This window comes from Pseudorca crassidens, chromosome 11, assembly GCF_039906515.1.
Source record: "Pseudorca crassidens isolate mPseCra1 chromosome 11, mPseCra1.hap1, whole genome shotgun sequence".
Lineage (NCBI taxonomy): Eukaryota > Metazoa > Chordata > Mammalia > Artiodactyla > Delphinidae > Pseudorca > Pseudorca crassidens.
This window is the reverse complement of record NC_090306.1, coordinates 9,443,167-9,565,000: the sequence shown is the minus strand read 5'-3', so window position 1 is coordinate 9,565,000 and position 121,834 is coordinate 9,443,167. Positions and strand designations below refer to the sequence as shown.

The 121,834-nt window shown below is 42.0% G+C and overlaps 2 protein-coding genes and 1 long non-coding RNA gene across 13 annotated transcripts in view; 1 reads left to right on the top strand and 2 right to left on the bottom strand.

Annotated features, from left to right (window-relative positions):
• DUSP16 (dual specificity phosphatase 16) overlaps positions 1–9,823 on the top strand; it is a 177,392-nt gene extending 167,569 nt beyond the window's left edge. For all 8 annotated transcript variants that reach the window (XM_067695716.1, XM_067695715.1, XM_067695722.1 and 5 more), the window contains 2 exons: positions 2,377–2,500; positions 6,030–9,823. In XM_067695716.1, coding sequence (XP_067551817.1) covers positions 2,377–2,500; positions 6,030–7,197 — 1,292 coding nt within the window. In that variant the 3' untranslated portion in view covers positions 7,198–9,823. The remainder of the gene's footprint in view (positions 1–2,376; positions 2,501–6,029) is intronic.
• On the bottom strand, positions 3,001–13,212 carry LOC137201645 (uncharacterized). 2 transcript variants are annotated; one of them, XR_010932269.1, is made up of 3 exons: positions 13,111–13,201; positions 10,331–10,407; positions 3,001–10,053 (listed from the first exon to the last, which is right to left on the bottom strand). It is a non-coding gene; the product is annotated as an uncharacterized lncRNA (long non-coding RNA). The 2 variants fall into 2 exon arrangements; XR_010932268.1 differs by having other exon boundaries at positions 10,331–13,212.
• A 2,949-nt stretch (positions 13,213–16,161) lies between these two features.
• BORCS5 (BLOC-1 related complex subunit 5) lies at positions 16,162–113,868 on the bottom strand. Of its 3 annotated transcripts, none has more exons than XM_067695727.1 (4): positions 113,777–113,868; positions 110,674–110,817; positions 48,354–48,511; positions 16,162–16,847 (listed from the first exon to the last, which is right to left on the bottom strand). In XM_067695727.1, coding segments are annotated over exons 1-4 (534 nt in total). In that variant the 5' UTR covers positions 113,778–113,868; the 3' UTR covers positions 16,162–16,616. The 3 variants fall into 3 exon arrangements, with proteins under 3 accessions (XP_067551828.1, XP_067551827.1, XP_067551830.1); XM_067695726.1 differs by lacking the exon at positions 113,777–113,868 and adding an exon at positions 113,403–113,770; XM_067695729.1 differs by lacking the exons at positions 110,674–110,817; positions 113,777–113,868 and adding an exon at positions 113,403–113,770.
• Positions 113,869–121,834: the final 7,966 nt, after the last annotated feature.

The following is a 121,834-nucleotide window of genomic DNA, read 5'->3' as shown; positions in this document are numbered from 1 at the left end:
AACCCTCCTCTCCGGTCACTTCCCGCCCAGCATGCGCCAGCCAAGGCTGTTTTCTGAGTGGTGGTCCAGCCCCACCGTGGGTCTTTCTCAAATGTTTCCCTTCTCCTCTCCGCCAGGTCGACAGGTATTACTTCCTCTGCCTTAAGAGACTCAGTTTAGCACTCAGTTCTGCCAAGAAATGTGTTCTAATGAACCCCACTTAAGTATAATCACTTTAGATTTTTAAAATATATCATCAAAGCAGTTGTAAGAACAGTGTAAGTACCACGCAGAACATTTGAAAAAGAAACCTGTAACCTCAACATCCTAACACATCGGTTATCATCATTGCTTTATTTCCTTCCAGCCTTTTTCAAATTTTTTATAAAGATTACCTTTTAAAGTATGTATCGGTCAGCCAGCCAGTATTTACTGGGTTCACACTGTGTGCTCAGTGTTAAACGCTTTGGGGAGTGTTAGAAGCAAGACCCTTCTCGGTCCTCCTAGTCTAGTTTCGTGATAATTATTAAAAATGATGAGAGAGTACTGTCAACATTAAAAAAATATTTAAAGCCAGCCTACTTCCAATAAGAATTTGAAGCAGCTTACAGTAAGAGGTTGGGATCAAAAGATAACACACATTCACACGCGTACCCATTAAAGCAGGACAGAAGGGCAAGAGCCAGGTAATATGGGACTAGGAAAGGCACAGTAAAACCGGAATTAGTTATCTCTTGAAATTGAGTGAACACCTTTCCTTTGAGCTTCTTAGCAGCCAAGGTGAAAGAGGAAATACTAAGAGCAGTATAGGCTAAATACTGAATAGTTGAGAGGAGGAAGAGAGCTGTGTAGCCCAGGAAGGCTTGGACTTGACGTACGTGTGTTTATATACTGTTAGGTTGTATAGCGTGATCCTTTTTTCTTTGTTTCAATGTTGTTTTGTGTTCGTTTGTTATTGTTTTATTGTGTTTGATTTCCCTGTCTAAAGGGAAGCTGCTTGATTGTTCATGTAGTACCTTAAAGCTCTACGGTGTTTTGTACGTAACAAACAATAAGTCCTATACGTTGGGAATTTATTATATGTATAACAGAGGTGGTGAGATTGAAGTATTATTGTATATTGTATTACTCAGCTGCCAGAGCAGATTCCCTGGATACCTTGTTAATTACGAGAACTTTACCATAAGGTTTGGTAAACTTTTGGTAGTTATCAATGAAAACAAGGATGAAAAGGGAAGAATTTAGCTCCTGGCAGCAGCATGTAGGTAAAGGGTAAGCACATACGTAATTGTTCAGATATAAGGCAGTCACTGTACTGGCTAAAATGGTAGTTGCTTCCAGGCGTGGGATAACTTCATCCATGTCCACGAGAAAGCTTTTAAAGCTCATCTACAGTGAGAGGTGGCAGTACCGTGCGATCAGATTTCCTTGGTTCTTGGTTCTAACAGTGTTCACGAGTCCTTCTACCATGTTATGGGGAGTTAGCATGACGCAGTCCGACAGTATCTCCTGGAGATCAAGGAAGAGGTCAGAGTTCTCCTGGTCCTCATTAAGGTGACCTACTGAAATTGATTCATGGCACACACATGGCTTCTTCTTAAATTCAGCAAGTAAAGTGAGCCACTTTATGACACACAGAAAAGTCTCCCAGAGAAAAATAGGGAAATTATAGGAAGGTGGATTCTGAGTCGGCGTTTTACAAATTGCTTGACTTGGCGTCCCTGCGTCATGATGTGGTGTCACTGTGATTAAGTCTCTCCCCATCCCCACCTCCCTGCTTTTTACAGTTAATGTGTCACATATGTTTAAAATGAAAAAATTTTTTTTAATTTAATCGCTCATATATATCAAATCATTATGCCATACACCTAAAGTACAATGTTATATGTCAATTATATCTCAAAGCTGGAAAAAATGTAGTATCTCTTACATAATTCATAAAAAACTTAAGTATCAGACAACATAGGTAAACAAAATATTAGCTACATCTTAGGATTTGGGATGTTGTTTTCTTTATACTCTTCTGTATTTCTGAAGTTTTCTACACTAAACAAGTAGAATCACGTGATCACAATGTGTGATTTATACTCAGGGAAAGTTATTAAAATAATAATGTAAAAAACACATGGTGAAAAGTACTGAATAAGAGGCAACCTGAGTTAGGGACATTGCTTAACATTGCTTATTAACACATGTGGACCTTCATTGTTCTATATGTAAATTGTGGGGAAATCATCTTCCCCTACCTCCTTAAAAGAATACTGAAAGGAAAAATAGGTAAATAGATGGGCTTTACTTGGAGTTGCCAGATGAAAGCCATTGTGTGAGTAAATGGAAATAAGATTTCACTGCCGAACAAAGTTGTCATTAATGACCCTTTCTGAATTTGACTCATAGAGAAAGCAAAAGCCTCCAATGGATGTGTCCTAGTGCACTGCTTGGCAGGGATCTCTCGCTCTGCCACCATCGCCATTGCCTACATCATGAAGAGGATGGATATGTCCTTGGATGAAGCTTACAGGTGAGGACAGGAACATGCCCTGTGAGACTGGCTTCTCCTTTGACCTGAATCATGAGAAGACATGGTGGGTGGGGGAGAGGGTGGTGGTGACCACGTTAAAGCAGATCATGATTATTTTAGTTATACTCTTTACAGGTGACTGGATTTTTAAATGGTTTTTCAAAGATTGGAGAAAAATGCATTTTTATAATTTAGTACTAATTCTGCCCTCACATATATCAAGTTCATCCTCAGCTACTTTTTAAGTTTAAGGAAGAGCAAATACAGAGATCTCCATCCTGTTACTTGAGTTTGTATCTTTGCCTGGTTGGGGAAATATCATTTGTTCTAATTTACACACGAGAAAGAAACGCTCCAGGAGAAACTCATTGTAGAATTCCTACCGTGCTTCAGATTCTGTGTCTCTTTCACTGAGGAAAAATCCCAATATATGCAAGTATAAAACCAAATAATGGTCAAACTCCATTCGTTGAGTAGAATTTCCTGCAATCTAGAGTTGCTTAGATTTTGTAAAGAATTTTATTGAAGTAGATAGTTGATTTACGGTGTTGTGTTAAGTTTGCTATACAGCAAAGTGATTCATTTATACATACATATATTCTTTTTCATACTCTTTTCCATGTGGTTTATCACAGGATATTGAATATTGTCCCCTGGGCTATAAAGTAGGACCCTGTTGTTTATCCATCCTAGATATACTAGTTTGCATCTGCTAACCCCAAACTCCCAGACCTTCCCTCTCCCCGCCCCCTCATCAACCACAAGTCAGTTCTGTATGTCTGTGTGTCTATTTCTGTTTCATAGATACACTTGTGTCGTATTTTAGATTCCACATAAGTGATATCGTATGGTATTTGTCTTTCTCTTTCTGACTTATTTCAGTTAGTATGATAATCTCCAGGTCCATCCATGTTGCTGCAAATGGCATTGTTTTTTTTATGGTTAACATTCCATTGTGTGTGTGTGTGTGTGTGCGCGCACGCGCGCGCGCGCCACATCTTCTTTATCCATTCATCTGTTGATGGACATTTAGGTTGTTTCCATGTCTTGGCTATTGTGAATAGTGCTGCTGTGAACATAGGGGTGCATGTGTCTTTTCAAATTATGGTTTTGTCTGGGGATATGCCCAGGAGTGGGATTGCAGGGTCATATGGCAACTCTAGTTTTAGTTTTCTTGAGGAACCTCCATACTGTTCTCGGTAGTGGCTGCACCAATTTACATTCCCACCAACAGTGAAGGAGGGTTCCCTTTTCTCCACACTCTCTCCAACACGTATTATCTGTAGACTTGATGGTCATTCTGACCTGTGTGAGGTGATAGCTCATCGTAGTTTTGATTTGCATTTCTCTAATAATTAGCGATGGTGAGCATCTTTTTCATGTACCTATTGGCCATCTGTATGTCTCCTTTGGTGAAATGTCTATTTAGGTCTTCTGCCCATTTTTTGATTGGGTTTTTTGTTGTTGTTATTGAATTGTACGAGCTATTTGTATATTTTGGAAATTAAGCCCTTTTTAGTCACATCATCATTTGCAAATATTTTCTCCCAGTCCATAGGTTGTCTTTTTATTTATGGTTTCCTTTGCTGTGCAAAAGCTTGTAAGTTTGATTAGGTCCCATTTGTTCATTTTTGCTTTTATTTCTATTGCCTTGGGAGACTGACCTAAGAAAACATTGGTACAATTTATGTTAGAGAATGTTTTGCCTATGTTCTCTTCTAGGAGTTTTATGGTGTCATGTCTTATACTTAAGTCTCTAAGCCATTTTGAGTTTGTTTGTGTGTGGTGTGAGGGTGTGCTCTAACCTGATTTGCATGTGGCTGTGCATAGAGTTGCCCAGATTTTTAAGTATATAATTTTGAGGGGGTTGCCTCCACCCCCCCTTTCTCCAGACAGAAGGCAGCCAGTGACAGCAGCACCAAGGACTGGGGTTGTGTTCAGGGACGCCTGAATCGGAGTCCCCTGTGTATCTTGTTGGATAGAGGTGGTTAGTTTGCGTGTGATAAAGGATCGATAAATACAGGCACGTGGAGCCAGGCCTGCTGTAACAATTGGACTTTCTTCTCAAATTGGAAAATCTGGAGAAAAGAAATGAGCTACCTGAACAGCTCCTCACTTGAGGAAGGAGCTGAGGCGGTGGGTCCTCCCTGTGTCCGCACTGCGCCGCGTCCTGCAGTCTGGCTGCTCCCTAAGGTCCTCCTGCGCCCAGTAGAAACCAGCAGGAGAGGCGCCCTTCCATCCTGTTGCCGGGTCTCATCGCGAGGGTCCTGCATGTACACTTGTCACAGTTGAGGCAGTTGTTTCTGGCTTCGTTAATTTGCTTTAGGTTACTGATTTCCAAGGAGTTTATTTTTGATTTTTCTCTTTTCTTCCTTATCCAAATATAAATTTTCAGTGTAGTTTCACTCCTGCATCTTCTGAGAAGTGGCCTTAAGGGTCAGGGGCCACTAAAGAATGTATCCACTATTTCTAAAGAGTCTCTGTTTCTACAATGAAACAGAAAAGCTGTTTATAACTAGTTTTGATCCCTTGATGACTCTTTTTTAAACAAGGTGGTTACAGAAATGAAGCCAGACATCAGACCTGTTTTTTTTCTTTTTTAATATTTTAATTTATTTATTTGGTTGCGCTGGGTCTTACCTGCGCAGGTGGCCTCCTTAGTTGTGGCTTGCTGGCTCCTTAGTTGCGGCATGTGTGCGGGATCTAGTTCCCTGACCAGGGACTGAACCTGGGTCCCCTGCATTGGGAGCGCGGAGTCTTAACCACTGTGCCACCAGGGAAGTTCCTAGACCTGGTTCTGAATCCCGGCACCGTCCTTTAGTAGCTGTGTGATTTAGGGCGAGTCACCTAAGGATTGTGTGTACCTCTGTGATGGGGGTAATTACACCCACCTGACAGAGGGTAGTTTTGAGAGTTGAATGAGAGAATACTCCCTTTAGTGCATTCGCATAATGCTTAGCAGACAGAGCCCACTGTGTAGCTGGTTACTCTGTCACACCGAATCCAAAGGGAAGGAACTCGGAAGTGTGTGCTTTGATGCCCTGGCCATCTGATACTCTCTCTTTTGATCGTTAATTAAAAATGTGCAACGTCTTGAAGTGGCTGTGGGGCCTTTGATGTTGGGAAGCTGAAGGTGGCGCATGGCTGTTAAAGCTGTACTTCTGATGGCAGCGCCGGTGGGGAGGGGCGGTGTCATCCCGGGTGGTGAGGGAAGAATCATCTCTTACCAGTTGCACTGGAAGCCTTGGGTCCTTGAAAATAAGGAGGCTCAACCTAGAACTTTAGGGGCCTGGCCTCCCGCCTTCTAGCACCTCCGGGCTCGGGCTATAAAGCTCCCCGACGCAGAGGCCCTCATCTCCTCCTTGACCCTCTGCCCCAAGTTTTAAACCAGCCACCTGACAGAGGTCTTGGAAGGGTCTCTCTGATGATTCCCTGTCGCAGCTCTTCACTTGCCGTAGCTTAGTAACATTCTTACAATAACAGGTAGTCGTCAAATTCAAGCCTTTTAGGTTTTTTCCTCTTTTCATAGATTTGTGAAAGAAAAAAGACCTACTATATCTCCGAACTTCAATTTTCTGGGCCAGCTCCTGGACTACGAGAAGAGGATTAAGAGCCAGACCGGAGCGGCGGGGCCCAAGAGCAAACTGAAGCTGCTGCACCTGGAGAAGCCAAGCGAGCCTGTCCCGGTCGCCGTCGCCGCCGCGGAGGGCGGGCAGGGAGGCCAGCCGCCCCTCGGGCCGCCCCGCGCCCATCCCGCCGCCGCTCCCCCCGAGGCGTTGGGGCCCCGGCCTGTGCCCCACGCCGGTGCGCCCGGCGCCCAGCCCTCGCCTCCCGACGACGGCCCCCTGGTCCAGGCGCTCAACGGGCTCCACCTGCCCGCGGACCGGCGGGAGGACAGCGGCCGCCTCAAGCGCTCCTTCTCCCTGGACATCAAGGCGGTGTCGCCGTCAGCCGGCGCGGCCGCGCCCCTGCGCGGGCTCTCCTCCCCGGAGGCGGCCCCGGAGCCCTACAAGCCCTCCTCCGCCCTGGAGGGCGCCGGCAAGCCGTGCCAGTTCTCCCCGGTGCGGGAGGTGTCGGAGCAGACGCCCGAGGCCAGCCCGGAGCGGGAGGAGGCCAGCCCCCCCCGGGGCCCCCAGCCTCCGAGGGCCCCCGAGGGCCAGGGCGCGCGGCCCCGCGCGGGGAGGCCGCTCCTGTCGCCCCTGCCCCGCAGCGGCAGCGTGGAGGACCACTGCCAGCCCCGCTTCCTCTTCGGCCTCTCGGCCAGCCAGCAGCACCTGGCCCCGTCCGCCGCCGGGCTGGGCCTCGAGGGCTGGCACTCGGACATCCTGGCCCCCCAGACCTCCGCCCCCTCCTTGGCCAAGAGCTGGTATTTCGCCCCCGAGCCCCCTCACTTCTACTCGGCCTCGGCCGTCTACGGAGGCCACGCCGGCCCCCCCGCCTTCAGCTGCGGCCAGCTGCCCGCCTGCGGCGGTGACCCAGGCCACTCCGTGCGCCGGCGGCAGAAGCCCAGCGACAGGGCCGACTCCCGGCGCAGCTGGCACGAGGAGAGCCCCTTCGAGAAGCAGTTCAAACGCAGAAGCTGCCAGATGGAGTTTGGCGAGAGCATCATGTCCGAAAACCGGTCGCGGGAGGAACTGGGGAAGGTGGGCAGCCAGTCGAGCTTTTCAGGCAGCATGGAAATCATCGAGGTCTCCTGAGAAGAAAGACACTTGTGACTTCTATGGACAGCTTTTTTCTTGTTCACAAAAAAATATTCCCTGTAAATCTGAAATATATATATGTACATACATATATATTTTTGGAAAATGGAGCTATGGTGTAAAAGCAAAACACGGATCAACACCGCTGCTCTCTTTTAATATCTGCACTTGAGAGAGCAGCTAGTATTTCTCTCAACACAAGTGGAAGAAGGGCAGAGGCTAGCTTTCCCCCCAGGCACACGAAACAATTCTATGCAGTGGACTGCACATCCTCTCATCATTCTTACTAAATCGAGTTCTATTTGGTGTCAGAGGACAGACGCGCCCACCATTTTCTTGTCGTGCTACAACGAGATCTCAAATACTAGTCCTGTCCGGTCCCTTCCATAGTGCACCTTAGTGCTGAGACTGAGCCAGCCTGTGGGTCGGGCGGGGAGAACCTATTAGGAACAGAACCTAATGGTAAATCCAAGAGAAATGACCACATCCAAAGCTGATTCACAAACCCAAGAGCACCTGACAGCCGAGCGATGAGATCATCGTTCTGCTGACCGACCATTAGGGGCCTTGCCAAGATCTACTATAGAGCAACCCCAGTACCTCAGACGGAAAGTCGGGGCTTTCACCACTACCAGGTTTGGTGGCCCGTTTTCTAGGCATTGTGAACAGGCAGGTAGCTAGTCACCCCTTTCAGACCAAGTCAGACGGTCTCTGCACACATTTCCAGTCGGGCCTGGATGGAGGGCGTTCATTTGTTCGTTCTTCTTCTCAGCTTTGTGAAGAAAGAAAGGAAGGAAGCGATCTAGGATCAATGTAACAGCCAGGAGTCTGGCAGCATCACGATTTAAGCTAAGGCTGGGAGGCTAAACAAGTCTCCCTCCCTCTTTATAAATCAAAGAGTTGTTCGAGATGGGGCTGTCAACCCTTTCGATGAAGGTTAATTTCAAGCCAGACGTGAATTTATTCGGTAGCAGAGCAGCAGCACCGTCTCGTCCTCAGCCGCGCTAGACGGCTTCCATTTCGGGTTCATCGTGCAGATGCATCTTGTGAAAATGGAACGGTAAGGCAGCATTTTATAGGAAACTACTAAGAGGCAGAAAACTGCGGAAGGATTAGAGAAGGTGGAATTGCTGAGGAGAAGCAGGAAACTGTTATTTTCTCAGTGGTTTTTTCCCTTAGCATGCGACCAAGGTGGTATTTCTATAATTAGACTTTCATACTGATAGGGCTGAGAGAGGCTTTGGTAAGCAACGAACGTTCAGAGAGAAACAGTGTAGGAAGGTGAGGAGAAGGCGGTTGAATTTTGCTTCGTTGCGAGCAGAGCGGAAAGACACAGCCAAGCTGTTCTCAGAAACTAACCCCAGCATTTTTTAGTAGAACGGACATATCAAAGTGGAGTGGGACCAAGTGGTCTCCGTCCGTGACCTACAATCACTGTATGGAATCAATCCTGGCAGCTGAAAATAGGAGGTGATTAGAACAAGTCCACAAGTGACAGCACTTACCTGCTTTTAAACTTCCTGGCTTGAGTTTTGTCAGCTACAGTCTGGTCCTGTTTTGAAGCCTTAATTCACGTCAGCAGCTTTTTTTTAGGGTGGTGGGCGGGTGTTAGCATTGTTCTTTACTGTAAGTGTAGCTAGTTGCTGACTCATATCTCAGGTTTTTCTACATGTGAGAAATGGACAGTCCTTTGAGTTGGATGTGCCTTCGTGTTTCCCATGGTGACTGCTAAAACCAGCATAGATGACATGATTCAAAACTGAATTGATTGTGGCGATTATGAGCTTCATAGAACATAACTGGTTATGCACAAATAATGGGCTACGATATGGGTATTACATGGAGAGAGAACTGCGTAGGGAGTGCGTTGTCACCATACTGGAGAAGTTCTGTTAAGAGGGATTTAGCTTTTCCATATACATGTACATTTTGGATGTAATCAGATATTATCAAGGTTTCACACAGTAATTTCTGATGTGTTATGTACACATGCACCAAACGTGTAACAGCTCCCTGCTTCCAGAGTCTGGTCACAACTGTGGAACATTTTTGAGAAATGAAATCAATGGCTCCAATGCTGTACGTTTCAGGAGGGTTGTGGGACTTGGTTTTAATGCGATCTTTGGGCAGAATTGGCCTTCCATCATTTGGGATTTCTCTTGGCCATGGTCCCCTTCCTTCCTGTGACCAACGTGGTCCTGTACTACACCCTTTGGTCCTTGATCACTAACGTCGAGTAATCAGCCCTTGGAATGGAGACTGCCCTGCCGAAGGGGCAGCCTCTCAGGCCAGCCCCAGAGCCACGTGGGTGGCCGAGGGCCGGGCAGGGCGGTGGCTGACTCTTTGCAGCGTGGAATCCGAGGGGGAGCCCTGGAGCCTACCAGATGATCGGGATGGTGATTTTATACGACAGAACTAGAGCTCTACGTGAGAAATGCTGGAAAATGGTTTAGGACATTTGTAAAGCTAGGTGGGAAGACTGTATAAATGTTTAATATGAATATAGTGTTCTTTTGTAGTAAGGCAAGCTGTTGAATGGTTGAATTGTGCATTTCTCATTCTGATGTGTCATGAATGTTAATATGATGAAATAAAATCAAAACTGGTACCTGTTTATACATAAGTATGAGAAAGGACCTCTCTCTACAGCATGTCCGAGTGGTGAAGGAGGCCTTGGTGGGACCTGACCTGCTGTCCTCCCGCCGGAGGCATCAGCTGTGTCACGGGATCCATCATTCACAGGGAACACGCTCAGGCGGTAACGGTCTGTGGCCATCGCCTTCATTCTTTAATGTGTACGCCAGACGCAACTGTGGTGTAGAAACCTCCGATGACCTCAGGTTTGGTGACTGACTGAAACCAGAATAGGTACAAGGTAGGAAGAAAAAAGACCAGGTAAACATTTGTGGTGCATTTTAATGTAATATGTGGACGGTTTTATAATCCTTATAGGAAAAACTGAGGGAGAGTAGTTATTTAACGATCTGTTCTCCATCCTTGCCGCGTACATCATGCCCAGTGTCGCATGATGCTTGTAAGTGACACTGGGCATGATGACTCATGAGAACAGAAGCTCAGCCTCATCAGGTTGTTAGTAAAGAATCAGGCATTAAAGGAATAAAGCATTTACCTTCAGTGCAAGCAGCTGGGATAGTGGCGATAAGAAGAATCACAGGCGACATCATTTAAGTTGGTTGTGAAAGGCTTCTGAGTTGAAGTCAGATGTAAGGAAATTTAAAAACAAGAAGGATTGGACAGGGTGAGTGAAGACCAGAAGAGCTGTCTTGACCAGGGCCTTACCAAAAACTGGAGGTGGGCGTGGGATAAAGGAAGAGAGGGCACGTGGCATAAATCTGCCTCGAGATGGGAGGTGGCAGGAGGGAGCAGGTGTCTCAGTGAGAGGCTTTGGGTGGGAAGCTGTAGATGTTGGAAGGCCCGGAAGTCAAGCCAGTTACTACTTAAACGCAGACAGATCTGAGGGCCTCTTGGGGACCACCAGCCGCAGCAGGCTGGTGTCAAAGGACTAGTTTGGGTCTGACATCATCAGACCAGGGCTCAGGCTAAGGGGAAACGGGGAAGGTATAGATACTGGGACAAGTGAACAAGACCTTGTTATCCTCAGAACCTTCACCGTCATTTTGTCTTAGATACTCCTGTCTGGTGGTTTTCGCTTTCTGACACTAAGCAGATACGTTTTAGGTCTAGTAAACAAAATTTAGGTCTAGGTGCTTTTCTCTGAATATAACTCTTCCGCCTCTATCAATGAAAGAGGGAAGCAAGGTATTTCTTGCATTCTGTGGGGCCCATTCATCCTTGTACAGCAAAATTATACTTGGTTATATCTTTACAATGTTGCAAAATCAACTGGAGGATGACACCACCATCTTGGAAGATGTTTACAAGTCAATCATATTGTTGCAGTTTATGTGCATATAGATGTCAAACTGGGCTTATGTAAAAACAAATTTCATTCCTTTGGTTCTGGCTAACACCCCAGAGTCAGTTGGAAATGCTTTCCCATAGGACATACAGAATGTTACCTTGTAGGAGGGTGTCATAGGCAAACAGGATAACTGGGAGAGGGTGAGCTCAGCTGTGGCCTGGGTTCTCTGGTCAGGGGAAGTATGACAGTTTCAAAGACTGAATTAAAAATACTTGGTTCACAGAAGCTTTTAGCATAAATCATGCTTCACTATATAGAACAGGTAGCAGTAGGAATATGCCTTGATTGGTGAAGAAAATTAATCAAATCGTCAGTAAATTCTATCATGTCCTATGTTGACACAGATGACCCTGAACAAATTCCTAAGAGCAATGGACACATACACGCAGCTCACCACATGAGATACTGCTCATACTAATAAGCAACTAGATTTAGTTGCCAAAAAAGTTTTAATGTTATGGTTTGAAGCATGTGAATAATTAAGTTATCTGGTTACCCTTTCCCTCTGTAGTCACAACATTTGAATGGAAGGTACATGCCTTGTGTGTGTGCAAGAAATTCAGTGTTACTTATTATAAACCAATAAACAACAATGACATCTCTGAGGCACTATGCAGCTCTTAACAAAGGAATGAAAGTCAGGGTAGGGGAAAGAAAAGCAAAATTACTTCTCTCACAATTAAGAAAAAACATACACCTGAAAATTCCACAAGAAGAAAACATTTCCCTTCTCTCCATGCTGCCCTTCAATCTTTAGTATCAACATGTTAAGTAATTTCCGACTGAATACTACATATCTGGGTTTAGCTGAGGTGTAAACAAAACAGGAAGACAAAATTTTCAATTACTCTAGGATTTTAATACGTGTTTGTTCACAGCTCTCATTACTGAAGATTCCTTGTTTTCCTTGGGATTTGCTAAGGGAAATGCCAAAGCTAAATAAGTTCTACAAATAAACCCGAAAGAGTAAGTGGCACATGTAGTTCCCCAGGGCCATTGGTTTACGTAGCCTTGGAAACAGCATGTCTATAATACCTGTAATGTACCTTTTTCACGCGTCGGAGGAGAAAGCAAAGAAATAAGCTAGAGAATACTTTACCAAAGACAAACCAACCAAACCAATTTCTTGAGTGCACTGAGAATGTGGAGTCCTTAAAAACTCATTCCATCGAATATTCACTCTGGCAGAGAACGTAAGTTACTAAGAATGATAAAACTTTGAGGGAAATAAAGATGTGAAATCTATAAAATCATTATAAAGCTGCCCATGAAATCTATCTCTTGCTCTTAACCCCACAATTCATTTATTGTAAACTTATATGCACATAATACAAGGGGTGAAGGCCTTTCTACTGATCTTCCACTTCAACTAGTGAAACAAGGAGGCTGCAGTAGAGCGGCCTGTTGGATGGGGTTCATAACTAGAGGTGAATAGACTGACAAGCAAAACAGGTCCTTAAAGGAAGCGAGCCACTTGACACCTGTCTAATTCATAGTTAAGAAAAAGAAGGAAAGAAGCTCTCCCTTGGCAACTCAGAAATTAAAGTCACTACAAGACCCAGGGCCGCTGCTCAGACACAACAGGCAAAGACGCTCCTCACTGCTTCTCGAGGGTGATGTATCAGAACCGCAGACATGGGATCTAAGAGCTGGAAGGGGCGTGAGACCCCACCCAGACCACCTCGTGCTCTAGCGGGGGTGGAAACTTCCAGCCAGGGCTCTCTGACAACCCCAGACAGCCTCCCCATCCCTGAAACGTCCGAGAGCATCCAGCTAGGTCACTGGCCATTAACCAACAGAGATCCAGCATTACTGTCTCTTGAAACAGTAAACCCCTCAGATTCCCAGAATCCATTGGAAAAAGTAAAATACTGAGGAGGGAAAAGTAAAATGTTACCAGTCAGGGTTCAATCAGAGAAGAACCACCAGGAATGATGTAGAATAAGAAGGCTGTTCAAGAGACTCACCTTAAGCAATTAAAGGAGCTGATGAGAGCCCCCGTTGCGCTGTTTCTTCTTCACCAGGAGTCGCTGGGCGGGTGGTCCAGAAAACAGCTGGATGTGCAGTGGGGGATGGGTGGGCAGTGGGGGATGGATGGGCAGTGGGGGGATGGATGGGCAGTGGGGGATGGGTGGGCAGTGGGGGATGGGTGGGCAGTGGGGGGGATGGATGGGCAGTGAGGGATGGATGGGCAGTGAGGGATGGATGGGCAGTAAGGGATGGATGGGCAGTGGCGGAGAGCCAAGACACCTGAAGCCTGCAAGCAACAAGCTGGAACCACATCTGTCTCCCACCAGAACCCACGTTGGCTCTTCCCTTCTCTAAGCCCTCATCCTCCCTGCTGCAGAAGACCTAAGGAGAAGTTAGTACTCATACCTGGCCCAGGATCTGGAAAAGCTGAAGGCAGAGTTCTGTGGGGCCGGACGGAGGAGCTGCTGCCCACACACCAAAAGTGCACCAGGGCCTGACTGACAGCGACGTCCTCAAATACACGTGGATGTTGCTTCACTTCCACTGACAAGTCTCCTGCAAATTTCTCTTGTGGCCAACCCTAACCAAAAAGGAACAGGGAAGGGAATTCCAGGAAACATAACTCGACTTAGCCAAAGTTGATAACGTTGCAAAACCACCACATACCACAAATATTAAATTAACTAGAATTATTTCAAAACACATCAGATTTCCTATTGTTCTTCTCTGCTTCTACCCAGGAATAAGCAGTCTGTCTACTTTGGACCCAAATCTAAGTTCATATACCCTGTTTTGTCTAGTGTCTTTGTAAGAAGGAAGAGAACTGGATGGAGCGCTGGCGGCAGAGGAGTTCTGCGCGTTGTGTGAGGCCACCTTTCTGCCACGTCCAGACCATCAGCTGCTGCAACACAGTTGAGAAAGCTCTGTCCTCGCAGGCTCAGTCTGCATGTCACTTTGTTATGTGCTTTTATTTGTAAATTGTATTAAGTGCAGTGAGGATAATGCAACGTGATCTCTGAGCTATTTTGACAGCTTGTAGACAACCAGCCTTTCCTTCTTTGAAAGCTACAAGCACGTCTCTGTGTTCAGAGCCAGGTTCTGTATACTCCAGGAACTCAAAAAAAGACAATGATGGTAGAGAGCTGAAAAATGCCACTTTCTGTCAGTCTAGAGGAAGGGACTATGAGAATGCCTTTTATTATTCAGCTTTTCTGCCAGTTTGAAGTTAAAAAAAAAAAAAGTGAAGTTAGGAAAAAATAGTAATTAGAGTAGGTGGGTACCTAGTCTAGCCACATCAGATATTAAAATGTATTGTGAAATTATAATGTTAAAACAGTGTGTGGGCTTCCCTGGTGGCGCAGTGGTTGAGAGTCCACCTGCCGATGCAGGGGACACGGGTTCGTGCCCCGGTCCGGGAAGATCCCACATGCCGCGGAGCGGCTGTGCCCATGAGCCACGGCCGCTGAGCCTGCGCGTCCGGAGCCTGTGCTCCGCAACGGGAGAGGCCACAACAGTGAGAGGCCCGCATACCGCCAAAACAACAAAAAAAAGCAGTGTGAAAAAACGAACAAAACCCAGCATGAAACAGTATGGACAGAAAGATCAATGGATCTGAATACAGTCCAGAACCAGATCCTCGATTACATGGAAATTTAATACATGAAAGGAGCACTGAACACAGTGGGGTGGGGGTGGGGGAATGCATTATTCAATAAATGTGGCTGCCTTCCCCTCCGTGACATTTCCTAGAATAACCTTAGCTATTTAACAGATTTTTAAATTACAGAACATCTTTCTTGATTGTACTCTAATGAAATGCTCTAGGAATGGTTTAAAGCCCCACTAAAATCCTGACCACCAAAGGCATTATAAAGATGAGCTTCTTTCACCAGAGTGGCCCAACAAACTCTAAAGGTCTAGCTCCCCACTCCCAGCTCAGTGCTTCCAATGCCTCCCTGGCTCCCTCAGACGCCTTTATCTCCTCTGGCTGGACGTCTCTACCCGCCTTCCTTCCTGATGGGTAAAGAAGCAGTTCCAGAAGGTTGCCCTCTGAAGGAGGCAGATGCTGCCTTGGCCTCTTCCCCGGCTCTGGTTTCCAGGTTGTCTTTCCAGTTCACAGGGAATGAGCAATCTTGATATTTTTTGGTCCTTAGAAAATGCTAGAAGCTATTGATTTTTTCCCTGTGTCTACATTTTTTTTCAATTATTTTTTCCATTTAGCTTGGAATGTTCATATTTCTGCTGTCATCCAGTTGTTTTATGCCCTACATTTTATCCCGGGTTCTAAGAACCTTACAAGATAGTGTTCAATCAAAATTCGAGGTTTAAAAAATAAAAAAATTCGAGGTTAGAATCAGATAAAGTTTAACTGAGAGATGCTAAACTAAGTGGGATCAATTTTAACCTTACAAATATACCTAAGGCTGTTTGGACACAAAAAACATCCTCTGAGGCTTGGAGGAATCTAGGGAGCCCCGTGGGCCTCAGTGACCTCCCTATATCCCCCGCTCCTGGTCTCCGTTTGCCTGCCTGGATCTGTTCGTACGTTCCACTTCTTTGCTTCTGCAATCTTTTCTTCCATTAGAACGTTTATGATGTGCAACAAGTACTGCACTGAATACTTTTGTGGTTACTCAAATTGCTTCATTTCCTAATCTCCCATAGAAATTCAGCAGCACTTGGAGTTTTTCCTCTTCAGCCTTTTTTGTATCCCCGGCACAATGTCTGGCCCATCCAGTGGGCTCCGTGGACGCCTGCTGGGTGAGCGCTCTCCGCTCTGCTCCACGAGTCTGCAAAGCTCGTAAAGCAAATGAGGGCTACAACCTGCCTCAAAAACTGGAGTCCTGCCGGCGCTGATGTAATAAGAGGAAACCTAAACTGTATCTGCATCAAGGAAACCAGCTATCAGTGGGAGATGAACCCGACCAGGCTGTGGAAAGGGAGTCTTCAGTTTCCGATGACGACACAGGAGGGGCACCCTAAGCTGACACAGGAGCAGTGCCAGGCCAGATAAAGACTTGCTACGATGGAAACACAACACACACACCTGGATTAAATTAGTTCTTTATGTTTACAACCCACAAGACAGCCGACTGAGAAAAATTTCACGAAGGCGTCAAGGACACAGAGCTTCTTAAAATATTTCTCCCCTTCTCTTCATATTTTCAGTCTGCAAGCTAGACTAGATAATATACACTGTCAATTAAAAAGAAAAAAACTATGCAAAATAAAAATAAGTCCCAAGGCAGAGTTCTGTAAAGAATCCCTAATAGTTGAAACATTCCAACTTCGGTGACCACTGAGAGTAGGTTTGCTGGTTGCAGAGGGAGAGCGCGTCAAGGGAAGGGCTGGGGCATCGCAGTCTCCAGGGCGGCTGGACTGCTTCCCGTGCCCTCAGGGAGCGTCAACACCCCCAGTGGCCTTCGGTCACCTCCGACGCCTTTGGTTCCAAGCGTCCTGGGGCCCTGGCGGTCCCCCGACCGCAGCCGGTGGGGGGAGGCAGCTACAGCCTGAGCTCGCGGTCGGGCTTCATGCTGAAGGGCTCCAGGCGCTCGGCCTCGGGCAGCAGGCTGTTGAGCCGCTCCAGCAGCGGCACCGTCTGGTCGATGCCCATCTGGATACGGCGCAGGATGGCCGACATCTCGTTGACCTTCTGGATCTGCTCGGCGTATTTGGCGTATCTTTTCTGGCGCTCCTGCATGAAGCTAAAGAGGGTTTCTACAGACAGATCCATCTGCAGGAGGGAGAGAAGTGAGACACATTCAACCCAGAGGAAACAAGTCCCGTCACAAGGCTGGGGGATGAGCACGAGGTGTGGAGCCCACAGGCCACGTGGGGGGCGACCAGCTTTGCAGGAAGCGGAATCGCTGGGCATAAAAACCTTCCAGGACACAACCTGACCGGCTGCTGCCCCAGAACCCTCTGCAGAGGGAGACTGGGATGACGGCCTCCAGCTCTGCCTTCTGGACACGTGAGCCATCTAGTCCTTCTTGAGACCCTGGGATTTCTAGCTCTTTCTCTCTATAGGAAAGAATCCTGGGCTCAGAAATCAGGCAGACCAAGGTTTGACTCCGGCACTGCCATTGAGCTGCTAATATGTATGCTTTCTGTCTCAGGTCTTGCATCTGCAAAAATCAGGGGACTGATGGCAGACTTGCAGGGTTGCTGTGAGGACGAAATGAGATGACGACGTGCTCAGGACTCGGCTTTGTCCTCCCTCCTCCCTGGAGGCTGCAGACCGCAGTCACTCCGGGAGAGCTGCCTGGAGGGGGTGGCACTCCCCGCCAGGACCACAGACGCCAACCAAGTCAAGTCTATATACCATGCGGGGCAAACGGAGGGCTGCTTTGGGCACTCTCCCCCCAGTCAAGCAAACTGGAGGCTCTGGGCTCCCCTTTTGTGGCCTCTTTTCCTCCCCTGGCGAGGTTCTTTGGTACCTATCATCTGGATGAAAACAGGAGGAGGAGGGAACCGCCAGCGTGTCGGATGCCCGCAGCCCTCCTCTGCATGGACCCGCATCCACTCCCTCCCCACTTGTTTCCTTCCCCAACCAGGGAGGAAACAGTCACACCCCCAAGACTCATGCTTCTGTCCCAAAGCTCAAGTGGCACCTCAACCCTTCCTTGTTGTCCTCCCAGGAGCGCGGCCCTTCCCAACCCCGGCAGCCAGCCAAGCGCTGGCCCTCAACGCGAGTTACCGCAGAGCCTCTGAAAACGGCGTGATAAAGACAAAAACAAAACAAACACTCTAACATATAAGAGCCCCAAGCCAGGGCACCCCCCGAAAACAAAATAACCAATTCTATTTTGACGCTGTGCGTGTGGGGAGAGAGGGACAGTGCTGAGGAGCAGGGGGGTTGTTACAGGAACTCAGGGCTTATTTTTGTCCGTTGGTTCTCCCGTCACTTGTTTTGAAATGCCGAGGGGACAACGAAAGACAGCTGGTGAAGGGCTGGGGTGCGCAGGGAGGAAAATAATCCATCTGCATGGGAAGCTCCAGACAAGGTGGAAACGGTTTCTACCTTCCAAGGGCTCTCTGCAAGCCTGTTCAGGCGCTCAGCACTTCGGAGGTGGGGAGGCAGGAAACGATCGTCTTCCTCACAGTCGGCGCCAGCCTTCTCAGGATGGCAGTTCGGTCCAGCACCTAGAACACTCCGCCCTCTGCAAGACTGTGGGAGCCAGCTGGGACCCACTCGTGGGCCAGCACAGCCCACGGAACAGCCTGCACCAGAATTCAGAAGCTTCTCGCGTCATCACGTTTCGCTTGGCGGGGGCACTCCCGGCCCCCAGCCCCCGACTCTACCAGACCAGACAGACTCCCGAGTCAGAGTTTATCTGAAATGGCCTCCAAGGCTCTACCTTATCGTGCCTAAGGCCCTTGGCAATCAACCCATCCCCTCCGCTACGGCCGGACTGACACCTGATCAGACAGCTTTTACAACCATCTTAGCAGAGTTCTTGTTCAATGGCATACACTTCCTTACACACTTCCACATCCAGCTGAGGCCACGTTTAATGTGTCCAGAGCTTCTGTCCGAAGCCATGTCATGCTGAATGCTTAGGTGAGCACACTGAATTCAAGCACGCTGTTCAAACGTGTTTAGAGTACATCTTCCAAGAGTCAATTCCATGACAGTCCCAGAGGGAAAAAACCACAGAAGAGGAAACTTAGGGCTGAGCGACCTCCAAGATCTCACAGTGACAGAACCAAGACTAAAACCCAGATTTCCTCAGTCCAGCATCTTCCTTTTACTGTATTTAATTGAGAGAGTGTACCATTAGGGGCACACGAGATTTTAGTTGGTACATGGCATGGCATTAAAGAGCATCAAATCACGTGATGGAAAAGTTACTGCCTTTTAAATCTTTTCCCATTCTTTCTGATTGCTGCAAGTAAAGTCTCAATTTGGTGCAGCTAAGACTTTAATGCCTGGAAGAGTGTAATAAAATGGGCAATGCCTTGCTTCTCATGCCCCGCCCTTTGCTCAGACAATACCGCCCCTGACCCCTACCCCTACCTAAGCATGTGCCCGTGAACCCCAGGTACACACTTACTCCGGCATTTCTGACATGACTTTAGGCAATGTCAGCATCTAATGCAATTCTGAATCTTAGCATTTTGACAATCGGGAACATATTCACCTTTCCTGTTTCTATTTTGGCATGTAGACTCTAACAAGGAAGCATAAATACAACATACAGAGTCAACAGACATTTATCGAGTACTACCGTGTACCATGCACCATGCAAAGTCCTAGCGATATAGATATTAAGAACCAAAACTATTTACACCCACACGGCTTACTGTGTACATTAACATGACTTTTCTTTTCCACTCTCTTTGTTAACATGACTTTACTATTCCAGGAAACTCAGGCCCAGAAGGAGGAATGTTGCAAATAACTTTGTTTCAGGAACTTCCAGAGGAGCCATTTAAATGTAAAACTATTAGATTTTCCAATAGACGGAGAATGACTATTTATTCCCCGTGACTCTTGCCTCAAAACCCTGGCCTTGCTGTGACCACATGTCTAAGTACTAGTCAGCGGCATGTATATGAGGAAGTCTCTCACGGAGCTTCCGGGTGCCTTCCTAAAAGTTAGCTGGCATGCTCCTCCTCTCCTTCTTTGTCCCTTCCCTCCCTCTGCTGCTGCTGAAATGCAGATGCAGCCCCCATGGACCACAAGAATAACTAAGCTCATAATCTGTGGGTCGGCAGAGCAGTGAACTAGAAGAAGTCTGGGTCCATGAGGCTTTTTCCCCATGAGAGTCATACCGGGTGTGGGAGAGAACAACAAATTTCCATTTTGACTGTATGGCCCAGGAAACTCTGTTCAATACTCTGTAATGACCTATATGGAAAAAGAACCTAAAAAAGAGTGAATATATGTATATGTATAACTGATTCACTTTGCTGTACAGCAGAAACACAACACCGTAAATCAACTAGACTCCAATAAAAATTAATTTAAAAGAAACAAACAAGGTAGAGACTTCCCCTGGTGGCGCAGTGGTTAAGACTCCGCACTCCCAATGCAAGGGACCTGGGTTCAATCCCTGGTCAGGGAACTAGATCCCACATTCATGCTGCAACTAAGAGTTCGCATGCCTCAACTAAGGAGCCCGTGAGCCTCAATTAAGAAGCCCGCCTGCCACAACTAAGACCCGGTGCAACCAACTAACTAACTAAATAAATAAATATTTTTTTTTAAAAAAAGGTAAAAAAACATTTCCATTCTGTATAAGCCACCATAATTCTGGGTCTCTGTAACACCAGTTCGATTTAACCTTACACTGATAGAAGGAATGTGATAAAGTCCCTGCCCTAAGGAGCTCACTGTTTACTCTTAAACTCATACTTCAAACCTTGCTCCACATATGCACATACTGTCTCTGGTGGCAGTACCTTTCAAAGGGCAGGTGAAAAAGGAGGTGAGATTATTTGTGGGTGTCAGTGCAGGCTTTACTATGACATTAGACATCTATAGAAGGGGCTCAAAGTCATTCCAAATACCTTATGTGGATGGGGCATCCTATTTGCCCACCTGGTCGGTCCACTGCCAGCAATGGATCCAAAATATTAGCAAATCAAATCCAGAAATATACAAAAAAGATAGTACGTCATTACCAAGTGGGGTTTATCTCAAGGATGTAAGCTTTTTCAGCATCTGAAAATCAAAGTAATTTGTCATTTCAATATAATAAAGGTTAAAAATCATATAATCATTCCAACAGACACAGAAAAAGCATTCAACAAATTATGAAAATTTCAGCAAATTAGGAACAGAAGGAAACTTCCTCAGTCTGACAAAGGGCATCTGTGAAAACCCAACAGCTAACATCACAGCTAGTGATGAAAGACACTTTTCTCCCTAAGATCAGGAATAAGGCAAGGATGCCCATTCTCACCACTTCTATTCAAAGTTGTACTAGAGGTCCTAGCCACTGCAATAAGTCAACCAAAGGAAATAAAAGGCACAGGAACTGGAGAGGAATAAATAAAAGGGTCTTAATCTGCAGGTGACACGGTGTACCTAGAAAATCTTAAGGAAGCTTAGAACCAAAAACTAATAAAACCATCAAGTGAATTTAGCAGGGTTGCAAGATACACGGTCAACATACAAAAATCAATTGTATTTCTATATATTTGCAATGAACAACTGGACAATGGAATAAAAAATACAAAATTTACAATTGTATCAACATAAAAAACTTAGAGAAAATGTCACAAAATATGTATAAGACCTACACACTGATATTACAAAACCCTGCAATGAAAAATTAAAGGAGATCTCGAAAATGGAGAGGTATACCATGTTCATGGATTGGAAGATTCAACATCATTAAGATGTCAGTTCTTGCCAAATCGATTTATAGATTCATTTGCAATCTGAATCAAAATTCTGGATGGCTTTTTTTGGTAGGGATTTGACAAGCTGATTCTAAGTAAACAGAATGGTCAAAAGAATTTTGAAAATGAACAAAGTCTGAAGACTTATAGTAATTCTTTCAAGACTTAATTTAAAGCTACAGGGCGGAATCAAGATGGTGGTGTGGGAAGATGCAGAGTTAGCGTCTCCCCACAACTAGGGCGCCTGTCAGCTACTGGTGAGGGACTCTGAGGCCCAGAGGATGGGAGGAACCCCAAAGTGAACCGGTAGGACACAGAGGGACTGAGGAGGGAGGAGAAGTGGAAGCCAGACAGGATCAGTGACCCTGAGACCAGGGAGATCGGGAGAGGCAGGTGGGAGGGACTCTCCAGGAAGAGCGGGAGAGGAGCAGAGAGGGCGATCGCCTGGCCCACTCAGGCAGGGGAGGCTGCTGAGCTCCCAAGGCAGTACCCCTGCCACAAAGCCCCATCCAGGCCACGTGGGTCCTCGGGGCATAGGAGGGAGGCCAGGGAGATCGGGAGAGGCAGGCAGGAGAGGCCCTCCTAGACTGCAGGAGCAGGAGAAGAGAGCAGGGCATTTGTCCCACTCACTCAAGCCCAGGAAGCCTGCTAGGCTCCCAGGTGAGATGTCCTGCCCTCTGAGACCCACGCCTGGGCCCCTTCTGTTCCTTCAGCCTAAGCCCCACCCCCCACAGCCCCCAGGGCCTTTTCCAGCCCTGTGGGTCCTGAGCACTGGCCCCACCCACCACCCAAACCTCACCCTTGCTTAGGCCCCACCCTCCAGAGCCAAGTTCTTCCCCCCTCCCTTTTTTTTCCCCTCCTCCTCTTTTTTACTATTGTGGTACTGATGTACCTTCTGGTTGTTGATTCCTCTATAGTTTTATTTTTATATTCTTCCTAATATATCTGTTAGTTTCCTAGTCTAATTTTATTTTTCACTGTTATTGTTCTTTTTTTTTTTTTTTTTGCCACCCCAGGCATCATGAGTCCAGGGTCAAGCCGAAGCTCCTGCAGTGGGAGCTCCGAGTCCGAACCACTGGACTAACAGAGAACCTCAGGCCCCAGGGAATATTCATCAGAGTGAGGTCTCACAGAGTTCCTCATCTCAGCACCAAGACCCAGCTCTACCCAACAGCCGATAAACTCCAGTGTTGGAAGCCTCAGGCCAAACAACCAATAAGACAGGAACACAATCCCACTCATAAAAAAAATATATATATAGACGGCAAAAAACTTTTTCACAGATGAAGGAGCAAGATAAAAAACCTACAAGACCAAATAAATGAAGAGGAAATAGGCAATCTACCTGAAAAAGAATTCAGAGTAATGATAGTAAAGGTGATCCAGAATCTTGGAAATAGAATGGAGGCACAGACTGAGAAAATACAAGAAATGTTTACCAAAGATCTAGAAGAACTAAAGAACAAACAGAGATGAACAACATGATAGCTGAAATGAAAAATACACTAGAAGGAATCAATAACAGAGTAACTGAGGCAGAAGAATGAATAAGTGAGCTGGAAGACAGAATGGTGGAAGTAACTGCCGAGGAGCAGAATAAAGAAAAAGAATTGAAGACAATCTCAGAGACCTCTGGGATAACACTAAATGCACCAACATTCAAATTATAGGGGTTCCAGAAGAAGAGAAAAAGAAAGGGTCTGAGAAAATACTTGAAGAGATTATAGTTGAAAACTCCCCTAACATGGGAAAGGAAATAGTCACCCAAGTCCAGGAAGCACAGACAGTCCCATATAGGAATAAACCCTAGGAAAAACACATCAAGACACATATTAATCCAACAAACAAAAATTAAATTCAAAGAAAAAATATTAAAAGCAGCAAGGGAAAAACAAAAAATAACATACAAAGGAATCCCCATAAGGTTATCAGCTGATTTTTCAGTGGAAACTCTGCAGGCCAGAAGGGAGTGGCAGGATATACTTAAAGTGATGAAAGAGAAAAACCTACAACCAAGATTACTCTACCCAGCAAGGATCTCATTCAGATTTGATGGAGAAGTCAAAAGCTTTTCAGACAAGCAAAAGCTAAGAGAATTCAGCACCACCAAACCTGCTTTACAACAAATGCTAAAGAAACTTCTCTAAGCAGGAAACACAAGAGAAGAAAAAGACCCACAAAAACAAACCCAAAACAATTAAGTAAATGGTAATAGGAACATACATATCAATAATAACCTTGAATGTAAATGGATTAAATGCCCCAAGCAAAAGACACAGACTGACTGAATGGATACAAAAACAAGACCCATATATATGCTGTCTACAAGAGACCCACTTCAGACCTAGGGACACATACAGACTGAAAGTAAAGGGTTGGAAAAAGATATTCCATGCAAATGGAAATCAAAAGAAAGTTGAAGTAGCAATACTCGTATCAGATAAAATAGACTTTAAAATACTGTTAGAAGAGATAAGGAGGGACACTACATAATGATCAAAGGATCAATCCAAGAAGAAAATATAACAATTATAAATGTTTATGCACCCAACATAGGAGCTCCTCAATACATAAGGCAAATGCTAACAACCATGAAAGGAGAAATCAACAGTAACACAATAACAGTATGGGACTTTAACACATCACTTACACCAATGGACAGATCATCCAAACAGAAAATAATAAGGAAACACAAGCTTTAAATGACACAATAGACCAGATAGATCTAAGTGATATTTACAGAACATTCCACCCAAAAGTGGCAGAATACATTCTTCTCAAGTGCACATGGAACATTCTCCAGGACAGATCACATCTTGGGTCAAAAATCAAGCCTCAGAGAATTTAAGAAAATTGAAATCGTATCAAGCACCTTTTCTGACCACAACGTTATGAGGTTGGAAATCTATTACAGGAAAAAAAACTAAAAAGCACAAATACATGGAGGCTAAACAGTGCGCTACGAAATAGCCAAGAGATCAGTGAAGAAATCAAAGAAGAAATTAAAAAATACAGAGAAACAAATGACAATGAAAACACAACGACCCAAAACCTATGGGATGCAGCAAAAGCAGTTCTAAGAGGGAAGTTTAGAGCAATACAATCTCACCTCAAGAAACAAGAAAAATCTCAAATAAACAATCTAACCCTACACTTAAAACAAGTAGAGAAAGAAGAACAAAGAAAACCCAAAGTCAGTAGAAGGAAAGAAATAATAAATATCAAAGCAGAAATAAATAAAATAGAAATGAAAAACACAATAGCAAAGATTTATAAAACTAAAACCTGGTTCTTTGAGAAAATAAACAAAATTGATAAACCCTTAGCCAGACTCAGGAAGAAAAAAATAGGAGAGGACACAAATCAATAAATTTAGAAATGAAAAAGGAGAAATCACAACTGACACTGCAGAAATACAAAGGATTATAAGAGACTACTACAAACAACTATATGCCAATAAAATGGACAACCATCAAGAAATGGACAAATTCTTGGAAAGGTACAATTTTCCAAGAGTGAACCAGGAAGAATTAGAAAATATAAACAGACCTATCACAAGCAATGAAATTGAAACCATAATTAAAAATCTTCCAACAAACAAAAGCCCAGGACCAGATGGCTTCACAGGTGAATTCTATCAAACATTTAGAGAAGAGCTAACACCAATCCTTCTCCAACTCTTCCAAAAAATTGCAGGAGAAACATTCCCAAATTCATTCTATGAAGCCAGCATCACCCTGATACCAAAACCAGAAAAAGATATCACAAAAAAAGAAAATTATAGACCAATATCACTGATGAACATAGATGCAAAAATCCTGAACAAAATGCTAGCAAACAGAATGCAACAGCACATTAAAAGGATCATACACCATGATCAAATGGGATTTATCCCAGGGATGCAAGGATTCTTCAATATATGCAAATCAATCAATGTGATACACCACATTAACAAATTAAGGAATAAAAACCATATGATCATCTCAATAGATGCAGAAAAAGCTTTTGACAAAATTCAACACCAATTTATGATAAAAACTCTCCAGAAAATGGGCATAGAGGGAACCTACCTCAACATAATAAAGGCCATATATGACAAACCCACAGCAAGCATCATACTCAATGGTGAAAAACTGAAAGCATTTCCACTAAGATCAGGAACAAGACAAGGATGTCCACTCCCGCTGCTCTTATTCAACATAGTTTTGGAAGACCCAGCCACAGCAATCAGAGAAGAAAAAGAAATAAAGGAATACAAATTGGAAAAGAAGACGTACAACTGTCACTGTTTGCTGATGACATGATTCTATATATAGAAAATCCTAAAGATGCCACCAGAAAACTACTAGAACTAATCAATGAATTTGGTAAGGTTGCAGGATACAAAATTAATGCACAGAAATCTCTGGCATTCCTATACACCAACAACAAAAAATCAGAAAAAGAAATTAAGGAAACACTCCCATTTACCATTGCAACAAAAAGAATAAAATACCTAGGAATAAACCTGCCTAAAAAGGAAAGACTTGTACTCAGAAAACTATAAAACACTGATGAAAGAAATCAAAGATGACATAAACAGATGGAGAAATATACTATGTTCTTGGATTGGAAGAATCAATAGTGTGAAAATGACTATACTACCCAAAGCAATCTACAGATTCAATGCAATCCCTAATAAACTACCAATGGCATTCTTCACAGAATTAGAATAAATTTTACAATTTGTATGGAAACACAAAAGACCCCAAATAGCCAAAGCAATCTTGAGAAAGAAAAGTAGAGCTGGAGGAATCAAGGCTCCCCGACTTCAAACTATACCACAAAGCTACAGTAATCAAGAACAGTATGGTACTGGCACAAAAACAGGAATATAGATCAATGGTACAGGACAGAAAGCCCAGAGATAAACCCACACACATATGGGCACCTAATTTAGGACAAAGGAGGCAAGAACTTACAATGGAGAAAAGACAGCCTCTTCAATAAGTGGTGCTGGGAAAACTGGACAGCTACATGTAAAAGAATGAAATTAGAACACTACCTAACACCATACACAAAAATAAACTCCATATGGATTAAAGACTTAAATGTAAGAAGACACTATAAAACTCTTAGAGGAAAACATAGGAAAAACATTCTTTGACATAAACCACAGCAAGATCTTTTTGACCCACCTCCTACAGTAACGGAAATAAAAACAAAAATAAACAAATGGGACTTAATTAATCTTAAAATCTTTTGCATAGCAAAGGAAACCATAAACAAGACAGAAAGACAACCCTCAGAATGGGAGAAAATATTTGCAAATGATACAACAGACAAAGGATTAATCTCCAAAATATACAAAGAGCTCATGGAGCTCAATATCAAAAAAACCAAACAATCCAGTTAAAAAATGGGCGGAAGACCTAAATAGACATTTCACCAAGGAAGACATACAGGTGGCCCAGAGGCATATGGAAAGATGCTCAACATCACTAATTATTACAGAAATGCAAATCAAAACTACAATGAGGTATCACCTCACGGTGGTCAGAATGGCCATTATCAAAAAAGCTAGAAACAATAAATGCTAGAAAGGGTGTGGTGAAAGGGAACCCTCCTGCACTGTTGGTGGGGATGTAAATTGATACAACCACTATGGAAAACAGTATGGAGGTTCCTTAAAAAATCAAAAATAGAATTACCATATGACCCAGCAATCCCACTACTGGGCATATACCCTGAGAAAACCATAATTCAGAAAGAGGCATGTACCACAATGTTCACTGCAGCTCTATTTACAATAGCCAGGAGATGTAAACAACCTAAGTGTCCATCATCAGATGAATGGATAAAGAAGATGTGGCACATATATACAATGTAATATTACTCATCCATAAAAAGAAGCGAAATTGAGTTATTTGTAGTGAGGTGGATGGACATAGAGTCTGTCACATAGAGTGAAGTAAGTCAGAAAGAGAAAAACAAATACTGTATGCTAACGCATATATATGGAATCTAAAAAAAAAAATTGGTACTGATGAACCTAGTTGCAGGGCAGGAATAAAGAGGTAGACATAGAGAACGGACTTGACGACATGGGGTGGGAGGGCGAAGTGAGAGCAGCATCAACATATATACACTACGGAGTGTAAAATAGCTGGCTGGTGGGAAGCAGCAGCATAGCACAGGGAGATCGGCTCGGTGCTTTGCGCTGACTAGTGGGGTGGGATAGAGAAGATGGGAGGGAGGCTCAAGAAGGAGGGGATATGGGGACATGTGTATGCACATGGCTGATTCGCTTTGTTGTGCATCAGAAACTAACACAATATTGTGAAGCAATTATACTCCAATTATATACTCCAATTATAAAACAATTACGAAACAACAAAGGATTAATCTCCTTAATTATACTCCAATTATATACTCCAATTATACTCCAAAAAAAGCTATAGTAATCAGGATTGGCATAGAGACATATATAGATCAATGAAACTGAACAGAGTGTAGAAACAGATCTAAACATACATGGGTCAATTGATATTTTTTTTTACAAAGTTTTCAAGGTAATTTAATGGGGAAAAGAAAGTTTTTCAACAATTTTTGGAAGAACCCAATAAAACCTGAACCCCTACACCTCACCCCATACACAAAAATTAGCATGAAATGGATCACAGACCTAAACATAGAAGCTAAAACTATACAACTTTTAGAAGAAAAACCTTTGCTACCTTGCAGTAGGCAAAGATTTCTTAAACAGGTCCAAAAAACATTAACCATAAAACAAAAAAATGGTTAAATTGATCCTCATCAAAATTTAAAACTTCTCCTTGAAAGATACCATTAAGTAAACGATAAGGCAAGCCACAGACTAAGAGAAGAAATATTATCTATTGATCAACATCTGATAATAGACATATTCAGAATATATAAAGACCTCTTACAACTCAATATTAAGAAAAAAATTCAAATTTGGGATCTTTTCAGGAGAACTGACCTGGGCCTCTGTCTCAAAACCTTCACTGAGTTTCTTTAAAAAATCTGCTTTTGGGCTTCCCTGGTGGCGCAGTGGTTGAGAGTCTGCCTGCCGATGCAGGGGACACGGGTTCGTGCCCCGGTCCGGGAAGATCCCACATGCCACGGAGCAGCTGGGCCCGTGAGCCATGGCCGCTAAGCCTGCGCGTCCGGAGCCTGTGCTCCGCAAAGGGAGAGGCCACAACAGTGAGAGGACTGCGTACCGCAAAAAAAAAACAAAAACAAAAACAATCTGCTTTGAGATCCTTAAAAGGAGAATTTAGATCCCTTCCAGGAAAGTGAGCCTCCAACTGATAAGCTGAATATCAACTAAATTTATTAAAAAGAAAAGGAGGGGAGAGGAGGCCAGTGAAGAGCCACTGGAAACGGGCTGGGAGCCTACAGAAAAGTCCTGCCAGAGATGAGCTTGAAGTGGGATCTGGTCCTCTTGGGACAAAAGGTCCAAGGAAGTAAAAGAGTAAAACTTGCTTGAAGATTGAACCCACGGGCACTGTTAAGTTGGACTACAGACCAGGAAAACGGGAATAGCTAGATGTTAACCAGACAATAGTGTCCCCAGAACTCATTTGGGGAAGGCCCGAGACGGTGTGGAAGGGAAGACATTCTGGTCAATTTTCACATCACTTTGAGGACTCTGGAGGCTTCAGGTCCATGACCAAGATTATCCTGGATGCCATCCCTGTCTCTGGATAGTTACTGCTACCAGACGAGAAGTGGCTATTCACGACCCCAATGTCCATGAGGTTGCGCACTTCACCTCGGGAGGGACCTGTTTCATGGACACTCCCGTCCTGGCTGAGCTGCGGTGGCAGAAAAGGACTCAGTGGTTTTCAAACCCACTGGCTTAAATTCTCAATAGTTCACCTCCCAAGGTTTCACCAGAGCTTTCACCTCAGGTGTGAAATGACCATCCAGAGCCTAGGAATAATCTGTTTACACATTGGAGGCATCCTGAGCTGGAGGTGAGTGACTCAGAATCCCTCTGAGAGGGGAGGGCTTCTCTCAGAAGGGGAGGGGGCTTCGACAGAAACAACAAAATAAACAAAGAATTACTGTGAGGCTTGAGTCACCAAGCCTTACGGACAACTATATGTAGCTTGCAGGTGAAGACAGCAGTGTCAGACAGAACTGGGTCAAAGTCTTGGTTGTGCATATGATTATCTTTGTAACCTTGAACCAATTACTGAACCTCATTGAGCTTCAGTTTCTTCACCCTTAAACTGGGGATAATGATTGGTCTTATCTCACGGGATTAAGTGTGAGGAATATATGCGATAAAGAACAGCCCCAGATCAGAGCTCCAGGGAAGTCAAGTGGTTAGGACTCGGCCCTTCCATTGCAGGAGACACAGGTTCCATCCCTGGTTGAGGAACTAAGATCCTACAAGCCGCATAGCATGGCCAAAAAAAAAAAAAATCACCAAAAAACAAAACCAAATAAACCCCCAGAGCTCGATAAATTATAAAATATATGTGAACTGAAAGAGAAACTATGTCTAGAAACCTCTTTTACATGAAAAATGGAAAGCAAGATTAAGTAAATGAGGGCAGAAAAAATGACATTTGAAGATATCCAAACGGGCACATGTATCTCTGCTGTAAAGGCAGGGAGCTATTGTGATGCCTCATCCCTGTTACACTATCTTCAAGGCTTATGCAATCACTCAGAGGACAATCTACCATTGTGTTTTTTGCTGACATGTTTTATTTTTGTTCTGAACTTCTGCTACTGAAAATCTTACAAAAGAGTCACATTACTCACCCCAAAGTTCCCTTACAGAAACATTTCACACTACTTAATAACTGAAATCATTATTCACCTACAAGTCCTACCATGTGTTTTTGATTTATATGTTCAGCCATGAGAATGAGTTACTATTACCACTGTTTGCTGCTACCCAACACAGTAAAATTTAAAAATACCCATGTACTTGCAGATATATATATTTTTTTCAAAAATACTTTGAAAACAAGCAGAAGAGCTTTAATAAATGATATCTTCTCCAACAAGAGTACACTGCTTCAAAAATTATTTTTAAAAATTTCCTGGGGACGTTCCTGGTGGCGCAGTGGATAAGACTCCATGCTCCCAATGCAGGGGGCCCGGGTTCGATCCGTCGGTAGGGAACTAGATCCCACATGCATGCTGCAACTAAGGGTTCGCATGCCACAACTAAGGAGCCCGCCTGCCGCAACTAAGACCCAGTGCAACCAAATAAATAAATAAATATTAAAAATACAAAATTCCTGATAGAATAAGCTTTGATGCTGGTTTGGGACAGGTGGGTTGTCCTATGAAAGATGTCTAAATGCTTGATGTAACTTCCTTTTCAAAGTAAAGGTAACCTTGTCAAAGTAGGGATACATACTACAAGGGCTTATAGCTCTAAGTTAGAAAAAAGATGTGTGAACAACAGTAAGAGCTTCAGAAAGAAGACTGTACATCTTCTAAATTCTAAAACCTTAAGTTGTAGATAGGTTCAAGGTGGTCAAAAGCAAATTTAACTTTTTCATAGATCAAAAGAAAATGAATAGGTAAACTGTGTTTCACAGTTAACAAAATTCAAGTCTATACGATCAACAGACTGTTGCTTTTCCTCTCCCTCAGTAACTTAAGGTTTTTAAAAATGTTAAAAACAAAAAACACTGCTTAAGGACTTAATTGAGACTACATTTTAAAAAGTTACTCATCTTTCCCACCCTTTAAATGTTCAGCTCTTAATGTGAACTTAAGCCTCAAGGTCAATTTTTATTTGGTCTCAAACAGTTCACTTTCTCTGCACTCATTCTACATTTAAATTACAGTTTCCCAAGGAGGTCAATTTAGGAACATGGGGGTTGGGAGGTGGAGGCCACGATGGGCTGAGGCCAGCAAACCAAGGGCTGCTATCTTCTCAAACTCCAAACGCAGGGCTTCCCTGGTGGTGCAGTGGTTAAGAATCTCCCTGCCAATGCAGGGGACACGGGTTCGAGCCCTGGTCTGGGAAGATCCCACATGCCGAGGGGCAACTAAGCCCACGCGCCACAACTATTGAGCCTGCGCTCTAGAGCCCGTGAGCCACTAGTACTGAAGCCTGTGTGTCTAGAGCCCATGCTCCGCAACAAGAGAAGCCACCAAAATAAGAAGCCCGCGCATCGCAACAAAGAGTAGCCCCCGCTCGCCACAACTAGAGAAAGATCAAACGCAGCAACGAAGACCCAAGGCAGCCAAAACAAAAACAAACAAAAAAAAAACCCCTCCAAACCCAGCCCCAGCTTTGTACTTCCGATGGATATCCTTCTGTGCCCCCACATGTAATGAACACACAGTGAGGCACAATTCTGCTTTTACTGTAATTTTTTTCTAGCTGGAGGGGCTAAATGGAAAATTGAGAATTCATTCTGTTTTACAGCTATCCCAAAAATGAATTTTCAGGTCAATAACCATCTATGGGGACGTGGCCATGCCTCTAATGTCTTTTTGGAGATGGGTATATCACTGATTTTTAGCAATGTAGGCTCACCCCCCCATCCTTGACATGGCTAATAATTCACTAACATAAAAAGATAGAAGTCAGAAGGTTTGAATTTAAATCCTACTAGTTATGTGACCTTGGACACATCACAAACTGAGTCTGAGCTTCTACTTCTTAAAAATGGGAATAATAATACCCGTCCATCTGTCCATCCATCCAATTTTACAGTAATGTTATAAAGATTACAAATGAGATGATATATATAAGAGTGACCTAAAAACAGATCAGAGGTATAAAAATGTAATGTTATGTGATTATAAAAAATTCCACTGAATGGCCAAATATCTTTGGAGATTTGTTTTTCACAGAACTGAAATAAAGCTAAGAAATTCTCTAATTACATGATCACATTCAAAAGAAACTGCTTCAATGTTTTAAAAAGAGCTTCACTCTTTCATGTCTTCTGAATCTCAGAACTACCAATTCTCCTGATTAGAGAGCAGTTAGCAGTTAGTACTCTATAAATTAGTACTGTCCCAAGGGCAAAATCTGGTGTTGCAAATAGAGCTTGAAATTCTCCAAAGAAGATGTAAAAATGGCCACTGGACACATGAAAAGGGATTCAACATCTTTAGTCATTAGGAAAATGAAAACCTAAACCACCAAGAGCTACTACTTCACGCTCACTAGTATGGCTGAAATAAAAAGCCAGGCAGTAACAAGTGTTGCTGAAGATGTGGAGAAAATGGAAGCTCCGTGCACTGCTACTGGAAACATAAATGGTGCAGCACTTGGGAAAACAGTTTAGTTTTGCCAAAAATTAAACACAGAGTTACCATATGACCCAGCAATCTCACTCTTAGATATATACTCAAGAGAACTGAAACATATGTTCACACAAAAGCTTGTAAGCAGAGACTTCCCTGGTGGTCCAGTGGGTGGGACTCCACGCTCCCAATGCAGGCGGCCCGGGTTCGATCCCTGGTCAGGGAACTAGAGCCCGCATGCCGCAAGGAAAATCTGTGTTTTCTGGCTTTCTGACCTTCCTCCAGATGACCATCCCCGCAGAGGATTAGGAGCTCTCTGTGGGAACCTTCTCCCGGGTGCCTCTCTCTTGCACAATGGACAAACAATGGGCAGACGTTTTCAAAAATTATGCCATAGGCTAAATGACACCAATTGCCACATACTGGACATTTTGAAGTGACTGTGTTTCTGAAGGCAACAGTTTACAATGACAGCTTATAAGAGTAAACGCTTGCCATTTATTCTCATATCACACCCCTGATCTGTAAGTCAGACAAGAAGAGAAATCCCTCTTTGGCAAACCTCAGTCTACACGGTCTACCAAAAACAAAAACTGAAATCCATACTAGAGGGACTGTTTCTTTTAGCAATCTATGTATATCATACTAGGATGACCAGGAAGGTGGAACACAGTATATAATATTTACTAATTCCCTAGATATTTTAATTAATGTAATAAAATAATGTATAACAGTTCCAACTACTATTCACTGAGTATCAATTAAATGTCAGGCACTGTACTAGGTACTACACATACATTATCTTTATTCCTCGCAATAGGCTTACAGGGAAAATTCCCTTCTCCTACTAGAGCTGCAGAATCAGGGAGTCAGAGATCATAAAAATGTGTCCAGGGTAACACAGCTCGTACTAGCAGTGAAGCCAGAATTCAAACCCATGCTTTTTAGCCTAACCTTTGCCTATCTTTTCTACAGAGCTCATTAACTCAAATACCAATTCATTTCAATTAAATATACACCATGTTGGGCAATGTGTTCAGGACCTTTTTGAAATTCTTGACAGATGAATGTAAATGGCAAGTTTTACAGTTTTCCAGTAGAATGAAAGAACACTTTTGTTTCCAATTTAACCACCATTTCTTTTTTTAATAACAAAAAGAACAAGTTTCCAGACATAATATGAACATTCACAAAACAAAAACTAAGAGGAAACCAAAGGGAATAAACTACTTGTTAGCAGATAAACTTGAATGACATTTTCACTGGCAAAGTCTGTTTGTACACTTTGTACTCTGATTTTTCACTTGTATAAGCATTTCACAATCCTTGACTTCACAGAGGGGGCTCAGAACATGGAATTTTAGCGCTGCAGGGGTCCTTAGAGATCATTCAATCCCACCCCCCTCACTTTACAGAGGGAGGCCACCCCAGAGTGGGTCAGTCCACACAGCAGGTACTGCCAGAGCCAGAGCTGGACGCCAGATCTGCTGATTGAAGGGCCACCACACAACACTACTGCCAACTTTTCCATAGCTAGCTCTACCTCGTCAAATGAGTTCTAACTGTGTGTCACAACTGTGATCTAAAACAAAATTTCCCCAGACTTGCAGACGTAGAGAACAGACTTCCGTTGCCAAAGGGGCGGGGGAGGGATGGATTGGGAGTCCGGGGTTAGCAGATGCGAACTAGTATACAGAGAATGGATAAACAACAAGGTCCTACTGTACAGCACAGGGAACTATATTCAATATCCTGTGATAAACCATAATGGAAAAGAATGCGAAATAGAATGTAGGGACTTCCCTGGTGGCACAGTGGTTAAGAATCCACCTGCCAAGGCAGGGACACGGGTTCAAGCCCTGGTTGGGGAAGATCCCACATGCCGCAGAGCAACTAAGCCTGTGTGCCACAACTACTGAGCCTGCGCTCTACAGCCATGAGCCACAACTACTGAGCCCACGTGCCACAACTACTGAAGCCTGTGTGCCTAGAGTCCGTGCTCCGCAACAAAGAGAAGCCCATGCACCGCAACGAAGAGGAGCCCCTGCTCGCCACACTAGAGAAAGCCCACGCACAGCAATGAAGACCCAATGCAGCCAAAAAATATATATATATATAAATGTATATATATGAATCACTTTGTTGTACAGTAGAAATTAACACAACACTGTAAACCAACTAAGCTTCAATAAAAAAAGAAATAAATGAATAAAACAAAGTTTCTCAAGACACCATTTCTGGCCATAAGGAACACAAAAATCTACTGTGAACTGATGTCACAATCAAATGACAGGGACTTCCCTGGTGGCACAGTGGTTAAGAATCTGCCTGCCAATTCAGGGGACATGGGTTCTACCCCTGGTCCGTGAAGATCCCACATGCCACGGGGCAACTAAGCCTGTGCGCCACAACTACTGAGCCTGTGCTCTAGAGCCCGTGCGCCAGATCTACTGAAGCCCGCGCGCCTAGAGCCTGTGCTCCGCAACAAGAGAAGCCTGCGCACTGCAATGAAGAGCAGCCCCAGTTTGCTGCAACTAGAGAAAGCCCATGCGCAGCAACAAAGACCCAATGCAGCCAAAACATACATAAAATTAAAAATAAATTTAAAAGAAATCAAATGACAGGGTCAAATCAAATGTCCCCATGTCCATTGGGAATAGGAACCTCTCAGGTGGGCCTAGACCTGCAGTTAGAAGGATGTCAGTCACAATTGTGCACAGTTTCTGTGTCCTTCTGGAATTACGTAAGCCTTCTCCAGCTCCTTATTAGTCTGCCATTTCCTGTTGCGCAAGGGACAAACAATGGGCAGACTGTCGCCAGTGTTTTCATTAATTACGCCACAGACTGAATGGCATTGATTACCACATAATGGACATTTTGCAGTGACCTTGTTTCCTTTGTTCAAACAATGTACCTAAATGTCTCAGTAAAGGAGCACCTTCTATCTGGGCCTTCAAGAGGATGAAGAGGCACTGGGATCGCACGAGTTTGAATTGCATCACTGTGCCCCAATAATTACTTTATGACTTGTCCAACTTCCCCATGTGCCTTCTTACCCTCGGAGGCATTATGTCCAGGCAGGAAGGGAGGAAAGAAATCTCAAAACCTTTAAGCGGGTCCCAAAGCTCAAAACATAAAAGTCAGGCAGATCTCACACACACACCCCGCCCATCCCCCCTCCCCCTGGAAAAGGGCTAGAGTGACACTGAGAGGCAGTAAAACAAGAGGAGAAAAAGATCAGGGTAAAAATCAAAACTCAAGGGCAGAAATTCCACTCCTCCCTCCCCTGGGAGACTTTCACTGCACTCTACGGAAGATATTGATACTAGTTCAGGGGCCACAGCCACCCTAAAAGATCTGCTTCCCTGAGAAGTCCCTGTTCTGCTTTCTCTCTCAAAGCCCCCTCTCTGCAGGCCTCCTGAGTGGGAGTGGGCAGCACGAGACCACTGTCTGGCTTCCCTGATGGTGTCCCTCTGTCCACCTTCACTGCTACCATGGTCCTCCGAGATATTGGTAAAAATCCCTTTCTCGAAAAAGTGACCGATTGGGAGTGTGGGAAAGTTAGCCTCAAATAGGCAGAGTTGGCATCTTCAAGATGTAAATGTCGGGTGATCAGGGTTATTTCCTTAAGTGTGGCTGCTTCCCATTAAGGACTGCATTTGAAATATAAAAGTATGCTGTGAAACCACGGAGGGAATCTTGTAAAGGAATATGGTGGTAGGGAAAGAGGACATTAGGTACAAACAAGGAGAGGAGCTGGGAAGTAAAAAGCCTTTGGATAAAGAAGTAAAGGAAAAAGAACAGTAGAAAAAGCATGGGCTCTGGAGTCTTACATGTGGGTTTCAGATCTGGATTTGAGTCTCAGGCTCTACCATTTAATAACCATGTGACCTTAAATGGTTTTCCTTTCAGGTCTCTGAACCTTGGTTTCTGTAACTGTCAGAAGTAGATGATAATGTATATGAAATGCCTACTCTAGACCTGGCACATAGCAAACATGTAGAAAAACGACAGCAGTCTTACTGTTACCACTCTTACTTCTACATTAGGAGAGAAGCGGCAGGAACCATGGTAACAGACGGAGTGGGTGGATGTGAATAAAATCTGGGAGCCCCATCAGTAACCTGGATTCCCCTTCCCAATGTCCAGGATTAAAGGGAAATAAATGTAAGTTTGTATGACCTAAGCCACACATTCAAGATTTTAAAACCTGAGCTAAAGTGACTACTAAACAATGTAAAACTGGGTTAATGAGGCGTCCTGTAATTCCCTCCTTTACGCACCCAAACTATCCATGAATATAACCCCTTTTTTGACTCAGAGTAGAGAACAGACTTCGGAGGTGGTGTGGACGTAGGTATTTTACAGCTAGAATCCTGTACCCTATGCCTGAGGAAAGAACCAGAGATACCTAGGAAGAGACGACAAAGACGCTGATGACGGAGATAAGACTAACATAATCATCTGGTAGATCTCAGGGTACGCCAGAGGCCATGCTCTTCAACACTGTGCCGGGTGGCCTCTCCTGACATGTGTGCACCTGGCCTAGAGTCCTGAGGCCTGTGTCACTAACCCGTGCAGACAGCTGAAGTGACAACTCCACTTCCCCACCCAGATTTACCCGGCGAACACGTCCTGGGCACGAGGAGAGGAATGAGGCAGGAGACCCCTCTGACCAGGTGAGAGCAGGAGTGCATTTGGACAGGCTGTTGGCATACCCAGATGGGAACAGAGATGCACCAGGCGGAGATGGAGGGTGGGCAGAGTCCAGCAGGAGGGAGCACACGGGGGGTGTGGGGCGGGAGTGGGGACCCGAGAGACGCCTAAAGTGGGTGGATTCTGCGGAACACAACTATGACGATTACAAGATGACAAGGCAGGTACGTGCTGACAGAGAGTCTTGGTATCAGCAAGGGTGAAAGAGAAAATGGCTGATAAAAGAGAGTGAAATAAAGCCGTCTGCAGCAACATGAATGGACCTGGAGATTATCATACTAAGTGAAGTAAGTCAGACAGAGAAAGACAAATATCATGTGCTATCACTTATACGTGGAAACTAAAAAAATGATACAAATGAACTGACTTACAAATCAGAAACAGACTCACAGACACAGAAAACAAACTTATGGTTACCAAACGGGAAAGGGGGGAGGGATAAATTAGCAGTTTGCAATTAACATACACACACTACTACATATAAAATAGATAACCAACAAGGACCTACTGTATAGCACAGGGAACTATACTGAATATTTTGCAATAACCTATAAGGGAAAAGAATCTGAAAAAGTGTGTGTGTGTGTGTGTGTGTGTGTGTGTGTGTGTATACCTGAATCACTCTGCTGTACTCCTAAAACTAACAAAACATTGTAAATCAACTATAATAAAAAGAAAATGGCTGAGGTGCGCTAGAATGCAGGAAGAAATCACTTCTAAACTATATTGTCATTGTGCCACGAATGCTCATGCTTCTACAATAACATCTTGCAATCACTCCATTGTTGGTCTTGCTGCATTTTAAAGAAAGGACTTCTACCCCCTAAAAGAACCCTTTATTACACAGCCCCTCAGAGTCCTGCAGAGGACTCACACCTTCACTGTCCCATTTGCTCTGGGCTGCAGGTTGGCTACCGCCTTGACTTTCTGCAAGAGCAGCTCTAGTAATTGTTTCACATGACCTTAGACAAACGACATGCTCTCTACTCATGTGCAGAACGAGCCCTGGGGAGTGAGGCCAGGACGGCATCTAAAATCTCACGATACCAGGACTTCCCTGGTGGTCCAGTGGGTAAGACTCCGTGCTCCCAGTGCAGGGGGCCCGGGTTTGATAGCTGGTCGGGGAACTAGATCCTACATGCATGCTGCAACTAAGAGTCTGCATGCCACAACTAAGAAGTCTGCAAGCCGCAACTAAGAGGTCCGCATGCCACAACTAAAGATCCCTCATGCCTCAACGAAGATCCCGCATGCCACAACTAAGACCAGTGCAGCCTAAATAAATAAATAAATATTTTTAAAAATAAATAAATAAAATAAAATCTCATGATACCAAAGTACGGTCTGTCAACATGGGTGGAAGAAAGTTAACTGTTGCCTCAAGCTCTAAGGACAGTTCCTAGAGAAAGAAATCCTTTGGGAATCCTTGAGACCTGAAAGAATGAGAGAGGTTTTTAAAAGGAGTATGGTGGCTCTGTAAGTGTCCTCCCAAGTAACAACAGAGAGAGCAAATGAGCCTCTAGTTCAGAACATCCAGATAAGTGTGACAAGGAACAGACTGTTAATAATGGATAGAATCTTGGGTGCTACGATTGTCATTCGTCAAAAGATTTTTGATAAATTTTAGGTATAGACAGAGTTTTGAGGAAGAGTCTCCTGGCTTGCTCTGTACTTGTTTATTATCTGTCTATTTCCCCAGTGGAATGTAAGGCCTATGAGGAAGGGATTCTGTTTTGTTCAGTGATATATCCTTAGCACCTAGAGCAGAGCCTGGCCCAGAGCTGAATGAATTCATAAATGAAGTGGACATGTAGAGGCACATGTTCTGAAAGGCATATTCTTATCTCAGTGAGTCAAAAAGCTGCAGCCAAGGAGACAGAACCCTAATAAGGCTCATATATTGTGAGAAAAAGAGAACAGAATTATTCCAAGTTGGAAAAAATGCATGTCCAAGACAGAGGTTTGTAAAATACAGGAAAACAGAACGAACTAGTCTAAAAACAAAAACCACTGGTCATCACATCACTCAAGGGCAACCACAGCTAATTGTCATATTTCCTTCTAATCTTTTTAAGAAGATATTTAACATATTTGAAATCATGTTAACTATATAATGTTGTGTACTAGCTTTTTCACTTAGTGTTAATGGCTTAAGTGTTTGCTTAATATCACTTGGTTTTTACTGACAGCAGGACCTAAATCAAGGGAAATCTACCATGGGACCTTGGGACCTTGCACCAACCCTTGTGAATCTCAAAGTTGACCTAAAGATGCATTTTAGGAACATAAGTTCACAGATGACACAGATGTTCAAAATGTAGCTCAAAATTTAGTACAACCCTGGCCACACATATAGACTACATTTCCCAGCCTCCTCTGGAGTTAGCTGTGGCCATGTGACTGAGTTCTAGCCTAACTGATGTGTGACATTTATAGGTTTGGTCCCGGAGAACCTCCCATCTATGCTACTCCATTCTCTTTCCCCTTCTGCCAACTGGATGCTATCAGCAATGTGGTCTCTGGACATGACAGAGCCACAAAATGGGAGAAGCCTTGAATCCCTGAACTCAATGGAGGAATCACCCGCTAACCAGAAACATCCACCCTGAACATGAGCAAGAAATGAACTTTGCTTGCATTTGAGCTATTACACATTTTTGAGTCTATTTATAGAGGCAGTCTAGCCTACTCGTACCTAATAAAACTCTCATAACCTATACTTTCTCTAATAGAATGAGAAAGCTTATCAGTCACTATGACAAAGATATTGACAGGTCAACTGAAGAATATATTGAGTTGTTCGTTTAACAAGCATTTATTACATGTCTACTATGTGCCAGGCATTGTTCTAAGCATTACAGCAACACTCAAATGTGCTAAAATTCCTTGTTTTTCTTCACTGAAAGAGACACAGGATAGGGAATCTCTTTTCCCGGCCCTACTTCCAGTTCTATAACCACGTGCCCTTAATACTGCTCACCTGCTGGCTTACAGATTGCAGTTCAGCTGAAGGGGCCTCTAACATGGCCTACCCTCGCAGGCTGGAAAGGAGCCGGGGGAGGGAGGGGGACAGGGGCTCAAGTACCTGGCACACGCAGCCAGTACTGGGAAAGCTGGCAGAGCCAGCTGTCCAGGGGCATGTCTAGGGCAGGTGGGAAATGGGGCTGCTGTTCACACGTTTCATGTCCGTATCCAGAACGTGAATGGAGGTAAATCTCAGGGCAGTCGAATAATTGGGTTTTGCTTATGCTTCGCCAAAAAATACAAGCCTACATTTCCAACAGGCAAGTAATAAACTCGACTGGGCCCTCCTCCAGGATTTCTGCCTTGTGGCAGGACAGCGCTGGTGCAACTGTGGGCCCAGGCCCGAGGAAGCACTGTACAGCATAGCATACCTTACAGCCAGACAAACTAGAATTGAGTCCAATCCCCCATCTGGAGTTCCTGCCACTCAAGGGACCAGCTGTACTTCTTACCAAAAAGAAAGGCTGCCCAAAGGACAAGAAGGGGGGACAACTCTGTGTTCTAAGGGCTCAACTTGAAATTCACACCAGAGTAATTTGTAAGATAGAAAGGAAACCCCGAATGTTCCTGAAATGCCTTGCCCTCAGTACTTCTCAGCAAAAAGAAGCCCAACAGCTCAATGTTCTCATTCAAACTTTGTAGTTTTAAACACTCCCAACCCGTTTTACAATGTGAAGTCAAGCAAGCAGTGACCAATGCCAGGGTATGTTTAAAAGCAGCAACAGGAGTCTAACAACATTGTCATTTAAAGGAGATTCGGTTCAAGGTGGCAGGCGGGGTAACAGCCTCACCTGGCCAACAGCTCACGAACCTGGCTTTTCACTGAAGGGGCTCAGAGTGAATGCTAACGTCAGTTCAAACACTGACTCTCTGTGCAAACTGTGAGAAACTCATTTAACCTTGGTCAGCCTCTCCCCCAGCCCCATGGGAGGAAACACGGTACAGGAAGTCAGGTCAAATACTTGGAAAATGGCTCCAGCTGGGTCTTAAACATTACAGTTTTGTCCACTGAAAGAAATCCCTGCCCAGCTCTGTGTGCAGGCCCACGAACGGTAGCTCACTCCTTCCAACACTAGTTGAGAGCCTAACGCATGAAAAAGGAAGAAAAACACAATGCTAAGATTCCACAAAAGTAGAACATAAGTAGTATGGTAGAGTAGATAACAGGACAGCAATCAGGAAGATTCGTCTTCTATCATCTTAGTCATTAACTAGGAGAAAAACCTTGGACAAATTCCAAATAAACTCAGGAACCCTTGTTTTCTTCATTTGTGCCATGAAAGGGCTGAATTAGAGAAACTTGAGGGTGTCTTTATAATCCCAGGAAATCACGTGGCTTCCTAAGGACTGCAACTCTTATGTGTCCATCTGAACCTCCAATTCAAGGTTTCACATTGGTTAATGCTACGACAGCATGCTATCAGCACACCTAACAACGAAACACACAGAGGCTACCAGAATCACTCATGAGTTTAGTCTCAAGGCCTTTAAGCAAGCACATGGCAACTGTAATAAAATTAACCTCACGGCTTCATCTTAGTTAGGAAGGTATTCTAAACCATGACTATATTTACCCATTGATAGCAACCAGAGTAAGGATGAAACAAGACCCAGGTCAGCAACCAGAGCCAGTCCAGACGTATCAACGATGTCTTCCTCGGGCTGTGTGTTTGCCACGTGCCTCCTGCCCCCGCGCTGGTGAAAAGCCCACACAATTAAAAGATGCACGTTCTTTTCTCCTTTACCTTTCAGTAACCCAGATTTCAATGGCAGATGTGACCTAAAACTGAAAGTGTCTGCCTGCCAACTTGAATCCTTAACTAGAAATGACGCGATATCACAGAAATCGCAGGAACGATAAGAGGCAAGGCATCCGCAGCCCAGAAGCCGAGGACTCACCACGTGCTGCCGTCCAGTTTCCCGTTTCTCACCATCCACGGTCCCCAGCCACCACTTTGCTCTTCACATAGCAGAATACACAGTTAAATTAACTACAAAAATGCCAGAAAGCACGTATCTGTGGCATGAAAGAAATCACGCAGGGCCTGCAACCTGGGCTGTAAACGATGGGTCTTGCCTCCAGTTAGTTCTTCATGATACTCAGGCTGTTGAGAGTAGAGCTTAAAAGGAGCCAATATTTAGGCTGCTACTGGTATCAAGAAACTTCACACAGGCCAGTTCACAGCAATAAGGTTAGGCTTTTCCCTATCAGTCATTATTTTTTTGTTGTTGTTATTTTTTTCTATTAGTCATCATTTTTATTTAAAACAATAACGAGCGCTAACACCATAGTGTTTACTACACGGCAGACATGGTCCCATACTTTACATAGAGTAACTCATTTAACCCTCACGAGAACCTTTCTGCAGTAGACTAGTATTCTTATCCCCATGTAACAGAAGAGGAAAGTGAAGCTTAGAAGAATCAAGTAACTTGCTCAAGGTCACACAGCTAGAGGCAGTGCCAGGGTTTGAACTCAGGCAGTGAGGCTCTGGCGTTCATACTCAGAACCACTATGCAGAAGTGCCCACAAAATCAAGGTCCAAGTTCTCCCACCTCAGCTGAGCCTTCAATGGCTCTGGTACTCACAACTGTACTACTACCCGACAGTCACTCTCAACAAACGACCTCCCCTCTCCTTCAGAGAGAATACACAGGCTCCTAGCCATGACTGGTCTGTGGCAGGCATCCTCTTAAAAACCTGCCTAGGGCTCCCCTGTTCTCTCAAATCAAATGCCCTCAGGGCTCTAAGTCCCCCCTCTCCTGCTGCCTCAGAGACCTCACTCTCAGAATCCCCTTTCTATCCTTCACCCTCCATCTCTTCTCTTCCATCTCTTCCCCTCAACCCGGAAGCACATTCAAATATACCACCTGCAAAAAACACCCTAAACCTCCTTTGATCTTCATCCACTTAAAAAATAATTAATTTATTTATTAATTTTTATTTTTGGCTGCCTTGGGTCTTTGTTGCTGTACGCAGGCTTTCTTTAGGTGCAGAGAGTGGGAGCTACTCTTCGTTGCACTGAGCAGGCTTCTCATTGTGGTGGCTTCTCCTGTTGTGGAGCACAGGCTCTTGGCACATGGACTTCAGTAGTTGTGGCTCGCAGGCTCAGTAGTTGTGGCTCACAGGCTCAGTAGTTGTGGCTCATGGGCTCTAGAGCACAGGCTCAGTAGCTGTGGCACACAGGCTTAGTTGCTCCACGGCATGTGGGATCTTCCCGGACCAGGGCCCAAACCCGTGTCCCGTGCACTGGCAGGCGGATTCTTAACCACTGTGCCACCAGGGAAGTCCCAATCTTCATCCACTTTTTTTTTTTTTTTTTTTTTTTTTTTTTTTGCGGTACGCGGGCCTCTCACTGTTGTGGCCTCTCCCGTTGTGGAGCACAGGCTCCGGACGCTCAGGCTCAGCGGCCATGGCTCACGGGCCCAGCCGCTCCGCGGCATGTGGGATCTTCCCGGACCGGGGCACGAACCCGTGTCCCCGCATCCACAGGCAGACTCTCAACCACTGCGCCACCAGGGAAGTCCTTCATCCACTTTTAATTCTATAGTTTCAGCCTCTATCTTCCTCTGTGACCACGGATTAATTGCTTACTTTCTCTTAACAGGCTTCGATTTCTGCATCTGTGTGTCATGAGGGTCCTGGACCAGAAGGTCTCTGAGGTCCTTCCAGCTCCGACATCTGTGGCTCTTAATGGAGAAATTTCTTGGAACAAACTTAGCTTCTCCACTGTCCCCGGAAGCCCCGAACTTAATTTTCTTCCGAGACTCCCAGCTGTTCCTGCAGCCAGCGGCGCTCTCCGCTTTCTCGCCATTTGTTTTCCAAATCCCGGTTGTCCTTCACGACGTGGCTTCAGCCTCACCCGCTATATCCCAGGATATCCCGATCTTTAACTCTCCTAGGACTTCAGCTGTGAACCACAACTGAGCACTCTCCACTGATGGCACCATATCCTTCACCTTACTGTTCTGTGGACCTTCATGCCCTCGCCCAGACTAAGCTCTCAGCGAGCAGGGACCAGTCACGTTTCTCTGTAACCCTTAAAGGACCTCACGCTACGTTGGTCAGCAGTAGCTGCTCAGCCATGCTGGCCGGTTGGCTGAGGGTCACCCTGAAGCCACTGAGGAAACCAGTGGTCCGTGTACAAGACTCTGGTGTGAAGGAAGACCACCCCTAGCTTCCACGCCTCTCTTACACAGAAATTTGTAAAACATCAACTTTTTATTCAAAAGCATCGTCCAAATTTAGCAATAGGAAAGCTCAGCTAACTCCTTGATTTTCTCCTCTCCGAATCAGAAACTGTTAACGGCCACGTTTCCCTTTGATCCAAACGTAAGTGATCGCAAGTGCTGAAGCTTTCTGGGCCTCTGTTTGACCCGGGTTCTACTTCCACTAACACACATTCTCCACGGTTATTAAGTTCCCTGACTTTTCAACACATATAGCATTATGTTACTTCCTCACACTTGCAACTCAACTTCCAGGAAACATCTGGAATAATATCAGAGAGTTGGTGTTTGATCAAAACTACATCCTCTGCTTTATTCACTTGGAAGTGACTAATTTCAACCCTTAGGTTTGAAGTTGAGCGCACATGGCTGTGTATGTTTCAGGAGTTTGCACCAACAGAGAAGACAGGTCTTCAGTGAAGAATCTAAAGCAGTGTTCACCTCCTCGGCCCTAAGAGAACTACCAAGGTACTGCCCATACCGGGAGTGCTGTTCTCCGTTTGGTAACAATCCTGGGTCACTACTGATGGCTCAAAGTGAATCCCAAGCTTCCTCAAGCAGAATTTTAAACTCAGTTTAAAATTTTGTTTTCAGGGCTTCCCTGGTGGCACAATGGTTGAGAGTCTGCCTTCTGATGCAGGGGACACAGGTTCGTGCCCCGGTCCGGGAAGATCCCACATGCCGCGGAGTGGCTGGGCCCGTAAGCCATGGCCGCTGAGCCTGCGCGTCCGGAGCCTGTGCTCCGCAGCGGGAGAGGCCACAGCGGTGACAGGCCCGCGTACCGCAAAAAAAAAAAAAACAACCATTTTGTTTTCAATGAATGCTCCACAGCACTGGTCCAGGGACCGGTTTCGTGGAAGACAATTTTTCCATGGACCCGTGGTGGGGTGGTTATGTTTCAGGCCGTAATGCGAGCGATGGGGAGCGATGCGGAGTTGGCAGAGGAAGCTTCGCTCGCTTTCCTGCCGCTCATCTACTGCTGTGAGGCCCCATTCCCAACAGGGGCCCGGGGGTCGGGGACCCCTGATCTAGAGCACGTTCATGAACACCAATCAATGCCCAGCTTCCTTCCCACCAACCCAGCCTTCCAAGATTTCCATTTAATTGCTATGGAGTGAGATCTACACATCAGTATTTTCTTCAAAGCATCTCAGCTATAGTGAATGAATTAAGGTAATCTTTTAGGTACGATAAGGGCACTCTGGCTGTGTTTTTGAGAAGGAGTCTTTCGTTAGTGGAAAAACTGGTGAAATTCAAATAAGGTCTCTGTTTAGTTAATGGTATTGTACCAATGTTAATTTCCTGGTTTTGTCTTTGGGCTAAGGTTTTGTAAGATGCTCACTTTAGAGGAAGCTGTGTGAGAAGCATACAGGAACTCTCTGAATTATGTTTGTGACTTTTCTCTAAGTCTAAAAGGAATTCAAATTAAAAAGGTTTTTAAAGGAGTCCTTTATTTTTAAAGATGCGTACTTAAATACTCATGAATGAAATGATACGCCTGAGATTTCCTGCAACACAGACCAGTTAGGAAGATGGCAGGGAGGGAGTCGGGTGTGGATGAAACAGGAGTCTTCACAAGCTGATATCTGTAGTAGCTGGGCAATGAGGACAGGAAGGGTATCTGTCTACTTCAGTGTGTGTGTAAAATTTTCCGTCATATATACTGGAGGAAAAAATTCCCAGGTGATTCTAACACTCATTCAGGGCCAAAAAACACTGCTCTGGAGTCCTGAAAATGTGGTATAATGAGCTCTGTCTGGTACTATCAGCTACGAAATACTTTCCCCAGCTCCTTGGCAATGAATTAGTCACTTAATCTTTCTGTACCACACTTTCCTAACTATGAAATGACAGGAATGGAGTAGAGGACCTTTCAAAAAGAAGACAGGAAGCATTAAAAAGCTGATTTATTCTAAAATCTTATGCAAGTTAATATCATAATTAATTTCTAGCACAGTCAAAAATGATAAGGTCTTACATCCACAAAAGCATTTTCCCAAAGGATGCTCTAAAAAGCACTATTTCTATAAGATGTTAATAGATGTTACCTAAGATAAGGGTTCCGAAACCAAATGAGTTTGAAAAGTGTTGATTTTCTTTACTGTAAGATTCCTAAGAACTTTTAAATAAGATAACATGCACTGTGACTTTCCAAGGGTGGTTATGAAATATGCAGAAAGTCTGACCTTCTTTACATGGAACTAGTTTTATGGAACTTATTTTGGAAAACAATGCTCTAGACCAGTGGTTCCCAAATCCCAGGTAACGGAGAATGGCGTTAGTATCATTTGGTAAGTTTATTAAAATAATGATTCGCAGACCATGTCCTAGACCTACTGGGGGAGAGGAGAATTCAGTATTCAAAGAAAAAAATCCAATAATAATAATTCATATAATCCAATGCATAGTCATGTTCGGGACTTAAGCTCTTCAGATCATAACGTAGTAAAATAAATATAGTATCTGAAAGGCCACACAGATGCCAACCAAAATAAAAGGTCATATTTAATAGTTTTCCATATAAAAGTATTTAGTCCATGAGAGAAGCATACATGCATACAACATTTTATGAAAGGTAAGTAGTAAAATATTGGAGATGTTGACAAATTTAAATCTATCAGTATAACTAATGACTACTTAGTTATAGACATACTACATCCTTGAGATTACAAACTGATCATTAATTGCAGTGATTCTCCACCCTTTCCTTGTGTATTTCCTCACGTCTACCTTCTCTTCCAGAGTCAATGATCAGGACTATTTTGTTAAACTCCAGGCAGTGCCATTCACATAAGTGGTTTCTCCACGATACAGCTCCTGACCTTTTCTTTTTATGACATTACTTCAAGGTAACAGAACAGAAATTCCTTCTTGATTGAAAACTTTGGAAAACGTATTTACTTATACCTTGGTGCTCCCAGAGCTGTGCCATGCAGTGGCCCAATCAGTGATATATTTAAATGCTTAAAAGAGTACCTACTTTCTGTTATTCATAATTACTCAACATGTGTACCACACTCTTTCATTTACTAAGTACTTTCACACGAATTATCTTGTGTCTTTCCTCACAAAAACCCTGTGGGTTTAGTAGGCATAATTGTTTCTATCCAACCAATAAGAATCACCGAGCTTTTCCTGCTAACACAGTGAAAAATATAATTGAGGGAGATGTCAGGGCTCCTGCTCTCAAAGAACTGATACCCGACTGGAAAACAAAATATAAATTACATGCAGGAAAGGGTTGAAATCAATTAATGTTAGCCAAAGCAAATCAGTATGGCAGGACTTCACATATACTAGTAACAGTTAACACTTACTAAGCAATTTAATATTCACTCGACCCTGCAGGTCGATTACTACGGTTAGACCCATTTTTCAGATGAGGAAAACTGAGACCAAGAGAAGTGAAGTAACTTTCCCAAGCAAATAAGTGGTGAACCAGGATTCAAACTCCAGATTAGTCTACTCCATGGACCACTCTTTTCCACCATCACATTCCACTGCTGGGAAAGACAATCTTCTCAAAGCAATGGGGACAGATGTCAAGACATTTAGATAGAAAATGACTATTTCCCAGAAAGTTGGGATCATTGGCTCTACACCCCAGGAGAAAAGGACTCAGGAGTCACAGGGAGGCACAAGATTGAGTCAGCCATGATATTTTCTCACAATAAGTTACCTCTTTGATTCGTTTGACCAAAGCGTTCTGATCAAAAGCAACAGCCTCTGCACACTGACGGAGGTGATCCTGATAACGGAGGCAGAGCTGCAGCACCTGCTGAGAATCCAACTTCTCCAGTCTGGTGTTTGTTGGAGAAGTCTGGCCACTCAACAGTCCTTGGAAGCAAAAAAAGAATAAAACCAAATGAGATGGAAATTACTAATAAGCTTGTGAATAAAGTAGCTTAATAACAAGTTCACTGAAGGCAGGGTGAGAGGCTTAAATTTAATCTTGCATCTTTTGTCATATACCTGTGACAATCACAGCAACTATCATTTACGGAGCATCTTAAGTGCCAAGCACTTGGCACAGTGCCTCCTGTGCCTCACTTTTCATATAATCGCTCAGGAAAGTAAATTATTATTAGCCCCGTTTTATAGGCGAGAAACCCAAGACGCCGCGAGGTTAAGTAACTTTCCTAAAGTCACATAATAAGTGATTTCTCCAAGACAGAGCACCTGACCTTACGGCACTACTTTAAAGCATCAGGAGTATAAACCCCCTCTTGACTGAAAAATCTGGAAGATGCACCTACTTAATTCCTTTAACTAATTAAAATGGTTGTCTGAGAAACAGAAAGAGTGTATATATATATATGGAAACTGTTAGGAGGAGATGCAAAAAGGAAAACATTTAAAAGGTGAACAGGATGTCCACTAACACACCATAAGCCTCAACCTTTACATTTTCTTTCAACATCAGTTTAGTTGTGTAACTATTAAATTCCCTTAAATTTGAACAGGACGTTATATTTTCAGAGCCTTTCACACAGAATTATCTTCCCTTTCTTTAAGGTGTGTAGAACCGGATAATTATTAGCATGTACAAAAGATGAAATACCAATGGAAGAGGCTAAATGACGTGCTCAGGGTCACACAGCAAAGTCCTGACTAGAACTCAAGCCTCCTGACTTCTGGTCAAGTGCTTACTGTCACCCTGAAGGTTCACAAACTTTCTGGTGTCAGGACCCCTTTACCCTCTCAGAAATTACTGAGGACCCCCAAAGAGCACTTGTGTATGTAGTTTAAATCAATATTCATCTGTTAAAAATTAAAACAGAAAATTCTTGAATATTTATTAAGTCATTTTAAAAATTAATAATCCCATTACATGTTAACATAAATAACATATTTTAAAGAAAATAACTCTACTCCCCAAAACAAAAAAGTGAGAAGAGTGGCACTCGTTTACATTTTTGTAAGTCTTTTAAATGTCTTGGCTTCATAGAAAACAGCTGGATTCTCAGACTTGCTTCTGCATTTAATCTGTTGCTATTTCACATCATGTAGCCTCTGAAAAACTCCACTTTACACTTGTAAGAGAGTGAGAGTAATTAGCAAATGTCTAAGTATTACTGTGAAAATAGTTCTGACTTCAGAGAATCCCTAGCAGGGCCCTGGGGCTCTCAGGCACTCCCCACCCCGCTGAGAGCAGTAACCTCACACCAGAGCCAATGGCACAACACAGGTCCTCTGAAATAAACACGACAGCAGGTGCGCTGCACACCATCAGGATGAACTCGCCCACATCAAAGTCTGTCTTGGGATGCCTTCCCCAATCCTCCACTAATCTGTTCACCATTTCTAAAATTTTGTCATTTCAGGGGCTTCCCTGGTGGCACAGTGGTTAAGAATCCGCCTGCCAGTGCAGGGGACACGGGTTCAAGCCCTGGTCCAGGAAGATCCCACATGCCGCGAAGCAACTAAGCCCGTGCACCACAACTACTGAGCCTGTGCTCTGGAGCCCACGAGCCACAGCTACCGAAGCCCACGCACCTAGAGCCCGTGCTCCACAACAAGTGAAGCCACCGCAATGAGAAGCCTGCATACCACAACGAAGAGTAGCCCCTGCTCGCCGCAACTAGAGAAAGCCCGTGGGCAGCAATGAAGACCCAACGCAGCCAAAAATAAAATAAATAAATTTAATTAAAAACAAAAAAGAATAAAAGAGAGTTAAATAAATAAATCAATAAAATTTTGTCATTTCAAAAATGTTCAAAAATGGAATAATCTAACATGTAAACCTTTTGGGATTTTTTTCACCCAACATAATATTGGGTTGGCCAAAAAGTTCATCGGGTTTTTCCGTAAGATGTTACCCAATACCTTAGAGATTCCTCTAAGTTGTTGCATGTATCAGTAGTTTGTTCCTTTTATTTCTAAGTAGTATCCCACAGTATGTACATCCCAGAGTTTGGTTAACCATTCACCCACTGAAGGCCATTTGGGTTGTTTCCAGTTTGGCGACATGACAAACGAAGCTGCTATACAGCTGTCGTACAGGTTTTTGCGTAAACGTAAGTTTTCCTTTCTCTGGGATAAATGCCCAACAGTGCAATTGCTGGGTCGCATGACAACTGCGTGTTTAGTTTTATGAGAAACGGTCAAACTGTTTTCTAGAGTGCCCGTAACCTAGCAAATGGGGGGCTTTTCAGACCACCAAAATCTCCTAACCAAATTATCAAGGGCTACCCTACTACTGACAAAGAACACAGTGCAGCCTTCGGAAGAAAGGAACAGCTTTTTGCTGTCAATCGAGGACTGAAGTAGAAGAAGAGTGAGAACGGGGAGTTCTCTGCTAGTCTAGTGCTTAGGATTTGGTGCTTTCACTGCTGTGGCCCGGGTTCAACCCCTGGTCCAGGAACTGAGATCCTGCAAGCCGTGCAGCACAGACAAAAAAAAAAAAAAAGAGTGAGGAGGCAATGTGGGAAGAGGAACGAATGATTCTGTGCCACCAACAGCGGGCCAGGATAACGCAAAGGCCATAAAGGAAACACTGATATATCCAGCAAGATAGAAAACAAGATTCCTCATGGCAAAAACAATATAAGTTAAAAACAACAACAACAAAAAAACAAAAAAACCCACTGCTACTCATATCACAAAGGGTAAGCTTCCTATTGGATAAAGAGCTCCTAGAAATGTGCAAGAAAAAAATCAGCAAAAGAAAGACGGACAGAGGATGTGAATGGCGTTTCACAGAAAAGTAAATACCAAGGCCTCAACTCTAAGATGCAGAACCTCACTCATAATAAGAAAAATAGAAATTAAAGCTTCACCTCAAGCCGATATTACACCTATCAAATAGGTAAAAATCCAAGAGTGTGATAAAAACTCTCCAGGTGGAACTATAAGGAAACAGGCATTGCTGATTTTTATGTAAGTTGTTACTGCCATGGAGGGTGAGTTGGCAAAGGTATCACAATTACAAATGCATGAAGTCTCTAATGCAGCAATTTCTCTACTAGGAATTTATATATACATTAGCACGCATGCTAAATGACATATACTTATGTATAAGAGTATTCACTGTAGCAGTGACTGTAATAGTAAAAGACAAGCAAACACCTCAGTATCCATCAGTAGGGAGCTTGCTAATTAATCAAGGAACATCCATAAATGGAATTATGTGACCACAGAAAAGAATGAGGAAAGTACATACTCACATGGAAGAATCTCCCTAAGATATTAAGTAATAAAAGGAAGGCATAGACTTCCCTGGTGGCGCAGTGGTTAAGAATCTGCCTGCCAATGCAGGGGACACAGGTTCGAGCCCTGGTCCGGGAAGTTCCCACATGCCGCGGAGAAACTAAGCCCATGCGCCACAACTACTGAGCCTGCGCTCTAGAGCCCGCGAGCCACAACTTCTGAGCCCTCACACCACAACTACTGAAGCCTGCACGCCTAGAGCCCGTGCTCCACAACAACAGAAGCCACCACAATGAGAAGCCCGCGTACCACAACGAAGAGTAGCCCCTGCTCGCCGCAAGTAGAGAAAGCCTGTGTGCAGCAACGAAGACCCAATGCAGCCAAAAATAAACAAATAAATTTATTAAAAATAAAAGAAAGGTATATAGAATAGTGTATGGGGTGTGCTACCACTGTGTAAAAATTGGGGAGGGGTACAAATAAATAAAAACATATATTCATATTTACTTGCATTGTCATAAAGAAACTCTGGAATGACTCCAAGAAGGAGACAGTTGGAGAACAAGGGTAGGGAGGGAGAATTTCAGAGTATACTTTTAACATTTTTAAAACCATATGAATGTATTTCCCTTTCCAAAATGTTCACATAAATAAAGTCATTTTAACAAAAAGCAGCCAAGGTCCTTCTCATCTATCAGTGATGTCCTCTTGGGTGTTCTCTCCCCTTCCCCACCCCAAATATCCCCAACTCTGTCCGTCAAAACCAGTTCCCTATCTTTCATGCTCACCAGGGCCTATATGGCTGGATGTACCTTCAAACAGTATCTTCTCCAAGGTGATTAAAAACCTAACAAACTGTGAGCTGCTGGAGAACAGGGACCATGTTTTACTTTTTATCCCGTGCAGTACAGCACCTGGTACATAAAAGGTTCTCCGACTAGGCTAAGAGGATGCAGCTCTGTTGCTGGAATTCCAAGGGAAGAGTGAGCTGAGGGAGACTTTAGGAGGAAAAAAGGCTTCTCGGGGTCCCTACTCTGTCTTCTCCACATATACTTCGGAGTGAGGCGTGGTCTCAGTCCGCATCTGCTCCTCCCAGGTGAGTGAGGAAGATTTCCAGAGGCTGCACTGAAGAGCGGCAAGGCGGAAAGCTGCAGGGCCAGCCCAGGTCACCAGAGGCCTGAAGCAGAGGGCCCCAAACCCAGCGTTAGCTCTCAAACCAAAACCCTGACTCTTCCTCTTAAAAAGAAAAAGGTGGGGGAAGTGGGGGGAAAGTTGCCAAGTCTAGAAGGCACACTACGGTGTTCAAATCAAGCTGCCCAGCCAACTCCAAAGTCAAAGAAATTACACTTCCAATCACCCTCTTAAAGCACAATTGCACCCTCCCCCAAATCACCTAAAAACAAAGCCCAGGTACGTGGGTCTATCATCAGAATGTGCTCCTTAGACTCACAGGAATCTCTGAAAATCTGCCACAAATCCTGCTCTAGAACACAGAAGAAGCAAGACAGAGAGAAAAAGATGGGCCACTTTTTCTACTCCTGAAGCTACAGAGCTATGGCAAGACAGGCCAATCCTACAGGCAACGAGTACAAAGTTTTCCCATCACTCTCAAGTGTCAGGAACCCGTCTCCCCCATTTTGATGACTGACCCACTCCTATATCTTCTGATAAAAGGAAGAGGGAGGACAGAAAGCTGGGTAAATTTAGAGGTGGTAATTATTTTCATTTTCAGAAGACCACATGCTGCCAGGCCTCCGAATTGTTTTTACTCTGAATGCACATTCAATTTTTTTTTTTTTAATTGTAGATGCTTTAAATGAGGCGTGTGCTCTCCTGCTCTCTCAACCCCTACCTGAACATGGACAGCCAGCTTCACTCACTCCCATTACCGGCCCGGCCTCTGAGGGCCTCTAGGCTTACACCTCGGTTTCAATCCTTACTTACCAACTCTAATAATAACCTAAACCCTTAGCTCAGGTAACAGAGAATGAACCCTGTATCCCCTTTGAAATTATCTTTTGTATAGTTTTATAAATGGTCTTTATGGTTAAGTTTTTTTTCTTTTTTTACATTACATAAATTTTCAAACATACAGAAAAGTAAGAAAAAAATATATACCCAGATACCATCTAGAATCAGCAACTGACATTTTACCATATCTACTTCGTCTTTGTTTTTTTCTTTTCCTGAGCAATATGAAAAAAATTAAAGATCACGACACTTCATCCCTAATACTCCGTTCTTCTACGTATCTATGGTTAGTTCATGTTAAATAAAAGTTTCTAAATTACGTCTTCTTTATTGTGCTAGGGAACAGGGCCATTACCCTCCGTTTTCTAATTCTTCTTTAGCTTAAAACAGTGATGCATGCAAAGTAGATGTTTATTGAGTTAAAAACATGATTTAATAGATTCCATATTTGCAAATGGTAAACACTGGAGACATTTCCTAAGGCCTTGTTGAAACCACTTTGTTTATACAGGAATGGAGTGGGCTCTAGGGAATGGGTGAGGACCAGGCCTGAATATTACACAGACCCAGCAAATTGCCATCTGTACCTAGCTCTTTGTGTAAAGTGTTGAGTGGAAAAATCATCAGGTTAGAAATTTGGAAAATATTTTGCTGAGCAATCTTTTTCTTTCTGAAATGTCAGGTAGGAAAAAAAAAAGTTTTTCTAAAGTATCGTACAGAGCCATATGGGTATTAACCTCTGCTATTATCAAACTGAATTCCTTAACTTTTAGACGTTTAGCTGCTTCCAGGACTGGAAATGAGTACTGTGAGTAATGGGCTCACATCTGGATAACAGTATAACAAGCTCCATTTCCTCTTACAGAATCCAGAAAGCAGAATGTATGTAACTTTGACAAAAGTTACTGTGAAGGTACAATTAGGCAACAGATAATTAAAAAAGAAATCTCCCCCCAAACTAATAAGGGATTTTTGACTCTGCTGGTCACAGTATATTTCAAAGTCAAAAGCACATAAACCATGTGTATTATTTACCTAATATGAACTCTAGTTCTCAAAGGCACTCTCTCACCTTCCCTTAAAGAAAGGGAAAAGTCTAAAAACACCTGACCCACCTGGACAGGACCTTATGATGTGTGTTAGTGATCAATTCCTTTGGGGTATTCAGAAAAAGGGTGCCCTCCATGACTGGTTCCCTTAGAAACTTGTATCTCCATTCAGTCACCTCAGAGGCACACCAATCTCACCCAGGAGAAGCAGCCACCCAGAATGGCTACCATCATTGTTTTGGTTAATCTATGTGGCAGAAGAGACTGCAAGTATAGACAGCCCTAGAATAACAACCAACCTATCACAATGTTTGGTGTGGAGAGAAACAATGCTCCCAGGATGTCCCTCCTAACGGTTTCCAATACCTACCAGAGGGCCAAGAAAGAAGAACTTCCTCACTGAGGTAGTGCTAAAGACTGAATGTCTGTGTCCCCCCCAGAAGTCATATGCTGAAACCTAATGTGATAGTATAAGGAGGCAGGGCCTTTGGGAGGTGATTAGGTCATGAGGGTAGAGCCATCATGAATGGGATCAGTGTCCTTATAAAAGAAACCCCAGAGGGTTCAATTGGCCTGTCCACCACGTAGGACACAGCAAAAAGACTGCTGTCTGTGAATCAGGAAGTGGTCCCTCACCAGACACTGAATCTATCTGCCAGCACCTTGATCTTGGACTTCTTAGCCTCCGCAACTGTGAGAAATAAATTTCCGTTGTTTGAAGACATCCAATCTGTGGTATTTTGTTACAGAAGCCCAAATGGACTAAGACAGGGAACAAGGGAAAATGTGATTTGAGCCTCATTATTATTTGAGCTGTGTGAATTTGGACAATTTACCTTATACCTCTGAGCCTCAGTTTTCTCATGTAAAACTGGGATAATAATCACCTCCCTTTTAGGGTTTGCCCAGCATACAGGATCCTGATAAATATCTGTTCCCTTTAATCTTGCCTTTCTTAAGAGTCAGGAGGTAAAGGGGCACTCAGGCTTGGAGGGAATCTATGGTAGGTTACAGAAAGCATTTCATCCCTCTAGGTTCAGGCACCCATTGGTCCATGGTCAACGGCTCTGGTTTATGGTACCAAAGAAACAAGAACAGCGGATGTCAACAACCAAAAGTAGATACAGCTTTTACAAAAATGATCAGTAACCACAAATGAGACACCTCACTACCCTCAAGGAATCGTATCCACCGTTATGAACTTAGCTTTTTAAAATCTCCTCCCAAAGAGTTAAGCAAAAGGTTCAACTCATCATCTTCCCTCAGTAGTTCCCAGGTTCAAAGCCTTGCTTTCCTGTTGAACTTTCAGGCCAGGGAAGGGAGGCAACATGACATAATGAAAAAAAGTACAAGCTCTGGAGTCAAATAGACCTGGGAATTTGAATCCAGGGATTGCCATTTACCACTTGTGTCATGTGAGGGTAGTCACTTAACTTCCCTGAACTCAAACCCTTCATCAATAAATTAAATACTATGCACATTAAAGGAGTACTGTGAGAATTATATCAAGTTATGCCTGGCAGAGTATCTGGCACAGAGTAGGTACTCAACTCATGTTAATTTTCTCAATGTCCCCAGGTCCCCAACTACCAACTCTTGCCACAATCAAATAAGCAGGGTTTCAAATCTGGCTGTATGACTGGCCAACCCTACCATATATGAATATTTGCTAGCACCTCCTTCTATAAACCAGCACTGTAGAAAATAATAAAGAAGTGATCCTACACCTCAAGCAGATTACTAGAAGAAGCGGGAGTTAAATACAAAGAACGCAGATATAAATAGGGACTAAAATGAAATAGAACAACAGAAGCCCAATTCAAAAATGGGCAAAGGACTTAAGTAGACGTTTCTCCAAAGATGCAAAGAAGTCAACAAACACCTTAAAGGTGCTCAACATCACTAATCCTCAGGGGAATGCAAAAAAAATCCCACAACAAACAAAAGAAACACACACCACGAGATACCACTTTTAACCAACAAAGTGGCTATTACCCAAATAGAAAATAATAAGTACTGGTGAGATGTGGCGAAACTGAAACCTTTATGCATTGCTGGTGAGAATGTAAAATGGCGCACCCACTGCGGAAGGCAATATGGTAGTTCCTTTCAAAACGAAACACAGAGAGCATTCAGGGAAAATGGTAGAATGGGAAGCACCAGGAATCTGTCTCCTCACCTAAACAACAATTGCACAGGCAGACTCTGTCTGATGTAACTATTATACTTTGGAGCTCTGTAGTCTATAGAAGGCTTCAACTTCCAGAGGAAGGCCTGGATGGTAAACTGTGGTTAATTTCAGTCACTTTCAGCTCTTAGCACAGCAGCACCTATCCATCCCCCAACCCCTGTGGCAGGCAGCTGTGAGCAACTTACACACAGCTTTCAGGAGCCAGGGTGGGCAAAAAGGACCCTATCCTTCAAACATCAGGGGTCTGTATTCTGACCACTGATTGGTTCTTCTGATCACAATGGTACAGACACGGAGGCAGTGGCCACTGTTGTTGCACATCCTCCATTATTGCAGGCCCCTCACTCTCCAGCTAAAGTGACTTCCAGGGGACTTAAAGGACTGGTACTTTTTTCCTTCCCTTTCGTTTTTCTCTTTTCCCCTCTTGGAGCTAGACATTGAACATGAGAACATTCAAAAGCAGCCACGTATTTGGGGGAAATCAGAAAGTCACTGTGCATGCCCAGGAAAGGTACAGGCTCAGAAAAGATCTGGGAAGCCCTAATCCTCAGCAGAGAGATAGCCTACAACAATCAAACAAAAGCCAGTAAACCCTGGAGAAGAAGAAGCTGATTTCTGGAGTTACCTCACTGTTAAATTCAATGTCCAGTTTTCAACAAAAAATCACAAAATCCACAAGAAACAGAAAAGCATTCCAAGGTACTGTCCCAAACAACAGAAACAGAAAAGGATCTGATGGCAGATCTACTACACAAAGATTTTTAAACTGTCTTAAAGATGCTCAAAGTATTAAAGTCAAGAATAATGAGGTATAAACAAAATGGAGATATCTCAAGAGACAGAAAACCGAAAAAGAAAGAAACAAAAAATTTTGGAGCTGAAAACTATAACTGAAATGAAAATTTCACTAGAAGGATTCAAAGGCAGATTTGAGCAGGCAAAAGAATCAGTGAACTAGAAGTAGGACAATGGAAATTGCCAAGTCTGAGGAACGGAAAGAAATAAGATTGAAGAAAAGTAAAAAGAACCTAAGGGACCTGTGGGACACCATCAAGCAGAACAACAAACATACTGCAGGAGTCCCGAAAGGCCTTTTCTCTTGAAAAAGGCAGAGAAAATATTTGAAGAAGTATTGGCTGAAAACTTCCCAAATTTGATGAAAGGCATGAATATATATATATCCAAGAAGCCCAACGAACGCTAAGTAGGATGAACTTAAAGAGATCCATACCAGGACACATTATAGATGGTCCACAACTTATGATGGTTCAACTTGATTTTTTGACTTTACGGTGGTGCAGAAGCAATACACATTCAGTAGAAACCATATTTTGAACTTTGATCTTTTCTCAGGCTAGTGATATTCAGTATGATACTCTCTCAAGATGCTGGGCACCAGCAGTGAGCAACAGCTCCAAGTCAGCTATGTGATCAAAATGGTATACTTACATCCATTCTGTACCCATACAGCCATTCTGTTTTTCACTTTCAGAAAAGTATTCAATAAATTACATGAAATATTCAACACTTTATTATAAAATAGGCTTCGGGTTAGATGACTTTGCCCAACTGTAGGCTAATGTAAGTGTTCTGAGCATGTTTAAGGTATACTAGGCTAAGCTATGGTATTTGGTAGGTTGGGTGTATTAAATGAATTTGTGATATTTTCAACTTACGCTAGGTTTATAGGAAAATAACCCCATTGTAAATTGAGTAAGATCTGTATAATCAAACTGTCAAAAGTCAAAGACAAAGAGAGAATTTTGAAAGCAGCAAGGGAAAAGCAACTCATTCCATTCAAGAAATCCTCTATAAGATTATCAGCAGATTTCTGAACAGAAACTTCACAGGCTAGAAGGCAGTGGGCTGATATATTTAAAGTGCTTTTATGTTCAAAACTGTCAACCAAGAATCCTATTTGCAGCACAGATATCTTTCAAAAGTGAGGGAGAAATTAAGATATTCCCAGATAAACAAAAGCTGAGGGAATTCATTACCACTAGACCTTACCTGCAAGCAATGCTAAAAGAAGTCCTGCAGGTTGAAATGAAAGGATACTAAACAGTAACTTGGAACTATATGAATAAATAGATATCTCAGTAAAGGTAAATACACAGAAAATTATAAAAGCTAGCATTATTATAACAATGGTATGAAACTCCACTTTGTTTTCTACATGATTTAAAAGACATATATTTTTAAAAATTATTAGTTTATGTTTTGGGGAAATGTATAAAGATGTAATTTTGTGACATCTACAACTGAAAGGAGTGAAGATGGAGTTGTAAAGGAGCAGAGTTTTCATGGTACTGAAGTTAGTCTGATATAAATTCAATATAGAGTGTTAATATTTTAGTATGTTAAATATAATCCCCATAGTAACAACAAATATAATAGTTACAGAATATACAAAAGAAAGTAAGAAAGGAATTTTAAGATTTCACTACAAAAAAATCAACTAAACACAAAATAAGACAGTAATGCAGGAAATGAGGGACAAAAAGCTATTAGGCATAAAAGAAAACAGAGCAAAATGACAGAAGTCCCTCCTCATCACTAATTAAATGTAAATGGAATAAACTCTCACATCAAGAGACAGAGACTGGCATTATGGATTTAAAAAACAAAGGATAATCCAACCATATGCTATCTACAAAAGACTCACTTTACATCAAAAGACACAAATAGGTTGAAAGAGAAAGGATGATAAAAGACATTCCAGGCATATAGTAACAAAAAGAGAGCAAGGGTAGTCATACTAATTCAGACAAAATATACTTTAAATCAAAAAAGTTTATAAGAGACAAAGAAGGACATTATATATTAATAAAAGGTTCAATACAGCAAAATACATAACAATTGTAAACATTTATGCACCTAATAACAGACCATCGAAATACATTAAGCAAAAACTGACAGAATTAAAGTGAGAAATAGACAGTTCTGCAATAATAGTTGGATATATCAATACCCCATTCTCAATAATGGATAGAACAATCAGACAAAAGATAAGAAAACAGAGGACCTGAACAACACAGTAAGTTACTTACATCTAATATATACAGAACACTCTACCCAACAACAATAGAACACACATTCTTTTAAAGTACACATGGGAATATCCCAGGACAGTTACAAGTTACAGATATCATACCAAGTATTTTCTCTAATCACAGCAGGATGAAGTTAGAAATCAATAACAGAAGGAAAACTGAAAAATTCAAACTTGTGGAAATTAAACAACCAATGGATCAAAGAAGAAATCACAAGGGAAAATTTTAAATACTTAGAGACAAAGAAACCGAAAACATAGTATACCAAAATTTAAGGGATGCAGCAAAGCAGTGTTAAGGGGGACATTTATAGCTACAAAAGCTTACATTAAAAAGGAAAAAAAGATATCAAGTCAACAACCTAACATTACAACTTAAGGAACTAGAATGATAAGAACTAATATAGAAAACCTTACAGATTAAAACACAATTTTAGAACTAATATCTGAATTTAGTAAGGTAGAAGGATACAAACTCAACACACAAGGGCTTCCCTGGTGGTGCAGTGGTTAGGAATCCGCCTGCCAATTCAGGGGACACAGGTTCGAGCCCTGGTCCAGGAAGATCCCACATGCTGCAGAGCAACTAAGCCTGTGTGCCACAGCTACTGAGCCTTCGCTCTAGAGCCCTCGAGCCACAATTACTGAGCCTACGTGCCACAACTACTTAAGTCCGTGCACCTAGAGCCTGTGCTCCTCAACAAGAGAGGCCACCTCAATGAGAAGCGTGTGCACCATAACGAAGAGCAGCCCCGCTCGCTCCAACTAGAGAAAGCCAGTGCACAGCAACCAAGACCCAACACAGCCAAAAATAAATAAAATAAATTTAAAAAACCCAAAATGTTAAAAAAAAAAGTCAACACACAAAAATCAGTTGCATTTCTATACACTAACAATGAACAATCCAAAAAAGATATTAAGAAAACAATTACATTTACAGAAGTATCAAAAAGAATAAAATACTTAGGAATTAACCAAGGAGATGAAAGACTTGTACAATGAACACTCCAAAACACTGCTGAAAGAAGTTGAAGACATAACTAAATGGAAAGACAACTCATCTTTCATGAACTGAAAGACATAATATTATTAAGATATCAATACTACCCAAAGTGATCTACAGATTCAATGCAATGCCTACCAAAATTCCAACTTTTTTTTTTTTTTTTTGCAGTATGCGGGCCTCTCACTGTGTGGCCTCACCCGTTGCAGAGCACAGGCTCCGGACGCACAGGCTCAGCGGCCATGGCTCACAGGCCTAGCTGCTCCGTGGCATGTGGGATCTTTCCAGACCGGGGCACAAACCCATGCCCCCTGCATTGGCAGGCGGACTCTGAACCACTGCGCCACCAGGGAAGTCCCAACATTTTTTGCAGAAATAGAAAACCACATCCTAAAATTCATATGGAATCTCAAAGAAACCTCAGTAGTCAATCCTGAAAAAGAAAAGCATAGTTGCAAAACTCATACTTTGTCATTTCAAAACTTACTACAAAGCTACAGTAATCAAAACAATGTGCTACTGGCATAAACACAGACATACAGATCAACGGAACAGAAGAGAGAGCCCAGAAACAAACCCTCACATATATGGTCAAATGATTTCCTACAAGGGTGTCAAGACCATTCAATGGGGAAAGAACAGTCTTTTCAAGAAATGGTGTTGAGAAAATTGGATATCCACACTCAAAAGAATGAAGTTGAACTCTTATCTAACATCACATACAAAAATTAACTCAAAATGGGTCAGAGACCTAAACTATAGAACTCTTTGAAGAAAACAAATGGCAGATGCTTCACGACATTTGATTTGACAATGATTTCTTGTATATGACACTAAAGATACAAGCAACAAGAGAAAAAAAACAGACAAACTGGACTTCATGATAATTAAAAAATTTTATGCATCAAACGGCACTATCAACAGAGTAAAAAGACAGCCAAAGGGTTAATATTCAGAATACATTTTAAAAAATCCTAAAACTCAACATAAAAACCAAATAACTTGATTCAAAAATGGTCAAAAGACTTGAATAGATATTTCTCCAAAGAAGATACACAAATAGCCAATAAACACATGAAACGATGCTCAAAATCACTAATCATATGGGAAATGCAATCACAACTGCAGTAAGATACTACCTCACACTCATTAGGACGGCTACTATCAAAAAAGCAGAAAACAACAAGTGTTGGTGAGAATGCGGAGAAATTGGAACCCATGTGCACTGCTGATGGGAATGTAAAATGGTACAGTCACTGTGGAAAACAGCATGGTAGTTCCTCAAAAAATTAAACATAGAATTACCATATGATTACCAGCAATTCCACTTCCAGGTATATACCCAAAAGAAGTGAAAGCAGGGTCCCAAAGTGATATTTGTACACTCACGTTCATGGGAGCATTGTTCATGAGAGTTAAGAAGTGGAAGCAAACCAAGCATCCACCAATGGACGAATGGATAAGCAGAATGTGGTATATACATACAATTATTACATTATTCAGCCTAAATGTTACATTATTCAGCCTAAAAAGGAAGGAAATTCTGACATACGCTACAACATGGACGAAACCTGAGAACATTATGCTAAGTGAAATAAGCCAGACGCAAAAGGGAAAATATTGTATGATTCCACTTACATGAGGTACAAAGAACAGTCAAATTCATAGAGAAAGAAAGTAGAATAACGGTTGCCAGGGGCTGAGGGGAGGAGAAAATAAGAAGTTACTATTTAATGGGTACAGAATTTCAATTTCGGATGATGGAAAAGTTCTAGAGATGGACAGTGGTGATGTTGCACAAAAATGTGAATGGACTTAATGCCACTGAGTTTCAGGCTCAAAAAGGGTTAAGATGGTAAATTTTGTTATGTATGTTTTACACAACAAAAAAAGTCAAGTAGATTGAGTTTAATTTTTGCTAAACAAAAATATTTCACAATACCCCTCTAATAAAGTGGTCAAAAAATGTGTGGCCAATAGGGAACAAAAGAAAAAATATAAACCAAGGATATAAAAAAGGATATACCAATATGTATATACCAATATTTACATTTATATATACCAATTTATATATACCAATATAAAAAAGGATAAACCAAGGGGAAAAAAATAAGTCTCATTTCCTTCTCTGAAAACTGAGTTGAACCATGTTTTCTTCCAAGTCTACACTTTGAAAATTCCATGTTTCTATGAGGAGAGAGACAAAGTAATATTCTAGACTGCTATACCATGCGTGCTTCTTTTTTTCTTTTTTTTTTTACAAAGACTGATTTAGAATTATTTGCAGAAAGGAACATATTCAAATTCAGAAGACCCTTACTCTGAGTATGCAAATAAAAGAAATGCAGTCTAGGGACTTCCCTGGCGGTCCAGTGGTTAAGACTCCACGTTTCCACTGCAGGGGGCACAGGTTCAATCCCTGGTTGGGGGACTAAGACCCCGCATGCCACATGGTGCGTCTCAAAAAAAAAAGCAGTCTACTACAAACATACGTAGTTTGGATGCCACAACCTTTCAGCACGTCTCACTGAATGAACGCAGAAAGCCCACTCTGTCTCACTTGTCTGGAAGAAGGACTGCCAGCCTGTAAAAATGAGGCACCTGGGTCCTCCCTGCAACTTGGTAGCTAGGATTCACCACGCCCAGGTGTTCTCCACTTGCTGAAACGTCAATACCCCAAAACTGCAGCTGTCCAGACAAAGTGAGGATGGTTGCTTGCAGCACCAAAGGCTTCTTCCCTTGCTAAAAGAGTTTGCTTTAAGGAACGAAGTGGTCTTTTAAAAATTGGCATTTAACATATGATTCTACTTATAGTAGTTTGAAGACTGTGTACACAGCTTCTTAGAAATACAGGCTCTGCAAGGCACACTAAGACCGACTCTAAAAGAGGAGAGGCTATCTTTTTAGAGCCAACAGCAAGCACATTGGAAACCTGAATTTTTTTTTTTTTTTTAGGTTTTCAGAAAGATGAATCACAGATTCACTTTCCACAAAAACAAATGAAGTACTAAGAAAAGGATGCAACAAAAAAGCCATCTGAAATATTAATACCGGACTTCCTTGCTCAGAGGGGTTGCCCTTCTTGTAGGTGCTAACTCATGGCTTCCTTGCAGGATTACATACCCTGTCCCGTGGATAATGACACACACAGGATTGTCTACAATGAAGAAAACACCCTGATCATATGGAAAGCTCTCATTTATTAGTAGCTTAAAATGCTGAGGCAATATCGTTCATTTATAACAGCTAATTTCTAAGCACAAGATGGATTTTTAGGGAAAAAAACTGATTTTTCTACACATGAAGTCTACTAATAAGGAAAACGATCTTGATTTCTATGCAGCTTATATACAATTAACAGGAAATAAAGAGTATTTTTTCTATCAACAGAGAGACTTAAGACCCAGGGAGCTGGCAATAAAGCAAAGTGTCACATACGAGAACCCAGTCACCTATTATACCAAAGCTGAAGAACCAAGAGCCTCTTTTTTCCCACCTGCCCTGCAGCCAGAACACAAGGTCGTAACAGAAGTTCCGCCAATCTATACACATGCCCCAGCCTCTAAATAGGGAGCAAGTGTTGCAAACTAGGGGACTTCCAAGAGGTACATTCTCTGGTGACAGCAGTTTCTGGAGAACCAGTGCTTCTGAGGAAGCAACAGAAGCAGAACCAGTGGCCAAGTTCAGTCTTTACGGCCAGCTAGCACCGTTTGTGGCACAAGGCATGTCAACTGCTTGGTCGTGACAGCAAGCAGTGACCTCCGTGGGTGAGTTCCGTGGCCTGATTTTGGCCATTATGCTTGGGTAGGTTGTCCAAAACCTGATTCTAGAGCTCTTCTGGAGATCCCGTAAACTAGCCGTTGTCCTTTCAGTAAGTTCTTTCTTGGCTTAAATCAGCCAGAAAATCTGACTGATACACTTAACCTCGATTTCTCTATCAGGGGTAAAACGACGTACCTTGAAGGTAGCTGAGAGGATTAAACAAGATATGTTAAAGCCCTTTGTAAACAATAAGCCATATATTATCATCATTTACTAAAATTTAACTGTATGTCAGGTACTAGATGAAGTATTAACTTTTGAGAAAAACTACAGCTAACATTAATGATGGCATTCTCTTAGCCAAGCACTGTGCTGAACGTGTTATACGTTTTCCCTTCCTTGTCAGGACAACCTTAGGAGGCAGATTTTAGTTTCGCCTATACTAAGTAAGTAAATAGTAATAATAATCATGACAACAAGTCACAGTGATGGAATTAACGAAGAAATACTGTAAATTAATGAGTTTTGGTGACAGAAATATTACTGTAATTTAAGGGAGATAATACAGTAGCCAAACCAAGAATTGGAGTTGCCAGTTCTTGAAATTCTAGGGTCCAAAATTTGGCAACTTACTTATTTAAAATACCATTTTCCTCTTAATTTATGCTTAAGACAGTTCTGCTTAGTTGAGACTTGATTACACTTTGGAATCAAAATGTTTTCAGCAGCAACATAGCTCATTTATGACAATCTTACTCTTCAGGGGCTGGATCTCTGGAATACGCTTGGTGGAAGGTTCATTTTTGGGAGTTACCCTAGCATCCTTTTTGTGTATTATTATTGACCATCTTGCTTTCTCGCAGTTACCTGGTAAGGTCCTTGAGGGAGGAATCATGTATTTTTGTCTCTGAAATTCAGACCCAAGGCACATAAGTGCCTTACAGACGTATACAAAGTAGTTCTCCGTATACGTCTGCTGTTTCATGTACTGAATGCTCATAGTTGGATGAGTTCTGCAAACACACAATTAGTGCCCCCTTGGGCCTTGGCTAAAGCTCCCTAATCCTGAAGGCTCGAGTGCTCAGCCACCCCATTCCATTTCCTTCAAGCAAAGTTCCGATTTAAATTTATTTCTCACCAGAGCAAGAGACACACATTCTGTTCATATCTCTCCAAAGAAATGAACTCATTCCTGTCTCTAAAGTAAACTTACGTCACCCGTATTGAAAGATATAGGCTCTTCTTGTGCAAGCAGTAAATGAGGCCTTAATCTATAAATCACTTGACTGCAGTCTTTTGAAAATTCGGCAAAGGCAGTGCTATGGAACTACTGCTAAAAGTGATACCAAAGGTCAACAAAACCGAGGATTAAACTTTGTTCTTTTCCCCTAGCAACTACCTAAACACACACACAGTATATCCCGTCATCACTAAGTCAAAGCTTGATTGATCTAGTGTAATTAAATCATATACTCAACAAGTCCCCTCCTTGGTCCTCTGACCCTTGGTCTCAAGTTCACTGAGATAATGTATCTGGATCCCAATGTGACATAAACGCAAGATTCACAGGGCTGAGAGATCGGGTTTCCACATTCCAAGCCCATCGAGCATGTGTGCCACTGCCTTTGTCGTAGAGGATACCCAAGTTATAAAAATTCAACCTTTCCCCACTACCCGTAAAGCACACAGCTGTGAAAACATCCTTCTTTATGGGACATACCAGTTGATAATATTCAGAAAGAAAAAATTATGTATTTGTTACTCTTTTCTCACCCTGTGCTTCAGTTTCCCCAGAGACAGAAAGGAGCCCCATAGGGTGCCAGGGAGAGATGGGAAGGAAATCCTTGGTGTGTCCAAACCAAGCAGAGAGGGGCTGGGATTACCAAAGAGAAGCAAGTAGAAGCAATATACTGGAACAATCTTACCACACTACCAACATGACATATTAACTGAGTAACCCAAACATACGAACACTTTTTAACAGAAGTACATCTGATTTTATGATTTTATATTATGAAATTAATATAAATAAGTGAGGAGAACAGACTTGCAAACTGGTTGAATATATAGGTTTTACAATTAGACCTGCGTTTAAACCTGGCTCTACCTTTAATAGCTGTGTGACAGCAGAAGTCTTTAAACTTCTCTGAGCCGCAGTATCCTCGCCTGCCAGCTGAGGGAAATGCCTACCCTAAGAGGTTATTCAGGATTTAAAGGAGGTAATATATATAACACCTTTGGGGGAAAAAAAAAAAAAGAGACACACAGAAAGAAATAATGATAAAATGAGTAGTACCTATAGGCGCTTTGGAAGTTTTCTATCAAGTATAAAAATATGTGGAAGGTTTTTCTAGCCTACCTATGTTCACATATATAATTTTCACTACAAAGCAAGATAAAACTAAATTATACCTTGGAAGGAAACAAAGACAAAAAGCAGGTCAAACGTATGTTTGTTTTCATGTTAATTAGAGTAAAAGCTAACAGACAAATACATAAACGTAAAGTATTTCCAGCATTATTTTTAGGGAGCTTTTCAATTTAAAAAAATGAAATGGTAAGTGAAAGTTATAAAAAATCAAATTTGGGCTTAAGGGACAGAACCACACTCAACTAATCAAAGCTGTCCAAAAAAGGAGCAGACTGCCTTTTATCACAATAACCTGTTTGGGATTAGATATTTAGCAAGTCAAGCCTGTAAGTCTACTTCAGTGAGACAGTCTACAAAATACACTCAATTCGGGGACTCTGCACGAAGTAGAAGATTGGATGATAAAATTTTAAAAGTCCCTTCCAATTCTAAAGTTCTATAATCCTTTTTTTTTTTTTTTTTTTTTTTTTGTGGTATGCGGGCCTCTCACTGTTGTGGCCTCTCCCGTTGCGGAGCACAGGCTCCGGACGCGCAGGCTCAGCGGCCATGGCTCACGGGCCCAGCCGCTCCACGGCATGTGGGATCTTCCCAGACTGGGGCACGAACCCGTGTCCCCTGCATCGACAGGCGGACTCTCAACCACTGCGCCACCAGGGAAGCCCTAAAATTCTATAATCCTTGAACACTACAATATACAAGCAACTCTCTGGTGTCCATGGTAGAGTGAAGTTCACCTCTAATATCATCCCTAATAAGAGAAGGGTGTCCAAATTCAATTAAAGGACAGATTTGCCACTCCACTCAAATATGAAAGAAGCTAAATTAATGGATCTCATGACCCCCGAACCATGTTCTATTTTCCTCTCTTGACTGCTTTTTTCTTCTCCCTGGATGCCTTCCTTACAATCTCTTCAAACTAATTCCACACATATTTACTGACCTTTTCTAGAAATCTATCCCAAAGAAACAAACTGAAACTCATAAGAAGATTTATATACGCAGATCGTTTATTGCAGTACTAAAATAATATCAAAGCTGTCCTCTAAGGGGAGAATGATTAAATTATAACGTTTATACGAAGAAATGTTATGCAGCTATTACATTTGAGTTTTAAAATAATAGTCAAAGGCTTCCCTGGTGGCGCAGTGGTTGAGAGTCCACCTGCTGATGCAGGGGACACGGATTCGTGCCCCGGTCCGGGAAGATCCCACATGCCGCGGGCCCGTGAACCATGGCCGCTGAGCCATGGTTCAGCAGCTAGGCCCGTGAACCATGGCCGCTTAGCCTGCGCGTCCGGAGCCTGTGCTCCGCAACGGGAGAGGCCACAACAGTGAGAGGCCCGCGTACCAAAAAAAAATAATAATAAAAAATAAATTAAAAAAATAATAGTCAATGACAGGAAATGCCACAATATAATCTTAAGTGAGATTGTGATATAAAATGACAAATTTAGCATGATTCTAATTGGAGAGTAAATGTATATCATATATATGTTTACACTAGAAGTAAATACATAGTAAAATGTTAACAGTGGCTATGTACAGGTGGTGGAATTTTTAATTTTCTTTTTTGTAACTCTTTTCCAAATTATCCAAAATAATCACATATTCACTTTGTGATCATAAAAAAGAAACATTAATTTCTAAAAATAAATATGAGCCAAAAAACCCTATCTAATAGTTATCTTGGTTCTATAACTCTGAAAGTGAAAATAATTCCTTTAAAAGGAGGAAGCCTGATATAAAAAAATAAGTATGCATCTGACCCTATGTTTGAGGTGGTTGCTAAGCAGTGTTGTCTTTAAACTAATCAGTAAACAAGGAACAGCTGGGACAATATCTAGTGTGATTGAGGATGTGGAACAGGAACTCTCATACATAGCTAGTAAGGACATAAATCAGCACAATCACTTTGAAGAGTCATTTGACTATATGTAGTAAAGCTGAAAATACATGTGCCCTACTAGACAGCAATTTACTCCTAGCTACATACCCTCCAGAAAACTCTCACACATGTGCACAAGGAGACATGTACAAGGTGCCCTCTGCAAAACTGTTTAATAGTGAAAAAATATGAAACAACTCCAACATTAACAGGACAATGGATAAACAAACTGTGAAATAGTCATACAATGGAATACTGCACAGCAGTGAAAAAATGAGGCATATATCAACATGGATAAATCTCAAAAATATAAACCAAAAAAAAGAAAAGCAAGTTATAAAAGTATATGAAGTAAACATCTAGTAGAATGCAATTCATATAAAGACAAAACACATAAAAGAATATATTAGATATTGTTTAGAGACACATAAACATGTAGGAAAAAGTAAAGCCATGAGGGACTTCCCTGCTGGTCCAGTGGCTAAGGCTCCACGCTCCCAATGTAGGGGGCCCAGGTTCAATACCTGGTCAGGGAACTAGATCCCACGTGCCACAACTGAAGTTCCCATATGCAGAAACTAAAAGATCCCGCACTCATCGACAAAGATCCCGTGTACCACAACTAAGACCCTGCGCAGCCAAATAAATAAATAAATATTAAAAAAGAAAAAAGGTAAAGCCGTAAAAAAAAATGCATGGGCATGAGGAACACTAGTCAGATCAATGATTCCATTCAGAGATGAAGGGAGAAGGAATATTAGGGAAGGTTGGTGGTGGTGATGGGGGACTTAACTTTATTTGAAATGTTTTTCTCCTGGGGCAAAAAAAAAAAAGATGGGAAGCAAATATGGCAAAATACTGAAGTTGGACAAAATTGGTAAATGAAGACTCAGGTGTTTGCTATTTTTGCTACATGCTAAGATATTTCAAATGAAAAAAGAAATTTTAGGTAGCAGCTGGCAATCCCTATTGAGGGCAAGGTTCTCTATCCACAGCAATAACTCTTAAACTCTTTTGGGTGTGAAAACTAATAAACGGAAGCCTCACTAAAATGGAGTTGGGAGGCCAGAAGAGGGAGTTCTCATTCAGTACCACTTGATGTCAATTACAGGAAGAATTGTCAATTTCAGATCCCAACAGAAAAATCACCAACAGAAGAGAATCATCTGATCCCAACAGAAGAATCACCAACAGAAAAGAATCATCTATTACAGGACCCAACAGGAAAAGGTGTACATTGCATCTCCTACAAGAAATTGACTACCCCAGCAAGGCAGCCAGTGAGAAATCATCACCACCCTGTACTTTCACTTTTCTCCAATGGCCTTTCCTTCAAAACAACCCCTCCCAACTTCCTCCTTTTTCTCTATAAAATAACATTCCACACCTTTATTTATTGGACTTGCTTATGGTTTTTGCAGTGGCTTGCTTATCCTGAATTGCAATTCTCTAGTATTCCTGAATAAACCCATTTTTGCTGCTAAAATAACTGACTTTTATCTTTTAATAAATAAATAAATTTATTTATTTATTTATTTTTGGCTGTGTTGAGTCTTCATTGCTGTGTGCAGGCTTCTCACTGCGGTGGCTTCTCTTGTTATGGAGCATGGGCTCTAGGTGCGCAGGCTTCAGTACTTGTGGCTCACAGGCTCTAGAGTGCAGGCTCAGTAGTTGTGGCGCATGGGCTTAGTTGCTCCATGGCATGTGGGATCTTCCCGGACCAGGGCTCAAACCCATGTCACATGCATTGGCAAGCAGATTCTTAACCACTGCGCCACCAGGGAAGTCCGACTTTTATTTTTAAGGTCAACGTTACTTGGTGTCAGAAGTGGGATCCAGAGACGAACCCTCCCCACCCCAACAACTCTCTGAGGCTGGTGAGCAAACAGGTGTTGGTAACCACTGAGCCAAATGGGCCCACTGCTTTCTTACCAACCCTGGAGTTTCAGGGCAAGTCTCTCCTGGATTTTGAGCTCTGCTCTCTTTGCATTTTGAGTTCTCCGGGCTTTATTAGGGATCTGTTTAAAGGCTTTGTCCTTTCTGAGACTACTTGCTTGGCTTTTGTCTCAATTCCTTTTGGAACTGGGCTGTTCCTATTGGAACCGTGCTGGATTTTGGTCTGATTCCTTTTGGAACCAGGTGGTTCCTATTAGAATTGCACTGGCCTTTGATCCAATTCCTCTGGGAACCAGACTGTGCCTATTGAAACAGGTGTTTAGGATTTTTTCTTTTTGCTCCAGAGAAAAACCTCTAAGAAATGGGATCCCAGTCATCAAAATGCTTTGAGGGTGCCTCCTCTTCTGGGACCCCAGCCAGTTTTATGTTTAAAAACTGAGGTCCCTCCTCATGCCCATTTCTAACCAAATGGAACAAGTTAACCCAAAAGTAATTGAGAACAACGATGACCATTATAGGGAACTTTCGTACTCCCCAAAATTACTTTTCTTAAAACAGAATTGGACAGCCGTGGCTCTAAAATTGTTAAAACTGAATGAGATGCCTATTTTGACTGGTATTTTGAGGCTTCCAAATGCTATCAAGAGTCTAAAATTGCCTCTTTGCAAAATACAATTTACAAATTAACTGAGGCAAACAAACAACTAAAAAAGGAAAGAAGGCTTCTGAGGTCTCTTTCCCCTGCCCCATTTTGACTCCCACCTCCAGTGCCATCATCCACCCCCTTCCACACCACTGCCACCTCCTCTACACCCTCAGTTTCCCATTCTAATGCTCTCACTATACTTCCCCTTTCCCTGAACCTCTCCCCAGTCCCTTCCCCTCTGAACCTATCAGAACCTGCCCCTTTAAAGGTAACTCTTCTGAGGATCCAAATAAACCCCAAATTTCTTATGTTTCCTGGAGTAAGGCCAGGAAAGGTTTGCTGAAGAATTTAACATAGTTATTCAAATTCCCCAACCTGGTTTCTCAGATTTATATTAGTTAGTCCACATGCTTGTTGATGAGGGTCAAACATTGGATGAAACTTGCCTGATGGGAACATTCTGAACAGAATTAAGAAAAACAAACCCCTAACTTGACAAAATGCTGAAAACCTCCACCAAGCAATAACAGCACCTTTTCCTAAGCCTACTGACTGGAACAAAATTCAGGCTTGCACACAAAAATCTGATGAACCTGTTCATGACTATTATAATTGACTTCAGACTGTTTTCAAAGAAAATTCCAGTCTTCCTTCTGATGTTGAATCCACTCAGGTAGCCTTTAACTCTATGTTTATTAATGAGCTGAACTGGGATCTTTCTCGTTTACTTCAAAGCACCAGGGTGGAATAGAAAACTATGTCCACTCTAGATTTAGTTAATCTGGCCAACCAGCTTGCTCGCGTGCTACATGAACCACCTAAAAGAAATATCACTAAAATTCTTAATTTGGGGGAATTCCCTGGCGGTCCAGTGGTTAAGACTCTGAGCTCTCGCTGCCAAGGGCCTGTGTTCAATCCCTGGTCAGGGAACTAAGATCCCACAAGCCTCAAGGTGTGAAAGAAAAAGAAAATCTTAATTTTCAACGCAGGCAAATGAGGGCCCTTCAACCAAGCCAACCCCTTCCCCACCCCCACACACACCCGCCCGGGTTTCTGCTATTATTGCAAAGAGCCAGGATATTGGAGAAAAGATTGTTGCAAACTTAAGTGTTCCAGGCTCCCATCCCTCTAGCCAGTCTTTCCAATGTTCTCCTAATTCCCAGTGATGGGGTTCTAAGGAACTAAATGGGCTCTATCTAATCCTCCCTCTTAATCGACTCAGAGAAACCACTCTCTAGACTGGGAATGAATCTCTCTCTGTCCTTAATGACACCAGAGCTACTCCCTTAGTGCTCAATCCCACTGCTGTAAAGCAGCCCCTGCCTTGGAGTACTAAAGCAGTTCAAGTAGTAGGGGTCTCTAATAAACCTCAACAGGTTCCTATCTCTGAACCTATTCCCTTTAAGAGACACATACCCTGTTCTCCTTAGTTCCTCTACCCCTACCTATTCATTTATTAGGCTGAGACTTCCTAGAAAAGTAGCATGCTGAAATTACTCTCACATTTCTCAGGGGGAAATAATTCTAGAATTTGACAGTAGCAGTCAAAACAGTCAACCAAGTGAATTAAGTGACCCTTTGACATCTTTTATTTGCTCCGTTTCTCATGGCACTATAGCTGAATCTGGGGACACAGATCGACTGTCCCTACTGGATCAGCTACTATCCTCCTTGTGGGCAAAATCTTCAACTGATATTGGCAGAATTCACAGTTCACCTCCTATCAAGTCTCAAAGAGATCCCTCAAAACCTTGCCCAAGTATTAATCAATATCCTATAAATAAAGAAGCTCTTCAATGTGTCAAGCCCATAACAGAGGATGACAAGGCCCAGGGCCACAATAGTTCTAGTCCCTGTAACACTCCTACTTTACCTGTGAGAAAACCCAATGGCCAAGGATGGAGGTTTGTCCAGAACTTACGAGCAATAAACAACATGGTTATCCCCTGACACCTTGTTGCTCTTATCCTGAACACACTACTGACATTCATTCCCACTGAAAGCAAACTTTTCACTGTAATCGATTTACACAGTGCATTCTTTAGTATTCCAGTTGATAAGGCTAGCCAATACCTTTTTGCTTTCACTTGGGAAGAAAGGCAATACACCTGGTTATGCCCCAGGGTTTCAAAGAAAGTCCCTCTTACTTTTCACAAATCTTGAAAGCTGATTTGGACGATATAAAGTTTTTTGCAGGCTCAACTTTGTTACAATAGGTAGATTATTCGCTTCTCTGCTCCCCTTCTCGAATCTCTTCACAAGAAGATGGCATCCACCTGTTAAAACTTTTGGCCTTGAGGGGACATAAAGTCTCCAAAGAAAAATTACAGTTTGCTCAAACTCAGTTTCAATATTTAAGTCACGGGACCTCAGAACAAGGACTACATTTGGTTCCAGGGTTAGTCGAGTGCTCTAATAGCACTATTAAGACTCAACTGGCAAAACCTGTAGGCACGCTCCAAATACCTTGGCCAAAAGCATTGCTACTGGTCCTTCCAAATTTCAGGTCCACACCTTTGGAACTCGTAAGCTCTCACCGTGTGATACAATCACAGGACATCCAAGGCACCTGGCCCCTGCCTCTTTTGATCTGGGTCTGATAAAAGGAGATATACTTCAATATCGCAAAGGTTTATCTGCTTCTATTAAAAATAACCATCTTTGGTGAAGCAATCTTTTCACAGCATGCTCTCAGGAGATGAAGATCATAAACATCACACCTTGTAACCTGGAGATTTTGTCTACAGGCAAAGATACCTCCAGAAAGACTCTCTTCAACCTTGCTGGAAAGGCAAGGTCCAGTCAGGGTCTGGTGCTTTAAGATGTGTCACGTGAATTCAAGGCAGCACAAAGGTTGGTTAGCAGTACTTGATAGGGGCTTTTAGGAATATGTGAAGTTGGCCATCAGGTTGCCCCCCATTCCCAAGGCTGCATAGAATTTTGGGAAGAGGGAGGCAGGTGGTGTCACATACCCCACACAGCCTGCAGTATTACCCACTGGTGCTTGGAAATCCTAACGAAAATGATTTTGTTTTGAGTTTGCTATTACTGGGTTTTAGGGACTTCTTGACTCATACTTGCTGCAGCCCTCTATCGAGCCAAAACAGCTACAGGGGCCATTCTTCCCTGAAAATGAGTCAAGGCAGTTACACAACCCTCCACAGGGATCCGAGCACACAAGGCTCGGAGGGAGCGTGGGAGGAGCCCGGGAAACATCTCTCTCCTTCATCAGTTCGAGTTCCAACTCAGATACCTCCTGACAAAACAAACATGGCTTTTATATCATAGTAATGCTTTTGTAACAAGCAACTCATTCTCCTATTCCTTTTCCAGCTTACTTTTCCCCTGTAATCCTTTACCCTTTGCCCGAAATCCCCCCTCCCTCCCCACCATGTTGTACTATTTGTATGGAAAAAAAAAAAATTTCGGAGTTGCTTCTTGCCAAGTGTGACATCAACTCATTCTTATTTAGTGATGTCCAGCAAGAACTCGCTCTCACAAAACGTTTGCTCGTTTTGAAGCAACAAGATTACTAACTGCATTTTGTTTTCCCTGTCACTTGTTTTTGATGCATTAGGTATCTTCTGAAACAAATGACCTAACACCTCGTTTCTATGACCTAAGGCACTATACCTGTATACAGAGATCTTTTCAAATGGCTTCAGGAAGACAAAGTATCGCCTCTGTTACTAAGAAGGCAAAAGATAACATAAGGTAACCTGATCATTTTAATCTCCCTGAAAACGATACCTCTGCTTTCAGTAACAAGAAAGAACTATCAATATTAAAGAAAATGTAAGCCCCAGAAGTCTATTCTAGGTAAAGAATTTTTGTTACTTAGGGGAAGAAAAGAAGAAGAAAAATGGGTGATCTTTAAAATAGTAAGACAGATGTATTACACTACTTCCTGCTCAACATCGCTCTGGCAAAGCACTACTTAATGCAGAATTTTGAAAAGCCAACAATTTTATTCTACACATAAAATAAGCTACAATTCAGAATTATTTTCAGTTAGTTTGCTGGAAAAATTGGTGCTGGTATTCGTAATATGTGTCCAACTATGACGGAACTACTGAGCTATGTCAGGTACTAATCCTCCCTCATGAAGTCTTCTTTAAAACCCTTTCCATTCCATCCCTCGGTTAATTAAAACGCACAACTGGAAACAATATGATTCCCTCCTTCTCCTTCCTTCAGGGAATATTAGCAGCTAACCTCACTTCATTATCAGAATGGAGAAGTGAATTCCCAACGCGGCTGGGTCCCGGCACAAGTGCCAGTTCTGTCGCATTCCAGTACTTGCTGACTAGGATGGCGCTGAGGAGCCTAAGCCACACACAACACGTGTGGTGATGCTCTCATTTTCCTGGTTCACTGTCCAGGATATCAAGGCATTAGTTCCAAAGCACTCACACATACTTTCAGAGGAGTCGCTCATAGCTCAGAAGTCTAGGTAGACAGCTAGCTCTGTGTGGGGTGGTTCCAAAGCCCTCAGAGATACCAGGTTGAAAATAAAACAGGAGAGGAACAGGAAAGCATTTACCTTCCCGGAGAACTGCAACTATTTAACAAAAACAAGTGCAAAGAGTCTATAAAGAAAAAGAAAATCATAGGTTTGTGCTGTGTGTGTGCGCGTGTGAAGTCAGCCTGAAAAAAAAAAAAAAAACAAAGGAAAAGGCCTTGAAAGTTGTAATTATAGAAAATTGCTCAGGTGACTTCATCCCACCCACATGCTTTTCATTTTCAAAAAGTATGACGAGTGCTTTTTAAGTCAGTGCTCCGGAAAGGCTGCAGCTGTTCAGCACAGATTTCAATGCTCGGTGAAGAACATTATTTTATCAACATAAAGGTTAATGGCTTCTAAATAAGGGTAGCAATTTCCAACCTGAGTACTGTAAATTCATATTAGCATTCACTCTGTTTGAAGATACAGGCCCAGAAGGGTGCACTGGTCCCTGGCATGAAGAGTAAAATAATAACACAAAGAGTCATAAGCCCCCCAACTCCCACCCCAGATTTTTAGCTCGCTCTTTATAAAACATCCCATCTGTGTTTACACACATTAGCACGGAGGCATTTGCCATGACTGTAATACTGCATTCAATGGACCCACAGCAAATCAAGTCAGGAAAACAGAGCAAACTTTGAAAGACACCTGCCCCTCTCATTCCCTCCTGCACTCCTCACCCCACCCCATCCCAGCACCACCTTCTTAAGTGTTCTCCTCCGGGATCAGAGGGGGTGTTATAATGGTTCTCAGCCAGGGAACATTCTGCGTGCAGCACCGAAATGACTCCTACTAGCTGTGGTTTTGCAGGGCCAATTTAAAAATCTAATTTCCCTCCCCAATTCTGCCGTCATTCTGCTCTCCCAAGCAAGCGACCCTATAGCTGTTTTCCCTTTATTTCCTACACCTAGTCTGTCAAGTCCTGTCATTGCTTCCTTGAAAATGTCTCTCAAATTTGTTCTTCCTTCCACTGTCCCCACCACCCCAGTCCAGACTTTCATCAGCTCATCAAAACTAAAAAAATACAACAGTCTCCTAACTGGTGTGTTCATTTCTGGCTACTGTCATACCAACCTTCCAAAAAACACAGCTCTCAACCTGTCAACACCCTGCTCCCTATTGTAACAAACATAAAACTCTGGGATTTCCTTGGAGGTCCAGTGGTTAAGACTTCGCCTTCCAATGCAGGGGGTGCAGGTTTGCTCCCTGGTCAGGGAACTAAGATCCCACATGGCTCGCGGCCAAAAAACCAAATGTAAAACAGAATTGATATTGTAACAAATTCAATAGAGACTTTAAAATTGGTCCACATCAAAAAACTCTTTAAAACAAACAAACAAACATAAAACTCCAGTTGCTTCTCACAGCATCACCTCGAAATACCTTCCCCTGGCTTTCAAGGGCACCCATGATCTGGCCACTGTTTAACTTTCTGACCTTACTTCTTACTCCTCAAGATGCATGCACCTTTCTCTTTGGTCAAGCGGTTCTCTCATGGTCTCCACCTCAGCTCCCTAAGAGCAACAGATGCAGGCCCACTGTGCTCATACTATCCTCCCACGCAGGAATTCCTCCCTCCACCCCTCCCAGCCCAAGCCAACACATCCCACCAAAATCCTGCCTGTTCTTTCACGTGCAGCTCAATTAACAACCCCTCTGCATGGCTGTTTCCTATGACTATGGTCCACCTCGCTCAGGGTGATCAGGAGAACTGGGTCTTTGGAATATGACACACCCGAGTTCAAACCTCTGTGGAAACTGAACACGTCGTCTAATTTCTCTTTCTCATAGCTCAGCCTTCTTACCTACAAAATGAGGATGACGTTAATACCTCCTTCATAAGACTGTTTTGCAGATGAAAAAAAAAAAGACTCCTCACGGATAGCAACTAGTACAGCTGGGTACATGGTAAACAGGCACTCAACAAATGGTAGGTATTATAACATAATATGATATTATATGAGCGCTGTGCTTCTAAGAGTCTAGGCTTTAAGTCAATCATGATGTCTTGTTTTGTCTACTAGGTTGTAAAACTACCCAGGAGCAAAAATCATGTCACATCCAATTGCATCTCACTTATTTAATAATTTCAACTCCCTAAAAAGCCAAGAAACAAGGAAAAACAAATAAAATGGCTTACAGGTCACCCAGATAGTTATTATAAATTCCATGCACTAACGCCTATGTATTTTATTAACAGGAAGCCCTTCAGACGGCCCCTAAGGGCCATTGATTTTTATTCTCGTCTCCAAGCCGACAGCAGCAATTAGGAGGTGGCTATTTGTGATCAGCAAGGGTGACAACAGAAAAACTATAAAAAGTAAACATACATGCCTGACCTGCACAAAACCGTAAACAAAATCAAGTCTAGCAACCAAAGCTTCTGTTCTAATTGGGGTATTTAGCATGTATTGTTTCAGAGGTAAAGTAGCCCTAATGGTAAAAAATACAGAGAGGAACGTACAAGGTTAAAATGATGGTGGTCTAAGTCCAATGATCATAATTGTTAAAGTAAGAAAAACGTTTTGCATGATTAAAGCAATTATTTTTTGAATCCCCACTATGTACCAAATACATATTACACATAAGCCATGCTGCTCAAATAAATTAATCCGCCTACTAGCCCCCTACCCTAAGGGAGATATTAAACGGGGCTCAGAGAGGTTAAGTGACTTGCCCAAGATCATATGGCCCATGTGTGACATTTTCCATTCCTGAACTAACTCCAAAGTCTGTGTTCTTTTCCCATCATGCCGCACTGCCCCTGCACACTCTTGTGAATTGCAAGAACTGATTCTAAGTTATGAAAGAGGGTCCTTTCAGTTCTGCTTAAACATATCTAGAAATGGAACAGTTCATTACTTTGCAAGACAGCTTTGTGGTTATGAGCACAGGCTTTTGAGACCAGCCAAATCTAGGTTATGAACAGCTGTTTCACTACTTCCTAGCTGCACGACATTCAACAAACCTATTTCTCTGAACAACAGTTTCCTTACCTATAAAATGGGACTAAAACGTACCCATATGACAAGGTTGCTGTGAGGATTAAATGTGAGAGGCTGCATGAAAAGTGCTTAGCTCACTGCCTGACATATTGCAACTGCTCAATAAATATTACCATTAAAGTGATTACTATAGAAAGTTCTTTATATCAAACCAAACTCTACCTCCCAATAACTTCTCCCCATTGACCCCAGTTCTTATCACTGGGACGTCACAAAAGTAGATCTAATGCTATATCCATTCAGCAGCCATTTAATATTAGAAGAGAGAGTACAGCAACTATACTTCAAGAAAAGATTTTTAAGTCATTAAAAAAATTAAATTTAATTTAAAAAAATACTAGGAGAGATGTGTTCCCCTAAGTCATCTCTTCTCCAGCCTAAAAACTCTTATCTGCTTCAAGACTTCTTTACATGACATAGTTTCCAAACAACGACCTTCTGGTCATTTATTCAGGATACACCCTAGTTTATAAACACCTTCTTCAACATGACACCCAGAACACTCTTGCAGGTACAGAGGGACCAGTGCCTGAGACTATTGCTTCCAGTTCCGATCCTGCTGTCACTAAAAACCCCCAGTGAACTGCTGCTGAGCCAGTTTTCCCACACCCTGTCCTTATGTAACTGACTGTTTTTAATCTAAATGCAGGACTTGACATTTATTGCTTTAAAATGTTACTGTGGTTTCAGCCCATCTTTCAAGTCTGTTGAGATCATTTTGAACCCTGGATCTGTCATGCATCATGTTAGATACTCCTCCTAACATTTTATCATCTGCAAATTTGATTAATATGCTTCTACCTCTTTATTTAAAGTCAATCAACAAATCTTTAATGAGTTATAAAGTGTATCCAGGATCCTTTGGTTGGAGCTAAGTAATTGATACAATGTTGAATAAGAAGTCAAGGTCATAATTCCGCGGCGTCTTACTTGTGACCTTCTTTTGTGCTTACCTTTAAAATATTTAGTTTGCAAAGGACAAGGCTGATGAAGGCACAATAGTCTATGTTTTAAAAGGCAGCAGGCTCTGCAGGTACAGAGTTGGCACCAATGGATGGAATGTTACAGTGATGCACATTTTGGAATTATCTTCCCTCTTTCAATGGCCCCATCTTCCCTCATGTCTTCCCATTTTAATGAAAATACTTTTTTCTATGTCTAAGCTTCTGGCACCTCTTCTGTTCTCCACAATTCACTAAAGACGGCGGGTTCAGTAATTTCATCTACAAGTTCTTTCAGTTCCCTGGACTGGAGGGGTGTGGAGGCAGTGGAGGGATAGAGCAGGGGTGACGAGACAAGCACCAGAAAACAATGCATTGTGATCAGCTAATGGTACCTACGATGTCTTCCTTCCATCCGGGGTTTTAGCTACTCCTTTGTTTTATCATTTCCAGTTTATTATCTTTCTTCTCAACAGAAAATATGGAAGCAAAAGATAAATAGCTCTGCTGTGTCATACATTAATATGACCTCAGCTGGCACAAGAAGCTGCCTATATCTACTTATAGCTGCTTTTGCTCTGAACATAACTTTCTGTATTTCTGTTTATCCTTCATGTCCCTCACCTCAGAAGCCTCTGTTCATCCTAACTTCTGTATATCCTCACCCTGTTCATCCTAGTTCCTATATCACTCTTGTATACGTCTTTGGTCACATTTGCTTCTTTCTACATTTAGGACACAAGCTTTAAAAATTAGGGCATTGGGCTTCCCTGGTGGCGCAGTGGTTGAGAGTCCGCCTGCCGATGCAGGGGACACGGGTTCGTGCCCTGGTCCGGGAAGATCCCACATGCCGTGGAGCAACTAAGCCCGTGCACCACAACTACTGAGCCTGCGCTCTAGAGCCCGCGAGCCACGACTACAAAGCCCATGCACCTAGAGCCCATGCTCAGCAACAAGAGAAGCCCACGCAATGAGAAGCCTGCGCACCACAACGAAGAGTAGCCCCTGCTCATAGCCACTAGAGAAAGCCTGCGTGCAGCAATGAAGACCCCACGCAGCCAAAAATAAATAATTAGTTTAAAAAGAATCTCAAAGGATGGTCAGATTTGAGCAGGCCACGATGGAGAAGACAGCCTTCGGAGAGAACAGCATGAGCAAAGGCCTGGAGGTGGTAAAGCAAAGGAAGCAGTCCAATTTGGCCTAGAGCTCAAGACACATGCAAGCAGTCGTTGACGGGATATAATGACTTCTTGAGATCTTCACGTGAAGCTCGGGAGCTCAGCCCTGAATCTGACAGCCAGTATGGGGCAACCCAACACTCGAAGCAGGAATCACACAACTTGAGTTAGCCTTAAGAAAGATTCTGGCAGAAGCGTGCCTCATTAATTAGAAAGAATTAAAAATGTTCATTTAAAGTGTATTCATATGGGCCTAGGCAAAAAAACTGGCTAGGGGTAGTTAGTATCTTTCTGCATACTTTCTCTTTGAACCCATAACATTCGTCTCAGCAGCCTGTGTCCTGTCCCCATGCTGGAAGCCGTTAAGAGTCAATGAATGTCTCCAAAGCAAAAGTAGGGATAAAACAAGGCCAAAATAAAGAGGCCCCAGAACTGCAGCTTCTTGCCAGGATTTACTGCAAGTCGGAGGAGGGCTGGCTTCAACTTGCTAAAAGAATGGCTTAATTGTCTAACCAAAGGGAGTTATTTTATGCTCATATCTGGGAACATTTTTTTCATTTCCATCTCACACTTTCAATGTGTGGGGCTGCCTTGATATTGTGTTCCCAACTCTTCTAGTATATTGGCAGGAAATGGAAAGAACAGCAGAAAGATAAAGCCCATCTGGCCACAATGTTAATGTTAGCCTTCCTCTGGTCCTCCGACCAGACTTCCAAATAACTTACCTTTTCTTATATGCGCCCTCTATGAGTCTGGTTTCCTTTCCATAATTACTCATGCCTTGTCCTATTTTTCCTTATTGCATTACTATGGAACACTGCCTGTTACAGTGGTTTTATTAATATGCTTATCTACTACTGCTCAATAACCACATCCAAAGAAAACAGTGGATGTCATGATGAAATTTATTTTAACTTCTTTAGTTACAGATATATTCCTTTTGCTTTTGAATATTAACTATCCCTGGCTAGCAGTTCCTCTTTGTTGATTTCATGCAAACTAAATCAGCATCAGCCATGACACTACTAGCCTATTTAGGTTTGGGGCAGGTCTTAAAATAGGATTTTTTTCTCCCATCAATGGTATGATTTTTACCTCTCTGGTGACTCCCACTATATGTTTGGAAAGTGTGGTCCACAATGTGTTTTAAAGTCTCAGGAAAAACACCTCAACATTTTAAATAAGTACTGTAATAATAATAATATACACAGGGTTATACATAGGATATCATAATAAATACTCCATCAATGACATATATAATAAAACATGGTGCTAATAAAAAGATACCAAAATAAGTCTCAATAAATGTTAACAATATTGAACATTACCTCTCACTAATTACATATAAGATGGCAATCTCCTTATCCCAAAGAACACTAAACAGAAATTAGAAAATTAAAAAAAATATCCTAAACAGATGGCAAGAGTTCTGTGTCTGTTGACTGTAACATGGCCTGAGCTCTTCTCTGGCTCTCTGATCTGGGTCCTATCAAGCATTTTTCAATGACTGGAATGAGGACAAAGTATGTTAATCATGGGGGCCCAAAAAGAGCCTCAAGAAGTTAGAGACACAGGCCACATGACACCAAACTATAGATGATTGTAAAGTCTTGCACTGAAGGTCCAAAAAACTCTCTGGAGAAATACAGAATGAGGGAGGTGTGGCTTAACATCAGCACATGTGAAAAGGACTTTAGGTTTTAGATGATTCAATATGACTCAAATGCATGTGGCTGCCAAAAACGCAACTTCAAACTTGGGCTGTCTTAAAAGAAATACAGCATGAAGAGCAGGGCAGAAGATCCAGCTCACACGTGGAATACTCTGATCAGTGCTAGGGGTCACACTTTAAAAGGGCCAAAACAGAGTATGTTTGGGTTTCAGTTCAGAGGGCTGAGAGGGGCAAAATCATTTTATACAAGGAACTGAAATTGTTTTGTCTACAGAAGAGCCTGTTCCACAATTTTTAAATGAGCACACATAACTTTTATGATCAGATTAAAAGACATTTCCATTTTGGATAAAAAATTATGTAAATAGGGGCTTCCCTGGTGGTGCAGTGGTTGAGAGTCCGCCTGCCGATGCAGGGGACACGGGTTCGTGCCCCAGTCCGGGAAGATCCCACATGCCGCGGAGCGGCTGGGCCCGTGAGCCATGGCCGCTGAGCCTGAGCGTCCGGAGCCTGTGCTCCGCAAAGGGAGAGGCCACAACAGTGAGAGGCCCGTGTACCACAAAAAAAAAAAAAAAAAAAATTATGTAAATAATGCCCCGTGTTAAAGAGGATACTATGAAACTAACATGTTCAGACACTGCTGGTTTTACTATAAATTGGTTTATTAAATCTCTTGGAAAACACTCCTGCCATACATTGTGACAGCTGTGAAACTGCTATTTTAGTGGCTTTATAGGCAAACTATGGTAGATTCATAAAATGGAATACTGATCAACAACAGAAAGGAACAAACTACTGATATAACCAGATGGGTGAATCTCAGAAGCATTATTATTAAGTGAAAGAAGCCAGACTCAAAAGGCCACATACCATGTGATTCCATTTAAACAATAGTCTGGAAAAGGCGAAACTATAGTAACAGATCAACGGCAGTCAGAGGTTGTGGTGAAGAGTGAAACTGACTGCAAAGTGACACAGGAGGAGTTTGGGACAATGATAAAGATTTTTATCTCTTGATTGTTAGGGTGGTTACACAACTGTACAAATATATCAACACTCACAGAACTGTATATTAAGATGGGTAAATTTTACTGAATTTAAATTACATCTTAATTTGTAAGAAAAAGAGAAAAAGAGAAAATCGTGAAGGCAGCCAGAGAAAAGAAATACATTACATACAGAGGAATGATAAGAATTATCTTTTAAAAATTAAGCGTAAAGACTTTTTCAGACCAAACAAAAACTGAAAGAATACATTTCCAACAGATCCATACTACAAGAAATGCTAAAGGAAGTTCTTCAGGCAAAAGGAACATGATATCAAACAGAAACTTGGATCAATATGAAGAAATGAAGATCTCCAGAAATAGCTGAAATGAAGGTAAATATGAAATACCTTTTTTCTTAATTTTAATAGCTCTCAATAATGATTGTCTAAAGCAGGGGGTCAATAAAGTATGGCACAAGGGCTAAATCGCACCCACTTCCTGTTTTTGTAAGTAAAGTTATATTGGAACACAGTAACACCCATTCTTTTATGTATTGTCTATGGCTGCTTTCATGACAGAGTTGAGTAGTTGAGACAAAGACCAGATGGCCTACAACGCCTAAAATACTTACTATCAGGCCCTTTACAGAAAAAGTTTGCCACCCTGATCTAAAACAAAAATAGCAATGTATTGTGGGTTTATAGCATATGTAAAAGAAAAATATATAACAACAATAGCACAAAATATGAAGAGGAAACTGAAGTATAAATACCTTCTTGCGATAAAAACTCTATACTATATGTGAAGTGGTGATTAATTAAAGACGTGCATTATAAACCCTAGGGCAACCACACAAAAAGTTTTTAACATTTAAATGATATGCCGACAGGGGAGATAAAAATTGGATCATAACAAGATTTGATTAATGCTAAAGCAGACAGAAAAAAGAGGGAGAAAAGATTGAAGAACAGATGGAATAAACAGAAAATGGCAAAAAGGTGGAAGACTTGAATCCAACAGTGCTGAAATTACATCGAATGTAAGAAGGCTAAAGATACTGTTTAAAAGACAGAGATTTTTCAACATGAATTAAAAAAGCAAGATTCAACTGTATTCTGGTTACAAGAAATCCACTTCAAATATAAACACAGAGTTAGATTACCAGCAAATGAATGAGCCAGGTATGACTTCTTACTACAGCTAAATGAGGTGATCAACAAACCCTCTCCATAAAAAGCAACTATAAAGATGGACACATTTTAAAAACACAAGCATTTTGAAGCTTGAGAAATCAACCAAAGGCATACAATAATCTAAAAAGCACTGATGCCTAAAAGACAGATGAACTTGGATAAGAACAGTGGCAATCTGCGGCATTCTAACCTGGGGCTTCTCCTACCTCTCCTGCCTCAGTTGAAGCAGATGTTGTGCCAGAATGGGGCAGGCTGTGAGAATAAGCAACTTTTCTGTTGCAGTAGAAAGAGGTTCACGTGATTTTGAGCAGTGGGTAACATCCATGCCCAGCGACAGCGTCGGTGGAATGACTATCTCAGAGATGGCAGGTGGGAAGGGCTAAAAGCTCTACTAGCGCAAGGCTGAGGTCATGGCTGGGGAAAGTTTATTCCTGGCTGAGGCTGCATGCATTTACAGCAAAGACCCGAGAGGGTCCAGCCAGTCACACACTCCTGGCTGAAAGTGAGGCTGTGCGCATGCCAAGAGGAGAGGTGAAAGGACCCAGTGGAATTCAAAAGATGGGAGAGACTGGAAAATGGCTTGAACTTTGAATGTGCTACTTACCCACACGCAGATCCACTGAGAGATGACAAAAACCTTACTGGATCAGGGTGGTTGAATATAATCCCCGTTCAATCACTGGCTGACTAATAAGCCAGGGAAACATAAGGACAACCCCTGGGAAAGCAGACTTAAAAATAAAACAAGTTTAAAAAGGAGCAGAGACATCAACAACGACAAATCACAGGGAAGAGAGATTTTACAGGTTTAGCAAGCATGTTACTAAGCAAAGAAACAACGAACAAACAAAAAGTAACAATAGGATATGCTAATTAGGTTGAATGTGGTGAGTTATTTCACAATGAATATGTATATCAAATCAAATTGTACACTTTCAACATATACAATATTTAATTGTCAAATACTCCAAAAATCTTGAGATCAGAATCCAGAGCTACTGTAATATTTTATCAAAAATGTCCAGTTCTCACAAAAAATTACAAGACAGAAGAAACAGGGAAGCGTGACTCATACTCAAGAAAAGAAGCAGCCAATAAAAACTGTCTCTGAGTATCCCAGATACTAGATACAGCAGACAAATATTTCAAAGAAGTTACTATACATAAGTTCACAAAACTAAAGGAAATTAGTATGGCAACAATGAATATGCAAACAGAAATTGCCCATAAGGAGACAGAAATCCTGCAGTTGAAAAGTATGATAGCTGAAATAAAAAATTCCCTAGAGCAGTTCAACAACTGTTTTGAGATGGCAGGAGAAAGAATCAGTGAACCTGAAAATAGAAATTATCCAATCTTAGTAACAGAAAAAGAAGATTGAAGAAAGATGAACAGAGCTTCAGAGATATGTGCAACAACATCAAGCATACAAACACATACACAATGGAAATCCCAGAAGGAGAGGAGAGAGGAGGTTACCAAATTTGGTAAAAATATTAATCCACACATTCAAGAAGCTTAATAAACTCAACATAGGACAAAGACAAAGAGATCAACACATAGTTACATAACAAACTGTTGTAAGCCAGAGTCAAAGAGCAAGAGAAAAGTGACTTATCTGAAACAATGGAGGCTAGAAGAGAGTTGAATGACACACACAGAGTACTGGGGAAAAAAATTTCTGTCAATTTTTTTTTTTTAATTATAAGAAATTTAAATTTAAGGCTTGCAAAAGATGCTACTGTGATTGACTTACTTGGATCACTTCTTGGATTAAAATGGCCAAGAACCATTAAAAATGAGCCATACCTACCCATGCTAAATTATGCAACAGTGAATCCTCTGTGCTACCTGAAGAGCAAATGTGGATGAGGGGCAAATACAGATGAATTTGGAGCTATTATACAAAAAAAAACAAAACCGCCAAATTTAATGAGGTAGAATTTTTGTCAACCAGCAAATTTATCTTTCAAAAATGAAAATAAAGACATTCCCAGATAAACAAAAACAGAAAATTCATTGCTAGTAGACCTATATTACAAGAAATACCCAAGGAACTCTCTTTAGGGTGAAAAAAAAATGACAACAGTTGGTGACTTGAAGCCACAAGAAATGAGGAACACCAAAAATAGTAAATGTGTGGCTTAATATAAAAGATTCTATAAATATGTTTTTACTCATTTATTCTCCTAACTTCCTTGAAAGATGTAAACATTTTAAAAGTAATAAATATGACAGTGCATTTTGGGGTTCACAATATACATAAAGATATATTTATGTTTTTAATATGTTATATCATAGATAGGTATTATATATAATAGCAGAAAGGAGAAATAAAGAATGGAGCTACACTGGAACAAAGCTTATATATTTTAACAGAATTAACTTAGTATTAATCTGAAGTAGAGTCTGATTAACTAAGATACATATTGTAATCCCTAGAGCAACCACTAAGAAAACAACTCCAAGAAATATACAGTTTAAAAAACATCAACAGAAGAGTTAAAATACTAGTACACTAAAAATACTTATTTAATAGAAAAGAAGACAGTCAAGGAGGAAACAAAGGGACAAAATAGACAAGAATAGAATGTACGGAAAAGAAATGGCAAAAAGGCAAATGAAAGTCCAAAAGGCAAAGAGTGTCAGACTAGATAAAACAGCAAGATCCAACTACATGGTTTCTATAAGAGACACACCTTAGATTCAAAGACACAAATGAGTTGAAAGTAAGAGGATGAAAAAAGATATATACTACAGAGAGAGTATACTATAAGAGAATGTGGCTATATTAATACTTGATAAAATAGGTTTTAAGGGCTTCCCTGGTGGCACAGTGGTTAAGATTACACCTGCTAATGCAGGGGACATGGGTTCAAGCCCTGGTCTGGGAAGATTCCACATCCTGTGGAGCAACTAAGCCCATGCGCCACAACTACTGAGCCTGAGCTCTAGAGCCCACAAGTCACAACTACTGAGCCCGGACACCACAACTATTGAAGCCTGAGCACCTAGAGCCCATGCTCCACAATGAGAGAAGCCACTGCAATGAGAAGCCAGCACACCGCAACGAAGAGTAGCCCCCACTCGCCGCAACTAGAGAAAGCCCGCGTGCAGCAACGAAGACCCAATGCAACCAAAAAAAAAATAGGCTTTAAGACAAAAAGTATTATTAGAGAAAAAGGACATTTCATAATGATAGAGTGACTACATCAGTAAGATATAATTATAAATGTATTCACACCTAACAGTGTAGCCTCAAAACAAATGAAGGAGAAACTGACAGAATTCAAAGGAGCAACAGACAATCCAACAATAACATGTTTAATTTAGTACCTTACTCTCAATAATGGTTAAAACTAAACAGAAAATCAATTAAGTTTATAGAAGACTTGAACACAATCAACCAACTTGACATAACTTCAGCCAATGACTGCAGAGGACACACTCTTTAGAAGTGCACACATGGTTTACACCTTTCACAAAAATTAACTCAAAATGGATCAAAGACCTAAATGTAAAACACAAAACTATAAAACTCCTAGACAATAACAAGAGAAATTCTAGGTTTTGTTGTGTTTAGTGATGACTAAAGCAGTGCTCAGAGGAAACTTTATGGCTTTTAAATGCCTATTTCAGAAAAAAAGAAAGATGGCAAATCAATAAACTAAACTTGTACCTCAACAAACTAGAAAGTGCAAATGAAATCCAAACCAAGCAGAAGAAAATAATAAAGATTAGAGCAGAAAGCAATTAAAAACAGGAAAACAATAGAGAAAATCAATAACACAAGAATTAGTTCACTGAAGAGATCAACAAAACTGACAAATCTGTAGCCAGAATGACCAAGGAAAAAGGAAAAAAGGCTCAAATGATCAAAATCAGGAAGGGAAGAGGAACATCACTATTGACCTTATAGAAATTTAGAGGATTAAAAGGGATTAAGAAAAACTTTATGCCAATAAATTAGATAAGTGAAATAAATTCCTAGAAAGACAATAATTACTAAAACTTACTCAAGAAGAAATAGAAATCTGGATAGACCTATACCAAGGAAAGAAGATCTCAGGCCCAGTGGCTTCACTGTGAATTATACCAAATATTTAAAGATAAAACAATACCAATCCTTCACAAACTCTTACAGAAAAGAAAGGAGAAAATACTTCCCAATTGATTTCATGAATCCAGTATGCCCTCATACCAAAGAAATCACAACAGGGAAAAAAAAAGAAAAAGAAAAAAACCTACAAACTAATCCCTTATTTATGATCAGTCATAAAGGTCTGATGTCCAGATATGTGCATGCAGACTTTCCTTTCATCCTAAACATTTAAAGTACAGGAGCATAAATATTTTAAAGTATGCTTTATTGATAATTTAAAATTTTTTCCAAGGTTATAAGTACATATAAAATTCTTGCACTGATTTTAGAACTTAATTACACCCAACACCTCTACAAACACGAGATGTTCCTCCACTGTTGTTCTGGCCCACAGGTAATCTGAGTAAAGATGATGAAATATATAGAAAGGCCCATAGGTAGAATGCTGTAAGAAATCCTTTCTTATTAAAATACAGTGTATGGGTTGATGGCAAAGCCCTGGGAAGCCTCATTAGATTACTGTGAACATCCTGAAAAGGGGGCTGAGGGTATTAAATGACAGTTTGAAGAGCCAAAATTCAAGTGGCCTTAAAGGCCAAGACACTGGAAAATTTTATGTATTAGCTACAATATGTCTAGAGGTGTTAAAATGGACTGAGGGTCTTCAGGAGTTCTACTCCCTTGTCTTCAAGGGAACGCACTCTTGCCTTAAGCCATCCTAGTAGTTGTCCATCCTAAAGATTCCACAAGGTAGGAGATTGTAAAACTTTTCTTCTAACATCTGACCTCAGTAGAACATCCAGTTCAAATATGGAATTGCAACCTTTTCTAAGCCATTACTATATTTTTAAACTTTTAAGTTTTAAAATAACTTTAAGAAAAACTGCACGAAGTACAGGATTCCTATATGCCCTTCACCAGCTTCCCCTAATTAACAGAGTATACAACCATAGTACAATGATCAAAACCAGGAAATTAACATTGGTACAATGCAATCAACTAAACTACACACCTTACTCAAATTCCCTTTTTTTTTTTTTTTTTTTTTTTGCTATTGTTCTTTTCTGTTCTAGGATCCGTTTCAGGACGCCACATTACAGGTCTCCTTAGTCTCCTCCGATCTATGACAATTCTTCAGTCACTCCTTGTCCTTCATGACTTTGACTCTTACGAAGAACAGTAGGCAGTTACTTTGTAGAATGACTCTGACATTTTTTCTGATTTAATAATATTACTATTAACAAGGGTCATTGATTGAGGGTTTACTAAGTACCAGGCACAATGCTGAGCCCTCTATCTAGATCATCTCTTTTAAAATAGAAATGTTTTTAATAGACTTTAGAACAGAAGCATTTTAAAATCAAAGAGTAATCATCTCCAACTCACCTTTCTTCGAGTGCTAGTATTTTGTAAATTACAAAGCATTACCAAACAGATTATTATTCCCCCACTCCAATATCCTTTAATGTCCCCCCTAAAAAATACTAAGTCCAATACTAAGCCTTAAATTCAGAGCCCTTGAGTTGTTAATCCTTCTGAATCTTTACTGCCCACATTTTCCTACCCTTGAACCTTGGCCATTGCTTTCTTCATTTGTACCTGCCCTCCCTTTTCATCTCTAAGTACCCTTTCTTGAAGACACCTTTAATCACTGCCCCTAGCTCCCAAGAGCTACTGACCCTCTGGAATCCCACAGAATTTAACAACTGCAGTCCTCATTTGGTACATACACACTACCCTGAGCTGTGGGCATATGTTTTTGTAGATTGTCTCCCAAATGAGACTTTTTTGAGAGGAGAACTTGTGGACTTTTTTCCCTCTGACATCTCCTATACTACCCTAATGCTTAATAACATTTTCTGAATACCTACAAGTGCCAAGCTTTGTGGTAGCCCCTGGGAAATTAGAGATAATTAAGACACAATCCCAATTCTTCAGAAATCTTTTATGTGATAAACATTTGAGCACAGTGATACACTGAAAACAGAGTTTCTCTTCAAAAAATTAAGGTCACTGCAAGTTTCCTGTGGTAGTAAATTTTTTCTTTTTCTGTCCTGATAAACACTAAAATAACTAATTATAGATTGCTAATGTGTCACAGAACATGTATATTTTCCAGCCAGCTTGTGCTTGAAGCAAGCTGTGACCTGGTTTTATGAGAAATCCAGATGGTACAGAGTAAACTTAATTAACCAAAGGCTTTTGCAAATATTGCCACAAGTTGTAGCAAGTTTCAACCAGCTTACCAACTGTTTTAGTCTAGTGACATCTAGTGGCAAGAGGGTTAAAAACCGCACCGCTATAAATTAAACTACATTAAAGGGAGGCCATCTTATGAAAACAAGTGGCAAAATATGAGAGAGAACTATGGTATTTACTAGCATTAGATGCTTTACTGTCTCTTTGGCCTATATAACTGTTAACCCCTCTCACTGGGGTTTATCATTTTTTCCTTCTCTTGTAGCTGGTAAACATGATTCTTGATATAAGATTTACTGAAATAAAACGTACTAATATTTTAATTATAAGTGAGACAAAAGCCCTCAATTAAAAAGACTGAATGAAGAACCAAGTAACCCCCAATGGCGGTATGTCTGATCCAAAAATCTGGCAAATTGAAACTGCATTTTTGTTTCCATATATTTGTTTACTGACACTTCCATAGGTCAGTAAACTTTTGTTAATGATTTTCATCTGCTCATATAATGCAAATAATTATCTATCGAAACTTATTCTTTAAAATATCACTTTGCATTTCATTGGCTTTTTATGAAACTGGATTTTGGTGGGAAACACACTTAAACATTATCAAAAACCTGTGACTTTTAACATTCTTCTACAAATAATGAATTCCCAATGAGTCTAAAATTTAATGTATAGGCATTAACTGTGAATCATAGTTTTAATAACTGAGTTCATCCAAAACTAGTAGAAACCTAATAACATATTCCAAGATACACTTTTGATAACCACATCTCTTTAAAAAAATTTTCTAGAATCATTTAGTTGAATGATCTAACAGTTCTGTCATTTCAGGTAAGATTCAAGTTCATAAACTTCTGGCTCGATATTTTCCAAAGTGTGGTCCGTGAACCCATTTCAGAATCACCTGGAATGCTAGTTCCACATACAGGTGATACCTTACAAATGAACCTATTGAGTCAGACTCTCTGAGTTTGGGGCCCTATAATCAGCTTTATCACGCATAATAAGGTTTTGGAAATAATTACTATCAAGACCACAAATATAAATTCTTCTAAGTTGTTCTAATTCTAGTCAACCTTGCCTGCCTCTTTCAGACAGAATAAGCTGTTCTCTGATGGGTTACACTTTATTTACAGCACTTACCATATTGGGTCACAATTTATCTGTTAACAATATAGTTTCCCTCACTAGACTGCGAGCTCTCTTCATGGGAAGGAGTAATGTGTTTTGCTTTTGTGTCTCCAGCCTAACAATATCAGATGAAGAGCACGAGCTTAATGAATTTGGTTAAATGAATGAATAAAATATATGAAATATCACAGTTCTAAAAAAAAGCATGTGGCTTCCACTTGTGCTCACAGTGAGGAATATTATGTGGTACCAGTTCCAAAAACGATTAAATTAGCATCAAATTAATGTCCAATAATCAGTTCAGTTTCGGGGGCTGGGGGAAAGGGAATTTTTTAAGTTGTGAGAATACCTTTAAAACACTGGCTTTCCTAAATAAACATTTCAGTCTCAAATGTTAGTGTGTTTTTTTTTTAATTTTTTTTGAATTTTATTTATTTTTTTATACAGCAGGTCCTTATTAGTCATCAATTTTATACACATCAGTGTATACATGTCAATCCCAATCGCCCAGTTAAGCACACCACCATCCCCACCCCACCACGGTTTTCCCCCCTTGGTGTCCATACGTTTGTTCTCTACATCTGTGTCTCAATTTCTGCCCTGCAAACTGGTTCATCTGTACCATTTTTCTAGGTTCCTCATACATGTGTTAATATATTTGTTTTTCTCTTTCTGACTTACTTCACTCTGTATGACACTCTCTAGATCCATCCACGTCTCAACAAATGACCCAATTTCGTTCCTTTTTATGGCTGAGTAATATTCCATTATATATATGCACCACATCTTCTTTATCCATTCATCTGTCAATGGGCATTTAGGTTGCTTCCATGACCTGGCTATTGTAAATAATGCTGCAATGAACATTGGGGTGCATGTGTCTTTTTGAATTATGGTTTTCTCTGGGTACATGCCTAGTAGTGGGATTGCTGGATCATATGGTAATTCTATTTTTGATTTTTTAAGGAACATCCATATTGTTCTTCAAAGTGGATGCATCAATTTACATTCCCACCAACAGTGCATCAGGGTTCCCTTTTCTCCACACCCTCTCCAGCATTTGTTGTTTGTAGATTTTCTGATGATGCCCATTCTAACTGGTGTAAGGTGATACCTCGTTGTAGTTTTGATTTGCATTTCTCTAATAATTAGTGATGTTGAGCAGCTTTTCATGTGCTTCTTGGCCATCTGTATGTCTTCTTTGGAGAAATGTCTATTTAGGTCTTCTGCCCATTTTTAGATTGGATTGTTTGTTTTCTTAATATTGAGCTGCATGAGCTGTTTATATATTTTGGAGATTAATCCTTTGTCTGTTGATTCGTTTGCAAATATTTTCTCCCGTTCTGAGGGTTGTCTTTTCGTCTTGTTTATGGTTTCTTTTGCTGTGCAAAAGCTGTGACGTTTCATTATGTCCCATTTTCTTATTTTTGTTTTTATTTCCATTACTCTAGGAGGTGGATCAAAAAGGATCCTGCTGTGATTTATGTCAAAGACTGTTCTTCCTATGTTTTCCTCTAAGAGTTTTATAGTGTCCGATCTTACATTTTTAGGTCTCTAATCCATTTTGAGTTTATTTTTGTGTATGGTGTAAGGGAGCATCCTAATTTCATTCTTTTACATGTAGCTGTCCAGTTTTCCCAGCACCACTTATTGAAGAGGATGTCTTTTCTCCATTGTATATCCTTGCCTCCTTTGTCATAGATCAGTTGACCATAGGTGCGTGGGTTTATCTCTGGGCTTTCCATCTTGTTTCATTGATCTATGTTTCTGTTTTTGTGCCAGTACCATATTGTCTTGATTACTGTAGCTTTGTAGTATAGTCTGAAGTCAGGGAGTCTGATTCCTCCAGCTCCGTTTTTTCCCGTCAAGACTGCTTTGGCTATTTGGGGTCTTTTGTGTCTCCATACAAACTTTAAGAATTTTTTTTTCTAGTTCTGCAAAAACTGCCATTGGTAATTTGATAGGGATTGCATTGAATCTGTAGATTGCTTTGGGTAGTATAGTCATTTTCACAATATTGATTCTTCCAATCCAAGAACATTGTATAGCTCTCCATCTGCTGGTATCATCATTAATTTCTTTCATCAGTGTCATAGTTTTCTGCATATAGGCCTTTGGTCTCCCTAGGTAGGTTTATTCCTAGGTATTTTATTCTTTTTGTTGCAGTGGTAACTGGGAGTGTTTCCTTAATTTCTCTTTCAGATTTTTCATCATTTCTGTGCATTAATTTTGTATCCTGCAACTTTACCAAATTCATTGATTAGCTCTAGTAGTTTTCTGGTGGTATCTTTAAGATTCTTTATGTAGAGTATCATGTCATCTGCAAACAGTGACAGTTTTACTTCTTCTTTTCCAATTTGTATTTTTTATTTCTTTTTCTTCTCTGATTGCCGTGGCTAGGACTTCCAAAACTATGTTGAATAACAGTGGTGAGAGTGGACATCCTTGTCTTGTTCCTGATCTTAGAGGAAATGCTTTCAGTTTTTCACCATTGAGAACGATGTCTGCTGTGGGTTTGTTGTATATGGCCTTTATTATATTGAGGTAGGTTCCCTCTATGCCCATTTTCTGGAGAGTTTTTAACATAAATAGGTGTTGAATTTTGTCAAAAGCTTTTTCTGCATCTATTGAGATGATCATATGGTTTTTATTCTTCAATTTAATATGGTGTATCACACTGATTGATTTATGTATATGAAGAATCCTTGCATCCCTGGGATAAATACCACTTGATCATGGTGCATGATCCTTTTAATGTGTTGTTGGATTCTGTTTGCTGGTATTTTGTTGAGGATTTTTGCATCTATATTCATCAGTGATATTGGTCTGTAATTTTCTTTTTTTGTAGTATCTGCCTGGTTTTGGTATCAGGGTAATGGTGGCCTCATAGAATGAGTTTGGGAGTGTTCCTTCCTCCACAATTTTTTGGAAGAGTTTGAGAAGGATGGCTGTTGGCTCTCCTCTAAATGTTTGATAGAATTCACCTGTGAAGCCATCTGGTCCTGGACTTTGGTTTGTTGGAAGATTTTTAATCAGTTCCAATATCATTCCTTGTGATTGGTCTGTTCATATTTTCTATTTCTTCCTGGTTCAGCCTTGGAAGGTTATACCTTTCTAAGAATTTTCCATTTCTTCCAGGTTGTCCGTTTTATTGCCATAGAGTTGCTTGTAGTAGTCTCTTAGGATGCTTTGAATTTCTGTGGTGTCTGTTGTAACTTCTCCTTTTTCATTTCTAATTTTATTGATTTGAGTCCTCTCCCTTTTTTTCTTGATGAGTCTGGCTAATGGTTTATCAATTTTGTTTATCTTCTCAAAGAAGCAGATTTTAGTTTTATTGATCTTTGCTACTGTTTTCTTTGTTTCTATTTCATTTATTTCTGCTCTGATCTTTATGATTTCTTTCCTTCTGCTAACTTTGGGTTTTGTTTGTTCTTCTTTTTCTAGTTCCTTTAGGTGTAAGGTTAGATTGTTTGAGATTTTTCTTGTTTCTTGAGGTAGGCTTGTATAGCTATAAACTTCCCTCTTAGAACTGCTTTTGCTGCATCCCATTGGTTTTGGATTGTTGTGTTTTTGTTGTCATTTGTCTCCAGGTGTTTTTTGATTTCTTCAGTGATCTCTTGGCTATTAAGTAGTGTATTGTTTAGCCTTCATGTGTTTGTGTTTTTTAAGGTTTTTTCCCCTGTGATTCATTTCTAATCTCACAGCGTTGTGGTCAGAAAAGATGCTTGATATGATTTCAATTTTCTTAAATTTACTGAGGCTTGATTTGTGACCCAAGATGTGATCTATCCTGGAGAATGTTCCATGTGCACTTGAGAAGAAAGTGTAATCTGCTGTTTTTGCATGGAATGTCCTATAAATATCAATTAAATCTATCTGGTCTATTGTGTCATTTAAAGCTTCTGTTTCCTATTTATTTTCATTTTGGATGATCTGTCCATTGGTGTAAGTGAGGTGTTAAAGTCCCCCACTATTATTGTGTTAGTATCGATTTCCTCTTTTAGAGCTGTTAGCAGTTGCCTTATATATTGAGGTGCTCCTATGTTGGGTGTATACATATTTATAATTATTATATCTTCTTCTTGGATTGATCCCTTGATCATTATGTAGTGTCCTTCCTTGTCTCTTGTAACATTCTTTATTTTAAAGTCTATTTTATCTGATATGAGTATTGCTATTCCACCTTTCTTTTGATTTCCATTTGCATGGAATCTCTTTTCCATCCCCTCACTTTCAGTGTGTATGTGTCCCTAGGTCTGAACTGGGTCTCTTGTAGACAGCATATATATGGGTCTTGTTTTTGTATCCATTCAGCAAGCCTGTGTGTTTTGGTTGGAGCATTTAATCCACTCACATTTAAGGTAATTATCGATATGTATGTTCCTATGACCATTTTCTTAATTGTTTTGGGTTTGCTTTTGTAGGTCCTTTTCTTCCCTTTTGTTTCCCACTTAGAGAAGTTCCTTTAGCATTTGTTGTAGAGCTGGTTTGGTGGTGCTAAATTCTCTTAGCTTTTACTTGTCTGTAAAGCTTTTGATTTCTCCATCAAATCTGAATGAGATCCTTGCTTGGTAGAGTAATCTTGGTTGTAGGTTCTTCCCTTTCATCACTTTAAGTATATCATGCCACTCCCTCCTGGCTTGTAGAGTTTCTGCTGAGAAATCAGCTGTTAACCTTATGGAAGGTTCCCTTGTATGTTATTTGTCATTTTTCCCTTGCTGCTTTCAATAATTTTTCTTTGTCTTTAATTTTTGCCAATTTGATTATTATGTGTCTCGGTGTGTTTCTCCTTGGGTTTATCCTGCCTGGGACTCTCTGTGCTTCCTGGACTTGGGTGGCTATTTCCTTTCCCATGTTAGGGAAGTTTTCGACTATAATCTCTTCAAATATTTTCTCAGGTCCTTTCTCTCTCTCCTCTCCTTCTGGGACCCCTATAACGTGAATGTTGTTGCGTTTAATGTTGTCCCAGAGGTCTCTTAGGCTGTCTTCATTTCTTTTCATTCTTTTTTCTTTATTCTGTTCCACAGCAGTGAATTCCACCATTCTGTCTTCCAGGTCACTTATCTGTTCTTCTGCCTCAGTTATTCTGCTATTGATTCCTTCTAGTGTAGTTTTCATTTCAGTTATTGTATTGTTCATCTCTGTTTGTTTGTTCTTTAATTCTTCTAGGTCTTTGTTAAACATTTCTTGCATCTTCTCGATCTTTGCCTCCATTCTTTTCCCGAGGTCCTGGATCATCTTTACTATTATTCTGAATTATTTTTCTGGAAGGTTGCCTATCTCCACTTCATTTAGTTGTTTTTCTGGGGTTTTATCTTGTTCCTTCATCTGGTACATAGCCCTCTGCCTTTTCATCTTGTCTATCTTTCTGTGAGTGTGGTTTTTGTTCTACAGGCTGCAGGACTGTCATTCTTCCTTCTGCTGTCTGCCCTCTGGTGGATGAGGCTATCTAAGAGGCTTGTGCAAGTTTCCTGATGGGAGAGACTGGTGGTGGGTCACTAGTGTGTTTTAAAATAGAAGAATTTTTATATGCGAATTTTGGAAAAGTAGAAAAATTGAAAACGACTAACAAAATTTTATACTATTCAGCCTTAGGCTGTTTCTAGGCTATCACTTAGCAGAAACTGCTGACAAACCAGAACCTTAAAAGGAAATATACACTGTACATCCTTTACTGTTATATTCCAGGGGTAAAAGGCTAGCTCATGCAGGAAATGATATTGTTTAGAAAGATATATCCTTGGGTTCTAGCTAAAGAAAACCATGTATATTTTATTTAAAGTCATAATATAACACAAATTGAAAGTTTAGAGAAACAGAAAAGAATGAATAATCAGTACATAAACTATCTGATAATTATTCCAGTAAGTTGATATTTAATATGGCTTGAAACTAAAATCAGAATTTAACCTGCATACATTTGGGTAACCTGCATACATTGACTAAGAACAGAAAATTAAAGCAGTACATCCCAGATGTAGTTCTGGTCAAGAATTCTCTTGGCAACTTTTATCTTTTTATTTATATGGAAGATTTTAAACTATGAACACTCCCCCGACCCTGTCTTCTCAATGTGGCTACCTTCCATTCATCCCTGAAAACCCAGCTCAAATATTTCTTCCACTGTGAAGCCTATCTCAAATCCCCAGGTCAAATTAATGGTTCTCTCCTCCATGCCTACCTAGTCTTTTGGGCATCTGGCCAGTATTACACATACTATATTACTACGAGTTATTTACCTGTCTAAATCACTCACAAAACTATAAGCTCCCAAAGGGCAAAAACGGTGTCTTATATTCTTTTGTATCTCTGCTATCTGGAGCACCACCAGGACCTGGGCAGGAGTTTACCAATATTTTGCAGAAATGAATGCCAATGTAGTTATCAAAAGCTGTTGGCATGAGGCACAAAAGTAAAATGAAGAAGTGGTAACTGAGAGAAGAATATGGATTAAAAAGCATCTTTGGGGGAGGATTTCCACTTCTGCCCATGAAATATTATCTGCTGTTATGCCTGACAGTCATAAACAGCTAGAAAAACAGACAAAACACTCTTTTCAGATATTGTGTAACAGGCAGTGCAGGACTTTGAGCCCCACAAGAAGGAAAACAAGTGAGTTCTATCATTTCCCCAGCTTACTGCTGAAAGGCAGGTCTCAGGATGCAGACCAGGGAGGCACAGTGGCCTCGGAGTTGAAGAGTGGAGTTTGCAGAGACTAAGGTGTCTAGAACTTGCACGACAGAGGATGGGAGGGAAGGGCATTCCACAAGCACACTGCGGAAATCACACAGGGCACTCTTGAACCCTTGCACAGTAACTTGTGAATTTATGAGCCGAAATTCCACAAGTCTGGAGAAAGAACCAGGAAAGCAGTAAGCCAAACAATTTCTGAAACTCACATAAGGCTAAGGGCAGTTCATGTTCCCACCAGCCAGAGTGGAAAAACCTCATAATATATGGGGCAATGGGTAGCATGCTCAGAAGGGTATTGCCTTAGTAGGGAGGTTTAATTAAACCAGACATAAGGCTGCTCTGGATGAGCCCTAACCAAACTCAAAAGCAAGCCTAGAACTGATTACAAGTAACTTAACCTTCTGCCAGAACCAAGTCCAATCTCCTTTAAAGGAATCAAACAAAATCCAGCACCCAAAAACATAAAATATACAATCTTTGGCATACAGTAAAAATCTTCCAGGCATCGGGGCTTCCCTGGTGGTGCAGTGGTTGAGAATCTGCCTGCTAATGCAGGGGACATGGGTTCGAGCCCTGGTCTGGGAGGATCCCACATGCCGCGGAGCAACTAGGCCCGTGAGCCACAACTACTGAGCCTGCGCGTCTGGAGCCTGTGCTCCGCAACAAGAGAGGCCGCGATAGTGAGAGGTCCACGCACCGTGATGAAGAGTGGCCCCCACTTGCCACAACTAGAGAAACCCCTCTCTCAGAAACGAAGACCCAACATAGCAAAAATAAATAAATTAATTAATAAACTCCTACCTCCTCCCCCCCAAAAAAAAAACTTCCAGGCATGAAAAAAGCAGGAAAATGTGACTTGAGAAAGCTCATTCAATTAAAAAAAAAAACAGATCCAGAAATGATGGACTAGCAGACAAGAGTTAAAAGAGTTATTATAAATATACTCTATATGTTCAAAAAGTAGAGGAGAACATAAGCATGATAAAGCAAAGAAATGATTTTTTAAAAAAAGAGGGGAATGGATATCTAAAGCTAAAAAACACAGTTATTTGAAATTAAAAATACAAGGGTTGGGGGAAGAGATAGCTAGAGAGTTTTGGATTGGCATGTACACTGCTATATTTTAAATGGATAACCAGCAAGGACCTACCGTATAACACAGGGAACTCTGCTCAATATTACGTAACAACCTAACTGGGAAAAGAATTTGAAAAACAATAGATACACGTATATGTATAACTGAATCACTTTGCTGTACACCTGAGACTATCACATTGTTAATCAACTATACTCCAATATAAAATAAAAAGTTTAAAAAAAATGCATTGGATGGGATTAATGGCAGCATAGACATGACAGAAAAAAAAAAGACCACTCAACCTGGAAACATAGCATTAAAAATTACCCAAAGTAGGACAGAAAGGAAAAAGACAGAAAGGAAAAAAAAATCCAAAAGGTGCATCAATGACCTGTGAGAAAACACCACGTGGTCAAACATAGAAACTGGGAAGGGAGGGGCAGAAAAATACTGGAAGAAATAGCGGCCAAAGTTTTTTTTTTTTTTTTTGGCAGTACGTGGGCCTCTCACTGTTGTGGCCTCTCCGGTTGCGGAGCACAGGCTCCGGACACGCAGGCTCAGCGGCCATGGCACACGGGTCCAGCCGCTCTGTGGCATGTGGGATCCTCCTGGACCGGGGCACGAACCCGTGTCCCCTGCATCGGCAGGCGGACTCTCAACCACTGTGCCACCAGGGAAGCCCTGGCCAAAGTATTTGATAATAACTATAACCCTATAGATCAAAGAACATATGGTGCACATTAGTGTGAACTCATCCTTTTCAATATACATAGGTTAAATATAAAAATAAATACAGGTATAAATGTGTGAGTTTGTATATATAAATATACACACACACACATATATATATATATATATATATATATATATATATATATATATATATATATATATATATATATATATTCCTTGCTAAACACACCAAGAGGGTCTGGGAGTGGTTTCTAAACACCACCCTCCACTAAAAGAACCGGGGCTCCTGGAGAAATGCTTGATTCTAGGGCTGAGGCCAGGGAAGAACAAGGTAAGTCTGGAACGTTATATTGTGCCATAAAATAAAAATATGTTCAAAGAATAATGAGAATACGTCAAAAGGACACAGGAAGCTAAATTGATGGTATTGCAACTAGCCAAATATGGAGCATTTTGCAATTAAAAATAAACAGTCGGGGTTTCCCTGGTGGCACAGTGGTTGAGAGTCCGCCTGCCGATGCAGGGGACACGGGTTCGTGCCCCGGTCCGGGAGGATTCCACATGCTGCGGAGCGGCTGGGCCCGTGAGCCATGGCCGCTGAGCCTGCGCGTCCGGAGCCTGTGCTCCGCAACGGGAGAGGCCACAACAGTGAGAGGCCCGCGTACCGCAAAAACAAAAACAAAAACAAAATAAAAAAAAACAGTCGCTCCTTGGTGTCCATGAGGGGAATGATTCCAGGACCCCCGTGGATACCAAAGTCCCTGGATGCTCAAGTCCTTTATATAAAATGTATTCGCATATAACCTACGCACGTCCTCCCGTATACTTTAAATCATCTCTAGATTACTTATAATATCTAATACAATGCAAATACTATGTAAATTGATGTAAATGATATGTAAATAGTTGCTAGCGCTCAGCAAATTCGCGTTTTGTTTTTTGGAACTTTCTGGACTTTTTTTCCTATTTTCAATCCGCCCTTGGGTGACTCTGTGGATGCAGAACCCACTGGTATGGAGGGCCAAATATAATGACTTTAACAGATCACAACTCATTGAATAAAATAGGAAGTCGCTGTTCCACACTGACTTAAACAAATGAATAAAAACTGGGGATAAGAGAAAGGTCTTCCTTACAGTAAAATGCAAACTAATAAATGTAGAAGGAATGATAAACTTAGAAAAATCACTGTTTGGTAACCATCACTGTATAATTAATTCAAGCAAGAAATATCAATGGATATTATAACTGGTGAAAGAAAGTGTGCTGAAAAACAAGATTACATAAAGTCTCACAATATCTCCTCAAATATATAGTAGTTACCAAAAAAAGAAAAAACTTTATAACAAAACTGGGCAAAACTGACATTTTTATATAAATAAAAACAAAGAATTTGTTTCTAGCTGACCTGCACTACGAGAAATGCTACAAGAAGTTCTTCAGACTAAGAATGACATCAAATGGAAACGTGAATCCATAGGAAGAGATTAAGAATTCCAGAAATGACAAACATGGGAGTAAACATTCAACATATAGCTTTTTCTTCCCTTAATTTCTTTAGAAGATATATGATTCTTTAATAAAAGACACAGACACACCTCCTCTGAGATTTCATGGAAAGAAACAAGAATGGATGCAGGCACAGAGATTTGCTGGAGTGCGGAACAAAGTGAGGCTGCTCTTGCAAACATTCTCCCTTGGTTTCGAGTGACCATTCTCCTAGTGCGTCCCCCTCTTCTGAGTAAGACTCACACTTTGCCAGTTAACGGCCACGTTTAAAAGGTTAACTGAAGCGCTATTACACATACAAATAAACCTACAAGGTAATCGGGAATGAATTATCAACTTTTCAAAGATGGTATCTGGGGGAAAATACACCCTGAGGATCAACCCTGGGTCTGGAGGTCACCGCTCAGCGGTTCAGAGAAGACTGTGGCTCTGACTAAGACCCACCCCCTCATCCCCTCCTTTGCCACTCCCCTTTCCAATGCAGAGGTAAGGCCTGACAGCTGGCACAGGCAGATGTCTTGATAAATGCCAGGACCTTCTTCGCTTATATTATTTGTCTGGCTGATAGGTGGGTTGGTGAGAAAGATGTGAATTCACTGGTCATTTGAAATCCAGCTCCCTCATGTTCTTCACAGCCACCTTTTCCATCGATTCATTCTTTCCCGGCTTCAACCTCCAGCGCTAATTCTCAATGTTCCATGTGATTTGAGAGCCTTCACTGCCGTTTTGTGAGATTTTACTCCACCAGGGAAAGTCCCAGGCTCTTTTTAATTGTCAAAATCTCCTTCACATGCATCGTGGTTTTTTTTTTAAGCTACATTGATAATTTATTAATAGCTACTATACATTTGTATACATTTCCTCCTGGTGTGTAGGTTCATCACAAAAAGCAAATTACTGGGCTTCCCTGGTGGCGCCGTGGTTGAGAATCCGCCTGCCAATGCAGGGGACACGGGTTCGAGCCCTGGTCCGGGAAGATCCCACATGCTGCGGAGCAACTAAGCTCGTGCGCCACAAATACTGAGCCTGCGCTCTAGAGCCCGTGAGCCACAACTACTGAGCCCGCATGCCACAACTACTGAACCCGCACGCCTAGAGCCTGTGCTCCCAACAAGAGAAGCCTGCGCACTGCAACAAAGAGTAGCCCCCGCTCACCGCAACTAGAGAAAGCCCGCGCACAGCAACGAAGACCCAATGCAACCAAAAATAAATAAATAAATATATATATATTAAAAAAAAAACCAAATTACTGTATATAATAGAAGCTGCCCGTTAATCACAGAAGAAGAAGAAATTTTGCTATTGCTTGAAAGGTAGTCCCATGACGTTAGTGTTTTATCCTTTATATCTTCAGAGACACATATACCTAGAATATAATCAGTATTGGTCACTGGAAGCCTTGAGGCATCTTCCTCCAGCAGTGCTGGAAAAACACTGGTAACGTTTTTGGCACTAAGTGCTTCTTTTTCAATATCTCTAAATAGGCAATAGGATTTTCTCTTATCACAATTCTTTTAACAATTGCCACATTATAATTATCTAGATATCAGTTTATACAGTATTAGTTACAATTTCAGTTAAGACTTTGGAAACAAGAGGCATATTTACACATCCTTTGCCAGGATGAAGTACTCCAATCTGTCAGTCAGTCATTAATTCAAGAAACAGTCTGTAGTGAACACTTGTGATTTCTCCCACAGTAGCAATTCCTGCCTAACAGTCCTCAGTTTCCACGCTAGGAGCCATATGGTTCCAGAAAACTTTACTGTACTTTAGTGGTGACGTATGTGAGCTAGACTAAGCCAATCAGGTAGCCTGTCACCTAGGCATATGACCATGTGACCCACGCCTGACTAATGAGAATCTCTTTTGCTACAGAGTGTGCATTATATGGATAAAAGACCTGGAACTCCTGTAGCCATTTTGCTTTCATGTAGAAAACTAGTCAAAGGATGGAACCAATACATGAAGGATGACACAGTGAAAAGACAGAGAAAATTACAGAAAAGTAAAATGAGACCCTGACATGATAAACCTCTGGATCGAACAGCACCTAAACCTGAACTACCTGTGGGATTACAACTGCTTCACAGCCGTGCAACTGTGCAGTCCCACAGGGTCCCGTTCTCAAAAGGGGTCCTCCACATTTGGTTCAATGCCCTTGTGCTGCCTTCTGAAATTCTTAATAATTTTATCTTAGGACCTGTGTCTCTAAGTGAAGTCCTATGGAACAATGGAGCGGGTCTATAAGCAAAGAAAATATACGTGGCAATAACTAGCACGTGTGGGGCAGTCCAGGACTCTTGGGACTCTGTAAAACCCAGTCAGGACCTGGATACAGATCTGCAGAAGCAGCAGCCAGGGCAGCAGTGGCTGTGACCCAGCAGAGAGGAGGGGCTCCTGCTCTCTGAGGGCAGTGCATGGGGACTGGTTTTCTTGTCTCTGCACCCATCCCACTGGCATCTGCACAAACATTACCTCTGGGAACTGTCAGAACTGTCAACAGCAAACTACAATAAAACAATATACTTGGACATATGCAGCACATTCTTAACAACCAAGCACAGAACTCCCAACACAGCTGCTGAGTATCACTGAGGCTTTTACACTGTGTATGTCTGATCTCCCTTGTCGGTAACAAAGACAGTCCCCTCCTTAGGCAGCAATACAATCTTTTTTTAAAAAATTATTTAAATAATTTATTTTTGGCTGCGTTGGGTCTTCATTGCTGCATGCGGGCTTTTTCTAGTTGCAGCGAGCCAGGGTTACTCTTCATTGCAGTGAGTGGGCTTCTCATCATGGTGGCTTCTCTTGTTGCGGAGCGGGCTTCAGTAGTTGTGGCTCGCAGGCTCAGTAGTTGTGGCTCACGGGCTCTAGAGCGCAGGCTCAGTAGTTGTGGCACATGGGCTTAGTTGCTCCTTGCCATGTGGGATCTTCCCGGACCAGGGCTCGAACCTGTGTCGCCTGCATTGGCAGGCGGATTCTTAACCACTGCGCCACCAGGGAAGTCTTATAATCTTATGTCTTGTTGTATCCAGGGTCAGTAACAAAAATGATCAGTCAGTTGCAAAGAAAGTCATATATGTACGCACCACCATGTCCTCTCATGCGTGCACATATATTCATTGCCAGGAGTGAAAAGAATAATTATTTTATAACTTTTATATATAAAACATCAATATTGCATTTCACTTGTATTTCATTTCTATAGAATGACATGAGAGTGGGATTAATTAAAAAAATATGAATGGTTGAATTTTAAGTAAGAAATCTATAGGGTTTGTTTAACCTCTGGGAATCTAATTTGCATCAAATCTACATTTTGCTTTTGTGCTCTGTCATGGCCATTTATTGCTACCTTCTAATTTTTTAATTTCTCATTTTCCCTTAAGTGTGTTACATTTCCAAGTAAGTTGGTACTTCAGAGACTGCTATGAAAAAAAGAAATTCTTTTGGCTTAAAATAAAAGAGGAACTTTACTAATGTAATGTTATTTGGCATTCGTATGGAGCATAAACTATACCCTGGGATAGTCACCCAAAAGGGTTAAGACCAGAGAAAGAATCTGCTTGCTTATTAAAAATGCATACGTTACCTCAGTCATAGGAATAGCCCCAAACTCGCCCAGCCACTGCCTCTGCAGATCACCCACCAGCATTAGCATTACATCATATGACATTATGGACAATCGTGAACTCTGTGTAGTACTTGTATTGTTTTGAAAGAATACACTGTCATTAACTGGAATAAAAGCTTTCTGAAATCAAACCTGGGGGGTAGCCCTCACTGTGTGGCCCTTTTACTTCTTTGAGAAACAGCCTCATCCTGAAAGCAGTAAAGGGGGAAAGAGATTAGAGTATAAAGGCAACAGAGATGAGTGATCCCTGCCCAGGCCAGCAAGCAGATGCAGGGCTTTAAATTACCAGGCAGAATGATGTCAAAGCAGGAGGCTCTGTAACAAACGCGGCACCTGAAAATCCAAGCCAGCTCACGCCCATCACCCTATTTCCCATTACAGCCTCATGATTTTTACCATGGGCTTCGCTAGAATTGGAAACTGAGTCTTTCTTTTTTAAATCAAAGTATAATTGACTTACCATACTATATTCGTTTCAGGTGTACAACATAGTGATTCGATATTTTTATACATCACGAAAAGATCACCATGATAAATCTAGTTACCAGCTGTCACCATAGAAAGTTATTACAATATTACCGATTATACTCCTGGTGCTGTACCTTACATCCCTATGATTTATCTATTTTAAAACTGGAAGTTTATACCTCTTAATCTCCCTCGCCTATTTCCCTCATCTGCAACTCCCCTCTCCTCTGGCAACCACAAGTTTGTTCTCTGTATCTAGGAGTCTGAAACTGAGTCTTATTCTACGCACAAAATAGTTAAAACTCGATGTCCTGATGTCATCTGGAGATGGGCTATCACTTATAGCCATGTGACTCTAGGCAATGAACTGAAGCTCTCTGAGCCTCAATGTTTTAATGTAGAAAATGGAAAGAATAATAGGTATGCAGAGCACGGGAGGTGAGGATTAGCTACTATTACTATCATGATTATACTTATCACTTCCACCCAGTTGTCCCCTTTGCCTACCTTTTCTAATCACTGTCCAAGATGTTTCTTCTTCACAAGTAAAACGCGAGCATCAACTTAAATGCTCACGGGCTTATTTTGTGCCCTGCAGTCTGGCCACTGCCCTTTGTTACCATTTCTATTTTCACATCACTCTCCTCAGGTGATTTCTCTACCCTGTTTAGCCAAATCCTAGGACTCCTCTTAAGACGCTGCTTCTCGCGAGCTTTCCTCTCTCCTGCACCTATTCTCAACATACTCAACAACCAAGGTTCAGAGAGGTGAAAAACAAAGTCAGGGCAACACAGCCAGTCGGTAGCCAAGTCACAATGAAAATCCAGGTAGTAGAACCCTTGTAAACTGTTGGTGGGAGTATAAATTGGTGCAGCCACTGTGAAAAACTGTATGGAGGTTCCTTAAAAAACTAAAAATAGTACTACCATATGATCCAGCAATTCCACTCCTGTGCATACATCCAGAAAAAACAAAAACACTAATTTGAAAAGATACGTGCACCCCAATGTTCATAAAAGCACTATTTACAATAGCCAAGATATGGATGCAACCCAAGTGCCCATCAACAGATTACTGGATTAAGATGTGGTAATATAGGACTTCCCTGGTGGCGCAGTGGTTGAGAGTCCACCTGCCGATGCAGGGGACACGGGTTTGTGCCCCGGTCCGGGAAGATCCCACATGCCACAGAGCGGCTGGGCCCGTGAGCCATGGCCGCTGAGCCTGTGCGTCCGGAGCCTGTGCTCCGCAACGGGAGAGGCCACAAGAGTGAGAGGCCCGCGTACCGCAAAAAAAAAAAAAAAGAAAAAAAGATGTGGTAATATATATACAATGGAATATGACTCAGCCTTAGAAAAGAATGAAATACTGCCATCTGCAGCAATGTGGATGGACCTGGAGAATATTATGCTTAGTGATATAAGTCAGACAGAGAAAAAGACAAATACTATATGATATCATGTATATGCAGAATCTAAAAAATAATACAAATGAAGGTATATACAAAAGAGAAACAGAGTCACAGATATAGAAAACAAATCTGAGGTTACCAAAGGGGAGAGAAAAGGGGTAGGAACAAATCAGAGGTATGGGAGTAACAGATACAAACTGCTAAATATATCAATAAAATAGATAAGCAACAAGAATATACTGCAAAGCATAGGGAATTAAACCCATTATCTCAGAATAACCTACAATGGAATATAATCTGCAAAATACTGAATCACTATGCTATACACCTGAAACTACACAATATTGTAAATCAAATATGCTTCAATCAAAAATAAATAAAATCCAGGTAGTAATGCAAGCAAGTCCAGCTGTGTCGCATTAACTGCACCACACTAATAATTCACTCTTGGGGTTCCCAGTGACGATTTTAAATCTGAGGTTAGCTTCCCTTAACACCAAACCTTCTCCCAGATGTTTCCCCTACTAGTCAACTTATCATAAAATACGAATTATTTCAAATGCTTAAAGAAGAAACACTAATTCCAGAAAAGTATTAAATACAACTCAAAGTTCTGGGGTTGTTTTTTTAGTTTTTGTTTGTTTTCAGCATTTCCCAGAAGTGGGGACAAAACTAGATCTCACAGGTCTCACCCAGGACTAGACGACTTTGGGAGGAAAGAGGACATAGTTAACAGGAAGTGGAGGCATGAACACCGTGACTGTGAGCAATACATGCAACTCCAGAAGGGATGGAGGACAGGATACAAGTGTCAGCCTCTAAGTTTCTAAAGATAAAGGTGTGTGTTTTAAATCTGATTGCACAAGGATATATGAAAATGGAAATTTCATTAATGTTGGCTTCTTTGGAGAATCACATGATTCCTCAAAATAACAGAAACTAATGAGAAGATGGGTAACGGGATGTAATGTGTTGTTTTGCATAAGAATCAGAAGAGTTTACCAGTGTCTAACACTGAGGCCTCTGGGGGAAGATTGAAAGCTTGTATTTCCTCATCTGTAAAGCAGATGAAGTACTGGGAAGAATGAGAAGTATATGGATCATCTATAAAGCACCATTTGGTTTTATTTTTGTTTTTTAAGTACAGTGTGGAATGGTTTAACTAGTACAGGATTTGACATCAGTGATAAAGGTTCAAGTTCAACCTCTAGCTGCCAGCTGTCTAATCTGGCACAAATCATTCAAACATATTTAATGATGTAAGAACTAAAGGGATAATGTATATGTGTGTGTAGGGGAGGGAACCTTTTAATACAAATAGCTCTATAAATGTAAGATGTTTCATATTATACTGTACCAGGTTAAGTAAACCAGGGTAGGTCAACTAAATCATTTACATTTCCTAATCTTTTGTTGTGAGAGGGGGACACAGTGATTCTTACAGCAGAAACCCCATTCAGTTAATAAAAAATCATTGCCACTACTTAATAAAGATATGAAAATAATAAAATAAAGTAATGCATGTATTAATAACAAGTTAATAAAAATATAAAATAAAATTATCCAATGAATAATAAAATTCATATTAAAAGGTAACTACCTCAATATATGCTAATCATATATTAAGAGGGATGACGGTTTGTACACATTCTCTCCTTTCAAACACGAACTCCCTGTCAAACAAAACAGTTGCCAGGATTAACTATAAGTGTATCAGTAATCATGGAGATTTTCTCTGTGGAGGTAAACTAGTCAACCCATAGTCCAGATCACAAATAAGAATGAAAATCTTTTTGGGGAAATATGACAGGTAAGCCAACTTCATCATCATTCATTCATTCATTTACTCAGTCCCTACTTTACACCAGGCTCTATTCCAAGTGCTGAGGATTCAACAGTGAGCAAAACATGGAAAGTTCCTACCATCATGGAGCTTTACATTCTAGCAGGGAAATACAGACAGTGAACAAATAAGTAAACTATGCAGTAAGTCAAGGGTGATTATGTACTCCAGAGAAAAACAGGCCGGGAAAAGGGCTGCAATTCTAAATATAGCAGTCAAGGAAGGCTTCACCAAGAAAATGCCACTTAAGCAAAGACCTAAAGGAGATGCATAAGGCACAGAGATATCAGGGGAGAATGGTGGGGCTATGCACACCTTTCCAGCAAGTCCAGATAAGATAAAATGCAATCCCTGGAAATAATTTCTATCCTTTTAAATGTATTGAGGCTTGCTTGGGTCCTAGTATGTGGTCTATCCTAGAGAATGTTCTGTGTGCACTTGAAAAGAATGTGTATTCTGTTTTTTTGGATGTAGTGTCCTGTATGTATCAATTAAGTCCAACTGTTCTATTGTGTCATTTAGGATCTCTGTTGCCTTAATGATTTTCTGTCTGGAAGATCTGCCTATAGATGTCAGTATAGGCAGTATAGATACTACTATAGTCAATGTCTTGTAATAACCTCTAATGGAAAAGAATCTGAAAAAGAATGTGTGTGTGTGTGTGTATACACACACATATATAACCAAATCACTTTGCTGTACACCTGAAACACAATATTGTAAATCAACTATACTTCAATAAATTTTTTTTAAGAAATGCAAGCCCTTACCTTTCAAAAGTGGCTGGAAGGTTGGAATCTCTTGCAACTTGATGACATCGGGATCATTGCTGACATTCCGTGAGGCCTGGGAGCCCTGAGCTACAACCACAATATCATCCATCTTGGCTCTATGCTTAGCTGGAGAAGGGGCCACTGAAAATAAAGTTACACCGCTCAGGAATTGCATCTTATTTAGCGACCTCCATCTCACCAAAGCTGTTTTCACTGTAGTCATTAAAAAGGATAATTTTTACACAAAAGATGCTAACCGCAGTTATCCTGCAGTGGGGGCTGGGTAGGGGAGATGAATTACAGAGGACTTCTATTTCCCACGGTATTAAAAAAAAAAACCTTCAAACTTTATAGGACCATATACCATCTATGAGGCTGCTTTTGTAATTAAAAGTTTATTATTCAAAACACAAAATAATAACCAGATTGTTTTTAATTTTTACTTCTTTGATCCTCCTGACGTTTGTCCCTATTTCCCAATGAGGAAATAAGCATACCAAATTTAGCTGTGGCTTGCCCAAAGTCACCAGTGCTAGAAACAGAGTTAAGAAGGGAACTGGAGGTAAATGGACTGTTGGTGTACATGACCCATCCCAGTGATGCTGGGGTTGCAAAGCTGTGTAGCCACCCTATCACAGCAAGCCCAGCATGATGAATAGATCCTAGTCACAGGAAAAATAATCCTGGCTCTTAACACAAGATGATGGCACGAGCCCCCTCACCCTTAAAGTCACAGGGCAGAAAGAACCGGCAGGTCCACTGTAGGCTGAGGCAAAATAAAGAAACTTGAAGGACCGCTAAAGAGGCGGGTCAACTTCAGGCACCCAGGAGACTGTAATCCATTTAGAGGGAAGTGATTCAAACTGTCAAGGACTCCCCAGACCAAGACATCCTCTGCTCCCAAACATCTTCTGGTTGGGGCAAGAGGGAATCTTTATTGTTTTACACTCTAGAAGGTAGTATTTGCAGGCGCATCATAATCATGTCTCAAAGGTTGATCCAGGTATGCCACAGAACTGCCCTGCCTCCTGGAGGCTAATGTCTCTTAAGGCTTGGCATTCACTCTTAGAATCTCAGCTACTTTCATTGCTCTTCAAGAAGTCTCTCTTCGCCTCTTTTGGTAATTTACCTAATGTTTTACAAATCCCAAGCCCGAAATCTTTCCTAGTACAAATTCAGTGATTCCTCCTTCCCCAGATACCAGAGGAAAACAGAGTTTACTAGATTCTAGCTAGTCTCTACTACTTGTTTGTAAAATGGGGCTACTGTGAGGATTAAACATGAACACATGTGAAGCACTTAGCACAGGGAACCAGGTAAATTCTAACCTATGCTATTCGGTAGTATTGGTTAGTATGCTCTAGTACTGGTTAGAGGCCATGCTGTTGGTTAGTAGGTGAGCAAGCCTATTAAAAAGATGACACGCGGGCTTCCCTGGTGGCGCAGTGGTTGGGAGTCCACCTGCCGATACGGGGGACGCGGGTTCGTGCCCCGGTCCGGGAGGATCCCGCGTGCCGCGGAACGGCTGGGCCCATGGGCCGTGGCCGCTGGGCCTGCGCGTCCAGAGCCTGTGCTCCGCGGCGGGAGAGGCCGCAGCGGTGAGAGGCCCGCGTACCGCAAAAACAAACAAACAAACAAAAATGACACGCTTCTCACAAAATATGCTTCTGGCCTGACACAGAGGCAAGAAGGGAAGGGGTAACAATTATTACTATATTTGTTACAACAGATACTACATTCTGGATCTTTCAAATAAATAAGAATGAACGTAGCAGTAGATGCTGCTCACCGTTAAAAAAGCTATCTCAATCTAGCCCCCAGAATGGTAGACTGAACTAGCTTTGAAGGTTACATTTCAGTGTGGAATACCCATAGATCTGCTAGCGTCTACATTTCTGAACTACATATCCTACCAAGATCAGAGCAGCCCATGACCAGGGCTCTTTTTAGGCCCCAGATATAAGCCAATTTGGATTAGCAACTCCAGAGCTTATCTGGGACAGTCCCAGTGGTCCTAGAGGTTGGTGGGTAACAACAACAAAAAGGAGCAAATGAGCCTCAATTAAGCATCAGCTGTTCCGAGTGCTCATTATACTACAGGAACAATAATCCTCCCATTCCTATATCAAACTCGGAGAGAAATCTAAACAACGTGGGCGGGGGAAGAATAGGGAAAAACACCAGATCCTGCCTTCCTAGCCAACTTCTATATTAGAAAGGGAGCCGAGACACCTTCCGATGGGAAGATGCAGTTTCTGGACTCGCTCTCACCCAACGGTTCACAGCGATTGTTCACCTGCCACACATCCCTTCTGAAAAAGAATCTCTAGAACCCATTTTTAAGAAAGAATCTGTTCTTTCAGGTCCTATGACCCATCCATTGCGCGACCCAAATCTCTCTATCAGTCATGAATACTAAAGCCAAATATTAATTAGGTCCTCCTTCAAAGAGTAGGCTGCAGCTGAGAGGAACAGCTGTTCTGAAAATAATGGGCTCGGGCGCCCACGCTGGCTTAGCTTGCAATCACAGGTACCGGCTTCCATCAGGGCAATCAAGGCTAGGGCAGATGGTAATTTTTTTTTCTTTTTCTTTTTTAAGAAAAAAGCATGGTGAGGGCTTTCTGTGCGTTCCTGTCCGCCGGTCCCAGTCCCCAGCAGGCTGGAAGGCAGCCCGCCCCGCAAGCAAACAGGGCTGGCTGGAGAAGGGTGGAGATCAGGGCACCGACCTGAGGAGTTCAGATCGTTGGGTCGGCTCTCGGCCTCGGAGCTCTGCTCACTGCCCATGGTGCTGGCAGCGGTGGCAGCGGAGGAACGGCGGAACGGGCGGCGACCGCTCCGGCGGCGGTGCGACAGGGAAGGGGCCGGGGACCGGGATGCGGAGGCTACACAGGCTGCGCTGTGGGGATGGCGCGCCCAGCCCAGGCGGGGGCGCGGGCAGCGGGGGACGGGGAGGCCCTCTTCGGGGAAGGACGTGCAAAGAGGTGCGACGGAGCTATACACTGCACGCCTGCCTTATTTAGGGAAACGCAAGCCAGGGAGGCGGGGAAACGCCGGGCACCCGCCGCGCCTGCAGCCGGCGGGCGGCACCGCTTTCACTCACTCGCTTGCTCGGGCGCCTCACGCTCGTTCCTTCTCGGACGTGGATTGGCAGCGCCGGCAGCGCGCAGCCGTCAGTTCCGGGTTAGAAGGCCCACCCCCCCATCCCCACCCTGCCACCGCCCCGGGCCCGAGGGAGGGCGGGGAAACTCGCGCCGGCGACTCCCGGGGCGCAGCCTTAAAGGGCCCGATCACCTCAACGCCAGAACCGCCCCAAAGGGTTACCCGTTTCCTGTTGTAATGTTGCGCGTCACCTTTAAGTATCATCCACACACTAGGCACTTTATCCCCATCGTTAAAACTTTATTAATAGGCTTTTGGGGAGTTTGTTTTGTTTTTGTGTGTGGTTTTTTTGGTATTTATTTTTGGGTTTTTTAAACTGACATAATATTGTATGAGTTTCAGGTGTACAACATAATGATACGATATTTGTAATATATTGCAAAAAATTTAACCCTGTTTTACAGATGGGGAAAGAGAGGTGCTAGATAGATTTAGGATTGGAGTCCACAACTGCCTGGATGCCAAGCTCCTGTTTCAGTTCCCAAAGCTGGAAGTTTGGCAGTGGAAGACCGTACAAAAAATACTAGATGGTGAAAGAAGGAGCTGGAAATGAGAGAAAAATGAGTAGAAAATGCTGATTCATGTGTTAGGGCGTTTGTGCATCTTCAAAGGAAAGTGGATGCCCCAAGTCTAGTCACTTTCTGGCCACCTTGACAATTATCCGCGAGGCATTCTGAAACGAGCAAAGGCAAGAAAGAAGTACTACAGTTAACGCAATACAGAAACTTCCAGCTTTGGCAGGTCAAGGACTTACACCTAACAATGCATTCCCACCAAGGAGTTGAGTGGCTCTGGGGTTCTCAGAACTTTGCAACTCATTTTATATTGTTTGTTTCACGAAATTTCCAGCAAATGCCCTGAGAGTGTCAAATTGATGAAATGATTTTCAAGTCCCTTCTACTCTACCATATCACACACATTTCTCCTGTTTTCACTCATTTGATTTTCACAACAACACTGACGCCCATAAACAGGTAACTTCCTCATGGTTAGGTAAGTGGTGAAAGTAGGATTTAGGACTCTCTAGTTACAAATCTCATGCTCTTTCCTCTGCTCACCATTACAATACCGTCGTCCCTGGGTATCTGCAGTCCCTGGGTATCCACGGGGGATTGGTTCCAGGACCTCCAGCAGATACCAAAATCCATGGATCCTCAAATCCCTTACAGTTGGCCTCTCCGATTTCAAAGGGTAGGAACACTTGGGTATGGAGGGCCCACTGTACCTTGAGAAAAGTGCAAATGAATGTAAATTCAGTATTTTGTGGGAATGTGAAGATAGAACTAAAAACTGCCTGAGAGATCAAAAGAGTCTCCTAAAAGACTATAGTCTTGAAGTTTACATAAACCACCAGGCTGATGGGCCTGGGAAGGCCTTACTAAGCAATGTGCCCACTCCCTCTTGGGGCTCTCTCTCAAGACATTCCCTCTTTGGGGATGGGTGAGAGAAGAAGTAAAAGTGGGGAGAGTAAGTCATATTCTGACTCTTGTTCCCTCTCTTCCACACCAAAGTATATTTATCTTGTGTTCCATACCCTAATCTGTACTGATGTGATGGTGGTTTTTATGCTTCCCTTAGGATAAACGTTTCATTCTAAAAGGATTATTCCGTCCATCAACTGATGAATAGATAAATATATCACCCCATTCTCTACTGGCCAGCAAGGTCTCTGCTGAGAAATCTGCTGACAACTCTATGTATGAGAGATTTTGTTTCTCTTGATGCTTTTAAAATTCACTCTTTGTTTCTGATTTTAGACAATTTTATAATTTGTCTTGGAAAAGAACGTTTTGGATTGAGATTTTGGGGTGAGCTATTAGCTTCATGAAGTTGTATGTCCAAGTCTCTCCCCAGGTTTGGAAAGTTCTCAGCTATAATTTCTTTAAATAAGCTTTTTACCCTATCTCTTGCTCTTCTCCTTCTGAGACTCCAGTGATACGTACATCGTCTCCCTTGTGGTGTCCTATAAGTCCCATAGGTTTTCTTCATTCCTTTTCTTTTTCTTAAAATTAATTTATTTATTTATTTTTGGCTGCATTGGGTCTTTGTTGCTGGGCACAGGCTTTCTCCAGTTGCAGCGAGTGGGGGCTACTCTTCCTTGTGGTGCGCGGGCTTCTCATTGCAGTAACTTCTCTCGTTGTGGAGCACGGGCTCTAGGCACGCGGGCTTCAGTAGTTGTGGCTTTCAGGCTCTAGAGCGCAGGCTCAGTAGTTGTGGCTCACAGGCTTCGTTGCTCCCTGGCATGTGGGAGCTTCCTGGACCAGGGCTCAAACCCGTGTTCCCTGCATTGGCAGGAGGATTCTTAACCATTGCACTACCAGGGAAGTCCTCTTCATTCTTTTTTTTTTTTGCTCCTCTGTTTGGGTAATTTCAATTGATCTAGTGGCCTTCTAGATCACTGATTCCTTCTGCTTGGTCAAACCTGCCATTGAAGCTCCCTGTTGAATTCTTCAGTTCAGTCATATTCTGCTTCAAAATTACTGTTTGATTCTTTTTTTATGTGTTCTGTCTCTTCATCGAACTCATTTTGTTCTTGTATTGTTTTCCTGATAGCGCTAGATTGTTTGTGTTCTTTTCTAGCTCTCTGAACATCTTTAGAACAATTATTTTGAATTCTTTATCGGGCAGTTCTTGGATCTCCATTTCTTTGGGGCCAGTTACTGGAGGCTTACTATATTCCTTTGGTGTCCTCATGGTTCCCTGATTCTTCATGATCTCTGTAACCTTGCATAAGTGTCTGCTCATTTGAAGAAGCAGTCACCTCCTCCAGGCTTTATGAGCTGACTTTGGTAAAGGAAGATTTTCACTTGCAGGTGGGGACGTGCTGGAACATGCTGTGACTCCAAGTCTAGTGGTGCAGGACGCCAAGTGCAGGGGTATGTGGTGGCACAGGGTTCAGGGTTACATGATATCTTTTAACTCAGGCCATTGGAATCCACAGTGTCAATAACTGTGGCCCTTGGCAAGCACTTCAGTGTGTTTATAGTGGCTCTAAGGGCTGTTGGGGTCCTCAGCAGCCCCTCCAGATCGAGTGGCTAGAGACCAGACAGGTAGCAGTGGTTGCTGTTGCAGTAGTGGTGCACACACTCAGCTGCAGGGGTGCAGCTGCAGGTGCCTATAGAGAAGCAGGAGCTGGTTACCAACACACACATAGCAGTGGGGGACTGGGCAGGCAGAAAGGGTCAGTGCCAACCAAATGCTCATTGGCACCTGCAGGGGTCCTGGCTGTTGGCTAGCACTCCTTTAGCTGCCAGGTCTCACCGTGGGTGCATGGCAGTGGAGGCCAGTGACAGGGGTCTGGCCAGGGGCATGCAGGTGCACATCTGGAGGGACTGGCTGCAGGTGAGCGCAGTGGTACAGGCCAGTGACAGAAGGGCCTGATCTGGGCCCACAGGCAGCTGCGGGGGCCCTGACTGTTGGCACGCCCTTCTGTGGCTGCACAGTTTGCCCCAGGCACGTGCACTGCCATGGAGGCCAGTGACGGGCATCAGGTGGTTAGCATGCAAGATTGCAGCTGGAAGGGCTAGCCCAGATGGTGCACATGATGGCGGAGTTCAACCAGAGGGTCCAGACTGGCATCTTGCATTCATGCAACCACAGAGGCCTGGGCTGGCTGCCAGCGTTGTTCCAGACTCCAGGGGAGGATAGGGGCAGGGGAGGGAGCAGAGCGGGACACAGGCGGCTGCCATCAGTGGGTGTGAATACCTGTAGGGTGAAATCTATGGGGGGCGGGGTCTGAGGTAGCTGTGCTGGTCATTGGTTTCTTCCGTGGTGAAAGCTGCTGGGTTTGTTTGCAGAGCAGGTCACTGGAACCATGATCTCTTCTGCTGCATAACTGCTGTTAGAAGTTCCTGCTTTTCTTCCTTGTTCCTAGTCATCTCTATACGTCTTAGCTTTGCAGGTCTGGGTGGGGTGAAACCAAACGTGGACCATCGTGCGGTGCCCTGAAAGGATGGGGAAGCTGGGTCCTCACCCCGATCCTTCTTTCTAGCAAGGGGAACTTTTCTTGCTGGCAAATTCCCTCTTGGTGCTGAGCAGTGCTGGCTAGGGGGATGGGATGATGTGGGCAAAATGAAGCTACCTTCCTTCTTTCCTTGTGTAGTTATTCTCAAGTTTTTGTTCTGCTGGGTTGCTGTAGTTTCTTAAGTGGACTCCAGAGCTCTCCCAGACCTGTTTTTATTTGTAGATAGCTGTCTAACTGTTCATCTTTGTGAGGGGACAGAGGCTGGGGCTTCCCATGTTGCCATTTGTTTTCAATGAATGGATAAATAAAACGTGGTATATCTGTATCGTAGGGTATTATTTGGCAGGGGAAAAAAGGGGGAATGAAGTACGAATACATGCTGCAACATGGATAAACCTTGAAAACATTATGTTATGTGAAACAAGCCCGTCACAAAAGACCACGGATTGTAGATTCCATTTACATGAAATGTCCACAAGGGGCACTATAGAGACAAAAATAAGTAAGTGGTTGTCTAAGGCTGAAAAGGAGGGCGGGTGCGGAGGCGATATGGGGAGTGACTGTTAATGGGTGTGGGGATTTATTTCTGGGAGTGTTGAAAATGTTCTAAAATTTATTGTGGTGGGAATTCCCTGGTGGTCCAGTAGTTAGGACTCCGTTCTTCCACTGCAGGAGGCACGGGTTCGATCCCTGGTCAGGGAAATAAGATCCCACATGACCCGTGGTGCAGCCAAAGGAAAAAAAAGAAAAGAAAAGAAAAGAAAGCTAAAATGTATTGTGATCATGGTTGCATAACTCTGTGAATATATTAAAAATCACTGAATTGCACACTTTAGGCGAATTGTATAGTATGTGAACTATATCTCAATAAAGCTGTTACTCAGAAAAAGGTATTGGAAGATAAAATGCCTTCATTCATTGACTCAGAATTTATTGGGAGCCTATAATTTGCCAGGCACTTGCTAGACACTAGGGAAGGAAGGTCCAGCAAGACTCCGTCTCCCTATCCTTAGGAAGCTTACAGTCTGGTGGCAAGAAAATTAAATGGACATTTTTTTTTCTGGCCGCAGGTTGCAGGATCTTAGTTCCCCAACCAGGGATCAAACCTGTGTCCCCTGCAGTGGAAGCTCGGAGCCTTGACCACTGGACTGCCCGGGAAGTCCCTAAATGGGCGTTTATAACACAAGGATTCTGCTGGAGAAGGAAGGTAGCTTCATTTTGTCCACACTGTCCCACCCCCACCAGCCAGCACTGCTCAGCACAAAGAGGGAACTTGCCAGCAAGAAGGAATTCCCCTTGCAATGATACAAATGAACTGATTTACAAAACAGAAATAGAGTCACAGATGTAGAAAACAAACTTATGGTTACCAAGGGGAAAGGGGGGGAAGGGATAGATTGGGAGATTGGGATTGACATATACACACTATTATATATAAAATAGATAGCTAATGAGGACCTACTGTATAGCCCAGGGAACTCTACTCAATACTCTTTAATGGCCTATAGGGGAAAAGAATCTAAAAAAGAGTGGATATATGAATATGTATAACTGATTCACTTTGCTGTACAGCAGAAACTAACACAACATTGTAAATCAACTATATGCCAATAAAAGTTAATTAAAAAGCAAGAGTTCCCCTTGCTAGAAAGAAGGAGTGGGGTGAGGACCCAGCTTCCCCAGCCTTTCAGGGCACCGCTGGAGGGGCTTTAGAGGTAGGATACATTTGACATTGATGCCTGTAGCACCCCTAAAATCACTTCCACATGAATAGCAACCTATGTGGCTTATATACACAGTAAGTAAGAATTAAATAGCCTTTTCATGTTTATAAAGCACTTTCATATACACTGTCCCTGTATGACCTGCCTACAAAGTCGATAACACTTTCCTAATTTTACATAGAGGTTAGGGGGTTTACTGCTGATCACACAGCTAATAAGTGGTAAAACCAGGATTCAAGTTTTCTAAAACTCATTATGCCTCTGTCTACTCCAGACTAGCTCCTCCTCCTGTGTCTTTATTTTACTGGGCACCCCATCCACCTGGTCTCCCAAGCCAGAAATGTGGTTAGCCTCACCACCATATCCAACCCACCACCACGTCTGGAGAGCCTCTCTCCTTAATTTCTCTCTTGTCTCTATGCACAGTTCAGGGCCTCCTCACTTCTCTCATTCCTTGGAGAACAGAAGCCTCTGGCCTCACCTCCTTCAATGCATCCTTCATGTGGCTGGCACGGAGAATTTTCTAGAATATGAATCAGGTCTCTGAACCTTTCACTGCCCTGCTAAAAACCTTCAATAATTCCCCATGGCTTCAAGATAGAGTTTAAAATTTAGCATATGAGAACATTCTTGCTCTGACCCCAGCCTCTCTCTACCTCCTCCCCGCCTTTTTTTTTTTTTTGGCTGCACCGCATGGCATTCGGGATCTTAGTTCCCAGACCAAGGATTAAACCCGCAACCCTGCAGTGGAAGCGCTGATTCTTAACCACTGACTGCCAGGGAAGTCCCTATCCCTTTTTATACAGGCAAAGTTCATGCCAGTCAGGATGAAATTCCCTGAAAAGTCCTGTTTTCTCTGTCTGGAATATTCAGCTTTTCTCTCTCCATCTAGTTAACTGAACTTCATCCTTCAAGATGTATCTTATGGTTGGAAACTTATGTCCACACAAAACCCTGCACACAGGTGTTTATAGCAGCTTTATTCATAACTGCCAAAACTTGGAAGCCACAAAAGTATCCTTCGGTGGATGTATAAACAAACTCTGGACCAGACAATGGAAAATGAAAAGACACAGAGGAACCTCAAATGCATATTACAAAGTGAAAAAAGCCCATCTGAAAAGGCTGCATACTGTATGATTCCACGTACATGACATTCTGGAAAAGACAAAACTATGGAGATAGTAAAAAGACCCATGTTTGCCAGGGTTTGGGGTAAGGGAGAGGGATGATTAGGCTGAACACAGAGGATTTGGAGGGCAGTGAAAACACTCTGGATGATACTATAATGGTGGATAATATCATTACGCATTTGTCCAAGCCCATGGAATGCACAACACTAAGAATGAGTGTAAGGTCAACTACGGACTTTGGGTGATTTTGGTGGGTCAATATAGGTTCATCAGTTGTAACAAATATACCTCTCTTATGTGGGATGTTGATAATGAGGAAGCTGTGCATGAGTGGGGGCAGGGACATATGGGAAATCTCTGTACCTCCTTCTCAATTTTGCTGTGAACCTATAGGTGCTCTAAAAAAATAAAGTCTTAAAAAAATTTGAACTTATGCACCTCCTCCCAGAAGTGCAGATTAGAGGTCCCCTTTGTGAGCTTCCTTAGTTAGCATCTTCTATTATAACATGTAGTCTTTACACAATCATTGATTTACCTGTGTGTCTTTCCCACTGAACAATAAGCATCTTGAAGATAGATTTATAACCAAGCAGGACCCTATGGGGCCTTCCCACGACAGACCCTCCACCATATCCTCTGCTGTAGCTCTTCTCTGGAGTACCCAGATATAGTATTGATACCGACCAGGGTTCTTGGCCTTCCCCAATCAGTAGAAATTGACTAGAGGCCCGACAAGAAATTCAGGCAAGGCTTTACTGGGGCCCCTACTGCAGCAGGAGGGAGCGAGCACAAGCTGTTTCCTTATATGGGGTCGGAGGGGTGGCTTAGGTGTTTTGCCCACCCCTTAGGTGGTGTTGCGTGCAGGGGGCAGGCTCAGTACCCTGCTTTTCTCCCAACACTCTGCTTTTGGACCCCGGCTCTTCAGAACTGGCTTTTGAGTTTTTTGGTCTTTTGTATCTTTTTGTCCATAATTTGCCCCAACTCGTGTACGCAGTTATTTTTAGTCCCATATAGTTTCTTTGTATTTTGTTGCTTGAGGAGAGGTTTGTCCAGGTGCAAGCACTGCAGCAAAGGTTCCCTGGTCCCAGCTGGTCTCAGTATCTCACGCATATTTCAGGAGTTTTTCAGAGGCTAAAAACCACCACCACATGGAAGAAATTAACGATTTGATGATAATG

What these genes read in the sequence shown, in the direction of transcription:
- BORCS5 (XM_067695726.1), bottom strand. Translation starts at nt 113,460, where the DNA reads ATGGGCAGTGAGCAGAGCTCCGAGGCCGAGAGCCGACCCAACGATCTG. An exon ending in CTTCCAGCCACTTTTGAAAG is followed by an intron (nt 48,512 to 110,673) that starts GTAAGGGCTTGC and finishes TTTGCTTCCAAG; the next exon opens with GACTGTTGAGTGGCCAGACT. An exon ending in TGGTCAAACGAATCAAAGAG is followed by an intron (nt 16,848 to 48,353) that starts GTAACTTATTGT and finishes TCCCTCCTGCAG; the next exon opens with ATGGATCTGTCTGTAGAAAC.